A 144179-nucleotide genomic window follows, 5' to 3' on the forward strand; every position below is an offset into this window, starting at 1 on the left:
ACATGGCATGCTGACACCAAGAGGCAAACTCCACCCATCTGTTTCAGTGCTACAGATTTTCTCCAGCTAGACTTGTTTTAAAAGTGTGTCATGGTGTAATTATAACATCCTTGTGATCTTAAGCCTTTCCTTTCAAGGTATACTAAATGGCAGCAGGCCACCAGGGATTATTCAGGATATGGTAGACACCTAGTAGAACAAGATCTAGTAGAACAAGGAGGATGCTGTTTTTCTTCAGCTTGGCTTGTTGAATTAAGTCAATAAAACCAGGGCATGAGGTACCAATAAAGATGATATATACCATCTAGCACAGATTTGTGCATACATATACTGTATATATCCAGCTGGATCTATGAGAGTTGGAGCATCATGCTACACATGCTTTCTTGGATGTAAGTCCCACTGTGTTTGATGCAACATTTTCAATTGCCCAGGGGACTGAAGCTTGAAGTGAATTGCACATTTACAGCTATTTTGTGATTTAACATATACAGTGGTGCCCCGCAAGATGAATGCCTCGCAAGACAGAAAACTCGCTAGACGAAAGAGTTTTCCGTTTTGGAGGTGCTTCGCAAAAAGAATCTCCTATGGGCTTGCTTCGCAAGACAACAATGTCTTGCGAGTTCCTGCTGTTTTTTTCCCTCCCCCCCCTTTTCCTAAACCGCTAAGCCGCTTATCAGCTGATCCAATCAGCAGATAAGCCGCTAAAAGCAGCTAAAAGCTGCTAATAGCTCTAATAGCACTAAGCCGCTTATCAGCTGATCCGATCAGCAGATAAGCCGCTAATAGCGCTAAGCTGCTTATCAGCTGATCCGATCAGCAGATAAGCTGCTAAAAGCCTCTAATAGCGCTAATCTGCTAATCCGTCAATGGGCTTGCTTCGCAAGAAGAAAAAAACCGCTAGACGAAGAGAATCACAGAACGGATTATTTTCGTCTTGCGAGGCACCACTGTATTATGCTGAAAATTAGGTAAAGAGATTTTTATAGTGTCTCTTTTCAAAGTGACATTTGTGCACAAAAATATCTACAATCTGTAAAGCGGGGAAATCATAGCTACTGTCAAAGTGTTCCAAAGTATACATGCATAATGGTAACAACATTTCTTGAGAAACTAACAGCACAATTCTATGCATTTTTGAGAACAATAACTTTTATTACGTCACAGAACTGATGAAAACAAATTGAAACTCAAAAGTCATAAAACTCCAACAGTTATACAGAAATAAACTAATATACAATTAACCTAAGAAAATCCCTTGCAACAGAAAAGAGAAATCTAGCAACTGTTACTGGGTTTTTTTGTGTGTGTCAGCCAATAAGTAGGCCAATTTATAATTCACAAGTCCTTCCTGGATATTTTAGTAGAATGGGAGTGAAAAATTTGTTTCACCCATCTCTGGAAAAGCACCATTTGAAAACAACATGTCTTAACGTTTCTATTGCTCTATTCCAGGCATAGGCAAATTTGGCCCTCCAGCTGTTTTGGGACTACAACTCCCATCATCCCTAGCTAACAGGACAAGTGGTCAGGGATGATGGGAGTTGTGGTCCCAAAACATCTGGAGGGCTGAGTGTGCCTATGCCTGCATGGGGTCAGAGCCATTCATTATATGGGGTACCCAAAAAAATGCCACACAGTACTGCAGAAGGAAGACAATTAAATCATATACATTTTTACTCAAAAGAAGAAGAGTTTGGATTTGATACCCCGCCTTTCACTCCCTTTAAGGAGTCTCAAAGCGGCTAACATTCTCCTTTCCCTTCCTCCCCCACAACAAACACTCTGTGAGGTGAGTGGGGCTGAGAGACTTCAAAGAAGTGTGACTAGCCCAAGGTCACCCAGCAGATGCATGTGGAGGAGCGGAGACACGAACCCAGTTCCCCAGATTACGAGACTACCACTCTTAACCACTACATCACACTGGCTCTCCACAGTAAGCTCCACAGCGGGTGGCCCTGTGGTCTAAACCACAGAGCCTAGGGCTTGCCGATCAGAAGGTCAGCAGTTCAAATCCCCGCAACAGGGTGAGCGCCCATTGTTCGGTCCCAGCTCCTGCCCACCTAGCAGATCAAAAGCACGTCAAGTGCAAATATATAAATAGGTACCGCTCCGGCGGGAAGGTAAACGGCATTTCCGTGCGCTGCTCTGGTTCGCCAGAAGGGGCTTAGTCATGGCCACATGACCCGGATGCTGTCTGCAAACAAACACCGGCTCCCTGGGCCTATAGAGCGAGATGAGCGTCACAACCTCAGAGTCATCCACAACTGGACCTAATGGTCAGGGGTACCTTTACCTTTAAGCGCCACAATGCTCAAGAGATCCTGCTTCCAGGTAGGTATGTACAGGACTGCAGTCTAAATGCATTTGTTAAACAATATATACTTATATACCATTTTCTTAGAACAATTGCAAGATAGCACAAAATGGAGAAAATGAAAATAATTAATGTGATAGGGAAGAAGAACTGCTTAACATATTGCAGGGATCACCAATGTGGCATTCACAGGCACCATTACCTCCTATAGTACCTATGAAAGATCTTAGTAAATATCCACTCAAAAATATTTTGCTCTTCCTGCTCAGTTCCTGTTTGCACTGAGTCAGTTTCTTCTCCATTGAACATATCCCTTAAACATGTACACACTTTACTGGAGGCCAGAATTGGACACCCACCCTCCCATCTCTTCTGAACTGAAAAGACGTGCAAAGAGCTTCTCTTTGTGATTGTGTGTGGTGGCGGCTGCCTTTCCCCTCATTGATGGGACAGCTGATGGGGGGCATGTCCACACAATTCTGTAGTCCTGTCTTTTTGTTTGATTTAGTCATATGCCATTTTCCCACAATGAGCTTACTGCAAACATTCAAAGCATCAACATACAGAGCACTTGGAAACATGCAAGATACAGAAGATGATGGTTAAATTAAAAGATGACAAAATTCAACCATGTGGCGGAAACAGTATAAATTCCATATTACAAAAAAAAAAAAACACCAACCCTTAACAATCTAGTCTTAAGTACATAAATACAAAGCAAAACAAGTCAACCGACAATTAAGTTTCTGGTACTAGTCCAGCTGTATTCCAAGCAGCCTGGCTTAAATACAGTTCAGAGAGTAGATGGCATCCGCTTGCTAAGATAGGGCAGGTATTGTGCCGTAACCCCTGACCCGCTGGTGCCCACAGCACATTATCAAAATTCCAGTGTGGAGGCAAGCTGTCTAACAGCTTGTTATGTTGATGCCTTTTTTGGTGGCACTAATAAGAGCATGATATGCAATCTCTGCAAAATAATACTTATAGTTCTACTGCATGGCATACAGAGCAGTTTCAGTTGAGGTGTGCCAATTTGGTGTGACCTGTTGGTTGCAATATACTGTTTGTTTACTTTCTGCAACTGTGATTTTCTATTTGTGTGTATTTAGGTTTTGAGATTTGGATCATTGTTCTTCCACTGGTGGGTCAGGCGTTTGAAACAGATCATGTAGGATATCCTGGCAATTGGGGGGTTGTGCATCCACACCTGCCCAATGATGTTGTGGGTAGGTGTATACCAAGATCACAACCACTACTTCATTCTTGATTCACCTGGGGCATGTGTAGGGAGGAAGAGGTATGGGTAACCTAATCAAGGGGAGGGTTTTAAAATGTGTACCAAGTAACCACACCTTCATGGACCACAGAATCTAGAATTTATCTAGGCTGAAAGCAGCACGCTGAGGACAAGAATGAGCAATTCTGGAATGAAAATAAAATATATTGTTGCGCTACAAACAGGTCAGTATGTACACAGCCGAAAAGAATGTGCAAGGTCACATAAACTGTGGAGTCACATTCCCTTAACATAGTTTAGCTAGACCTTTGCATCCATAACCCATCAACCAGAGTAATTGAAGGGTGGTAAAGGGTTGGAATTGCTCCTGGTCTTCCAATGTATGCTTATAAGTTATGAGGAGATTCTGATTCACATTTGTGATAACAAACAGGAAACCTGGCAGAGATAGTTAGTTATTATGAGTTATTTAAAGCAGACATCAGAGGTGTGAACTTGAATATGCACCCTCAGATTCAAATAACAGGAAGCCAGACTTTGTATATGTGTAATGAACAATGCTCAGTTACAAACACTCAAATATACATTTAAGTTCAGGCAAAATAATGTTTTCACTGCAGTTAATGCTGCACATGTGAATAATATGATGCATACCTATCCATCTTCACAAGCCTGAAGGCTGCTTATTTACAAAGTTCTTATTGTCTAAAATAATTGGTAAAGGTAAAGGTAAAGGTACCCCTGCCCGAACGGGCCAGTCTTGCCAGACTCTGGGGTTTGTGCGCCCATCTCACATTTATTGGCCGGGGGCCAGCGCTGTCCGAAGACACTTCCGGGTCACGTGGCCAGCGTGACAACGCTGCTCTGGCGAGCCAGAGCCGCACACGGAACGCCGTTTACCTTCCCGCTGGTAAGCGGTACCTATTTATCTACTTGCCCCCGGGGGTGCTTTCGAACTGCTAGGTTGGCAGGCGCTGGGACCGAGCAGCGGGAGCGCACCCCGCCGCGGGGATTCGAACCGCCGACCTTTCGATCGGCAAGCCCTAGGCGCTGAGGCTTTAGCCCACAGCGCCACCCGCGTCCCTTAGAAAATAATTGGTACTGGAGCTCAAATCTGCTGTATGTCACTCTCTCTGCCTTGTACAAAAAGCTGGCCTTATCATCTCACTCTAGTTTAGCCTTCCACAACATGGTACCCTCCAGATATTTTGAACTACAGGAATACAAAGTTGATCACTGGTGTATTCTTGACAGCCTACTGACTGTTACAGAAGTGACTTTCAACATAATAGGTTATATGGCTACAGTGCATTGTATCCAATGTTACTCCTACTCTGAGTAGACACATTGAAAATAATGGATATGACTCACTTAGTTGGGTACAACTGGTATAAACATGTGACTTCAGAGGTTATATCCAGTAGTGGACTTTGGGCTCTGAAATTTCAGTAGCAATGTTAAAATTTGGTGCCCCCCCCCACCTCTCATACTCCATTCTACCTCATTGTTGTGGTGCCCCCTGCAGCCCAGCACCCAGTGTTGCTGCACTGATTGAAATAAAACAGCCTCTGTTGTATCAGTTGCTAAAACCCTCTTGAAACCTATTTGCTATAATCATGACAAACTGTAATTTTTGAAAAAGGGCCTTCATATATCAATTCCATCATTTCAAATTTCATACCATCTCCAAAGTGTCTTAGCACTGATATATATCTGAAACAGGCCTACAATCCTTTATCATTTCACTTCATTTCACAAATTATCCAACTCCAAACTGACAAAAATATGGATTTGCTGTTGTTCTTAGCGACACCATTCAAAACATTTATGAGAGTCTTCTTTCAATACTGCAAAGTATTAATGTGCATATGGAGTAATACTGTTGACTTCCAACAATTTTCACATTCTGAATTTCAATGCAAGTTTCAGCCCTCTTAAGTTCCCAGTCACTGAAAAAAACAACAACAACATATGCAGCCATGTTGGTCTATTAGGGAAAAAAGTCCAAAATAGTACAGCAGTACTATTTCCTGACATTTTGTTTTAATAAATGTATTACCATATTGTGGATTTCAATTTGCACCTGGCACTCAATAAATACCTCATTTATCTTTAGACCTGAACTTTTTAGCTCTATACTAGCATGTTGAAATGAATAACAACCTGTTTTTTCAGTCTCAGTATAAAGCCTATTGCAAGCATGACAAATGAAGGCAAGCTGACCTGTATATATGCTATATGTGGTTTCTACTTACACTGGATGAAATTTTGGTACTTTATGATATTGACATCTGTGAAACATTAATGTTCTATGGGTGTGATCATTTAAATTTTGTGCAAAAACAGGAGAAGTTTGAAAAATAATTTGGGAAATGTGAATGAACAAATAGCAGTAGGCAGAAGGCTCAAGCAGACATGATGAGAGTGAAGACAAAGTCCTGTTGCATCCATGGAAGCTGCCAATCAGAGTTTACAATTAAGATTTATACCCCTCCCTTTGAGCATGCTATCCGGATGGCTTATCATAAATTATTAAAAACACTGTAAGATAATTCATAAATAAAAATAAGCTAAACCTGGAAAATTGGTAAAAAGTAGCATTAAAAATACTATCAAAACAATCAGAATAAAACAAAACAAGTTCACTTGAAGCTGGAAAAATCAGAGTGGGCACCAGGTGATCCTCTAAAATTAGGGTGCCACAATTGACAAAGTCCCTCTCCCTGATGGGCTCCCACAACATCTTTAGATGGTGGAAAAACCTGGAGAAAGGCTTTTGATGATGATCTCAAACTATGGAGAAGTGCATTTGAAGCAGATGAGGTGCTCCTCATTGTTCCTGTGCAGGATGAAGTACATGGAGCCACATGGGTCTTTTCAGTGGTAGCCCCCTCCACATGGAGGTTCCCCTCTACGGAGGACCCCTTCTATTTAGTTTCAGGCAGCTAGTTAAGTTACACCTTTTTAGGTGGGCATTTGGAGAGACCTGATCGGATAAATTGATTAGTTGCTGCTGCTTTTGGTAAATTGTTATTTAGTAAATTGTTACGCAGCTGTTATTTTAAAGGTTGTGTTAATTTATTGACTTTATGCATATGTGTGTGTGTGTGTGCATACACACCCACTGCCCAATAAAACATCTTGCCTTTCCTTTTCATGGGATTAATTCACCCAGTCACCTGCACGGGCTCTTTTTGCAGCTCCTTCATCTGGTTTGTATTATTCTGTTTTCTGTAATTATCTTATGGTAGACAAGCTAGAATATTGTCAAGCATTTTCAACAGCTAAAATAGAATATCGTTTCCTAAGTATGCCTGGTTGGGGAAAGTTTTGTTTTTTATTTGCTTATGCAACACAGCTGTATCATAACTAATAAAAGTAGTGATGCCTTGTGGGAGACCCTCCAAGTGTTGAGCCATCCCATCCCTCAGCATCCCTGACTACCATCGATGCTGAGAATAAAGAGTCTGAGGTAACCCAAGAGCCACAAGCACCCGTCCCAGGTTCTACGGGATAAATAGCAGCAGCAGCAGCAGCAGCCACGAATGTGTGTGTGTTTTACATGAGGGCCCCGCAGAAGATGCGCCATTTGGTCCACCGCCAGCCAAACGCCCTTGGCCAGGTACTCAAGGCGAATTGGGGGGGGGCGCTCCAAACCTCCCGAGTGATTTCCTAAGAGAGGCCTCCAGGCAAGCAACGGGTTAAAAGCGGGTTTAACCGAAACAAACGACCAACCGCACTACGTGCAAACCCGAATCGCCGCCTCCTGCCGCCTGCGTAGCACGTGACAGCTAAATCCACCCACTCGCCGCCACCTCCGCGCCACCACCCGCCAATCACCAGCACCGCTCGCTCGCCCGCCCGCCTCCTCCAGCTTCCCTAGGGTCAGTGGGAAGAAAGACAACACTCCTTAGCTCTCCAACCCCCCCCGCCCTGCCCCGCGCGCCTCCTATTATCGCGGGAGCCGTTTGGAGCTCTCGCGAGACTTGGCGGCCCCACTCCGCTCCCCCTTCCTCCCTCCTCCCCGCCGACTGCGCTCCTCCCCTTTCCTCCTCCCTCCCCTCCTCTCTCTCTTGCGCCGCCGCCGCCCCCGCCGGATCTGTCTGTGTCTCTGCGTGAGGGGAGGGGGGGCCTGTTCGGCCCTGCGCACTGAGCGATGTTTGGCCGCCATCGCGGCGGAGAAGGAGGAGGAGGCGCAGGAGGCTGAGGGAGCCGCCGCCGCCACCGCCGCCGCCGCCGCGTACAGACGGCCACTTGGGCCTGCCTCGCCTCAACCTCGCCTCTCCGCCCGCCCTCGGAGTGAAGGTCGCCGCCGCCTGAGGGGGGCTTCTCCCCGGCCCCGTTTCCCTCTCCCCGCCCCTCAGGAAAGGGGGGCTCCGCTCCCGCCGGGCCCGAAGATGTCGAACCTGAGCAAGGGGACCGGCAGCCGGAAGGACACCAAGATGCGGATCCGAGCCTTCCCGGTGAGTGAGGGAGGGAGCGAGAGGGACGTCGCGGCGCCGGGCCGGGACCGGGGCCTGGCGGCGAGACGAGCCGCCGGCCGCGGCCTTGCGTGCAAGGGAGCCCCGTCTCTTCGTCGCCCGACCTGGCTTGTCACAGGGGCGTCTGTGGGGCGGCGGAGGGAGCGGGCCGCGGGCACTGAGGGGAGGCCCTCCGGGGAGCCCCTCAGGAGAGGCTGTCAGCGGGCGGGGAGCCCAAGTTCCCGTCCCAGGAAAGGGAGAGGCAGGTTAGAGGGCCCGGCGGCCCCCCCGCCGCCGCCCCAGGAAAGGGGCTCTGGGGAGATCGCGGCTTTCCCCTCGGGCCCTTGACAATGGCCTGCCTAGTACAGCGCCTGTTATTAAATAATAAAAATAATAGTGGCAATAAATTGCGTGAAGGTCTTAAGAACACACATATACACACACACTCGCCCGAAGAGTCCAACGTCATACTAGTTCTGTATCAACTTCAAACTTGTTGTGTTTTGTGTTTGGTTTTTTTTTGTCTCGCCAGTATCAATAAATGAAGCTGAATATTGTAAGGATTTTGACACCGGGCAGTTTTTATGACATTCCCCCCCCCCGTGGGGTTGTCATACGTGGAGGGAGCATTTTCGAGGTGATTTGTAGCATAAATTACCTCATACCTTTCCTGACCGATAGTTGTTTCAGCTGAAGATTGAAAGCCAATGGACACCCAAGATGAAGGCCTGGGTTTGTTTGTTTTTTGTAACGTGTAAAGTTTTTGTTTTAAGGATATCTGACTTGCTGATTGCCAGAGTACTGGAGTGTTTATACACATACATATATGCTTAAAAGGAGATGTTTGGTTGTACGTTTTTTAGGCTCGAGCAAAAGTTTTTGTTGCGTTTGAGTCAGGAAACTAGTGGCAAATAATTGTTGCCTTCACAAAGAAACTGGCTCTACCTGTTTATGTGAATGAACTAACAACTGTCACCGTCAGCATTTGATCAACCTGCAGTTCCATTCTCAAAATTAAACTTGTATTTATATATTTTAAGTTATTACCGCCCGATCCTATTTACTCAGAAGCCCAATTGAAACCATTAGTGTTTTCTTCCAAGTCAGCATAGTTAGATTAGGAAAATTAACTCTGCAAAATAGCAACAAAACTTGCTTATTATATATTTACCCTGTTTTTCAGCTAAGATTGACTCCCTGAATGACAATGTAATAGATTCTGAAGATAAAGAGATCTGTGTTTTTAAATAAAGTGCTGTGTTCTTAGGAGCTGTTGAAAGTACAACATGTTAGTCAAGTTAATTTTGAAATGTCTTAAAGTTGGTTTTGGCTGCCTGAATAGCAGTGGGAGATGCTATCATGATAATCAACAATGACAGTTGCTTACAGTGTTTTACAATTATTCTCTAAGTAAAACATATATTACAAGTGTTTCTTGAAGCCTTTTAAATTTGGATGATGAGATTTATGCATCAAACACTTGGTTGTATATGGGAGTTGAACAGATTGAGAGAAACAAAGTTTGCAGTCAGGGTAAACATTTTTCATTTTCCTTTCTTGCAGATGAGCCTATAAAATGTTAGTGGGTGAAGAATGTTCACACAGCCTTCTAACACAAAGTAGAACATTGTTTTCCCTGTAAAAGTGTTTTTTGTTAGCAGTTGTCATAATTGTGGCTCATTCTAGAAAAATATTTTAAAATAGCTATATTTAATGCCTACTTAGTGGGGAGGGTATATAGACATCATGAGCTGAAGATAATTAAAATAACCATTCTTAAAGCAAACTAACAGTAGTCTTCAACATTTTTGGACCTGGTACCGGCCTTTAACTCAAAGATGTATTTGGGGACCCAGTTTCTTTGTATTTTCCCCCTTACTACATATGTGTGCATGTTTTTATATGTATGTACAGTGGTGCCCTGCAAGACGAATGCCTCGCAAGACAAAAAACTCGCTAGACGAAAGGGTTTTTCGGTTTTGTGTTGCTTCGCCAGGCAAATTTCCCTATGGGCTTGCATCGCAAGACGAAAACGCCTTGCGCTTTTTTTTAAAGCCGCTTGAAGAGGCGCAGTTGTGACGGACCGTGCTTCGCAAGACGAAAAACATCGCAAGATGAAAAGATTCGCGGAACGAATTATTTTCTTCTTGCGAGGCACCACTGTATTGTGGTAGTGCTGCATTTGCACCCTACCTTGGATCAGACTGATCTGGAACTGAGTCCAACCCACCAGTTGGAGCTAATTTCTAGACAGGTTTATATACAGTGGTACCTTGGTTTAAGAACAGCTTAGTTTATGAACAACTTGAATTAAGAACGCTGCAAACCTGGAAGTAGCCGAACATGTTCCGCTTCCTGTTTAGTGTGTTCCATTTGTAAATTGAGTGCCCCACTGCTATGGGAAAGCACGCCTTGGTTTAAGAACGCTTTGGTTTAAGAACAGACTTCCGGAACTGATTAAGTTCGTAAATCGAGGTACCACTGTATATATAAACTGCCATTCTTTACCATCCAACTTCCAGCAGCAGCAAAACAAAGCGAAAACAACAAAACCTTACGTTTTTACCTTGAGGCATACCTTTTCATGTTTTGGCCTGGAATGGGGAGGGGGGAGCATATTTTTAACTCAGCTCTTTAGAATATCGTGGGGAAGGGTTGCATCTAAATAATTTGACTGAAGGCTGTCAGTAGGCAAGAAGTTGCCACTGAGCTACCGATAGAAGCAAAGATCTTCAGTACATGGGTACTAAGCATGGTGCAACTTATTCAGCAAAAAAGCAGCATTAGAAAATCAAGAGGAATGACAAAAAGATGGATGCCCACAATTCAGAGTTGAATTATGGGGATAATTAACCACGATCTACACTAGTTTATACATAAAGTATGTACAATGTAGTATTGATCACATGCTGAGACAACCTTACTTAGTCCATATATTGACTTTGGATTGGGTTGATGAAAGTTTTGAATTTGTGCTAGTGGGTTGTAAAATTTTGTGGACAGAATTAATTGTTGCATAAGTAGACTTGCATTTGTGCCTTAACCTTCCTTTCCCTTAAATAACACCCCCAACCTGTTCCCAAAATCCACTCCAGAAGGCCTTCTAGCCTTCTGTTCTACTTGTGCACAAACAGCATACAACCCTGTGAGAGACCCCTAATAAAATCTGATGGGTTACACTTAATGACCTATAAAGTGCTTTCTAACCGACTTTATCATTCATAGGGGAACACACTGAGAGAAAGCATATTTTTCTTTGGGAGTTAAGGGATCAACTGACCTAAGTTCAATATAGTAATTGAACAGGTCGTTATATTGATTACAATATCTGCTTTTTAATTCAGTGCCCGTTATGTGATCTTAATGTCTGTTAAATGTCAAATGAAGTAAAGTAGGATATCGATGTAATAAATAAAAGTTATTTTGCTCCAACAGAAATTTGGACAGATTCTGAAAACCTCTCCCCTATAGCAAAGCAATGCAGTCTCAGAAAGTTTAGGAAATGGTTGGGGCAACATCCAACTGTCCTTCTACCAAGAGTGATTTTGGTGTCCTAGCTCAGTTTCCCAACCTTTTCCTGACCATGGCCCTCTTCTGACCTTGTTTCCTTCCTGTGGCCTCCCATGGGTGTAGCTGGGGGAGGCAGGGGGCAGTTGCCCCCTCCAATAAGTAAAAATCAATATAAATATGATGTTCTCCACCCCCAACAAAAGACTGCCCCCCTAACAAAATCCTGGCTATGCCCATGCCCCCCTCATCCTACTGGTAGAAAGGTAGCTATTTAAATATTTTGTTTGTAAATAGAACATGTTTTATTTATAATTTTTATTATTTATACAAAATGCAATTACATAAAATGATAGGAACATAATGAAATGTTGTTGAAGCAGAAAAACATAGAATCATGGAGCTGGAAGGGGCCCCAAGAGTCATCTTTCTAGTATAACACCATGCAATGTAAGGATACTCAGCTAAAGCATCCATTACAGATGGCCATCCAATCTCTGCTTAGAAACCTCCAAGGAAGGAGAGTGCAGAACCTCCTGAGGAAGATCCATCTCCCACGTAGTATAAAAAGTAAACAACACTTATCTGACCTCAATTATTTGACACAGGAGAAAACCTACAGATAAAAGTCCAAAAGGCGTGCAGGGAGTTCTGTATATAGGAGAATTTTAAAAATCAATTTCTCCTGGTGCAAAAAGATCTTGTCATCTGGAGGAGCACTGGCTGCCTAGATAAAACACTATCCCCTCCACACCCTTACCTGGGAATAAGGCCCACTGAATTCAGTGCAACTTTTTCTGAGTAGACACTTAGTTATTTACTAGATGCAAGTCAGCAGTACCAGATGATTTCACTCGGCTATGCGCTGGGGTGGATTGCACCCTGCATCTTGCAGAGTCAGGCCCAGCACTGGCAGCAGCAACAAGCAGCTCCAGCTCACCCATTGCCACACCACCACCGCACTTACCTGACCTGGGGATTTTGGATTGCGGGCTCTACTGGTCAAAATTGGAGCCTCAGTGATCGCCCCCTCTCGCCGGAAACAATCCAGGACTTATCCAAGAAAACACACATGGCAAAAAGGAGCTCTAGGCCCTGGTGGGCCAACCCCTTACCCGCTTGTGATTGGCGAAGCCGATAGCCAGCCGATCAGAACTTTTTTTCTTTTTTAAAAAAGGTTTCCCCCTCCTTCACTTCTCACATTCCTCTCTGGCCTCCTAGCCTCGTGCTGTGTCCTCCCTTACACGATTTTCACCTGTGGCCCCCTTGGACTATCCTGGCCCCTGGTTGGGAAACACTGCCCTACAAGCTTTCCTTCTGCACCCACCTTAGGCAGTGACTTTAGTGACAGTGGTAACTTTTCCCTGTAGGGTAGGGATTGTTAACCTGGTGCCTGCTGCCAACAAATGCTTTTACCAGTGCCCTAGGGCAGAGGCCTCAGACTCTGTGAAATGGGAGTCAGTGTGAGGTGGCCACCTTGTATTTTTTTCCTGGTGCTGAGGATTGCTTCCTGTTGCTATTGGACAGAGACAGTATCAGTGTGTTTGTAAAAAAATAATATTGTGTGATCTCCACAGTAAGGATTAGCAGGACATAGATGGCTTCCCATAGTAAACATAAGGATGTCATGGGTGGTGATCTCCTATTGTGTGTTATGCCATGCTCCCCATGGCAGCCATTTTGTGTTATACCACAACCTCACCCCAGCAGTTGATTTGTTATGGGAACCCTCATCACTCTTTCAAAATTCAAAAGTTGTCCTCTGGTCCAAAAAAGTTGGTGATTCCTGCTATAGGGAGTGGCCAAGTCACACAGCAATAGATATAGGTATATTGTTTAAGTTGAAGACTTTGTGTCTTACTTAAATATTTTGTAAACAAGGACACTGCAAAATATTGCAGATTGGTGTAAACATATTTTATGCAGAAGTTCTACTAGAAGGTGACAATTCTGTTTTTGAGCCCATTGTTCACTGCCTAATCCCTTTCAGCCTCTTTCTTTGTGAGTTACCCAATAGCCTACTTCAGGAGATATATTTGTACTTTGCTTCACATTTTCAGTTTGAATAATGATGCATTCTCTGTTTGATAGAGGTGGTGGCCAATTCATCTAAATGAAATTTCAGCAAGTGTTTGTTGAGTTTCCCAGTTGGTAAGTGATGCAGCCTTGCAATTCTGAACCCCACATCTGGCTGGAGGGAGTTAGAAAGAAATAACAATGGCTCTTCAGTAGGGAAGAGCTTCGCCAGCAGAGGCACATAATCTGCCATTGAGGGACCCTGCTATGCCTTCATATACTTAGATCTACCACTGGCGGTCTTTCTACCAGTGGTCCCAAAATGGGAGTTTCTGGGACAGGACATAGGCAGCCTTGGATTCAAGGTTCTTTCATTCATTCGAGAGGTCCTAAATTGGATCCTGTATGTCTGGTATTGGTGTAACTATTTCACACACACTAACAGATCAAAAGAGAGGTAAGTCCACCACCACCCCTTCTGTTCTGGCTGGTGTGTTTGTTGGCAGGATTTTAGAAGTGCTGATAGATTCTGGAACTTTGCACACATCCCCATCACATTTAAGGTTGAACTCCTAGTCACAAACTAATCACAGGCCTTGTATTTTACTTGCTTGTTATGGTGGTGGGGGCAAGACTTCAGTGTGCAGTATGAGGGTATTTTTGTTGCAATTATTATTGTTCTGTCTCGGGGTGGGTTACAACAATTTAAAAATACAAGATTAAAATATGTTAAAGCAAATTGCTGTTGATAGAATAGGTGGGTCTTAAAAATAGAGTTCTGTTTGAAGCATGTTGTCATTATAACACTCAAACCTGTGCTCAGTCTGGCATTTTGTCCAATTAGATAATGCATCTGTAATAAGGTTTGACAAAAGGTGCTTTCAGCTGCTTTCAAAAATCTCCATACTAAAAAAATCACTTATTTTATTTCAGAGTTGTCTGTTTTTCAAGAACTTTTCCCATTTGTTATAATTGAGACTATAAAATTGTGCTAAGCTATATGTGGTGAAGCAGCCAAGTATGTTTGTTTGCATACTTGCCCCATTCACAGGAAGCAAGAAGGTCTACTTTTTACCCCCGCAAAATGTAGATGCCAGGAATCGAACTTCCTACACACTGCTGTTTGGAGAACTTTTGTCACAGTCCTGGCTCACATTGGAGTCAAGCTTGGCGAAAAGAGCCTGAAGGGATGCAGGGTTCAGGATGTAAGGTATGGGAGGAGGTAGAGTTCAGCTGCTTTCAGCTATAAACTTTTTGCTGGAAAATGTAGATTCTTATCACCATACATTAAGGCAATGGATGTAAAGATTTTTTTTTGTTCCTGTCATGTCTTGTGTGGCCCTTAACAGGAGCCCACAAATCCTAGTTTACCTTAGTAGGTCACATGCATGGAGGTGTAATACTTGACATTGCACTGTACCCTAAGGACCAGGAAAATTATCTGCTGCCCTTTCCAGCTTCAAACTTGCCACAGTGGAGGAAAGAGTTGTTCCCACTTCAGGCCCCTTGGAAGCACAATCTAACAAGCACAAGTTCTAGCCCTCCTCTTGGGCTTGGAGTTGGAGCTGAATAGGGGATTTTCCTTGCAATTGCATTGTTTTTTGGAGGGCCTCTGGTATAGCACAAATGTGGAGATAACTTCTCCCCTCTCCACATCCCCAGCTTTAAACTCAAGAGAGTTTAAACTCAAGGGGTTTGTGTATGTTGTATTGTGCTTACAAGAACTCATCATGATAATTGGAATTGTGGACCCTTGGCAAGCCTCAAATGTAAATATATAAAATTCATTTTCATTACCATTATTTCTCAGTTATCAAGAAACCTAAAACATTGATAATGAAATTATGGCTTTGGGGTTGAAGAAGTCTTAAAAAGTGTAACTTTGATCATCTGCATGTCCAGAGATCTATACCCAAACACGCTCTTCCTGATTCCTGTTATGGAAGTACATGTACTTTATTTGTATCTTAGTGTTTGGTTTATATCCATTTCTGTGGTGGGAAGCAAGAAAATACTTCACATGTATTACTTTTATTTAGAAAAGCCAATAGCAGTCTCTGTGCAAAGCCAAAAAGCAAACTTTGCTTCCTTGAAATATTTCTTCTTGCTATGGGCTTTTGATAAGTTAGGGGGCTATATTGGGAAATATAAAGCTAGTGTAAGTGCTGAAGTTATCAAAGTCTTCCTAAACTTATTTTAAGGATTATAGAGAAGTCCTGAATCCTAAGTTTAATGAAGAGTAACGGAACAATGAAGAAGACAAAAATTAGAATGACACCTCATAATTTGGGATTCTAATAGTAAAGACAAACATAAGTGTGATGGAACTCGTTGAAATGCATATTTACTGCCATGAAGAGAAATGTGTTTTTACAGCAGTAAATGTTTGTTCAAACAATTTGCAGCAAAATTAAAATATTACATCTGTTTTTATTGTAAGAACAGGGTGAACAGTAAATACAATGGTACAGTTTAGGATCATATTTTTGACAAATTCAGAGTTTAATAACCAGTTGGAAAGCAAAGAGAAATTTTAAAATGGAGTTTAGTTTTGAAAAGGCATAAATATATTTATTTAATATGAGCATATTAACACAGGAGAGAAGCAGATGCACAACTTCTGGCTTATGTGTTACCTTTATCACACTTGACAGTTTCTCCATGCTCCATCACAACATGTAGCAGTGGCTATCATATGATTTTTTCACATTTAAAAAAGAGTTTCTACATTAGCTCCACCTGTTCCTAATAATAGCAGGTGTTGGCAGTGGCATGGAAAGACTTCATACCAGAAAACCATATGATTAGTCATACTGCATGTTACAGCATCAACATGCAAAAGCTGATAATTGGTGATAATTTACAACTTTCCTCTTCATGAAAAATGTAATGTCTGGATTGGCTCCAGAATGTAACTAATAACTAATGAAAAACCACAGTAAGGTTTTATAAGTATATCTGAAGAAACTCAAAGAAATTGAATTGACAGTTACCCTCAACAGGAAAAATGACAGAATTTATGGAGACTGGGGTACTTCATAGTTACAGAGAATGGAGCCTTGCTTAGATATAGAACACCAATGAAGGTAAGGCAAAAATCCTTGTCAGGATAACAGGAAAGTGTGTTTAAGAATTCTTGGATAATCTACAGTCATTCAAATGATGACAATCTGATTACATTAGTTAATCAGTATTGGACTCCAGAATTCATGAGACAGTCGTACAGTCATAGGAGACTAAAGAGCAAATGGCACTAATGTCTTAAAAACAAAAACAAAAAAACTGTGCTTGAAAAGTGATGAAACAAATAAACTTGTAAGTTCTCATGAGAATATGGAATATTACTTGTCAGCATGGTATTATTGTTTAAGAAATTTGCATACCAACCTAAGATGTACTACTCTAGTTTCCTTCTTGAGCAACCAACTGGTTTAATAGACTAGAACAGGATTTTCCACACTTGTGTTTCCAGCTGTTTTTGGACTACAACTACAACAACTGATCTAGTGAGATTAGTGGTCAGGGATGATGGAAGCAGTAGTCCAAAAATAGCTGGAGACCTAAGTTTGGGAAACCCTGGACTAGAGGAAAACAGCAAAGTTTCGGATGTGGTCTCATGTGATACTTTGATTCAGGAGCAGTTGTTGAACAAGGTGCCGCTAAAGAGCTTGTTTCCAGAGCCAGTCCGGCACTTTTGATTCAGTGGAGAGAGTAGGTGATATTTTTTCCTGATTCCTGTCTGCAGCCACGTGAATCAGCTTTAGAGAGCAGCATGTAAGGGGTGAGGGGTGGGAACTGGTGAAAATAATCTACCCCTCTTCTTCTGTTAGTGGATGTATCTGCGGGTTCAAAACTCCATCTCACTCAGTATGCTAGCAGCTCTTTGGGATCTCAGGTAGAGGACTTGTTAGCCTGCTATATGATCCCTTTTAACTGAAAACATCAGGGATTGAATCTGGATCCTTTTGCATGCAAAGCATGTCCTACATTGCTAAGGACATTGGTTCCTCTTCAACGTGCTGAATCTGCATCCTCAAAATTTGATCCAGAGGGCTGAAGAAGCCTCCAGAGCTGATTTTTTGGTGTACAGGAAGAGGATGTGCACAGTCCTGGATACAAGCTTATGTATATGTTCTTTCATTTTACAGTGAGGAAATTTTGAAAAAAGACAATATAAATGGTAGACGCTTGCATTTCTAAGCAGTTACACCATTTACAGTGTTTTGTGGCTCACTCGGTGTACCTGAATCTTCCATGTACATCACTGAAAATAATATTGTCTGCACTGAACTTTGGGTGGGGGGGGGGGTAGATGAAGAAACCTTGTGGTGGAATCTGGTTGCAAGAAATCTTTGAATTTCTTTAAGAGATAGCTCAACATTCTAATGACATCACAGACTACTCTTGTGCCCCTTGGTAACCACATTAGAACATTGAGTTTGTGTGTGGTGAATAAATGAAGGCAGTTTTTGTAAAACTATTTAAAATACTTGAAAATAATCCTTTCAAAGGATTCTTAGAAAAGTGTTATAAAGAAAACACTTCAGAGGTAACAGTGTATTATAAATCCTTCACTTGAGAAAGAAACTTGTAGTCAATGTGAGGTACTGCATATTGCCTACAAAGCAAAACAGAATTTTGCAGAAGGGTTCCATGACCTGTTCACTGGTGTGATGTGTTGCCAATTGATTCAGAGGCCCCTGAACTTCGTTTTTGTGGTAGTACAGTTTCTCCAAGTTACTTGCATGTATTTCGGCAGTGGTGGTGGTAGGATGTCCTGTATGTAGCTGCTGGGCTTCTGAAGGTAATGCATGGCTATGGGAAAAATTAAACTTAAAATCCATCTTTTCCAGGGTTTGATACCCCTATTATTTGGCCAGGAATATACTGGCTTTCTATAGTGATGTTGATGAGGCTTAACCTAAGTGAATGACCATACCTTATAGTGCTTTTTGAAAGTGTTGGTTAGTAGACAACCAGGGTGCATATTTCCCAACTCATTGAGAGAAAGTGGAATACTTTCAGTTATAATTTTAACTAAGCACCAGGCTCGTTTTATTCAGAAATGAGATGCTTTATTGAAGCAGATGATAAAATCAATGTTGAGTACTGATAAAAGGAGAAACTTCAGACTGATTGCCTGTAATGTTACCATGTCTGTTTACATCGATCAGTGCTGGTGAATTTAGAAGAGGTGAGAATGGTGAAATGTGAACTGACTCCTCATGTAGCAGGCGGTATGTGCTACAAGAGTAAAAGTTTAGGAAAAGGAAATTTTCAGAATCTTTTTTAAAAATGCAATTCTCTCTCTCTTAAATCATTCTTCACATTTTGGAAGTTGCTTGTTATTTTAGCAACATAAACTGTGTTATGTATAACTTAATATACCCTAGAGTTATCAGTTTTTGTATACTGAAAGTTCAGTTTATGGGACAATAGTTACAAATTATATTTGTTTTTAAAAGTATTTGATACAAATGGAGCTACAAGCTGTTGAACTCTTAAGAAACCAAGCATCTCTTTGGTTTTTCTGCTTTATGAGAATTAGGTAAAAAAACAATAAAAACAAACTAAATTATTATTTATTTGGAAAATTATTATGACTCCCATTATTAAGCAGCCATAAGGCATTAATTTTTGTAAAAAGGACTGAGAAAAAGAGGAGAAATGGAACAAAACTCAGGAAATACTTTGAAATTTAGTTAGTCTCAAGTTTTTGCTATCACTTTCTGTTCTTCATAGTTGTCTTCCTATTTATCATGGACTTCTAAAGACTGAAGGTTATCCCAGATTGAAACAAGCTTTTATCCTTTCACATGTCAGTTTATTTCTTGTTTTAATGTATATCCAAACATAGACCATTTTCATCAACACGCTGCCGAAGATGGTGGAATCTGAAGTAGGTGAGAAGCAAGAGAAGTCAGAGGCTGTGTTGTGCAAAAGGCCTTGCCACCATGTTACATGAGGGATAAGCTTGGCAGAATCCCAGAGTGCATTCCTTGGCCAAATACTTGAAGATGTTCTGTGCTTTGCAACATTTGAAAGTACCTTTCCCTAAATCTGCAGCCTGTTTTGTAAGCCAGTCAAATGCAGAAACAGTGCTATCATCATTTACATTTCTACCTTTGAATCTTGGATCTGACAGTTTTGCAACAACATGAACTTGATGGCAACAAAATTATGTTGCTCTGTACTTTATCCCACTCCTTTGAAACATAGTGAAGAGGACAGAAACAAATCCACCAGCTATGCCAACAAGAGGAAAGCACAATCAAATAATGCATTGCCTCCTTTCTTTCCTTGTGACAATGGCATTGCCCTTCCAGTATTGGAATGCACCTTGCTCTTGCATTTGAAAATTATACTCTCAGTATACTACTCAGGACTTGCTTGTCCTCTAATGTACAGGAATTGTGATGATCTAATTCTGTACATAAATCTCTTTTTGTTACACAGTTTTAGAAATAATTTTGGATTAGTGAAGTATGAATGCCTCGTCTAAAACATTTTGTTCATTATTCTAAAGCAAAAAAATTTACAAGCCAAAAGAAATTAATTCTGTTGGGAACCTACCCCCAAAGGTTTCAGAGGTTCAGGCTTTCGTGTTTAATTTTACTGTTTTTTCTTGGGCTTTCACATATGTCGCATGTGCTCATATACATAGCAGAAAATAATGTCTGTTCAACATTTGTTTTATTTATACTCTGTATCGGAAAATGTGCATGTGCACAGCCTGATTCATGCCCATGTCTGGTTAAACAGCCTATTTTCTTAGTCTGTGTGGTAACGTCATTTTTTTGCCATAATACAGCTTTCTAGGGTTAACACTTGACTTCACCCCGGAGGCACACTGCTGTCTCTCAAGACAGATGGATGCCAACAACAACTAAAGAGGATCTGATCACTTAAATATATGGTAGCTCAACTCGTTGATTTATAATAAAATAATAATTTTGTGTTATATCCATGTGTCTGCTACCCCTCACCTCTCTTCCTCTGGCGTGGTCATGCAGAGGTTATAAGAAGCATTTGTTTCTGCTTCAACTAACCATGGTTTGTTATGTCTGAATAGGGAGCTACAATGCAAGCCAGGATTGTAATCCATTATTTTAAGTTTTTCTGCTCAGATTTAACTATGATTTAAATTAGCCACAGTTCATCCCAGTATACTGACCTAGACAAACTGTGGTTGGTTAGGTGAAAACAGAAGCAGTTGCTTCCAGTCTCCTTTTAGGTGAGTTAAGGGGAGAATAATTCATGCACTCATGGCTCACCCAAGCACATGGACTTCTGTTTCAGTGTATTTGAAGAAGTATGCATGCACACGAAAGCTCACACCAATAACAAACTTAGTTGCTCTCTAAGGTGCTACTGGAAGGATTTGTTTTTTTATTTTGTTTCGACTACGGCAGACCAACACAGCTACCTACCTGTAACCAAGCTCATTATTGTAGTATGAAACTTAGCATTGTGTCAGAACCCAAGCTATCGTGTGCAGGGTTTTGATTTTTACAACAAACAGTACAACTTGTTTAGCACATTAAGATTAAAAGTACAGTGGACCCTTGGGTTGTGAACGTGATCCGTGCGGGAAGCACATTCACAATGTTCGCAACCCGCAGCGCCATGTCTGTGCATGCTTGGGTCACAACTTGGCGCTTCTGCGCATGCGCGAAGCACCGAAACCCAGAAGTAACCCGTTCCGGTACTTCCGGGTTCAGCGCGGTGCAGAACCCAAAATCGCGTAACCTGAAGCGTCTATAACCCGAGGTACCAATCTATTTACTTTCTTCACTTAGGTGAGATATCGATCTGTCCTATCTATCTATCTATCTGTCTGTCTGTCTATCTGTAGCATAGTGTTTGTACCTTGCTTGAGTTAGAAGTGGTGTTTTCTTTTTTACATATAAGCAGAAATAATAAAATAATATAATAAAAATACAGAAAGTGTAGACTTAGTTATGATATACAAGTGTTGATGTCAAATTGATCACTAGCTCCACTTGTAAGTGGAATAAGCCTCTGCATCTTTTTTTCATCCTTCCCAATTCATCCAGCACAGCATTAGTAGCCAGGAAATTTGTAACTGGAAGTCATTTCATACCTGCTGAAATAGTACTTCAGGGCAGTCTTGCTACTTTCTTTGGACTTTAAAACATTTGTTTTGTAAAAGGAATGGTGGTTCCTGGAAAAACAATGTCATGAAAGCTTTTCCTATCTGTATGTTTTAACAGTGAGTAGGGTATTGCTATGCAGTTTTGGTCCCACTTAATGCAAGCACCCGTCCTGCCTTTCTGCTATATCATATTGTCTGATTCAAAACATCTGTATACAAATGGGAATTGGTAAGTTAAACATTTGACCGGTCAAAACGGTCTTTGAGTTGACTAGTTAAATATTGACCCAAGCCATTTCCTTGGCATATATTTTCGGATAGACATGTTTGCTGCTGCTGAATTCTGAAGTAGTTTCTATTTGGCTCTGATCATTATACAAAACTAGAATGGAAACGGGTTCAAATTAATTGGTGGAAATGCAACAGGTAATGTGTCCAATATGAGATAGAGCAGGCAATCTTTTGCTAGATGGAATTTCCTTCAAATTGGGGTTGCATCATTCTGCTCTAAAATGCTTTTAAGAGGATGGGGAAAAGTGTAGTATAGAGTTTCTCCCAAATTTTAAAGTTCAAATTCAGTGTACTGTAGGGAATGCTTTTTGATTATAACTTTCCTGTCTGTTAAGGTCAGGCAGTAAGATTCTGTTGGGCCTCATATCCTCCAGAAGTTGAACTGTGGATGGATAGGATAGAGCCTCTTCTGTAGTGGTATTGCAATTCTGGAGCCAATTCCCTACAGAAACCAGTCGATCCTTCATTGTGTACTTTTAGCCAATCAGTGAAAACAGTTTTATTCTGACACATTTGGAAGCTAGCATGATGTGCTTCTTTGGCTATTCATAGAATCCTATAACTGTAGAGTTGGAAGAGACTCTCTGGGTCATCTAGTTGAACCCCCTGCTATGCAGAAATCTCAGCTAAAGCATCAATAGCAGATGGCCATCCAACCTCTGCTTAAACACCTCCAATGAAAGAGAGTCCACCATGTCAATTCCACTGTCAAACTGCTCTTATCATGAGAAAGTTCTTATTGTTGTTTAGTCAGAATCTCATTTCTTGTAACTAGAGCCATTGGTTCACATCCTACCCTCCAGAGCAGGAGAAAACAAGCTTGCTCCATCTTCCATGTGATAGCCCTTTAGAAATTTGATGGCTATTATATCTCTGCTGTTTTGTCAAGATACATTGGTGGCATAAAAGTTTTATTCATTTCACTGTACAACTTTGATTTTGTTAGCTTTTATCTTGACTTCCTTGAATTGGAGATTCTGAACTAATAATTTAAAAAGTGAAGGGACTCAATCTGTTCAGAAGTGATGCAGTAGCCCAGTTCAGATGATGGTCTTACTGCTTTATAAGGTGAGATACAAACAAGCCTCTTGCTGGTTCAAACAGTCCATTTGCTCCTCCCTTTTCAGCACACCTGAATGCAGTGCAGAAGTTTCTATAGTTTTCTGTTTTGCACAAACTGAGCACCATGGTTATCAGTTTTAGGACAAGCCAGAATCCTAAAACATGATCAAATCCTATCTTAATGCGTTGCCTTTTGATTTTTGGCTTTTTGGGAAGCTCAGTTTGCACCTAACTGCTCCATTCTTTCACCGGTTTTGCACATGGAAGAGCAGCAAGAATATGAGTATGTGTATGAATATCTTACATGTTATGGCTTATTAAAGCCAGGGTTTGATTGCGTGTACTGGGTTCATTGGGTCAAGTTAGACTTTTGGCTTCTTCTGAAACTGAAAAGCATAGCTTCCTACTTGTATGAAATTGCAATTTGTGATTAACTAGGGACTTCTTGGTTCAGTTGCTGCTTGGACAGAAAGCTTGATTATATATTGGCTTAGTAAGATGAGAGATGGTTCTCCAAGATATCTAGCTAGACTTTAAAAGTTTTTTATTATAACCTTCATTGTGCATGTTTTAAAAAATCTTCCAACTTTGCAGTCCTAACACATAATTGAGGACAGCATTAGTATTGCGAAATGATCAGTGATTTAGAATCATATTGGAGATTGAACTAGTAGGCTACTCGATAGTATAGTGATGAGACAGCCATTTCAATATGGTTTTGAAGAGTAATGCTATTAGTATTATTTAAATTAATTGGAAATATGCCTAAAACAGCAGTGAGGGATTTCTTTAAAGCATCAGGCTATATCTGAAAGTCATTGTAGGTGGTTATGCTTATTATTAACATATTTATGTATTACTGGAGTATGAATGATGACTATTAACTGAGGTGTCTGAGGATTTTTGCCTTAATCTATGGTTTATCATTAAACAATTGGGTTTCATACATCAATAAAAAGCCCTCCTGTTAATTTCACTTACCATATGGTACTAAAGCATTTGTAAAGCATTACATTAATGATTTGTCCAGGGTTATACCTTTATTTGCAAGGTATAACAAGATTTACTACTAATCTCGCATGTGTAAATTATCTAATATGTCTTGCTTTTCTTACTTTGTTACCCTACTTTTCAGCCAAGGTTGTTTCCCAGATAAATAGAGTAGTTGATAATGTGAAAGTATAAAAACATTTAGCTTCTCTTTAAGTGTATTTGAGACATTTATATTGCCATAGGCATATTTCAGTAAGCAAAAAACAAATGATTCAGCAGTGACTCAGATCAGTAGCTTTTGTTACACATTGGACTAGTAATGCACTAACAGTAAGCTGAACACCTGATCGCACCAGCAGTGCAAGGCTCACTGGTAATATGCATGATAGTGTGGGGGAGGGGAAATTGCAGTGATACTTAAATATATTTCCCGCGAGATCCTATTGTATAGTGAAACTGAGATGGTTACTTTTGCATCATAATTACTCAGTGATTGATAGTTTGTAGCTGAATGTGTGAACTGATTCCTCTGGAAAAGGTTGTATTTGAAGTAAGATAAAAGTTCTGTGTCTGTGATAGCTTATGTTTGCAAGACAACATCAGTCATCAAGTGATAATAAAACACGTGTGAATCAGAGGTGTGTGTTGCAAAGAAGAATGTCTGATATCTTACAGAGTTTTGTGCAGTGTGAAGATCTGTTAATACAAACTGCTGGAAAATTAGTCATGTATCTGGTATCGGGCTTGACTCACCTGTCAGCTTGGAACAGAGCTTCTGATAATCACATATATTTGGGGTTATGAATGTGCAACAGTTTTGAAAGGGAAATAATTTTGAAACTTCCTAATCAGAGTAGTTTCTGAATTAGTATTTTTCTTTGCCTTTGCAGATGACTATGGATGAAAAATATGTGAACAGCATTTGGGATCTTCTGAAAAACGCAATTCAAGAGATTCAGCGTAAGAACAACAGTGGTCTCAGCTTTGAGGAACTCTATAGGAATGCATATACTATGGTATTACATAAACATGGCGAGAAACTATACACTGGACTACGAGAAGTGGTTACTGAGCATCTCATAAACAAGGTATCTACGTGCAATCAACACCATATGCAAATTGGAAGCAAATGGCTAAGGTTCTAGAAGAAACTCATTTCTACTTAAGGCATATGGCTGTCCTTAGAGAATCATACACAATGTTCTGGTTACATTATGATTGTTTTCCGCATGTTAGCAAATGCTAGACAAAAATTATAAAATTTAGCTTCTTGCACTGGGACGTTCTCTTCAGACACAGTGAAACTTTTACTAGTAAAAACTATTTATAAATCACTTTTAATATGTAGAAAGTTTTTACAGTCTTTCTCGTGTTTACATTCACAGCTATGTTATTCTTAAAGTAAGCCATATTAATTTTACAGGTGAGACTGAGACTAAAAATTATTATTCGCCAGAAAACAGAAACTTCTAATTTCTTTTCTTGTGCATGTAGGAAGAAGCATGGGAATCAGAACAGAGGCCACTTGTGTTTATAATGTCAAATCAGTTTGGTGTTTCATCTGAATGAAATCACGTTTCATTCAAACCCCCCAAAATGTAGTTTTCCCACAAACCAGGATCCCAAGTCGGGATTTGATCCTGGTTTGTGGGCAAACTATGGTTTGCCAAATTTGTATAAAATGATGAATGATTGTTTACTGCAAACCAGAAATGAAAGCTTCTAATTTTGTTCCTCACATGGAACAAGGGGGGATGAAATGCTTGAGCCCAAGACTTGCAACACCAAACCTGATTTGGCATATTATTTGAATGGAACTATTGCCGTGGCTTGTCATGAAGGTGAGCAGTGTGAGCCGGCGGCTAGACACTCCCCTTTCACTTCTCATGCATATGCAAATAGTGTAAAGGTTGCCACAATTTTCAACACATTTTTTTTTTGTAATGTCTGAATACAAGAAACAGTGATTCATTCAAAACACAATTAGTGCAACAGCTCAGGCCTTGTTTAGACCTTACATTTGAACTGGATGATTGACTTGCTCAAGACCACATACTTCATCATTCCTGGCTAGCAGGACCAGTGGTCAGAGATGATTGGAGTTGTATTCCAACAAACAGCTGGGGACCCAAGTTTGAGAAACCCTAATTTAGTGAAACCTTTCATCTTTCACAGGTGTTGGTTCACACTTTATGGTTGGTGATGGAATAAAGCAGAGAACTCTTACCCTTGGGGACCCGGGGCACATTTGGAATAAAAAAATGACTTCTACTTCTAAAAGAGCAAAATAGAGACAGAACCACAAAATGCTGTAGGCACACTCACCCCCCTCCACTACAAAAAAAATCTGTGAGGTTCAAGGCGCCTACCACAGCAACTGCCATGCTTGTTCACAGATAGAAAACTTTTTACACTGTTCTGAACAGGTGGCAAAGTCGGTGTCTAATTGTGGCATGTAATTAAATGTGAACATATTAAAGGGGGCATGTTGAATGTTGGAGGGGCCGAGCCAGTGCAACCTGTTTCATGCATTATGGATTTTATAGGGGATATTTATGAGACCTACTATGGGCGCCATGTGAGGTACCGGCTGTCATACTAGTGTCCATGTTGGTGCCCCTGACATAAAGACTGTGTCACAGAAGTAGCTGTGGTGAAAAAAAGTGGTTGTCTGCTATTGGGTCTGGAAAGTGTCATCTACTAAAGTTGATTTTGGTGGTCAATAGCCTAGTGAATTAGAGCTGTCTTTGCCCGTGGTGGTGATTGTGCCACCTGTTGATACTGACTCAGCTTTGGGACTGCTGCAACTAGTGTGAATGTATCATTTTGGGTAATGGGAGTTTCAAGACCTATTGCTGCAGAGGTATGGTTGGCTCAACTCCATGTCTGGATCGCATTCTACTTGTGACAGTAGTGATAGGAAGCAATCACGAGGAATGGATTGCTGACACAGCTACTTCCTATGTTATCATTGCAGCCATTTGGAAGTGACAGGCACACTTGTGATAGTCTTTTGTCATCAGTCTCGTCTTGTTTGAATCTATTTCATTTAGTTCAGGGGTCAGCAAACTTTTCCAGCAGGGGGCCGTTCCACTGTCCCTCAGACCTTATGTGAGGCCGGACTATATTTTGAAAAAAAATAATGAATGAATTCCTGTGCCCCAGAGATGCATTTTAAATAAAAGCACACATTCTACTCATGTAAAAACACACTGATTCCTGGATGATCCGCGGGGCGTATTTAGAAGGCGATTGGGCTGGATCCGGTCCCCAGACCTTAGTTTGCCTACCCATGATTTAGTCTTTCCCGAAAATGACAAACTATATTTAAGAATACAAGGACAGATTTTGCAACTGTATATAAAATGCACTCAACCTCAGATATGCATGTTTTATATGTGTTTAGGTTGCTGCTATTGTCAGAAAAAAAGATAGAAGCAGGAACACCAGACAATTCAGAAGCACACTTGGCTATCTTTCAGAAGCATTTCAAAACCTTTATTGTTTAGGCCTGGATTCAGAGATCAGGGCTAAACTGACAGAGGATTGAAGAGTTTTTTTAAAATATAGTGTTTTCTAGTTCTTAATTTTTGTATTGTTTCATTAATTTAGGAGGGGAAAGGTTGTTGGAAAAAAATAAACTTCAGGGTCCTCTATTAGAAAAAAACACTGCTGCAGCTTTGGGATTTGGGGAGGCCTTGTGTGTTTTCGTAATGCTGTCTTGGGCACTACAACACAAACCACCTTGATGAAGCCTTATGCATTTAATATTTGCTGCTTATAGTGGGACAGGTGTGCTGAGCACAGCATATCCCTTTAGCTCCACTCATGTATACTTGTAAGTAATTGGTATACAAATCACCCATGGAAAATCATAACTACATTGGTATAAAACCTTTAGGAACAATACTTTTAAAATGTTCCAAATGTGCTAACAATATCCCGTAAAGCAAGAGTTCAGTTAAGGGTCAGTTCAGGATAATAGTCTGGGAAGATTAGTAAACTGCTACTTGCTAATCACTGTATACAATTTTTAATGCATGCATTCATGTTTGGAATACAAAGTTGTTACTGTTTGGAGTGGGATTTCTTTTTATTTTTTACTGTGGCGCATATAGGAAGTATTCCTTTCAATTTGTTCTAATTTGTTTGCTGAATCTTCACTCAGACACTGGTACTTTAAACAAAAATTATATAACCTAGTAAGACAGTGAGCAATTATTGTTAAAAATCTATTCATGATTGTACTTGTTGGTTGTCATTATCTGCAAGCAGTGAACATAAAACTTAAATGAGCAAATGAAAGTGTGCAATTTTTGCATGAAGTATGAAATACTAAAACACATATTGTGATTCTTCAGCAGCCCAATTATATGTAGATAGAAGATCTTCTAACATGACTAGCATCTAGTATATGCTAAAAATAGGAGTCATTTTTCTATTTTGTATAATTTGCTGTATAATCTATAGTTGTCTTAAGCACTTGACTTTCATGAAGCTTCTTTGCCTTGGAAAGAGGAGCTGCATAGGTGATAAATGTGAAGTAACTTTAGTGAGCAGATAACCACTACATACTCCATACCTATTCTTCCTCAAAGAAACAGGTTGCAATCAGTGCTAGAAACTGAGGTATATAAGCTAGAGGCCAAAGGTTACAGTTGGCAAAACAAAATGTTGAGTTGCCATTTTGGGGCAAGACAGCTCTAAAGTCTTTTTTTCCAAATGATTTACTGACTGTGATTGATTATCAGTTAAACATCTGGGTAGTTCAGATGATAATCTTGAGCTAGATTAAAAACTTTGAGAATTTAAGGAAGAAAAGCCACTTTATCCAGGGATCGTCCACATATATACTGGCCTATTCCTGCTGCTTTATCTTAATGGTGACACAGACCATGCATAACATAAAAATATTCTTCACAACTGTGAGCAGGGCAGTAGGGTGGGGTAAGTGAAGACAAGCTACAACAGCTAGCTATAACATTGCTCACTGCTCCTGCTTAGGCTTCACAGAAAAAGCATTTTGGTTCCTGAAATCCATTGTGATTGTGCAGATAAAATATAACTGATAGAATTCTACAGGATGTGGTATTAGTGTGTGAAAACAATCAAGATCCAATGATCCCCAGACATGCACCTCAAGATAGTGATGTCAGGTGCCATCCGGACACCCAGGGATCTTCACTTGGTTGCCGACAAGTGGCCGACAATCAGGTGCAAAATGTGCCAGGTAACAAGTTAATTTCAAACAGTGGTTGAAATAGATGTACAGGGAGTGATACAGATGAAATGCACTGTCAGTAACAGCTACATCAAGTCTCTATGTGCTATGCAGGAGAACCTAGACTTTACAGATTAAAAGCGAATGAAACATAAGGCATCTTCCCTATTACTGACTGACAGACTTCATCTTCTTTCTCCCAAAGAGTGCTTTTGTGACTTGGGAGCGGAAAGACCTCTTAGTTGGTCCTTCTGAGTAGTACAACAAGATATCCAGAACTGTTTGTTCAAGTGAATGTTACAAGAAAAACTTGAACACCTCCTTCTCAAGGACCCGGTGTTCATCACAGAGACTATGGCTGTTTGTATAGCAGGAAACAGAGCCAAGACTTCCTCTGGGATATTGCTATGTGACTTCACTAAATAATAAACCTTTTTATGGAAAAGCAATGTCAAATGCTGCTATTCTTAAAACACATGTAAATAGTCCTGAAATCTAGATGTTTATTTTGGTGTGCCTGCTACCACCTGAGAATTTTGAAGTTAAAAGGCTACAGGAGCCAATTTTATCCCCCATTCCCAATATGCCTCTATATTGTATAAACATTGAACTCAACAGCTGGTTGAAATGTAGAGACTAAGAATTTTTGTTGTGAACTAGCAAATTCTACTTTTTTAAGGATAAGAATATACAGCCTCTGACTGTTACTTGCAGCTGCTGCTAAATGACAGTCTCCTCCCCAAATTTATCCTTGAAACTGCAGGACTTTCCATGGACTACTGTAGGAATCAAAACAGTTACATGCTTGTATCACAAAAAGTAAGCTGCAGAGGGGATTTAAAGAACAGCAAACAACTTTCAAATATTTTGAGATGAATACCTGTTAGCCTCAGATGGGATCTTTCTATCCAAAAAGGACCATTCTTTAACCTTGTAAATCAAGGCACAAAAGTTACTAGCCTGCAAAGTGTTTTTGCTAGTGTGTTGGTGGCTGGCTGAGGAGGGATAGAGAGCTTGGTCCCACCTCCAGCAGCCTACTACATTTCTATCATCGTTATCATTTTATTTGTAAGGCTTCCATACTTGTCTTTCATTTCTGGGACATTGTGCAACATTAAGATGAATGAAAGTGTCTTTAATAGTATATTGCCTTGCTGTCTCTCCTTCACCCCTAGCTATAATGCTTTTTATAAGGACACCTCATCCTCTTACTCATTCAAAGAAATCCCCCCTCCAATAAAACCCCCAAACATTTTAATTGGTTCACAGAAAGTGTTTGAGTTAGGGCTCAGTGAATGCTTAGTCATAGAAATATGGCCCAAAAACAACAACTGTATTTTAGTGATTAGGGAAAAGAGTGGTAGTGGTAGATCAGAGCCATCAGAAATTGTGAGGCATTACAGAGGAAGGCACTACATTATTTCCTCCCATTACAGTTTTATGATAAAATTAAGAGTTATATTTTAAACAACATTGAATACTTACAATTCCAGACAGAGGTTGGGTGCCAGTATGTGGGAATGTAGGAAGCTGCCTCATACCTTCTCAGACCATCTAGCTCAGTATTGTTTACTGTGACCGGCCATAGTTCTCTAGTATTCCAGACCTGCATCTTTCCCAGCCCTACCTGGAAATGGCAGTGATTGAACCTGGGATCCTTTGCATGCAAAGCATTTGCTCTACTACTCACCTACTGAGTTAAAAATGAACAGAGGCAGGCTTTGTCAAATGCATCCAGAACTCAAGGTCAGCAATTGCCACAGAAAGAGGAGGGAGAAATCCAGAAGAGGCAGACATCAAAAAATAAACAAGCAGGCTCCAAGAACCAACCAAGAAGCTTGCTACTCAAATCCATTTTCCATATGCCATTGTAGCAAAGAGCCGATGGCATGGTCAGTCAGCTCTTGATAAGTAAGCATGATTACTCTTCCTTTTGCATTTTGCACACATTACAAGACAAGTCCCAGTAGTAGCACAGCAATGCACATGACTGACTAGAGCTGTTTCCTGTCCTTCCAGTAAGAAAGAAGTGTAAATGTTTGTGAGTAATATGACTTGCTGTGAGGATCACAAAATTAATTTGGTTATGCTTCTAGGAGCTTCCGGGCTAAATGTATCATTTATCCTATATGGTAAAGCTGTCTACACTGCTAACAAAACATGATAAATTTAAAAGTTTCATCTATATATTTCATTTATATACTCATGAGTCAGACTATCTGCAGACAATACTTGCCTGTTTTTTAAATGCAAAGAGCTTCCTAATAGTGGTGCGATTTGAACTGGTAGTGTGGTTATTTGGCACGTCTTTTTGCTCTTTCTTGTGACAGTAGCATAGCAGTAGCATAGCATAATAGCTTTCAATAACTTGTATTAAATAAGTTGCCTTGGTTATTTTGAAACATTCTGTTTGGTTGCAGGTGCGAGAAGATGTGCTAAATTCATTAAATAACAACTTCCTCCAAACATTAAACCAAGCATGGAATGATCATCAAACAGCAATGGTGATGATTAGAGACATTCTAATGTATATGGTAGGTAATGTCTTATTTCTCTCTCTCTCTGGAGCTAGAAGTATTTAGTCGTAAGAACAAACTTGGAGATCTTCATACTCATGGAAGAACTAGACATGAGTTGAAATCTTTAACTGATATGAATGTGGAGCATACACACACTGGAGTCCACTTTTCCTCCTCAGTAGTTTCATTGTGAAAGGTTCTTTTGGGAAGCTGAGATTGGAATAGAGGTTAACAAGATGTGCTTACATAATGAAAGAGAAAGGCTCATATATCGGCCTCCATGTGGGGCACCTGCATAATGCATTGTTCTAGATATGCGGTGGAGTAGCTACACCCATGCCTCCATGTGAAATCTGTTGCTATCATCTCTCCTGAACTAGGCTAAAGACTGCTAATGAAATGTCAAGAGATCAGGATCAATTGTTGTTGTTGTTGTCATTTATCTAGTGCGCTCTTTCAGATTTCCACTTTATTCAAATACTGTTTTGAACTGAACACAGTTTTAGATGTTTTACCCTTTACATATCGTGTCTTTCTCTGTATGTGGACCATATTGTCACTGGAAATTTAAATTTTTAAATGGAAAGAGCAGCTACTCTTTACCTTTACAAGGAATCTTGCAAAACACAATTTAGGGTTGGGTTCTTAGATCTCATATTTCCAGTGCCATATGAAAACACGCTTCTACCGAGAGTGTTTGTATTACATTGTATTACATTTTTATGTCTGCTTTCATCTGAAGAGCTCCGAGGGTTCCCAAATAGTCTCTCTTCCAAGTTTTGACTAGGACCATTCCTGTTTAGGATTAGGTACCCTGAGACCATTTTATGATGCTCTCCTCTTCCTTCCAGTCAGTGTTCTCTATTATGCATGTGTACCACTTTCATAACTCACGGGATAGATTTCTTTTTTCTTTGTATGTAGTCTGAGCTCTACTGTATTGGTCAGCTTTATCATCTTTCAAATGGCAAAGTTTTGATTGCATCAATTAAGGGTATGTGTGTGTTACACGGTGATAAACACACACATGATTTGAGAGAACTTAAATGATAGTGTGTTCCAATTTATTTATTTTGCCCTGATAATTGTAAGACAGTTGTTTTATGCAATATAAACAATAACCATTTATAGTTATTTTGGTATCAGTTTTCAAGACAAAGTGCATTGGAGGTTGTTTTGGGGAGGGGGTGACTGAGGTATGCTCATGTAGCTGTACTGCATACGAGTGGTATTGTATACAAGCCTTATTATTTATATTTTAATTTTAGGACCGTGTATATGTACAACAAAATAATGTGGAAAATGTCTACAACTTGGGATTAATTATCTTTCGAGATCAAGTTGTACGTTACGGGTGTATTAGGGATCATCTACGACAGACATTGTTGGACATGATTGCAAGGGAACGGAAAGGAGAAGTTGTGGACAGGTACAACTGCAAAAAAATAGCTTTGATATCATTCTTGCAAGATCTTTGTTTTGTGTGCATGAGTTAATCTTGCTGCTATTGCGCTTTTGTTTGCATTTTTTAATTTCATTTTTAATTATTAATAGTGGGATATATTTTACGAGGCCATCAATAAAAATTCCCTGGGTGGCTAATACTGCAGTACACTATATTATCAGAATCAAGATGATAACTGAAACATTTTTTAAAAAAATACATGCCATCAATATATTCAGTATCCATTTCTTACCTTCTCTGCCACTGCAGTAGATATTTGCCTCCCCCCCTCCCCCAAATTCCATACCATTTTAAAAACAATTTGAAACTTGATTCTATTTTGGCTGCAGGTTGCCCATTGGCATTTTATGAATATATGGCTGTATATACCAGTTGCTCAGCATTCTCCTTTGGAGTGTTTAGGGAGCTTCATTCTCAACACATCTTTGCTTGTAAACAAATTGTTCTTCTGACACAGTTACAGAGTGTTACAGTGTTAGAGCTCTAGTAGATATTAACACTTTGTTAGTAATTTAAAATGTGTACACAGTATTTCAACTTGGCCAACTCCACATTGCTAAGCAAGCCTAAAGGCTGTATTCAAAGTAGTGCTGTGTGACCCATTCTGTTGGCACAAGGATATCTGCTTGCACAGTGGAACTTCCCTTCTGTGTACTCCCAAATCTATTCCAGAGGTTCCTTCAACACTCTGGAGTAGATATGGGATTGGCATATACTGGAGATGGCGGAAGAGTTTTGTTGTGCAGGCATAAATCCTTGGGCTAGTGGAATGAGTTCATTGGATATTGCCCTTAATGCTTATCAGGATATTGATATCTACAAATTTACACAAATAAGCTAGTGTGAAGTTCCTATTCCGATTTCATAATTTAGCTATATTCCTGTACAAAATTGCATATGGACTGGTTGCTGTGACTATTAAATTATTATTATTTTCAGCTGAGGAGTTTCTAGAGATGGAGAAAGTTGTGAAATTAGGGGATTGGTGTATGTGTTTTTGTGCACTTGAGAACACTGAATAAGATCAGTGACTTAAAGATGAAGTACCTAAAAATTTTCAGAAGAGCCAGTAAATGAACTTTTATAATCTTGTCTAAAATAATTGGTTCTAAACAATCTCCTTACTCAGAATAATACATAACATTTGCATACACTCTCAGTGATCCTCTTAAAGTCTTTAAAACAGGCCATTGCCTGCATATTGCAGATGGCGGTGAGGATAAGGGAAGGTATCTAATGCCACCTAGTGAATTCATGGCAGCTGGAATGATAGGATTTATGACTTCATGGTTCAAGGTTCAGTCTCTTCAATAACTAATTATACCAGATCTAAATGGAGACAACCAGAAATCATTATAGCTAGGAAATCAAGTTGAGCAGCCTATCAGTTCTGAGTAAACCCGGTGTCACTATAGTCTCCAAAGAGCCCACCAAAGGAGGAATTCCTTAAACTGCCTCTTGAAGTTCAGCAGCAATACACATTTTTGTTATCTCTGCATGGGGTTAACTACTATAATCTCAGGGGCAAGAGTGGAGAAGTCTCTTCTTTGTTCTCTTCTAATTCTTACATCCTTGATGAGAGGGACTTGCATTGATCGCTGAGGGTGGAAATTATATGAGGATGTTTTGTTGAATGACTTTGAAAATGCTACTTCTGCTAAAATATATCTAATCTCTACATCTGATTTAATATTTTGACAGAGGAGCAATCAGAAATGCTTGTCAGATGTTAATGATTCTAGGCCTTGAAGGAAGATCTGTCTATGAAGAAGATTTTGAAGCCCCATTTTTAGAGATGTCAGCAGAATTCTTTCAGGTACAAAATATGTTTCAAGTGTATGTGACGTTAACTGTTTATTGGTGTTAATCTGTTTAATGAATTTGTTTGGAATTACTTGCAAGTAATCTTTCTAATCATTCCTCCCCCCCCCCGCCCCATATAAGGTTTTCAGTTGTAGATATTGACTGCTATGCTGCTTAAAGATTCACTGTCCCAAACATCCAGCAAAAATAAAATGTTATTTGGAAAATAGGAAAACGCTTGGTTATATCCACTGCTGGTTATGCGTAAGCAGAATGGACTTCCACTTAGGCAGTGCAACTTTGTCTTCCTCTCCTCCTCCCTGAAACACTTTTTGTGCCCTCAAAATCTGCTCCAGCAGGTAGGGTGGGAGCCCTCCAGAGCATAATTTGGGCTGCAGTGGGAAAGAAGAAGGCGATGTCTCACACTCTCTATATATCATATGGATGGTGTTCTTCTCTCACATGGCATCTTTTCATCTCTGCTGCTTTTCGGTGGGAGCCCCCTTCCATGCATACACTCAGATTCAAGGGGGGGGGTCCTTTGGAGTGGAATCCCATAAAGTGCAGGATGCTCCAATTCCAAAGAAAGATAAATATTGCTTCATCCACAGTCCACATAGAGACTGGTGCGCAGATGGTGGTGGGAGTGAATCCCAACCAATATCCACAAGGCTGTATTACTGGGTTCTAAATTAGCAAGTATCACTAATTAGGGGGCATGTTCAGAGCTGATGTAGCATAGCAGAGTTATAAATTGGGAAATTCCTACTTCAAATCCTGCCTGTGTCGTGGACATGAGGCCAAGCCCCATCCTTTAATCCTCATTGTGCATACTGTAATATATGGATAATAATACAGGGTTGATGTATGGATTACATCAAGGTAATAGGTATGAAGCCTTATTTCAATTAAAAATGTTTATAGTGGGGGAGTGCATCTCTAGCAATTCTTTCAGAATATTATAGTATCACATGGCGTGCTCTGCTTTGTTCCAATACAGATGGAGAGCCAGAAGTTTTTAGCAGAAAATAGTGCTTCAGTTTATATCAAGAAAGTAGAAGCTAGAATTAATGAAGAAATAGAACGTGTGATGCACTGCCTTGATAAATCAACTGAAGAGCCAATTGTAAAAGTTGTTGAGAGAGAGCTTATTTCCAAGCATATGAAAACTATAGTGGAAATGGAGAATTCTGGTCTAGTTCACATGCTAAAAAATGGAAAAACAGAAGGTAAATCCAGATTATGCTGCTTATAGGCACTGAAGTCGTTTATAAGCATGAAGTGTACTAAATATTTCTTAATATTTATTCCTTTTTGTTAGAATATCTATATTCCTTAGAGATTTCTGTTGAAATATGAAGTGATATATGTACTGAAAAAACAACTGTGTTTTCCATTCCCTCAGTAGCATTATTCTATCTAAAGCTGCCTAAAGAATAATTCTTGTGACTAAGCTATACATACTTCCTACATGTCCAAAGATTTTGTAAGAAATGCCATTTTATTTTAGAAAACTATAATGTCTGCCCCTCATCAATGTTTATTAATGTGAACTTTTTGCTTTGTATAGTTCCATTAGCAGATTTGTATTAGTGTGTGCTGGGTATGCTTGTGATTGTAACTAATGAGTGAGATGGTAGCTCACCTGAAATGAGTTTCAGCTCAGTTCATTCCTTGCAACAGCAATAAAATGTTATGTACCTCCAAGAAACTTTTTAATAGTTTATGTGGTATTCATGCTTGCTTATTGTGATCAACCAAATTCTAGTTAAATATAATTATATTTACCAATCCTAGTTTAAAAGCCAATGGTCACTTAGCATAACATAGCATTAGGATTCATTAGGGTTTTTAATTTGTAATCTGGCATTAGTTTTATTATATTTTGTTGTTGAATTGGACACTCTGTGCTGATAATTTTTTAAAATTTAAATTTTAAACATTTATAGCTCTTATATTCAAAGACACTCAATGTGCCATACTGCTGCAGCAAATCACCATAATGATTTTATTATTTAAAATAATATAGCATCCAAAAGGTGAAGAACAAAAATTAATGTAACATTTAGGACAGGTCTGTTGTGTCTGCTATTCCAGGACAGAAGGAAGAGCCTCACAATGAGACTTAATGTTAAAATATGAGTTGACAAAAATTTGAGAACACTTATTCTGTTCATCTGCTGTCTTTTGATAGAAATACCATGTTGGTGGTAGTTAATATACTTCCCCCCCCATTGCAGATCTTGCTTGTATGTACAAGCTGTTCAGCCGTGTGCCGAATGGTCTTAAGACAATGTGTGAGTGTATGAGCTCCTACCTCCGAGAGCAAGGTAAAGCTCTTGTATCTGAAGAAGGAGAAGGAAAGAACCCAGTTGACTATATTCAGGTAGTTAAACCTTACATTTCTCATTTGCCCATCTTAACTGAACTTCAGATCTGGCTGCTCTTCTGCCACTGGTGGACTTGCCACAAGAAAGGGCAAACTTTGCTTGACTCCTTTCTCATCCCTGTAGAACTGACAAGACTCAAACTTTCAACATTTCTCAGGACAGACCAAAAAAAATCACCTGCAGCAGCTAAAGCAGCTAGAATAGAAGCAAAGGAAACCCCACACAGGAGAGTCCCTTTGTAAAGATCACACCTCTTAGCAGACAGGTGGCCATCATCCTTCTAAAGCAAGTGGGGCAAGTCCCAAGAGTTCACTTGTTGACAAATGGCTACACCAGCCCACTAAAACGCCACCTCGGCAATTTCAGCACTGATCTTCTTTAAGCCATCTGAAGCACCTTGGAATCCTGGGGCCCTGCCTACACACTCCTAGGCAGCATCCTCACCCAAGTCACCTTGGTCTAAGGGAAGATATTCAGGATTTCATTGAAATCGCCCAGTGGTCATTGAAATGGACTGCACTCCCAGAACCTTCCCCAAATCATGCTTCCCCAAGTGTAGAACCAAAATACAGAGCAGTGAAGAGCATTTTGCTATACGCTAGAAACCATGGCACCAAGACCCAAACTGTTGAATGTTTGAATTCTAGGAAGAGCCAGAACATGCAGTTGTCATTCACTTCACAGTCCAGTATGTGAGGCTGTTGCCTGTGACTTGGACCTCCAGGAGCAAATACAACCATAATGAAAAAGTGTTGGTGGTGGTAGTTGCAAGATGGTGCTTGAGATTATATAGGATGCATGTGAACCCTGGTAACATCCTCTTGCTAGCTGTCCTCTGCACTTGAGAAAGAAATCTATACTTAACAATGGATTTTCTTTCCCATTTAAAATACCAGGTTTTTCTAAGCTTAACCTAATGTCAAGTAAAGTGTTCTAGACACTTTGAAGCAATGAGCAAATAGTTTTCAGTCAAATAACCTCACAATGGATGTGATTTCCATACATCCTATAGTAGAAATCTGTAACATATTTGAACATTATTTGAAATAAATTAAAAAATTGTCCAGTAGCACCATAGAGACCAACTAAGTTTGTTCTGGGTATAAGCTTTCATGTGCATGCACACTTCTTCAGAAATCTGAAAGCTTATACCCAGAACAAACTTAGTTGGTCTCTCAGGTACAACTGGACAATTTTTTTAATTCATTTCGACTGTGTCAGACCAACACAGCTACCTACCTGAAAATAAAAATATTCTTTATTTTTCTAAGGGTTTACTGGATTTGAAGAGTAGGTTTGATCGCTTCCTTCAAGAATCTTTCAATAACGACAGACTCTTCAAACAAACCATTGCGGGTGACTTTGAGTATTTCCTCAACCTTAACTCTAGGTCTCCAGAGTACCTCTCATTATTTATTGATGACAAGTTAAAAAAAGGAGTCAAGGGAGTAAGTATATTTTCAGTTACAACTATCCAAATTTGTGACAAAACAGCAACATATATTTATGCAAACTTCCGTTCTATTACGTTCCTGAAAGTATACTGTTTTAACTTTCAAAATGCAATAAGCAGTGCAGTTGAGTGAACAAATTATATGTGCTTGTCACAATCTTTTGCAACTGCATGAACTATATATGTGTGTAAATAGAGAACTGAATAATTCTTGATTGACTTAACCACTGTTAGTTGTAGTTGTTTTTAGAATGATAATGCTGATAATTAGTGACATTTAAAAATGACCTATGTTAAAGGAAAGTGTTACTGGTGGCAGTGTCAGAAGTACTAACGTATGTGTTCTGGTGACTCTTGCACAGCAATACATCTCCAGCTTACAGTATGATACCTTCAAGTTCTTTGTAGTTTAGCATGCTGACCATGTAATCAGATTGCTGCCCCCCCCCCCAGCAAAATATGTTCCCATTCAGTACTTGAACTTTTGTCCCCTAACAAGTTACTGTTGCACCAAAAACTTGAAGTCCATGCCTTCGTACGTTTGAAGATATGTCTCCCACTCCCACTTAGTGTTTTATCACAGTGAATCACAGACAGTGTTACTTCATGAAGTGTGAAGCTGCCCTGAGAAGGCTGTGGCTGCCATGCTACACACTACCTGAGCAGAGCAGGATTTATTTCTCAGTAAAAATGCATTGATTGTGCTATCAGTGTTTCTTAATCATAGGATTTTGTGGGCACAATCTCTAGCAATGGAGATTGGTAGCATTTGGTTGAAAAATAATGTTTTTGTCTTTACAGCTAACTGAGCAAGAAGTAGAGACTATATTGGACAAGGCAATGGTTTTGTTTAGGTTTATGCAAGAGAAGGATGTTTTTGAACGATACTATAAACAGCACTTGGCAAGGAGGCTTCTAACAAACAAAAGTGTTTCAGATGACTCTGAGAAAAACATGATATCTAAGCTAAAGGTAAAGTTGGTCCCTGCAATCTTTTACTTAGTGACTGTTTCCCTTTTGTTTCTGGTTTCAGCCCAACATTCAGTTGTCATAATTTTAGCTAATGTGCGATCATTGCAGTATGCTATATTTCTAAATACTAAAGGTAGGGCAATAAAAAAATTTCATTGCCAGCAAAAGTCTATTCATACTATTTTTAAAACTGCGGTATTTGGAACTGCAGTCGATTTCCTGCCAGAAAGCTTGAAAAGCAGGGAGGAGTTGAAGAGGATAGAATAAAGCAGGTAATGTCAATTTTCCCTGTTCACAGATTTTCTGGAACCCCTGGTGCATGGCAAAAGGTTCCTCCTCATTCTCCATCTAAGCTATAGTCCTCTGCCTTATTTTCACAACAAAGTGAATACTCACCTGCTAGTCCTCCTTGGAGAAGAATTGAAAAACACTCCACCCTAACCTTCCAATCCATCTTTTCCTCTTCTTTACCCTGCTAAAAAAGCACTTCATAATGTGCTTCTTTGGATAGTACAGCTGGAACTAAACTGGGATGTTAAGAATGCACCTGGGAAGGAATTTCTAATTTTTAAATTCGAAATCATTTACATCCTGCTTTTCCTCTTAAGACATACACAAATAGAAAAAACGGGTTCAAGCCAGGATACAAAGACATGTGACTTTGTATGCTGACCTGAACCCCTGTTTATTCTATTTGTGTATGTTTGTTTATATTTGTGGGTTCTTTATTTTTGTGTTTCCTCTTAAGACAGAGTGGTATTTAATAAAAACATAAACCCAACAATATAAAACAATAGGAGATAGCACGTCATTCAGAATACCTTGGAAGGCTTTAAAGCCTGATTCAAAAGTTGTAACTTTCCTCCTAAACATAAAGAATAAGGAAGACATATTTTGTTATATTTTTAAAAAGATTGGGACAGCAGGTTCTTCTGTTCATTTACAGAACAACTTTTGTCCCGTCCCCTCCAAGCCTGGTGTAGTAGTAGTAGTAGTAGTAGTAGTAATAATAATAATAATAATAATAATAATAATAATATATTTATACCCTGCCCATCAACCATTAAAATCATGGCATACTTTTGCATTAATAGCACAAGATTTTGTGGTAAACGTTTTGGGATGTTTTCTACTGTTGGAACTGATGTTTGGAATCAAACAGAATATGTTTAGCTTTTTCATATCTTTAACAAGTTCAAACATATTCTCTATATTTTGTAATGTTCTGGTTCCAAGTATGTGGCCTGAAAAAATATATATAATGGTATATATAATTTTAAAAGAATTGTTCTCTTCTTCTTTTTTATAGACTGAATGTGGATGTCAATTCACATCAAAACTGGAAGGAATGTTCAGGGATATGAGTATCTCAAACACAACAATGGATGAATTTAGGCAACATCTACAGGCAACAGGGGTAAGAAGCTAACTGCTTGATCTGAACACTAATTTCAGTTATTCTAACAAAGTTTTTGAGTGAAATGCCTTTCTGAATAAAAAAAATACTGTTTTTTATTTAATTATTTTTAAATTATTTTAGAATAATGGGTTATCTTTTTGCAAGCTAGCAGCCAAAGCAGCTTAACAATTAAAGAAAACCAGTAAAGTATTTAGCACTGTAAAATACAAAGCAGCAGCAAGATAAAACAGCAACATGTGAACTCAAATAAAGAGAGCAGCCAGTAAATAAATTAGTATTAAGTCTGCTACCCAAAAAGCCGCTGAATCTTAAATAGGTCAACTACTGAAAGCCCAGAAAAATAGTACAGTCTTTGTTGGATTCCTGAAATATGCAATAAAGGTTGCAGGTGGGTCTTCTTGGGAAATGTGTTCCAAAATTGGAGTACAACCAGAGAAAACATCATCTTCCTGGGATCACCTTGTGCAGGCAGAGGTGCCAAGAGAATGGCTTCCAGTTAAGGTTATAGTTGTTGGCTATATTCAGAGGGCAGCAAGCAGTCTTTCTGATAACCAGAGTATTAGGACAGGAGTGGGGAACTATTTTTCTATTAAGGGCTGTTGACCTACAGAAAAAAGTCTATGGTGGAGCACATACCAGAGTGAATTCTTGTATTGCTAAGTGGGTTGTTTTACAGGTTCTTAATTATATTATACACGATAGATAGATAGATAGATAGATAGATAGATAGATAGATAGATAGATATATCGATCTGCCTAGGAAGATTGTTCCGGGATATTACCCTCTTGAGAAGCTCTAGCTACTCAGGTTGGGATCCATTGCTTAACAGGAGCAATATAACCATCCCTGCAGAGAGAAGCAGGTAAAAGCTGTTTGACACTGGAACGAACTCCCTCAGGAGGTTGTAGACTCTCCTTCCTTGGAGGTTTTTCAGCAGAGGTTGGATGACCATATGTCCTGGATGCTTTAATTGAGATTCCTGCATTGCAAGGAGTTAAACTAGATGACCTGGAGTCCCTTACAACTCTACAATTCTATGAGGACATCTGCTCCTTTCAAGGAACGGATGAATGGAAATAGATAATTCCAACATTTTATAAAGTAGGTGACACCAGTCACCGGGCTCTGTGTGAGCAACTTGTTCCAGGTAAAAACTGGGTTAGCATGTTTACTCTGAAGTAACTCCTCCCAAATATTGCTAGCGGGTGGGAGTGTCTCATCTTTTATGCTATTCTCAGCACAGAGCATCACCTCGGTGGTGAAGAGTCCTTAGAAAAGTTGGGAGGCTGATGAAATTAAGTAGGGGGACTGTAGGTTCCCTGCTTCTAGTTTAGGGCTTTGAAGGTTAAAACCAACACATTGAGCTGCATCTAGAAATAAACTAGGAATCGCTGGAGTTAAGAAGTAATGCAGTATTTCTCACAGTGCCAAGCTCCTGTCAGCAGCTTTACTGCTGTCTTCCAAACCAGCTGAAGTTTTTAATCACCTTTCAAAGGCAACCCCAAATACAACACAGTACTTGATTCAAAAGTCACACACTTCTGTAGGAAAAAATATGTCCAAACTTCCAGTCAGGACTCCACTATTACTTCCTGAGGCAAGGAATTAATCCTTGGTGTCTTTGCACCTTGTTCTGCCTGCAATAAAGTCTCCTTGGGAAATGGGTACATTCTGTAAATAAATCCTTACTCTGAATAAATCCTCTTTATCCCAATTACAGGCATTTAGAGTAATAATATATTCATCATTACCTCCCCAGTTTGGGAGTGAGTCATTTTGTGTCCCTGCTGTTTTTCTTGGATGTAGAAGCCATTTCTCAGGTTTCCTCTGGGGAATTGTAGATCTCTTTGGCCTCTTTCAACAAGCACAGAAAGTACCATCAAAAATTGGATGCCCATTTAAATAATTTCATCATTCTTTTGTGGGCCTGCAATTGGAACACAACTTAAATTCTTTAACAAATCAGATAGAACAACAATTCAGTAAATTTTATATTGTTCCTTGGTAATTCCCCAGCATTTGTTAAAATCATTGAACACTTTTGCATTTATAAACTGACACTGATTTAGACTTCAGTGTAGACAGAGTTATGAAAGTATATGAACTGGCTTTACCTTGATTTTTCATTTTATCAGCATTTCATTTTGTATTCAGCTTACTGACTTTAAATACATTTGTGAATAGAATTGAACTGATTTTGTGTTGGTTCTTTGCTTTGTGTATGCAATTTCAGCTATTCCTCTTCCGCCTGCTCTGTTTATAGTTTTGGATCATTGTTTTTTCTTCTTTCCCATTTGTTCTCTAGTAATTAGACACGACTGATTTCCCTCCTGCCACTTGCTCCCCAAGGGAAGCAGCAGCAGCAGAGAGAGAGCTGTTCTGGGCATTATTTCGACAAGCTGCATATATAACTCTTTCGTTCTCTTTTATATTAAGGACAGAGATCTGTACTCGGGTCTAAAAAGTTATTTGTCCATTTCCTATAAATTCAGCAGCTTTGTATGTATTGTGCATATTGAGGAGGAAAATTGAAATTTTCCTTTATGTAATTTATTTTGCAATTTTTACCGCTGTACATCGGTAAAGGGGGGAGGGTGAGAGCTCTGTGCAGGAAGGCAACAGAGGAGAGGAAGCTGGTGGTGAGAATTAACAGAAGAGGAATATGAGTTAAGTTCAGTTACAGGGACTTAGGCTGGGTTTCAGTAAGGGATGAAGTATTGGAAAAGGGAAAGACCAACATCACTACTGCAGCTTGCAAAGCAAAGTGTGGCAGAAGGTGAGAGCTGCAAAACAGGCAATGCCAGCCCTAGGAAGCAAGATTTCTGTAGTGGTGCGTAGGTGAAGGGTTTGAAGGAGGAAAAGATTGTCGGGTGATTGCTTTCTGGGTGCTGGAGCAAGAAAAGGGGAAACAACAAATTGGGATCAGATGAGAGAGGATAGTGCATGGGATAATCCTAGGAGTGACCACCAAAAAACTGAGGATTGTATACAAATGGATAAACTGGATGTGAGACTCTTTGGAGGATGAATTATGAGGCCAGTGCTTTATTCTGGTTCCCACAGAATCATGGGGCTTCCTTTTTTTTAAGGACAAAGGAAAACAGAGACACGCAGTACACAGGGATTTCCTTCATCACCCATCCCACCAGCACCTGCTAGCTTTGAGATCTTGTAGCTCTAACACTAAAAGGGAGATGGTGTGATCCCAACAAGAGAAGCCATCTTCAGGACAGCCATGTTTTCATTGCATAGTACTAATGGCAATTCTGCCTTCTGAGTTCCACAAGAAGTCAATATTTGTAGCATTGCACTGTGGAAATTGTAACATTTGTGAGGCAGTAAATTGATGGCCAGTTAGAGCCCTTTCTAGAATACAGTGGTACCTCGGGTTACATTTGCTTCAGGTTACGTACGCTTCAGGTTACAGACTCCGCTAACCCAGAAATAGTACTTCAGGTTAAGAACTTTGCTTCAGGATAAGAACAGAAATCTTGCTTCAGCGGCAGCAGGAGGCCCCATTAGCTAAAGTGGTGCTTCAGGTTAAGAACAGTTTCAGGTTAAGAACGGACCTCCGGAACGAATTAAGTCTTAACCTGAGGTACCACTGTATGTGCTACTTTTTGTCTGAAGAAACATTTTGAATCTTAAAAACAAAATCTGTTAACTGAACTGCTTCACCAGCAGGTGGCACACACCTGCTTTTTGTTATTAAAATAATGAAATATAATTAAACTTCTGGCAGTATTTTTGTGAGCGCTGTGACCTTTTGTAGTTCATGCATTAAAAAAATAAAAGCATCTGTGTCATCAGAGTTTTAATTTTCAGAACTCTGTAACAGCTTAGCTCATTGGATCAAACTGACTTTTGTTACCTGATATTAGGACCTATTGATAACATCATTTTAAGGACTGTTTGGTTAAAGGCCAAAATAAATGACCTGTAAAATTGGGCTAATAGCTGAGAGGGCATATTTAAATTGGGGAAACGGTGCAAGGAAAGGGTTGAACCTCCCCCTCCCTCCAACCTCAGGATCATATTGCATTTCTCCCCCCACCTCCACCCCCATATCATTTCTAAATAAATTAGAGATTGCTTACATCTCCCATCTTTCAATGTCTCATCTACATAGGCTCTCAAATTATAATTTTTGTAGCATGTCAAAACAAATACTGTACTGGAATTATAATTAGATCAGAATATTGACTAAAACCTAAGCTTGTTTATATTATTGTTATATATTATTATAATTAGATCAGAATATTGACTAAAACCTAAGCTTGTTTATATTAAAAAAAGTATTAAGAATATAAAGAGCCCTGCTGGATCAAACCAAGGACGCAACTGCTTCCAATAGTGCCCTCCCCTCCCCCTCCCCCGATGCTCCCAAAGGGGCCCTCAAGCATGAAGGTATTAGGCTTCCTCTATTCTTAGTCCTCAGCTTCTTGAACTCAAAGCTATGCTGCCTCAAAATCGAGGCCTCTGAATATGTTTAACTATCCTGGCATATGAAACAATTAACAATTAATTTCAATAACTATTTAAAGAATATTTAATTTCAGTAACATGCCAAATATTAAGCAATTGTCAGAAGATCAAAGCACCTGCAGAATGAGTGTACTGATAGATGTAAACAGTAAATAAAAGACTTAGCAGTCTTCAAAAGTGGCAGCAGTAATATGAAACAGAGAAAGTGCTGATATGCATAAATGTAGTTCTGTTAACCTCAGCCAACATGGGGACAGCATAAGTGATCCTCAGATCATTTTCCCCTCCATCCCCCAAATAATCCATGCCAAGGGTTTCCATATGCTTTTCCATATGCGCACACTCTCTCTCTGCACTATATACACACAACACACACATGTGTGTGTGTGTGTGTGTGTGTGTGTGTGTGTTGAACTGATGGGAATTGTGGTTCAGAGGGCAAAGGTTCCTCACATTAGTTCTATGATTTCCTCAGTTAGCCTTTGCAGCAGTTCAGAATAGCAACTTTTTATGATCGGATAAGTACTTTCTCTCTGTTTTGGCCTTGCGTAAATCCTTCAGTTCATGCCTGTCTTGGCCTCCATCTGGTTAAGTACCTATAGAATGTACACTACATCCTTCTACTACTACTTTCACTACATCCTTCACTGACACTCTCCTCCCACCAGAAAACCTCTCGATTATCTCCATGTGTCTGGGTTGCCCTCCTATACCCTTCTGCATTTCATAGGAAGTGTAAAGTCTCCTGCTTCCACCTAAGGCTCACTTTGCACATACAAGTTTTTCTGCTGTACCCTACACCCTTGAATACCAGCTTCTAATTAGTTTGTTTAATGAAATTAAGGCAGCCACTTCTGTCTTGAATAGCAAGCTATGTTATTTCCTGCCATGCGGAAGACAAAAACAACAACAACAAATGTATTGCTTTGTATTCCTGCAGGTCTCATTAGGTGGTGTTGATCTGACAGTGCGGGTTCTCACAACAGGCTACTGGCCTACTCAGTCGGCCACACCAAAGTGCAACATTCCCCCAGCCCCCAGACATGCTTTTGAAATATTTAGGAGGTAAGGAATGGTTAAGATTATTTGTGTGAATGGTTAGTGGAATGATGTGTTTTTTAAAAAAGAAAGAAGATACAGCTAATGGCCAGATAATCTGCATGCATTAAATGCTTCTTTATATGCATGCAGTTGAAGCTTGCTTGCCATGTTATCAGTCACAAAGTAGTAATCTTCTATATTGATATAGAAGAAGCTCTTGCTTCCATAGTTAAAAGTATAGATGATCAAATGGCCATTCAACTTCTTGAATTTTGTAGATTTTATTTAGCCAAACATAGTGGAAGGCAGCTGACACTCCAGCATCATATGGGCTCTGCAGATCTCAATGCCACCTTCTATGGTCCTGTTAAAAAGGTAAGAGCTGTGTCTGTAAACATATTATTGCTTTGAATTGTGCCTTCAGCTATTGTGAACTTGGAAATGAAATTCAGTTCCATATACATTTCAGTATTTCATATATAAGCTCATGTTAACAATACTTACCACTTTTAATATATATAGTCATCTGTGTGTGTGTGTGTGTAATATCTACACACACACACACACACCATCTAGCACTGCAAATTTCCCAGAATAGCACTCTCTGAAAATATATATATTTTCATCTTTTCATCTTTCTGGCAGGCTTCCTTTGCTTCTGGCTCTCAGTGGAATTATAGTTCACTTTGAGAAGCTGTGGGGTATCAGAAGCTGTGGTTATATAAACTGGGATAAAACGGAATGAGTATCTCAAAACGAAAATCTTTGTTTTGTATTTACAAGCAGATGAGTCAGATCATGACTTATACCTTATAGTAAGTACATAGAAAGCTGAAAGAAGGAGCGTAACATAATGTTCCGAGAATGATTTTTGACTTTTTTGAAAATTAAAACAGGAAGATGGCTCAGAGGTTGGTGTAGGAGGCGCCCAAGTAACTGGCTCTAACACACGGAAGCACATATTGCAAGTCTCCACTTTCCAGATGACGATACTAATGCTCTTTAACAACAGAGAAAAATACACTTTTGAGGTATGAGCTTTGACTTTCTCTGCTAGCTGTAAAAATTTTATCTCCCAAATATGCATTCATCTTCCTCTACCGTATGGAGAAGAGGGATTATTCATCCCTTTGAGCCATTTGTACAGGAAGTTCTTGAACTATTGATATATGAGGCTGCTAACACTTTTAGAGTATTTTGGAATCTTATTGGTCCTCATCCAGGAATACCCTCACTTGTTAGTGAAAGTCTGAGATTGTATCATTCATTATATACTTAAATACTTCTTGGGTTCAGCTCTAAAAATAATTTATATGTTTCAAAGCCCTGTGATCCAAGGAAGATTTTAAAATTCCTTTGAATTGCATTGGGTGAAATTCAAGTGTTGGAAGCCCAAATATATTTATTTACAGTATTTACTGATAGTAATCACATCTTTTTCATGGTGTGTACTCATTTTTTACTTGCCATGTAATGATGTGGAAAACAAATCCTTAGTTACCATCTTGCCACCATGTGTGTGTGACAGTAGTACTTAAGTGAAAGTATTCTTTAAGTGTCACCACACAAGGTGAATTGATACATTGTGAAATTAAACAAAATCAAGCAGCCTGAATGTTAACAGTTTGTGGACAGGAAGTCTAGTTGCTACTTCCCCTTAAAACTATATTTAAATCAAAGGAAATTCAATCCTGTAATCAAGCAATTACCATTCTTTTCTAGTTTGATGTTTTAATATATTTTGTAAAAAATCTCGTTCTTATATAGACACTAATTGCTGAGCACCATGTTCAAGTGACAAGAGTATTTCCTGGACGGGAACGCTTAAGTCTGCAGGTGCAGGAATTGCATTTTTGAATGCTCCCCCCACATTTAAAAAGAAAAATCCTTACATGTAGAAAATGAGGGAATCTGGGAAGGGTTTCTAGCAGCCTTCTTTCAGTGCTTCTTTATAGTAAGGAAGCCTTTTACAAGGAACTCTCACTACTTCCTACCTCCTACATGGAGTCTGAAGTGGTATAGTTCAGAGGGACTCTTCAGCACACCTGTGCCAAGAGGGAAGGGCCATGGCTCAGTGGTAGAACACATTCCTTTAATGCAAAAGGTCCCAGGTTCAGTCCCCAGTATCTCCAGGTAGGGCTGGGAGTGACCTTTGTCCGGAACCATAGAGAGCCACTGTCAGTTAGAACTAAGTACTAAGCTAGATGGACCACTAGTTTCACTTGGTTTATGTAAAACTTCCTATATTCCTATATGCGGAACATATAGATCATCCTACTCCTCTACAGATTTGTGAACAAGGTGTCCTGTGCTACAGTAACTTGCACAGTTGAAGTTTATATAGATTACTGTATTAAGTGATAAAATTAAGTGTTAAAACACAATGCTGTCAACTTTTACAGTCTAGAGTAACTTTCACTTTTTCTTTAAATAGCCTTTTCAGCTATGAATTATATATAGATTTACTGCCATATGTTTTCTGAATTTGTCAAAATAACCATTGATAGTCTTGAACTAGTTTGATTAGAGGGGGAAGACATCTTCAAAACTGTTCAGAATTTTGTTTTCTTCATAACTACCTTTTGCCATCATAATAATAATAATAACTTTATTATTTATACCCCACCCATCTGGCTGTTAAATTTAATGTAGGAAATACAACAAGAGACTGATATCCCTGAAAGAGAGCTTGTACGAGCGCTACAGTCACTTGCGTGTGGAAAGCCAACACAACGGGTTCTCACAAAAGAGCCGAAATCAAAAGAAATAGAAAATGGACACATATTTACAGTGAATGACCAGTTCACATCCAAACTGCACAGAGTCAAGATTCAAACAGGTATGCTCACTTTCATTTTCAGCTACCACGTCTAGAATCTGTCCAACTCCTGAATTTACAATATTGGAATCATACATTCTAGTATGGAAACTAAACTAGTCACCCATTCTTATGGGTGCCTTCAAGGAACTAATATATTCTTGAACCAATGCTTGCCTCATTGCAAGCTGGATAGGATTCTGTTATGTATCTTCTATTTGTGATCCTTTCCATGTCATGTACTGTGGAGAATATAAATATTCATAAAATCGTGGCCTTATAATTCCAGGTGGGTGTTTAATTTAATAAACTGGGCATATATTTTGTGAGCTTTATGCTTGCACATCCTTAAAGCCTTCATTTACTTCAGACATGAGAGCTCTGCTGTATCAGCCAAGAGACCCATCTGGTCCGGCATCCTGTTTTTACAATAGCCAACCAGATGCCTATAGGAAGGCCGCAAGCAGGACCTGAATGCAACAGCACTCTCTCCGCTTGTAATTCCCAGCAGCTGGTATTCCAAGGCATACTGCCTCCGACAGTGGAGGGAGAACATAAACCATCATAGCTAATAAACCCTGGTAGCCTTATCCCTTCTTCTTGACTAGTATATAGTTAAACCGATTGCCAGTGATACACAGGATACTCATACAAAATGAAAATGGAGATGGATCCAAATTGGAAGGGAAATGGAAGCCTAAAATGAAGAAGTAGGCTAAAGATCCACTGACAGCAGCTACAGATGTAGGGCTATGCAGATAGGAAAAGCATGTTCTGACAGACAATACTGAACTACTTATGCTAGGAAAGCTTCATGATTATAGCAGATGCAAAGACCCAGTTCTCTTACTATCTCAGTAGAAACTGGCACTTCAACAAAGCAAGCTAAACTAGCCCCAAAGGTTGTATTATATAACTTATCTCCATGTGTGACTGAATATATGAAACCCAGTGTTATCCAGAATTGCAATTTAACAAATGTGAAGGAACCTTTTAAATGCATTCAGTTGTGGTCTAAAAATATCAAATCCCTCAAGAAGCATTTGACCTGTTTTAAAACTTGTTGTTGTAATGGATAATCATTTATTAATCTTAAATAGGTTCCAATTTTGCACTTCGGCTGGTTGTCCTTTTGCATCATATTATGTTTCAAGTATTTATTGACACTGCTAAAGAAAAATATTTTGGCTTCAGTATCTTTAGAATTAAATAGCTGCAGTGTTTCTAAATTGAGATATTTCTTCTGTTCTTTCAGTTGCTGCCAAACAAGGAGAATCGGACCCAGAAAGAAAAGAAACAAGACAGAAAGTAGATGATGACAGAAAACATGAGATAGAGGCTGCTATAGTCCGGATAATGAAATCTAGGAAGAAGATGCAGCATAATGTTCTAGTAGCAGAGGTAATCTCACTCACTGAATGGGGTTAGTCAAGGGTGGATGTGGCCCGCAGACCAAAAGGGTTAGCCACCTCTGCTTTAGAGCAGTGTCAACTGTGTAATAAAAATAAAATGCTGCTGAACTCTTGAGGCTACTAACTACATCTTTTGATACAGATGATTGGTTGCTTTATAGAATGTTGATTAATATGCAGTGGCCTTTTGTGAAAGACAGCTAACTGAGGTGGCACAAGTTCCCTCTTGTTTTAAAGTCAGTGTTAAGTCTAGTGTGTGCCAGTATAATTAACAATATTAAAATATTTTTTATTCCAGGTAACCCAACAACTGAAGGCACGATTCCTACCAAGTCCAGTTGTTATTAAAAAGCGTATTGAAGGACTTATTGAGCGTGAATATTTGGCACGAACACCTGAGGACCGCAAAGTATACACTTACGTAGCATAAAATGTGTTCCGCAAATATGATTTATTCTTGGACTATACTCTTCGCATGAACTGGGAAGTTCTTTTAAATCATTAAATATTAAGACGACCATCTCTTCTATTAAATTACAATACATGTTCTAGATCATTCAGATCAAGCCTTTTCTCCTTCGGAGAGTTTTTCAACATCAAAATGATTGAGCTTCAAGCTTCTCAGCGTTTATCCCAGTAGAAATCATCCTTACAGTTCCTCGGGAAAATGTGAATGTGCCGCGTTTTGTTTTCAATACTGTATGAAAACAGGAAAAAATAAAATAAAAACAAATTTAGAAAATACAGCTCATTAAAAAATAAAATTGTTGGAATTTCATTTCCCCGGATCTTCAGTGTTGATGTAAATGTGTTTTCTGTAGTGTTGCTTAGCACTTTGCGCATTGTATACGTTGGGTTACAAGAAAAACACAGCTGGTAAGACTGAATTTCCAAAAATACTGCTCTGCTTTGGACATTTCTTTAAAGAGCCATGTTTAATTTAAATATTTGGTGAATTTATAAAGACCTGAGAACACAGTTTTGGCATGCTTTACTTCTCCACCTGCATTCATTCATGTTCCAACTAATATGATCAGGAACCTTTTTTCTGGGCACAGTTATGGGCTGTAATATTTGGCCTTCCCTTTGTAATTTGAGTTCTTCCAAATTAAGTTACATACTGATTAGGTTTGATCTGGTTCCTTTATAGGAGAAATGGGAAGAAATTTAGTGTGTATAAACTGTATGATACTTTTTGCTGTTGTACTCACTGCTCATAGTGGATTGTACAGAGCGATGTTTTTATTTCACTCAATGTAGACAAAACAAATTTAAAATAAATGGATTTAGTGTACAAGGAGCACTAATTCAAGTGTATTTAGAGCACAGGGATGGCAATTTATTAAACTAAATATTGCCCCTTGGAGAAGCACATTAGCCTGCACTCTATTCACGAAGTAGAGAGGGGGTTATGGCTTTTGATTTCCCACTTTTCAGAAGGTTCAAGTGAAGCCATTGTGCACTATTAATTTACTGTTTTAAAATGCAATCTAAAAATGCAATAAATATTGTTACTTTGATCTTAATGAAATCTCCAGTTCTTACAGCAAGTATTTTCTCCCTCTCCTCAGGGTGGTTCAGCATAACATTTGCTCCAGTGCTTTCAAAACCAGGGTATTTCTTAGAGGATGTTCATAAATGTTAACTTTATGTAGTCCCTGTACCATATAACATACATGCTTTTGCATCAGATAACTATCTTCTTTAGAGATCACCCTCAAGTTTCCACTGGTGAATTAAATCTAGCTTTATTTCATGCATAGTAATAGATAACCTCTCAGATGTTACAGCTCTGATTGCTTTCTCTGTAACATTGTGAACTTAAAAAACAAAACCGGTGCAGCATGAAAAAAGTTGAAGTTTTCTTGGGGGGGAGGGGGGGAGATGAAAATTCCCTGCCTGTTATGTGTTGGCCCCTTGTAAATGGGTCTGTATTTGAGCAATATTCACCTAGCAGTCCATGTTGGTCTCTGTCAGGATGAACTGTGCAGCAAGTGCGAGTGAGAAGGGAAAACTTCCAAGAACTCAGCTGAGCATTTTGCTGCAGTATATTTGTATGCTTACTTGAATATATAACAAATACCTTTTTTTGTAGAATAGCTGCTACTTAGCAGGTGTTTAGCACATCTGCAATGTTTCTCATATATTGTCAGTTATCTTTATGAAGATGTAGTAAAGTAAGTCAAAAGAATGATGGGAAAGAGAAATTGAAAGGGGGGGGGATTGTAGGGGAGAATCTGAAAGACAAAGGTAAAAGGTAATGGGACCCCTGACCATTAGCTGATAAATAAAAGTGGTTCTGTGACACAAGCTGTTTGAAGCAAACACCGATAAAATGCATAGGCTTCAGCAGCAACAAACTGAATAAATTTATACCTTCCCAAGATTTCCCATCCAATTTTTTAAAAGTACCGGTAACTTAAGATTGCAGCCTATACTTACTTGAACATGAAGATGATTGCTCTTAATATTTCTTATTGAGGCTACTACTGTTTGCTGATCATGTTCACTACAAGAATTAGGCAAGTTTACTTTAACATTCCTTTTTGTAGTATTGTTAGCATGCCATATCCTTGCATTCAATTCTTTTCGTAAGCTTGAAGGGCATGGATTTGCTAGGGAATTTATAACAAAGTCTGCAACAAGCATGCTAATTTAATTAGCTGTAAATTTAAGAAATATATCTGGCAGACTTCTCATTGTGACTGAAGTTTAGCTGCTGCAAGATAAACTTTACTTTGCTCTCTAAAGCCACATCCTGTCTGCCCTATCTTTCAGTAGCCATTTGCTGATAGGAAGGAAGCAGTGTTGTCTTATTGCACTGTTTCAGGCTCTAGGGCTGATAAACAGCCAGTAAGATGCCCCTTAAGAGACTGTTGTGTCCTATTGAATAAGGTATTCACAAGATACAACATACATCTGCTCTGCAGGTGAGGAATGCTGGCATGCAGGACTGGGATAAGGCTGCCAGCTGGTGCAAGCTGATAAGTTTTTCCCTATGCAAGTGTATAATGGGGACCTATAGACTTGATCCTGTAATCTAGTGTCTGAAGGCAAATAGGGCCAGAAGCGTATACATATTTTTTTTTGGGGGGGGGGGGATAAAAAATTTAAGTAGCAACAACTCTGGAAACAAAATTTGTTTTTGCTGAGGAAGGAGGGTTGTGGGTTGCTTAGCCCTTTCTGCCATTTCTCTCACTAAAATTCCACCCACCCCACAAGCTATTTGCCCTGCTGAGGAAAATGTATTGAGTTCAATCTCCCAGCCTAGTATGCTGTTTAAAAGGGTATATGTGGAATGGGGATCTGCTTCTAGATTTCCTGCACATCATCTAGTTTAACCTTTATATTGTTGCCAATTTATATTAAGGCTGACTAATACTCTATGATGAACACTGTTTCTAGAGGTTTGGGGAGGTGGGTGAAGGAGTTTTTTTTAAGTTTTCCTTGCTCAACCCGTTTGCTTTGACTCCTGTTTACAGCCTTGGCAGCATTTGCAAATCCTCCTACCGTACTTCTTGACTCCATTTCCCCATTGTTCTGTGTCAATTAGGGCAGAAAGCATTGTGTCCACTCCAGATATACTTCATGATGATGCCACAGAATCGTTGTAGAGTTGGAAGGGATCTTGCGGGTCATCTAGCCCAACCCCCTGCTGTGCAATGATCTCAACTAAAGCATTCATGGCCATCCAGCCTCTGCTTAAAAACCTCCAAGAAAGGAGAATCCACCTCCTGAGGGAGTCCGCTCCACTGTCAACAGCTTTTACTGACAAAAAATTCTTCCTGGTGTTTAGTCAGAATCTCCCTTCTTGTAGCTTGAAGCCATTGGTTCAGGTTCTACCCTCCAAAGCAGGAGAATACAAGCTTGCTCCATCCTTCATGTGACAGCCCTTTAGATATTTGAAGATGCCTATCAAATATCTTACCATTTCAGATTTTACCAGTGTAGCAGAAGTGAGCGTTGTTACACCATCACTGCTGCTAACACGAGTAAGCAGTTCCAGTTATATGGGTGTGGGGAACATTTGGCTCTCCAGATATTGCTGAACTAGCTCCCATCAACCCCAGCAAGCTTTACCAATAAAGAGAAGTAGGGACCAATGGGAGAAGTAGTTCAGCAACATCTGGAGGGCCAAAGTTTCCCCACACCTGATATTACAGGTGTTAACAAAGAATGGCCAAAAGGTTGGGGGGGGGTCCTTCTTGCATCAAGCAGACAAGTTGGGACATGTTTTGGCTCGGCCTCTGTGAACATGTTTATTTTCTATCATTAGACAATGCCATAGTGCTGTTTGCTGGCACAGAGCCAGCAAAGGGTATCCACTATCTCTCAGGAGGCATAGACAGCCATTCTGGATAGAACTGCAAAAAACAGACCCTCAAATCTATAATGTGTTGAGACAAAGTTTTTCAGTCCTGTTAAGATCAAATTACACTTCCTAAAAGCAAACTCTTAACCATATGAAAGAACCTTCCTTGAAAAAGGATCCCTCTTCAGCATGGGAGGAAAATAGTTAAAATCACATTTGTTTGAATCCAGCACAGTAAATATGAAAACTGCAAATACTGTAAAGATACCTACATGAAGTTCTGATTGTGTTAATGTGCAACTTTAGAGTAAATTAATGCAGCTCCTGTTTTCTGTACTTGGTATTTTTGTCATGCTTACTGTAAACCTTATTCTGCTTTGTTTCTGAGCTCCATACAGCTTTTCCCTTAAAATGGTTGCTGCACTTTTATATTACTAAAGCAGTGATTGACATGTTCTGCTTAAAAGTGGGATGTTTTAGAAGGCAATGATACCATAACTTTTCACAGAATTCCAATTTCTATGAAGCTACTTGACAATAACATTTGAAGCCTCTAAATGACAGAACAGCCCTCTACCATCATAGTATTGTGACAAGAACCCACTATCATTTGGTGATGGAGGCTGGTTTATAATCTACTGAGACACCTAAAATTATACTGTAGAGCAATCTGCCAAGGCAGCTTTGCAATTATGTCACAAAAACTTTTGTAGAGCATTACGGGAGGAAATGCCGGGTTACCTCCAATGCTTATTAAATTGTGGCTTTACCCTTTGTCGTGGAGCTGATACACAGAGCTACATAGAATATTAACATGCATTGGATGAAAGTTACAGATGAGATGGAAGTTAACATGATCCCGAAGACTTTGTTTGAAACTAGGGTTGACTGAAATTTAGTTGATTATTTGCTTTAGTGGGTTAGCCAGTTTATTGGTTAAATCTGCAAACATTTGCATAATATAGTTCTGAAGGGGGAAAGGTTTACTTTGAGCCAGAATCAATGAAGCAGGTGTGCTAGCGGGAGCCAGAGCAACAGAACTTATCCCACCCACAATCCACCCCCATGCTGCCAAAGTTAGCATTTGTAGAATTTCCACACATTTTTTCAGGTGGAGCACATTATATTCTTTGAAATGTGCACATCTTCATTTTAATTATTGCCATGTCTACAGATGGAATGTAGACATGCATAATGCTCAAGAATTCTGCACCTGATGACAGGCCCGCATATCTTTGACCATATCTCAAAGATGATAGCTTCCATCATTTAAACGGATCAATAGATCATTCACAATACTTGCAACTTGAGCTATATCCAATCAATAACAAGCAGCCAGACAAAAATTGCACAACTTGTCCTGCATTTTGCAGATTTATTTACAGCCTGCACTTAAGTGCTGTCCTGTAAATGCTTTCTTAACTGCTGTTGGAAGATATTTTACTGTCCCTCAGCCCAGTTTTACTACTTAATGTAAACTAAAACACTTTTATCCAGTGGAGGCTATGTTAGGTCATATTATGAAACTTTTGCTTCTTACAGCATCAACGTGTTTGAGAATGACAGAATCTAGTGAATGCATTGTCTGAGCAAGTTTGCACATGCGTGGGCATCATGAAGTAATTATGGTATCAAGTGAGGGCTGGCCTATTTGGAAAAACCAGCACAGGGTGGATAGGACACTTTTGTAATAACAGCTTTGGTGGAGACAATTCACCTACTGGGCTACAAGTAATTAATTGTCAAGAGCTTGGGTGGCACCTTGTTGTATGATACATAAACGGATGAATAAGTAAGGCATTGGTGAACAATTTGATGTGGGAATGAAAAGCATGAATTCTGCAAATAGTCTGAGAAACTTTGGGGCCAGACTAACCTACAATACGGAGTGTGGAACCTCAGGCCCCACAACCAAATACAGCCTCCCAGGCTTCTTTCTCTGGTTCTTAGGGTGCTCCCAACAATATACTTCCTCTTCAGATCAAAAATCTCAAAAAAGCTATGTCCTACACCTTTCTTGAGTGATTTTGACCAGCCAAGATGTGACAATGTCCCTTTCTTTCTTAGATGTATAACGGTGCAGCAGCAGGGAGCAGGCGATTCCTGTGTTGCTGGAACAGATCCTTCTCTATAAGTCATCCATTTTATTTATTTTTTTGCCTTTGGCCCCTTCCACTACTGGCATGTGTAGGGATGCAGGTGGCGCTATGGTCTAAATCACTGAGCCTCTTGCGCTTGCAAATCGGAACGAGGAGAGCTCCCATTGCTCTGTCCCAGCTTCTGCCAACCTAACAGTTCAAAAGCATCCCAGTGCAAGTAGATGAATAAGTACCACTGCGGTGGAAAGGTAAATGGCGTTTCCGTGCACTCCGGCATTCGTCACAGTGTCCCATTGCGCCAGAAGCAGTTTAGTCATGCTGGCCACATGACCCAGAAAGCTGTCAGCAGACAAACGCCGGCTCCTTCAGCCTGAAGTAAGATGAACACCGCACCCCGTAGTCACCTTTGACTGGACTTAACCACCCTGGGGTCCTTTGCCTTTACCTTTTACTGGCATGTGGCCCTTGGGAGGCCCTTTGGCTGTAAATGCTTCCTTGCTCCTGCTATGATATGTGCGCCACTGTATCCGTGTCTAGGTATCCTTGCAGAGTAGCAGTGCCTGCAGAACAGGGGAGTCGCAGGGTTAGAGAGGAGGGGGTAAACATTGCCTTGGTTGTTCCGCCCACCGCCGGCGTGTGGCCCTCAGGAGCTTTGGCCCAAAAGGACCTGACTCAAGTTCCCCAGCCTGTGGCAAGGATTCGGCCTAGCGCCGCCTGGTGCGCCACGCAGGTGTCCCACAACCCCCAGCGACCTATGTATAGCCCTTTCCCCTCCCTGTTTTAGTATAAGGGTATTTGGGACTGGCTGGGGATACAGCTTCGCTCCTGAGGCGGCCGCGTCCCGTCCCCCCCTGCAAGCAGCTGCTAAAACCCGGCGCGGGCGCGCGCGGGGAGCGCGGCGGTCCCGCCTCCGAGTGGCGCGCCGAGAGGGCGGGCCGTAGCTTGGGCAGAGGCGAAGCCGGCGTCCCGGCTCACTTGTTGCAGGATGGGCTGCAGGCGCGCTTGGCTGAGGAGGCGCAGGAGGCTCCGGGGCGCCTTCCCGGCGCAGGCACCATGGAGCCGGGCGCTGGCTCTGTCAGGTAGGCGCGGGGCTGCCGGGGGAAGCGCTGGAGCCGCTGGCCCGAGCGTTTGTTGTTTGGTATCCAGGCTGCGGCGCGTCTCTTCGGACTCCGCCGTTGCTCCTTCCTGTATCTCGAGTCCCTTTCCTGCCTTTTCTCCAGCGAGGATGGGTGGTGGGTGCTTTTCCCAAGGAAACGGGAACGATAGGCGTCGGTTGGGGGGGGGGACTACTCCTTTAACCCCCCACCCCAAAGGTCACGTTGCCAACTTTGTTGCCCAGGCTTGCCAAAAACTTAAAATACAGGCTCCTCCAGCCCGGCCCTTCCTAGTCTCTCAGGGAGCTGAAAAGCGCTATGGTGGTTGTTTATCCACCGGATGGAAGTTGGGAGCAGGAGAGAAATGCAGCTTTAAATATTTGACCTTGTAAAAGTGGCGTGAGTGTTTTTTAAAGTTTTTTTCCAGGGTCGTTTTTCATGGAATTCATTGTTTAATTGGTCCCCCTCCCCTATTTTTAATTATTGTGTATTTTTTAGTCAATCGTGTTTAAATTTAGGCTGCCTTGGGTCCTGTACTGCGAAAAGGTCGGCAGGGCTAAGCGAGATATAAAATCAGTCAGTCAATCAATCAATCAATCAATCAATCAATCCATTAATAAAATCCAGCTTTTTCAGACCCAGAACCCACCTTTAATCCATTGGCAGTGCTGCTGTTGTGATCCACCTTCGATCAGGCTGTGTGACCTGGCAGTGGGTCACTTCCCACCAGCCAAAGGCAGCTGGTGTAAGTAATCTCATGGGGCTGAGAAATGGGTAGGGTGGAAGAAGCTGCCTCAAACCAAAGTTCTTATCTAGTCTGGCATCCTTTCCGCCTTCAAAGCAGCCACCTAGATGCCTTTGGGGAGCCGGAAAACAAGAGCATGAGGTCTGTAGTCTCCTCCCTCTGCTGTTTTCCTCCTACGACTGTTATTCAGAGGCAGGCTGCCTGGGCTCTTAACATATATTATTCGGATTGAAAATGGTTTTAACTGATTCTAATGGTTACTCTTCAGGTATTTATAGAAGAATTTCTGTGCTTTCATATCAGAAAATAGGGTGGTGAGTACAGAACACCATTAAAAGCAATACAAAGAATAATTGAAGTGACTGCATATGTTTAATTAGACAAAAGCTTGTCTGCATAGAAAGGTCTTCAAGAGACTCCTGAAACTTTGCTGGACTAACACAGCATGGGATCAACCATCAACTTCTAGTTGAGGCCAGTAAGGTGTCTTTGACACAGGGATGATCCTGTATTTTTACATTGTTGTGACCCACTCAGAGACCTTATGGTGAAGAGTGGGCAAATAATAATAATAATAATAATAATAATAATAATAATAATGCTGTCACGACTAGTATCTACAGATAGCCTTATTCCCATAGCTAATGTCTGTAAGAGTCCTTTGCTGATCAGGTTTTAGCTGCAAATAACAACTTCCACTTTTCCTTTCACCTCTTTAAAGGAGAAGCGCAGTGCAATCTTCTGTATGTTTGTTCCGTACGAGTCCAGGGAGACTTGCTTCCAGAAGAGTGTGTAGGACTGTAGCATTAGGCTTACTTTGGAATAGGAGCCTCTGAGTAAGTTCCATTGGGTTAGTTCATTGGGGCTAGTTTAAATAGACGTGTAGGATTGTGTTGTTAAGCTTGCAACACAATGCACCAGGCATTATTGGTACTGTCCCCAAAAAGGTTTTTCAAACGACTGCTAGATAAACAGTTTATTCTCTCTTCCCATCACACACATACATACACCAAAAACCTGTTTGACTTCCACTTATAGTATGTACACATCCTTCACTCTCCCAAAATCTGGATGTGTACTTATTACAAAGAAACCACTAGTCCAGGGGTAGGCAGTTTAAGGCCCGGGAATCAGCATGTTTTTACATGAGTAGAATGTGTCCTTTTATTTAAAATGCATCTCTGGGTTATTTGTGGGGCATAGGAATTCGTTCATATTTTTTCCCAAAAAATATAGTCCTGCCCACCACATGGTCTGAGGGATGGTGGACCAGCTCACGACTGAAAAAGGTTGCTGATCCCTGCACTAGTCCTTCACTGCTTACGCTTACTGTTTGGTGCAAAGTGGGTTTGCCATGCTGTTCTGTTGTTGAATGAGGAGCAGATAAAGGGCCATATGATGAAACTTTGCAGTATCAGTTTTTACACACACATACATTTGTATTCGGCTAAATCTGTTGTGTGTTTTTTAAACAGAATCTTCACAAAATGATGTACATAAAAGCAAAAGTAAAAATGTAAGAACGAAGGCCCATTTTGCAAAGAAGTAATATATCAAGAGGTTACCAGGGTAGCTTGTCCTTATTCATCCTCTTGGCTAGGTTATTTGAGAAATGTGACCTTTTGACTTGTGCTTAACTTTGGTCTCCGGCTTCCCTGCCTGCAGCTCCCCAAGAACTGCTATGGGAACAGTTCTGCAGCCTCCAAGAAAATGAGGTGATGAAGGGCAAGGAGGATGGAAAGAGAAGGGAGATTATATGGCTATTAATCAATTGTTTTGGCATTGTGATGGTAAAAAGTGACCTATCTGTGGGAACAAATAAAATCATTATTAACATAGCACAACCTGGGTGTGTGGCACTTTAAAAAGCAACATAAGCAAAATATAAGTACCTCCTGCCAAGCCTCTTATAATCTCTTAATTTAGATCAAGAAGTTGGAGAGAGGCAAGAAAATTTTGTTACTCATGTAAAACAGAATCTTATACACACTTAACCTTGAAGTGATTATTAATGGCACTTCTGAGCATAGGCGCCGACTCGAGGGGGCTTGAGCCCCCTCAAAAAAATTTTTGGGGGGGCTCAGCCCCCCCAATAATCTCGGGCGCCCTTGCTGCCGTCCCCCGCCTCCTCCCCACCTGCTCCCTCCCCAGCCAGCCAGCCAGCCGCGCGCCCTAGCTGGAGAGCCCCGGCCGTCCCCCGCGAGAACAGGGGAATCCCCGGGGGCGGGGGCTTCTGCCTCTAGCCCCAGGTTTCCCGCATATCAGCTGTTCCGGAGCTGATTAATAGGCAGCAGCACGCTCTCCCCTATTCGCTCACGAGGGGGCGGCGCCACTTCATTTGCATATTCATGAGCTTATTTGCATATTCATGAGCTTATTTACATTTCACGAGCTTTCCCGGCCCCCCCAATATTTTTTATAAGTCCGCGTCCCTGCTTCTGAGTAGAAGTGTTTAGGATTGCTCCATTAGTCTTCATACCCAACTGGGGGAGGGGGGAGACTAATGGTACAATCCCTTATCCCATTTACTTGGGAGTAAGCCCCAGTGAATTCCATTAAATGGACTTCTGAGTAGACATGGGTAGGGTTGCACAGTAAGGGGTTAAACGAGCAGCCTCAAAGAAGTGCGTTTTGAGTTGGGATCTGGAGGACGAGAGTAAGGTAGCAACATTGCTGTGATCTTTAGAAGCTGAGTCACAAATCAGAAGTCCTCAGTTTTCTGTGCAAACTATTATCAACATTGAATTTACTTCTCTTTTAAAGCAAAGGCAAATCTGCCTTTAAAGCTTCTTATTTTGGATATTTGAATGGTTGAGATGTAACTGATCTAACTAAATTGGAGTATCTACTCTTGCTTAAAAACATAACTACCATGCTAACTTGTACCATGTTTAACAAAGACCATCATTCTTAACAAGAACCCCACAGGCATTTGGTGTTTGCTGTGGACTGCCATCTCCCTTGTGTCCATCCCTGATACAAAGAACCAGCCTCTGCTCAGGAATATGAAAAGCGTGAACTCCTCTACCATAACAGCACAAAACTGGGGTACTACCCAAAGCTCTCACAGCTTTGTGTTGTTGTTGTTTTTTGTTGTTGTTGTTAACAGAGATTTTGAAGCATAGAATTTTGGCAGGTGGCAAGAGTCAGGGAAGACAGTCATCCTTATGAGATAACTACTGGCTCTCTTGCACGTTTTTCTGTGTGCAAGAAAGTACCGGTATGTTAAGAGGGTACAGGCCAGGGGGCTTGCATGGATGGGGCAGGCTGCACAGTGACAGTAGGCTCTTGGCATATTGGCTTTGTCTGTTTGGCGGTGGATAAAGTTTTAAGTGTTAGAATCACAGAATTTTTGGAAGGGACTTTGAAAGTTGAAGTAAATTAATCTGTTTTAGTGTGTTAACTTTTGTATGTTTCAAAGTACTTTGGTTTTTTTTCTTGATTTCTCTGTTTCATCTTTTGGTAAACTGGGGTTTTTGTTGTTGTTTTACACAATCAAGTGGTGTATAAATTTTATAAAATAAGTAATTTAGTCATTGATCCAGATCAGTACGCATAGTAGTCCTGGGCTGAGCTTCATCTAGAGCAGTTTCCCAAACTTGGGTCTCCAGGTGTTTTTGGACTACAACTCCCATCATCCCTAGCAGGACCAGTGGTAAGGGATGATAGGAATTGTAGTCCACAAACAGCTGTTTGGGAAACTCTGATCTAGAGTAGCTCAAGGCACCTCCAACAGCTAGGCTAACTCTTCCCTCCCCAACAGCACTCTGCAGGAAGATTTCCCCACCTCCCTGGGAACAGTGACTGAAGTATGCTCCCCGCCCAACCTAATTGTAGTGTGAGGGGCACTTTGGGGTGGGGCATCATGTACCTGGCCCATATGACTTGCTTAAAGCAGTCCTAGCATCAGTTGGCAATCTCACCATAAAGGAACAGTGCCATTTGAAAGCACCCGTGTTAAGTAAAATCAAAATGGTATGGCTGGACTAGATTATCCAATGTACCCCATATGTACCAATGTACCAATAACTTCTCTTTTTCAGGTTCCAATGCAGTGGATTGACAGCATTTGCCACAAGTAAGTAATCCTTCCCTTGCAGTATATATGCTTTGATTAAGGAAGGGATGCTAGAGATTAGATGCCGAAGTCCTGAAAACTAGCCCAGAAACTTTAGTTGGTTGGGTTCTTTCCATTCTCCTTGTAGTCTGCAAAGTATAAAAGCCTTATATTGGTCCAAATGTAATTCTAGCAACTGTCTGAATACCGATAAGGTTTTCTGCTTTATGAGATCTGGTACCACACATCATCCCCAAGTGCAATTCTTATTAAAAATGCTAAGAACTCCAAATGACTCAGACTGGCGTGAATTAGCATTGCTACCTTCTCGATGGACATATATTAGTACATACGCATCAGCAAATCAACCTGGTGTCAAGAGGAGAGATGCCTCCACTCATTCCAAGCTCCCCACAACCCAGTGTAAGGCAGTTTGGAGTGCTCTGCCCATTTCAAATATACTTTTTATTATGTCCATACATTGGGAATATATTTTTCTATTGATGTTAGGGAGACACCCCAGGAATTCCAAATGGCCTTGGTTTGAGATAGCATTGGGCTTGGAATTGTGCACATAGGCAGGCGCAGTCAAGCTTCATACTTTGAGAAGTTTCATCCTTTGGGAACGCTACTCCAAGCTATTGTGTTTACCATCCCAGTGAAATTTACTTGGTTCTCTCTCTTTCATTCTGATTTTCTTTCTTTTTTGCCAGGGTTAGAATTTGAAAAGGGACCAGCTTTTTGAGGCTCCATGAACAGCTCAAGCAGCCGCCGACAGAGGCGGAAGGAACAATGTCATGCCAGCTGCAGTATAAATTACCAATTAGAAAAGCTGTCATGAGTGTGTTTCATGTGAGGACAAAGCATGAGCTGTTTACGACCAGAAGGCCAGAGGGATGTGCGTATGCACGCCTGCTGCTCCCATAAAGATAGCCTTTATCTTTCTACTCTAAAGTGGAGAAAGCCACAAACTTTTATTAAGAGTTTAAACTTTTTATTTTTGAATAGAAAGGATGAAACTGTTAACACAAGCCAAATAGTGTTAGCTCAAAGGGGCTTTGTAAAAATTAAATTGCACCTCCTAAAAAGTATTGCATTACCTGTTTGGTGTGCTCAATATTGTAATCCATCTTAATTGTACAAAGGAGCGATCCTGGCTCCCGTCCAGGAGAGGTGACACCACAGCTGCATTCAAAGCCCTGCTGTGAAAGCCAGTCAGGCTGCAAGGTAGGGGTGGGTGGTTTCTTCCCCATTTTGCAGAAAGAGCCAGTTCAAGCCCATCACTGGTTGATGAACTTGCTGAACTTGGGTCACAGTGGGTCTTCAGTCAGCTCAGCTCCGTCCCTCCCTGCCACAGAAATATCCCTATTCTTTTGCCAGTGGGGATCTCATTGATGGCAGTTTCCACCCACCTTCAATTATGGTAGGTGTAGTTAGAATACATATTGGTGGATCCCAGAAAATGGACACAATTGCTGCTTCCTAACCCGTTCCAAGGTGGTGGATTGAGCTTTAGGATTGCTCTGTGAGGCTGCAGTCATGTGCATATTCATCTGGGAGTAAGCCCTGTTGAATATGGTAGGAATTACATCTGAGTAAATATGCATAGCGTCATGTGGTAAAGCAAGCAGGGATGAATGGATCAGTTTATTTCTGGTGCATATCAATTTTGTGTACTTATTCATAAGTCAATTCTGTCCCATTTTTGCATTCTGCAGCTTTTTGCCATCTGCAAATTTCATATTTAAATATGTGTTTTATATTGGTTATCCTAAAGTGTTTATTTGTCCAAGTGTTTATATATGGCTCTCTTGCAGAACATCAGGGCAGCATATAGCAATACAAAGACCTTTAAAAGCAACACAGAACAATCATTAAAATTTGCTTAGGTCGCTAGTAATTTTAAACCACTGCCTAGGACTATTAGCAACCCCCTGCCTCCTCCCCTGCACAGAGAACATTGGCCTGTATGGAACTTAATTATTCTCATGGTAGACCTATTGAGATTAATAGACCCAAGTTAGTCATGTCAATTATTTTGAATGGGTGTCCTCTGAGTAGGACTAACATTAGATGAAATGACATTTGAAGAAATACGAAATCTAAATGAAAACTTCATTCCAATCACACAGTATTCTGGAAGGTGAGGATCAGGTATGTTCACATTCCTTAAAGCAAGTAACTGGGAAATTAGATGAGCGAAGCAAACGTAGTGATACGGAATTGGTGAAAGTTATAATAGGTACTGTTTCTTCTCTCCAGCTCCTCTCCTGTCAATGGAAGTAGTCAGTGACTACGTTGATTGGGATATTGATCATGCGGGCTTTGTCTAGAAAAATTACTTTGGACTCGCAGATACTTTAAGCTTAAAGAGCAATATGGTATTTTTTTAAAAAATACATCAAGATAGAGAATAGTGAGCTATGTTGTGACTCAAGCTCATTAGCCTTACATTTCTTATCCTGACAGGCACAGGTACTTCCCAGTCCCAATGCTGCCATCTTTTTAACAAGAGGTGCCTGGAATTGAATCTCTTGTGTGCAAAACCATGCGATTTAAACCTTGGGCTATGGCCCTTCTTACCTCAAAAACAGCTTTTAAAATATGCACTCCCCCTTTTCCCCCAGCTCAGTGTGGGTGTCACAAAATCTTCACACAAAGAAGAAAGCAAAACAAAAAAAAGGAGGGCGAGGGGGTTGGGGTGGAGAGAGAAGAATACATCTGCGTATGCCAAAGGGTGGGGTATTGTTGGCGAAACCCATCTGAGTAATAGCTAGGGAAACAGGGCAAGTTGCTTTGCTGCATTCACATTTAGGAAAATTAGGGTTTTCAGTAAGATAGAATATTAGCATATTCCCCCACAGGAAGGTTGTACAGGAAAACAGGAAGCAGGTGGTAATTACTGATAATGGGATAATTGTTGTATTGTGTGATCTCTACCCCTCTCCTGCCATTTTGCTTTAGGAGCTCCCCAGAAAGATAGTTTTAAGCATGTTGTATCTAAGCAACCCTGCAAGCGGTGCCATCTTTTGTTTGCCTTTTGCAATGACTTGGGAATGGGATTTGCTAGCATTTCACGTTTGCTTTAAGTGCATCTAGGACATCCCCAGACTGGGAAACAATGATTCTATCACTTTTATTCTTGCCTTCTTCAAACAAAACGTAGTTTGCAATATAGCTGTTCTAGTTTGCACGTGACACTTCTAATTTGCATGACACTACTGTACCTATTTTACAGATGGGGGACCAGAATCATTTCAGAAAGCAGCCACAGATTTCCAACCTGGGGAAATCACATGAATCTTTCCCCTGGGATTGGAGCTCCCCAGGGCTGCTCATTCTGTGGTTAGACGTCACTCAACTGGCCCTGACCATCCCACTGAATCATTTAAATGTTAACATAGCTACATGGAAATCTACTCCTGCGTGGCTAGGGCTGTAGCTGGCAGAAATCAAGGCTTAAGACTGAGGAGAGCCTGGTTCAAATCTCCGCTCAGCTATGAAGCTTGCTGGGTGACCTTGAGCCAGTTACATTCCTTCTCTCCCTACCTCACAGGGTAGTTGTGAAAATAATGTGTGTGTGTGTAAGAATTTGTAAGTCACCCTGGAGTCCTTGGAGGAGAGGTGGGATAAAACAATAAAACTTGCCTAAATGCTTTAAAGCAGCCACGTCCAACCTGGTGCCTTCAAGATATTTTGGACTACAACTCCTACCCAGCTGAGGCTGATGGGAGTTGTAGTCGAAAACTGTTGGAAGGCACCAGGTTGGGGGGGGGGAGGCTGCTCTAAAGGATTGAAGCAAAGGTGTTTTACACTTTCAGGATTGATCTCAAATCCATGACATTGGTAGCTAGGCAACAAACAAACAGCTTACATTTCTAGGAAACTCCCTCTGACACACGCATATACACTCACACTTTGCTTTGAGATTGCTGTGAGGAAATGAGGCCTCTGGAATAATTGGTGCAGAGCCAGATGGCAGCATGTGCAATAGCCATGCATAAAGGCAGCATTTAGAAACAGTTTCCCTGAAGTCGTGTCTCTCTTGAAATTGCTTCTTGGGAGATAGACATCTGTTATCTGCAGCATCCACATTGGATTCTCTTCGGTTGTCCTATGTCTTTTTTGCCGTTGTTTTTTTTTTTTAAGGTTTATCAGCACAGGACAGAAGGGTGTTGTCTCAGGAAGAGTGCTAGCTTTGTATAAAAAAACCCCCACACACAGCATAGAGATTTGAAGAAGAAAACAGCACTGAGCCTTTGAAAACATCAGCATCACCTTGCATTTGCACAGAGATGGTGGCTTACACGGGTTGTGTAATATCTTGCCATGACAGAAAATCTGGTCTGGATTTGCAAACGTGAGATAGTCGTCCTAAGTACAGAGCTCTGGATTGGGAGCTAGGAGGTGCGAGATTTCCCCCACCCTTGTCTTATCATCACATTTCTAACATCCAATGTGCAGGTAATAAAAAAAAGATTAATCTCTTGTGTTAGTGCCATTCTGAAGTTTGCAGAGCATATAGAGGAGCTTAAGTGGGAATTGGTTGGGAAGTGCAGAGTTTAATTGTTGTTCTTTTGTGTTTGCTGCTGTGTGTGATATCCCTTAATCTGTAGGCACTGAGACAGCGCTTGTGTTATTCCTTGTATTTTCAAGGTCACTATACAATGGATGGAAGGACAGACTCATTGGTGATGACTGTGCACTTGCTTGCCAAATGTGGACACGCGTTGCCCTTGCAGCAAGCCCTCAATCAGCTTCAAGAATGGATCTGCCTGGACGTGCGCCTCTTCCTTGTGTCAGAACGCACTTCTCCCATTAAGTATTATGAGACGTACCGCCAGAGGAGCTCCAGGTTCCCTGGGACATCTGTCCTACTTTTCCTGCATGAGGACTTGGGGGAAGAGCGGATTTTCCAAGTCCACGACTTTTTCCAGCAGCCGCCGTGGCAGAGAGTCCACCTGGAGATTGCCAACAGGAAGCTGTCCTCCCACGCTCTTGACGACCAGGACTTCTACGGGCTGGACGAGCACATGCCCGTGTGGGGACTGAGGCAGGTTCATTACGGCACGGAAATCCTGCGTGTCACGCTCTACTGTAGCTTTGATAACTATGCCGATGCAGTGAGGCTCTACAAGACGATCCTGCAGAAGGAAGCGACCGTGCAGAAAAGCAGCTTCTGTGCCTTTGTACTGTACGTGACGGAGAGCATTGCGGTCCAGCTCTGCTTGAAGCAGCTGCCTCTGGGAATATGTGTTGACTCGAAGGAGTCTTCGGTGTTGCAGTTCAAGGTGCATGAAATCGGACAGCTAGTGCCGCTTCTGCCTAATCCCTGCATTCCTATTAGCAGCACTAGGTGGCAAACCGAAGACTACGAAGGGAACAAGATCCTGTTTCAGGTATTGCTTGGTTTATAAATGGTGGGCGCAATCTGCAAGGGGGAATGGCCGTAGCTCAGGGGGCAGAGCATTCGCTTTGCATACAGAAGGTCCCCGGTTCAATTCCCAGCATCTCCATGTAGGGCTGGAAAATAATTCTGTCTGAAACCCTAGAGACCCACTGCCAGTTGATATAGACCATACTGAGCTAAATGGACCAAAGGTCTTGACTCAGAATAAGGCAGATCCCTATGTACCGCCGATGAACCTCTCTTTACTGCATTGGATATTGCATTAACACAGCAGCATACACTGTGCTAGACTGCTTGGTGTTGATGGTTTCTTGAATTATGATCGTAATGCTCTCTGAATTTATTCATAACCCTTTTCCCCCTTTTGCATTTATTTCTTTGAAAAACGGGGATGCCCATGTTCCTGTACCCCAGTTAAAGCTGAATATTTATGTTGGGATTTCTCTCCTGCCTTCATCCTGAGTCACAACATTAAAACAACGGTTTTTACTCCAACGAAACTGGGAAGCGTATTGTGGAAGTCTAATAGGAATTAAAATTCCTCATACTTGCTTTGTCCTTAGCCAATAAAAGACAAATAACATGCTAAAATGCTTCTGGGAAGTGTCTGGACTTCAGCATGTTTGTCGGCAAGTCAGTTACTATTTTGCAAAAGTATGTCTCCCAGGGAAGGGGGTGTATTACAAAACACACTTTAAGAAAACGCCACAAATCATTGTTATATGTGAAAAATGTTTGTGAACTTAACTGCATGGACCAACTCCAATGCATTAGGGAGTTTTGTAGTTTGGGGGCAGTAGCAGGAACACACACACACACACACACTTTTTTCTTGTTTTTCTTGGTCTTTGTACATGGTTGGTATATCTTACTGGTGCCGTGTGTTTCATCTCATACCAATCTATATTCATAAAAAGACTTTTAAAGTCAGGTGCTGGGAGTTTGTGGCCGTCTGTATGTTGGACTGCAACTCCCATAATCCCTGACTATTGGCCATGCTTGATTGGGGGAGACTGATGGCATTTGGGAGTCCAGCATCATCTGGAGGACCACCCTGTTCCAACTGCTTTCATAACACAAAACGCTTTGGTTTACAACTACATCCAGTGTTAAGGTAATGCATCAGGGCCACAAGTATCACTCATGGGCTGCCACCTCGTGGCTATGGTTTGTTGTGTTCTGCAGCTCAACAAAAGCATCTCACTGTGAGTAGGACATATCTGGCAAATGCTGCTTCCATGAAATGCCTCAACCAGTCTAATATGACAAGGAGACATCTCAACTGGAAGTGCAGGTGCATGAGGGCAGCACTCTTAGGACGCCACAACCTCTGGACAACTGCTGGGTACAATGCTGTATCTGGAGACTTTAGAGGCAGGTCTCAATGGGGAGGATACTCAGGAGTGGGAAAGCAGACACCAGTTCAAAGGAAAGACTTTACTAAGGAGGAGGAAAGAGTTATAGACTGCAGAAGAAGGAAATAAAGGAAAGAGATTGTCTTCAACCCCAACAAGGGCTGAGGAACCAGAGGAAGGAAGAGGGAAGAGTCTGGGGCTGTTCATTCTATTGGTGAGCCAAGAGAAGACAAAGGAAGGAAGAGAGAACATAGAGAAATTGTATATTCACATAGAAAGCAATCTGATGATGAAATGGGGGTAAGCATATTCTGAGCAAGGGCCTCAGCACAAAGTCTAAGGATCTTTGGGACCCGTTAGGCAGGTCAACCTTGAGAATCAGATTCTGAAGTATGAAATACTTCAGCTTTACAAAAATAGCTGCCATTTGAAATCCAGAGATGACCAAGTTGGTGAATCAACTAGGTGAGAGGCTCAAGAGAATTTTTTGTGATTCTAGTTAAGGTGCTAAGTTTATCGAGCAGGAATCTGCCATGTAGGTATGCCAATAATAACACTGAATATGAGCCTGGGTCCATCACTCAGCTCTGGCATGGAATTGTTCAAATCTGTGTGTTGCCTTCCATTTTCTCCTCTGTCCTTTCAGAGAATAATATTGTTTTGGGGGGGAGTTAAGTAAAAATATATTCCTGATGGATTAATAAAGATTGCAATAAGGGCAAGAAATGCTTTCACCAAAAGGATTTAAAGCATTAGAAAGCATGGCCCTCACTGAATACTGTTTTCAAGTGATGTCCTAATGATAGTTCGTGTTTGTACGTTCTCGCATGTATATCTTTGGATTAATAGACCTTAAAGTTCATTGAAAAACCAAATATAATGCTGTTTCATAACATCACATTTTGTAACAGCAGCATTGTATTGAATCTAAAAACTAACTATGCCAGGTTCATAAGAAAAATACAAACATACATAATACGTCACTTTACACCACCTTCTTCCATGAGTTTTTGTCCTTCATGAAAGGGATATGATTTTAAAGTTCTTGGTAGAAGCCTCTTTAACTATTGATTTGTGGATGATGGTTCCACAGGGGCAGGTGGAGACTTGATCACCTGACGGATGATGCTTAACCTCATTTTTTTGTTTTATAGGTTCAAGGCAACTCAAAGCACACTGGGAATCAAGACTCCTCTTCCAGCTGGCACAGCCATGAACACGAGGAAGGGCCCCTTCACTACCCCTCCAGTCCATCTCCACTGGCCATAAGAAAAATTGCAGTACAGCCCAAAAACCGGACAGTTCGAGCTATGAAGAATAAAAGCAAATCCTCACGAGAAGTTGCATATGCTCCGGAAAGTGTTTGCAGTCACTCGCCAAGCAACTTTTGCTCTTCATCCCAGTCATATAGACCAGCAGGTTCTTCTCTGCAGGGCTTTGGCCCTTCTCAAACAAACTTGGCCACTAAATTGAGACATTCCAGTCACGAACTCTGGCCTCGTCAAAGGGAGGAGGAAACTAATGTTGACACAGGCAACAAAGTGATCCTTTCCGAATGCAGTGATTCGCCACTAAATAGATTTTCACAAGACATACAGAAAGCGCTTCTTCAGTCTCAGGCATCCTGCTGTTTGTTAACGGCATCAGGCTCCACGATCAGCTTGCACTCTGAGGGCAGAAACAATCTGTTGTCCTCACATATTGCCAAGAGGAATAAAGGATCAGGACAGGTACCATCAGCTTTTCCCTTGGGAGCATCCAAAACAAGCCGTGGAAATGGAAAGGATGAGGAAGAAGAATTCTTTATATGACTTTTTAAGTATAAATCTTGTTCTAGATTTTATTTTAAGTGCCTTATTTCTGAAATAACACTAAAGAACTATCTGTATGCTGCACAACGACTCTGTCCTTGTGTAGATACCCCAGCTGCCTATACTACCTTTTATGTTAGTGTTAAAAAAGAAAGGCTAAACGTAGTTTGCAAGAGAGCAAATAAGGCTATGGACTAGTGACTAATGCTAGGAGTTTAAAAAGAAGAAGAGGACTTTGAGAGATATTTCACACACTGGAGGAATACTGTGCAATAGATTGAAACAAGCTATTCATTTCAGTGCTCCACAAGCTCACTAGAATTCATTAGCAACCTGGGAGAGATGAACCTGTTCTGCTTCTATGAGCTTTCAGCATCCCTGTGCTGCCACCAGTTGGTGGCACAATATTTCCACATTCTAGAGAGATGCGCTTAGCTATGCAGAAGAACTTCACACTCATGTGACCAGAGATCTGAATTCATACAACAGCATCTCATTTAAGAGTCTCTGGGGAGCTGAACGGCTCTATTCCCATAGTTTGCATTTGGCTCCTCTCTGTGAGGGACCAGCACACTTTGTGATTATGACTTTGCGCTAGGAGCCTTTCAGTCATCATGACGCTGCAGTTTGCTAACGTATGAATTTTGCGTGTTTGGTAGGTTGCGAAGTATATAAATTTCATGTCACACAATGTGAACTGAACGCTTTGGTTTTAGAGCTAGGATTGCTGGGTAACAGATTTAAGTGGCCTAGCTTGTGAAATCCCTTTTCCCTTGTGTGTGCTTAGTCCCTGTTAAAATCTGATTGTATGGGGCTTCTTTCTAGGAGATCTCTTTGTTTTTATTATACTTGGTAGTGTCCTATAGCTGATTCTGGCATTGCATGGTGACTAGAGATAGAATAACTCACTGGTCTGAGTTTGGGCTGTTCCTCTTGATGGGGCTGCCCCTGTTTCCTCTCTCCCCTCCCCATTGCCCCTTACTTACACAAGCTGCTCAAAACTGCTCTGCTGCTTATCTCTTGGAGTATATATCCCGTGTCATCTTTTTGGTTCCCCCGTGAATGCTAGGAAACACAATGTCACTCTATGATATTACTCCAGCTACTGAATGAATCCTGGCTGAGCCAAAGGTTTGCTTCTACTTTTTCTGGCTTCACTAATTATACTTTATAGCCAGATCTAGAGCGCAGGGAAACGGATACCAGTCTCCTTGAATGTGCTTTGACCCTATCACATTTCCAGCATATGTGTCAGAGGAGGAGTTGAATGGGATATGCTCTGTGGAAGTTAAGCCTTGCCTCAGGAACATTACGATATGCCAGTATATGAGTGTGTAGAAAATCATGACATGTATGGGTAGGTTATGTTGGATTGCCTGGCTGGGGTAGGGATTTGCACACCCAACCCTTTGTGTAGGTACCAGTGTTGGCTGTTTATAAACAGCTGGTGGCTTTGGAGACCTCGGCAGCATGACTGGGGAAGGAGGTCTGTCCGAAATGTTAACAAGCTGCTGCCAGCTGGGTAGGTGATACTGAGCCCGGACTGAGCCACGATTCGGCCTTCGTGCCAGGCAGCTTGCTTACAGCAGCGACCTGAGCAAATGTGTTTTTCTCTGTCTAATTATGCAATAATTCTTGGCATTGTTTCCATAGCGTTCCCCAGCTGTGCCACATTAAAAAATAATAATGCATTGTTGTCATGTACTGCTGTCTCCTCCTATGAAATGTACGGTTCAGCCTGCAGCATTCTTATGGGTGAGGAAAGGGCCTATTCCAGAAATAAAAGCATCATTTATACTTACAAAATAGGACCTATATTTTCAAACATGTCATCTTCTGCTCTTTTCATTTCTATACTCTTCCCCACAACCTCCAATTAGAACATTGTTCAAACCAGAGTCTCTTAACAAGACGTAAGTTAAACCAACGAGTGCCCCCACTTAGAAATCTTCAATGCCTTACTCTGTATGCCTGAGGGAAACTGCAGAGTTCTGAGGTGAAAGTTACCTTAGGAAGGGGGAGAGCTGAAGAGATTATGAAGGCAGTGACGAGAGTTTTAAATGTGAGAAGGGCCGTTTGTTTTACTTGTGAAGGTGCCCATGGAATCTGTCAACCCAAGAGTTGCAAGTTTCAAGGAAGCTTGCAGACAGTCAAATACGTTTATGAAGTGGCCCTGAAGGCCACACTCTTTCCCAGCTATTCCTGAGTTTGTCCACACTTCAGCAAAGGGGAAATCTGCAAAGTAGCTTCAGGTGCAGTACTAGAGGAGAAACAGAGAGAATGATCCATGCATGCAGGCTCATCCCTGGATAGTGGCAATGTAATGGTAACACCAAGTAATGCCCTGGATATATGAAAGATGCAATATAGATCATGCACCATCAACACAGATTTCATATCACCTCTCATGAGTTGAGCCCATAATTTTTTTTAATTGAGGCCATTCTGCTCAATTCAGCTCAGAGTCACCAGGTGATGGGATATCAGATGTGCTCAGTTCAATTCTCTCTTCCTTTATAAGGTTGTGTAGGGCATTAAGCAATAATGCACTCCCATTTCTCAGTATGTGCTCTGTGAACAATGCACTTGTGATTTCCTGCTTCAATTCACATTTGGTCATAAGGTCCCCATTTGGACATAAGGTCCCCAAATAGCAGGCAATATTGTGCTAATATTGTCATAAGGAACACCTGTTGCATTCCAAGTCAGGCCACTGGTCCATATAGCTCAGTGTTAGTCACACTATGGGCAAATAACCCATGGACCTCCATGTGTTGCCAGATTACCACTCCCATCACCTCTGGCCAGTGGCTCTGCTGCCTGAGGTTGGTATCCAACAACATCTGGGAAACCACAGATTTCCTATCCTTTGGACCAGCAGTAGTTCCCCAGGGTTTGAGACAGGATTCTTTACCAGCCCTACCTGGAGAGGTCAGGTTGAACTAAGGACCTTTTGCAGAACTGAGCAATGCCCCTTCCCTGAGAGAAGGGTAGTTGATAGGCATGGGATTTTTTAAAACCTTGAACTAAGAAGATGTCTGCTGGATCAGCCAGAGGTCCATCTAGTCCAGTATCCTGTTCTCACAAGGGCTGATGAGAAGCCTGCACATTGACCAGCAGTCTTCCTACTTGTGCTCCCAGCAAGACTCTCTGCAAATTGGCATTAAATGTTGTTCGCAGAATTCTGACATCCAGCTAAATAGTTATGTTAGTAATTAAAGTGTATGTTGCAAAGACCTCTTTGAGTACTCCATTAATACATGTACTTTTCCATGTAGGGTTTGTCATTTACAGATTCATTACCTCCAGGGGGGAAAGCACAACATGAGTGTTTAAGATAATGTCAGAAATGAGTTGATGCAGTCTGCTTTGCTTTCCGCTGCAGCCAATTAGTATGCAGAACATCATTCTCCTCTGCCTATTAAGAAAACAATTCAGCAAACATCTTCATTTGCTATTGTGATTTTCAAAATGAAGGTGTTTTTGTTGCGTGCACACACCCTCCCAGTCAAAGAGCACTGCAAAGAATGAATCATGGCAATTGTCAGCCATCAGGCATGCCCAGGTGCTGCAGTGATTTAAATGATCAGGTGCCTTGCATTGCAGATCGGCAACATGGATGCTATTGGATTGGGTCAGGAGGATAAGGGAGGCAGAAGTGATGTTTGGAGGGGGGGGTGCAAGGAAGTGCTAAAGTTTGCAGGCACTGCTGGATGCAACATTAGGCCTCAGGCTACAATAGCATCTTTTGTCTAGCCAGAAAATAGCAGCAGAGTACTTTTTGCTTTGCTTTTCTGAGCTTCAGCTAACTAGTTACCAAGGAGCTGGAACAGCATTCTGTGGCATCTTGAAGACAAAACAGGAAAAGCTTTAGGATTTCTGCCCAGTGTGCCCTGACCAAAGGCCTGAGAATATGACTATGGACAAACTGAATCTCTGCAGAAACACTCTCTCTCTCTCTCTCTCTCTCTCTCTCTCTCTCACACACACACACACACACACACACACACACACAGAGAGAGAGAGAGAGAGAGGGAGAGAGAGAGGTGGGATAGATTTGATTCTTTGAACAAAAGAATGCTTTTCTAGCCTATGAGGTGCTCTGTGCCCAGGGAGATATATATTATGAAAGGTTATATGTAACTGTCCTGAATGTTGTTGTTGTTTAGTCGTTGAGTTGTGTCCGACTCTTCGTGATCCCATGGACCAGAGCACGCTAGGCACTTCTGTCTTCCACTGTCTCCCGCAGTTTGGTCAGACTGTCCTGAATAAATAAATGAAATAATTGCATAGGACAGCTTTCACCAACCTGATGCCCTTCAGAAGTTTTGGGCTACAACTTCTATCAGTCCCAAGCAGTACGTTGGCAGATGGTGGCATAGACCCTTGCAAAAAAAAAATATGAAGCTATACCACAGGTGTGGCTAGCCCCAGGCCTGGCAGTCTTGAGCTGGTTTTCAAGACATTTTTTTCCTGTTCTCCCAAGACCCCAGCAATTTTGGCAGTGATGGCAAAATGGGGAAAAAATTAATAAGGTAATAAAATAAGCATGACACGGGGTGGGGGTGGGGAGAGAGGTTTAAACCCACCAGCCAGATGGGATGCAGATTGAGACCCTTCCCAGTAATAAGACTGATCTATTGATGAGCATCGAGAGGGAAATAACCTGCACATAACAACTGAAGAGCTGTGTCTTGGGCATATGTACCTACCATGCTGGGGGCTCCAGGGACAAATAAATCCAAGCATTAAGACTGTGTAAATGTTCATAAGATGCCATGGTGAAAACACTGCATTAGAATAAGTTGTGCAGAACAGGAGAAGGTGCCGGCTGTTGCTGTTGAAATGCTTGCTTCGACTCAGCTGTGTGTGGTTTGATCCCCACGCAGCATCGCCACCTTACGGTCAGAAGCGGCAACTTTTCCTAAAGGCTTTTTTCCGTTTACTTCTTGCAGGATCTTTTGTTTAGCTCTTAACACTATTTTGTCCGGTTCAGCTGCTTGCTGCCACTGCCCAGCATTCATGTAGCAGCACCAGCTGTTTACATGATGGATGCTGGAGCCCTCTGCATGCATGGAACCCGCCTGTGAGGCTGCATGTCATGGCGCCTCCTCCCAGGGCTGGCCCAAGACATTTTGGCACCTGGCACCACTCTTGAAGCAGAAGCCAAAATGGCGTCTCCCTTCCTGTCTGGGAAGAAGGGGCGAGGGAAGATGTACATCAGGAACATGGGTCAAAGAAAAGTTGACACTGGGATCTGCTGCCCTAGTGAATCCTGCCACCCGAGGCAGTCGCCTCACCTTGCCTCATGGGTGGGCCACCCTTGCCTTCCATGTTTCCACATGCTGGGTCTCCCAGAACTGGTGCTGAGGATTCCCTTAAGAGGGATCTGTCTGGTGTGTGACCTGCTAAAGAATTCTTGGAGTTGTCATAGGAGGAGGTGGGACCTTTCCTCAGTCGTCGAAAATACCAGCACCAAGAGGGCCCAAGAGCAACAACAACTACAGGAACAGAGTCATTGCACGGCTTTGGAGGAAGGGTTCTACTTGTGAGTAAGCAATCCCTGAGGCGCCTTTTCTGCCAGCAGCTGTGATAAGGGTGTGGTCTGGGAGGCCAGATGTCTCCCTCTTGAAACTTGCCGTTGATCTTCACCTTCGTGTTTCCTATGCTCCCATTAAAGGTAAAGGGATCCCTGACCATTAGGTCCAGTCATGACCGACTCTGGGGTTGCGGTGCTCATCTCGCTTTATTGGCTGAGGGAGCCGGCGTACAGCTTCCAGGTCATGTGGCCAGCATGGCTAAGCCGCTTCTGGTGAACCAGAGCAGCGCAAGGAAATGCTGTTTACCTTCCCACTGGAGCGGTACCTATTTATCTACTTGCACTTTGTGCTTTCAAACTGCTAGGTTGGCAGGAGCAGGAACCGAGCAATGGGAGCTCACCCCGTCGTGGGGATTCGAACTGCCGACCTTCTGATCGGCAAGCCCTAGGCTCAGTGGTTTAACCCACAGCGCCACCCGCGTCCCTCATGCTCCCATTAGGTGTTAGCCATATGGATGACCCTGTAAGACTTATAAGCAGGGGTTGCTGAACGTTATTTGCAAATGTAAGGCATTCCAGAATTTAGAGACTATGTGAGGCAGCTTCTTAAAATATTTCAGTACAGCTGGTGTACTGAATATAAGAGGTGTACTGCCTCTTATATCAGATGTGAATAGGACAATTTGGGAGTGAAGCACATCCTGGCATCAATATAGATTCAGCATAGAGAGGTTTCTGCATGAATGGAGAACACTCCTCAAACGTATAAACTGTCTGTTCAGATATCAGTATAAAAGCAGCTTGTCAGCTTTTTATTAGAAGGAAATATGTATATTGAGAGGAGGGAAGGGACATCCGTCTCCAAGGTCTCCGAGTAAAATAAAAAGAATTTCTCCTGCCATCCAATTTAACATGCTGCTATGAGGGTATGGTTCTGACCAGCAGAGGGTGGTGTGCCCTTAACTTGCACCTCCCAGTGGACAAAACCATTCGAGACACCAGTTGTATAACAAATCAGCACTCCTGATGTTCCATTAAAATGTGTGTGCTCCTAGTGTAGAGTCCTGACAACTCTGTCCTCTGATGCCTTTTCGGTGAGCATTGCTGGCAAGCTGTCACATCAGTTTGCATCAGACACACACACACAAAATGCAGTAGGCCCCAAGTCATTTTTGGTTGAGTTCAGGACAGACACATGACACCAGCCCTCATCCCATTCCAGAGAGGCACACACTTAACAGAATAAAAATTGACATTATATTTCTGAGAAATAATCCAGAATACTAATTTTTAAAAATCATACTGTGGGACAAAGTGTTCGGAAATGCTGAGAGAATGAATGTTTTCACTGAGACTTTGTTTGGTGTGGATGTCTCTTTGGACCAAGGACGGTCTTAGGAATCCTGTCTAGCTCTTTAATAACTTGATCTCAGGCACTGTCGAGATATAACCGCAACTAGTGAATCTCAGCCCAATCACTGAGATAATCTGACAAGTTCCTTCTACATCCCTCCCAAAAGAACTGACGGGAAGAAAAAAGGAGAGCCTTGGTGAAGCTATTCCTTGGTTGGCAGCTAGACCTGTCAGTCACAGAACTAAGCCCTGCTTCCCCTCATTTCCTTTCTGTGGAGAGCTTGGGGTAAAAAGTATCTGTTTTTACATACTCCCTGTCTAAGTGCCTTTGTCCATCTGTATTGGTACCAAATCTCCATGAAACAGGCCAGTTTGGCTTAGGTTGATTCAGAAGGTACCTGCTTCAGTTGAGATTTGTCCAAAATCCTTCTGAAATGTGACACTTTGGCTCTGGATTTGGGATTTGTCTGAAGTCAATGCACATCTCTAATGTCTGAATAGCTCCTTGCACCTGAGCAAAATAAAACAACAAGCTCTCCCTTCTGTAAATCTCCTGGAGTGTGGCTGCTCATCTCCAGTCAGAATTACAAACTGCCTCCCTTTCCACTGTTTTGGGGTCTTGTTTCTTCAGCCATCTGCATCTTCCCTTTACTCCTCTGCCTTGTGAAGCCAATCCAGGCAGGAAAGGGCAAAGTTTGCTGGCTGCAGTTACACGCAGCTCTGAATCAGAGTCTTGCATCACGCAGTTCCACAATCCGAAGCTGTGCAGAGACTGTCTTGCCTGAGCTAGGGGCCAATCCTGTGCCCAGGCAGCTGACACCATTGTCTACTTGAACTTCATCACAAAGAAGGAGTAGGCAGGGTGGCTTACAGCCCAGTAGGAGCGCTGAGAACATTTTATCATCTTTACAACGTGTCACAGAAATGGAAACAACTTGTTTCCTGTTCTAGCCTTCATTCCCTCTCCTCCCACCTCTCATCCCTTTGGCACTCTCACCCTTTTCTCCATTTCCAAGAACTCTGCTCTTTTGGGGGCGGGATTTTTGTTTTGCATCCTCTTCTGTACGTGGAAGAAAGCAGCTTCGGGCTGCAATTGCAGGTCCCTGGGAGGGCATCCCAGGCCTCATCGGATGTTTAGGGTCTCCTCCTCAGAGGGTGGGAGAGATCTGTCCCCAGGGGCCATTCAGTTCATTGAATGGATTTGGACTGGACAAATCTCTGTGGCCTTTGCCTTACTGTTATGTACTGAGTTGAATAGGATCCAAAATGCAGCAGTCTGATTGGCCCTAGAACAATGGGATTCAGAATGCAGCAGACTGATTGGTCCACAGGGGCCACCCGGTCCAGCTCCAGGTGGAGGTGAATCCACAACCTGATTGCCCCACGGGAGAATCCCGGAATTAGCCAATCACGTGGGGCCCATTGTGTAATAATGTATATGGGGCAGACATTCTGGGGGACCTTCCGTTCCTCCTCACCGCTATGAACTGAATAAAGAGCATGAAATCCACTCTTGACTCCGAGTATATTTCACTTACCAATGCTGGAGCTTCAACATTGGTATAGGTGAAACGGGGGATGCTGGGACATCAGGTAAGGCTATGAGTCTGTGATAGGGCAAAAGGCAAGGACACCAACAGTAGGTGAAGCCAGAGCCAATGACAGGCAGAGCAGACCCATTCTAGTTTCGCCCTTGCCGAGGGCAACTGAGAATATGTTTACATTAGCGACTCAAAATACACTGGTGTCACAAACACACTGTCCTGGACTAGCTGAATGCAGAGGAGTGTTGGGAGGCACCAGCTAGGGAACCCCTGAGGGAACCCCCAGGGGAAGGCGGTTCAGAGCCAGGGGACGGGTGGTGGGACAATGATGATGAGAGGTCAGAGGGAGAAGAGGGAGCAGACAGAGAGGAGGATGTGTCAGAAGCTGAAGAGGTAATAGGATCTAGTGAGCGAGAAGAGGCTGGGGCAGAGAGCAGTCCAGAAGTAGAGGCTGGAGAGGACGGGGGAGGGGGGGCTCAAGAGGCTGAAATGAGGCAGGCTGCTGAAGAAGCCCCCTCCTGCTGCGACCAGCTCCCCTCCCCTCCCCTCCCCACCCAGTCTCCCAGAACCCAAAGAGGCAGAGCTAAGACAGGCAAGACAATGGAACCTCAGATTGCTTGGGAAGGAACCAGGGCAGGAGACTTAGGGAGCTGTGGGAAGGTTTTGCTAGGATGGGCTGCTGTGCTCACTAGGCCTGGCCTCCTGGGCTGTCTTGTTTCTTTGAATAAAGAGTTAACTTCACTGAAGTTGTGTGAGTTATTGCTGGCCTGCTCCTGGCACCCGCCCCCTCACACATGCCAGCTGTATTTCAAGCCACATTTGCACACAGTTTGCACCAGAGCTAGAGGCTGGAGATGTCTTCACCCCAATGCACATGGCCATTTTGGTTCCCCTGCCCCTGTGGCACACACACAGAACTCTTGCTCACGAACCTGTTACCTGCGCATGTGTGCTCATTTGCGCATGTGCGATGACAGTCTCAAAAGTTCACACCATTCTGAAGTATAGAGTGAATGCAGCTGAAGTTTTCTAATTGGATTGAAGCTGGTTTTGGGGGGAATATGTATCAATTATTATTAAGGATTAATTGGGAGGAAAACTGTGTTGTAGTCTGCCACAGTGAATTAACTATGTATGCTAGCCCTTGTAGTGCAGAGCTTCATTTTTGTGATCAGTTTGTGAGGGATCCTGAATTTTGGGGTCACAAATTAATGAAGCTGTAGTGCAGACGAGATGAAACTTTGCTGCAGAGCTGTGTTGGGAGCCTTGCCCAAGGAGCTTGTAAATTGCCTACAATTAAAGTACAACACCAAAGCCTCATATCAACGCAAACCAGATCTGCGGTGGTGCCAGTAACAGCTCTCTCTTTTTCACTTTTCCTGTGGTGAGCACAGCCTGTCTGAAGAGACTCCAGACATAGGGCTAAATGGTAAACCAAGTTAGTCAAAGTCAACTTTTGCACCACAAAGCAACATATGGTAGTTGTGAACAATTAACAGCTCAATGAGATCATATTTCAGGGTGGGAACAGCTTAGCTCACTGCCAGGATCTCTCTCTGAGTCAGATAAGGAGTGAGAAAATTCCAGTGAAAAAAACCACAACTTTGGTTGTCTAGATGAGACTAATGCTGGGATATTTCTCTTTCCCCTGCCCTCTTTTGGGTCAACTAGGCTCTCTCTTACACATTATTTGAAGATGAGTAGGATGCTGAATACTTCTGATGTAACTTTGGTCATGTAAACACCCAAGCATATTGTTATTATAAAAGCATGACAAACCAGGAAGGCTTTTTGCTGCTATAGTAACCATCCCCCCCCCCCCCCGTGTATCCCTGTTCCAGAATGTATTCTTTTCCAGCCGGCAAATGCACCAGCCACTTTTAGCTCTAAACATTGTCCGTGTATCTTAAGCAAAGTCATTTTGTAGGTCTCCTGCTATCAGGCGATCCTTCTAAATAATTTCGCTGCAGCAAGAAGAATAAATAAGGAAGAACATAAGAAGAAGAGCCTTGCTGGATCTGACCAAACACACTGATCATGGACTTCTGCTTCCCAGAAGGTAGAAGTTCATTCTTCTGGCAAATGAGAAGCAATTCCTATAACCCTGAGGGAGCAGTACAGTGGTACCTCAGGTTAAGTACTTAATTCGTTCCGGAGGTCTGGTCTTAACCTGAAACTGTTCTTAACCTGAAGCACCACTTTAGCTAATGGGGCTGCCGGAGCCTGATTTCTGTTCTTATCCTGAAGCAAAGTTCTTAACCTGAAGCACTATTTCTGGGTTAGCGGAGTGTGTAACCTGAAGTGTATGTAACCTGAAGCGTATGTAACCCGAGGTATCACTGTATCTGCCAGCTACACAAAAAGCAGCACCTCAAAAAAGCAGCACTTGTCTGTGGGACAGTCATCTTGTCCCCTCAACATTGTGGCCAAGACAAGTTGCTACTGTTGGTCCACATGGCAGACAGCTGCCCAAACTTGAAGTAGAAGATCATACCAAAGGACTCTGCAGTGACATCTCTGGGGCAATTCCTCTGTCCTCCCCAGCTCATTTGATCACTGCCCATGCAAGCTGCTTGAGAGGCAGAGAAGGTGCCATTATTTGGTGTGTGGGGCGCCTCTGAGCAGCTCTGGATCTGAAGGTCTCAGAAGTGAATCATTGTTGGTTCACTTAGAGTCATCCGTGCGAATGATACTTCAGAAAAACATTGATTTCAACAGAGCCTTCCTCATTACAGGAAGTCCTTCTTTAGGTGTTTACACAGTTACACTTGCTATTCCCATTTGTCGCCAGCGGCTGCTGGTCAGGAATAAGTCATATTCACACCGATTTGGCAGTGGGAGTTTTAAACAACTCTTGTCAGCATATGCCAAGTGGCACGTAAGGGCCAAACTCCACATCTGAAGGAGAAAGAAAGAAAGAAAGAAAGAAAGAAAGAAAGAAAGAAAGAAAGAAAGAAAGAAAGAAAGAAAGAAAGAAAGAAAGAAAGAAGCAAGCCATGCAGGGAAGGGTATGCAAATACATTTTAACTATAAGGGATGGGAAGGAGAGTGTTAGCCCTTTCTTCATGCCAAAAATCCCCACCTAACCCCACAGAAATGGGGACAATATGCAGCAAATTTGGAGAGGTGTTTTTTTTTTGTTTGTTTTTTTGGTGAAGAAAGGCACAGAGGGGGAAAAATGTTAACTCCCAGTGCACCCCATATTCACCATAATTGTAAAGTACATTTAAAATGCATTCCCCCAAAGAGTCCTGGGAACTGTAGTTTGTTAAAGGCATTAGGAAATGTAGCTCTGAACTACAGTCCCCAGGATTCTTTCAGACCCAGCACCTCAGCTCTGCTGTCCTCTTGTACTTTGCATGCTGATTGCAGCATCTGGGCTTGATGAGGCATATGACTCTCACCTGCTCCAAGCCTACTTCAGCTGAACTTCTACCAGAGCTAGCGAGCCCCACCTGGCCAGCTAAGGAGCTGGGCTGTGGGCCCTTGCCTGTCTCAGGCTCCTGGAGCACCCCTCCCACTGCTCCCTACACCTCCCTACGCCTGCCATGTTCATGGAGACAGGGGCCCCTCTGGCTCTGGTGATGGATCCTACTGCTCTGGTTCCAGGGAATTGACCACCATCCTCTTGCCATCCTCTGCAACCCAGTGAGTACTTCCTTCCTCACCCCTTGTTTGCCCTTGCGTGTCCCAGTCCTGACTACACCCCTTGCTGGGATCCTCTTCCTCCTCCCCATCATCCTGCCAGTTCATGACATCAAGATGTTGTTTCAACACTTGACATGTTCCCTTTGCCCTGCTTTTGGAGAGTAGGGTGGGTGAGGTCATTTGTGGGTTTCAGGTCCCAGGAGGCAGGGCTGGGCAAGTCTTGGGCAGTCTTGTGACTAGGCTGGATCTGTTCACACTGTCATATCTGATGGCATGTCCTTGGAGATGAGGATGAGGCACCTTGGTTGCTGGGGAGACCACGTTAGTAGGAAGGTAGGGCAGCGGCTGGCTCAAGAAGCTCTCCTTCCTCTTCTGAAACATCTGGCACCAGTGGGGTGGATTTGTCTGTTGGTGGACTTCTCACCAACCAGAGAGCCAATGTGGTGTAGTGGTTAAGAGCGATAGATTCGTAATCTGGGGAACTGGGTTCGCGTCTCCGCTCCTCCACATGCAGCTGCTGGGTGACCTTGGGCCAGTCACACTTCTCTGAAGTCTCTCAGCCCCACTCACCTCACAGAGTGTTTGTTGTGGGGGAGGAAGGGAAAGGAGAATGTTAGCCACTTTGAGACTCCTTAAAGGGAGTGAAAGGCGGGGTATCAAATCCAAACTCTCTTTCTTCTTCAGCCCCTCCCCAACATTGAGCTCAGCACTCTCCTCCCATTATTCCTCCTCCTCTCTGATCAGTCCTGCCAAGAGGTCTCCCTGGGAGTCATGACACCGGGGCCTGCTTTCGTTATGGAAGGAGAGTGACCAGTCATAAGGACATTTTATAAGCATATGCTTTACATAACATATAGTTTGACTCTTAGCATTCATGTGCGTCCACTTATAAGAATGTTCATTAAGCTCAAGACACAGCTTTTTAACACACATCTCCTCCCGCTCAGAGATTTAACTTCTAGATAGGATTGAGGAAGGGCTGAAAGCTCAAGGGAAGCCATTGTCATGCCTGTGTCTCACGAAACATGAAAATAAATATTCGCAAAGTCTCCCCGGAAGGCAAACAGTGGTGGCAGAGAGTGGGGAGGTTTACTAGCAGCAACCCCTGGAAAATGGGAACAGTTGGTCATAGGAATAAAAGTCTCATAACAAGTTCTGAGAGAAGAAAAGTGCATAGCAATTAAAATGAGAAATGGCTTAAGCTAGGAGCAAGATATGCATATTTGCAATGTGTATAGGAGGGGGGACACAAGACTTGGCAACTAAGCTGAATTTCAGAGACGGAGAAGGAAGAATTCATAGATAAAATGAAGGGTTTTTGGATGAATGGCAATGTGTGTGATAATGATATCTGAAAAGATGGAGAGTGAACACGTAGGGAGAGGCGGCTAGCATGAGAATATCATGCTGAACGTGAGACAGATATCAGTGTTCTGTCCATGAAAAAATGTATGAAAAACATATTGCCTCTTCTTTTCTTTTTAATTAGTGAGGCGGCTCCACATTCTAAATCTGTACATATTGCACAACTGATTCATGCACTTAGCATCTTGTGGTTGGGCAATCTTTGTGCCGCATTCTTAATAATCATTAAAGCAAGGAAATTCTTTGAATTGAGGTTGGAAATCTATCCTTTGCCCACTCTGTTACGACTTGGCAAGTGAGACTCCCAACCAAGAATTCGACTTGGCCCACAGATCAAGGATTTCCAGCTCAGATTTCTCACATAGGCTCCATTTCTGCCACAGTTGCTGCGGCCTGCGGGTCTGCAGCATCCAAAAGGTAGAGCACAAAGCCCTTGTTTAAATCTTTGTTCATTCAGTATCATTATGAATACTCTCTCCATTGTATGCATCATTCTACAGCAGGAGTTGGGAACTCATCAGCCCCAGCCATAATGACCACTGCTCAGCCTAGTTGTGGGCTGCATTGACACAACAGTTCACCCCATTTCCCCGACATTTCCTAGCTGTCAATCTCCATATTATATTTGAATTTTCACATGGCATAAAAGCCACTCCTGGAAATCTAGTGGACTATAGCACTCATTTCTATATTAATTAATTCCCTGTTATTTCTCCCCCCCCAAAAAAAAAATGTGGAAGTAAAGTGATCAAATTTAGGGTGGTATATTGGCAAATAGAAGGGGAAGAAATGGAGGCAGTGAGAGATTTTACTTTCTTGGGCTCCATGATCACTGCAGATGGTGACAGCAGTCACGAAATTAAAAGACGCCTGCTTCTTGGGAGAAAAGCAATGACAAACCTAGACAGCATCTTAAAAAGTAGAGACATCACCTTGCCAACAAAGGGCCGTATGGTAAAAGCTATGGTTTTCCCAGTAGTTATGTTTGGAAGTGAGAGCTGGACCATAAAGAAGGGTGATCGCCGAAGAATTGATGCTTCTGAATTAAGGTGCTGGAGGAGACTCTTGAGAGTCCCATGGACTGCAAGAAGATCAAACCTATCCATTCTGAAGGAAATCAGCCCTGAGTGCTCACTGGAAGGACAGATTCTGAAGCTGAGACTCCAGTACTTTGGCCACCTCATGAGAAGAGAAGACTCCCTGGAAAAGACCCTGATGCTGGGAAAGATGGAGGGCACAAGGAGAAGGGTATGACAGAGGACGAGATGGTTGGATATTGTTCTCGAAGCTACCAGCATGAGTTTGACCAAACTGCGGGAGGCAGTGGAAGACAGAAGTGCCTGGCGTGCTCTGGTCCATGGGGTCACGAAGAGTCAGACATGACTAAACGACTATACAACATCATCATCATCAACAACAACAACATATTGGCACACAGTACTTTTCTGCTGTTTTCATGGGGGAACAGAAGCACACATGGGTGGAAAGCTTGGGGGAGTAGCAACATTGTCCAATGATGTTGATTGTTGTGTCACACCATGCCCACTGGTGTGAATACCAGTTTATTGGTCAAAAAGCTACAGTTCTGTAACACAACAGGTTCTGCAATGTGAAAGGACCATTAGAAAAATGGGGCAGAAGCACTAGCATTATATTCAGGGAAACTAAATCAATATTTCTCGCACCTGAATGCACTTTTATTCTACAGAATGAAAATGTATCCTGCATTGTTTTAGCCTTCTCCACCAACTTCTGTGCATTGATTTCAAAAGAGGAGAGCAAAATTCGGGGGGGGGGGGGGCTCATGGATGGGATTGTAGGGTATTTGTTCTGCTTATTTTACTTTTAAGGTGGGCAAGGGGTGTTTGTGGGGGTTCTTTCACTAAAGTCTGTGAATCATCACTCTAGTGGCCTGGCCTTTCAGTCGAAAGGAAAAACCAGTGACTGTAACAACTTCAGGTGCTCAATAGTCCATCTCCCTGGCTTCCCTGCTTCAAATAAAGCTCAGGGGGAGATGAAATGTGATAACATTTCCCATGGGGCTTTTTCAGAGCAGAAAGTGCAGGTGACCGGAAAGGTGGCAGAGAAATGTGTACTGGAAACAACAAAAAATACACACAACCACCCACAGCCAGCTGCCTCACAACAATAAGATAAGCTCAGTCCTGCACACACACACCCCAACTTCTAAAGGGATTCTCAGTGGCCCTGAGAAAGGGGTTGGAGAATGAAAAGTCTCTTTTGCAGGAGAAGAAAACTTTCAAGAAACTGACGAAGAGGTTTTAGCACAGCACCAACAACACTGGGAGCTGCCACAGGTTCCCCATCCCTGTCCTAGAGTCAGAGCTACCCAAGAAAGCAGTTGACAAAAGTCTGATTCATGTTTTACTTGGGGGGCATAAAAATGTCTAAGCTTAAAGGGCAAAAAGACAAAAACAGCACTGTCACTTGAAAATGGATTACGTGCGCTTAAAAGACCATGTGTCATCTAGATCAATACATTTTAGCATTGATTGGTTTGTTATCATTCCGTATCTCCTAGAGGCTCAAGATGACATTCATGAATCCCTCTTCCGCATGTTTATCCTCACAACAACCCTGTGTGAGAGAGTGTAAGAGAGACACTGGTCCAAAGCCATCCAATAAATGTTAGGGTTGAGTAGGGATCTGAAGGGAAGCCTGAACCTAAACTCAAGCATTTTGTCTAACACAGGCTTCCTCAACCTCGGCCCTCCAGATGTTTTTGGCCTACAACTCCCATGATCCCTTAACTAACAGGACCAGTGCTCAGGGATGATGGGAATTGTAGTCTCCAAACATCTGGAGGGCCGAGGTTGAGCAAGCCTGGTCTAACACATTTCAAAAAGCAAAGGTGATCTGGCTCTGAGATATGTTGGGTGCTCATAATACATTAAGCATACCTTAAAGTAGTGACAAAATTCCTCTTAAGAAAATGTTTGGTTTTTTAAAAGTCTCTTATAAACATTGCAATTAAAATACAGCGGTTCCTCGGGTTAAGAACTTAATTCATTCTGGAGGTCCGTTCTTAACCTGAAACTGTTCTTAACCTGAGACACGACTTTAGCTAATGGGGCCTCCCGCTGCCGCTGCGCTGCTGGAGCATGATTTCTGTTCTCATCCTGAAGCAAAGTTCTTAACCCAAGGTACTATTTCTGGGTTAGCGGAGTCTGTAACCTGAAGCATCTGTAACCCAAGGTACCACTGTATTCCCAGTCTGATCAACAGCTTCTGTATGCCTGCGAAATGACACACATGTTGCCTCTGTGAGCCTTGCGATGGGGCTCCTGTTTTCTTAAAAGCTTGGCTTCAGCACCCAATTTCAAAGGTGCCCCAGAAAGAGAGAGGTGCAATATCTCTCAGGGGCCTCCTTTCAGAACGAAAATAGGCATTTATTTTCAGAACAACATAGAGCATGTCAAGTACAAAGCAAAACTCTGCTACCGCACCCGCTATCAATGAACCATGAGGAATCTTAAACGCTGCGCTTTCCTGCTATTATTGAGAGAGTGCTTCAGAAACCAGCAAAGCACTTTACGCAAAATAGGAATAATCAAAGGCTTTGCCTGAAGGCTCATAACTTTATTCTTCTTCTGGAGTCTATGTATTTCTGACATAAAAAAAGAACAACTATGAAAGCAACAAATGCTGTTAAAGTACACAAGATTTTTTGGTTTGCAGTTGGATCTGAATACATCCAACAGCAGCAAAGTGAACATTGCTGTGACTCTTCCTGCTGCCGTTGTCCACTTGCTGAATTTCTCATTACCTGGGCATAGGGAACCTAAGACCCAAGGGCTGGATGTGGGCCTCCAAGCATCTCTTTCTGCCCTATAGACACTGTGGTCCCAATGCAGCTCAGCATGGCCAGTCCCATAGTTGCTTTAAATGGGATCATGCAGGTAGCATGACCAATAGTTTGGCCCTCGCAATGGACAAATATACCCATTTCCTTTTCTCTCGGTTTCTCATTTATCAAATCTTCACATTTCCACACCAGTTTGTGATTATTATTTTTTAAGTGCCTATGAAAACTTGTAAGCTGTTTGGGGTGAATATTTTTTGTACACTATTTTCACTAACATATTCATTTTTATGGATGCTTTATTCCGCCATATGCATTTTTATTTACAATACCTGGCTGGAGAGCTACATTGCAAAATTCAGGTAAGTTGCAGATTTTGAAGGAGGACAGCTGTGTTTTGCTCTGCACCTTGGTTTCAGAAAGTGCAAATGGCCTAAGTTCCCCTTTAAATCAAAAATGAATCAAATTTCTCCTGCATCCCTACCTGGCCCTTTCTAGAGGAGGAGACCCGACTTCTGCATCCACCTTACGTCTCAGAAGCAGAGCAGACTCTGGCGCACAGGTGCCCTGTGGCCCCATTCTGCATTTTGCAGTGGCAGCGGATTTCTAATGTGAGACCGTGATTCCAAGAGAAATCACCTCCTGGCAGGGACTGGCACCTTCCTCGCCCTTAGAGCAGACAGCTGTGCTAAGTGCCATGGGGACTGCTCTTGAAAAATCTTTGGCGGCAGCTGGTAGCACAGAGAAGAGCACATGCCAAGCCATCCGAGAGTGTCAGACTTTTATAGCAGCCACCTGTGCCTCTCTATAGGCAACATGATTTCTTGTGGCCTCAGACTGACAACTGACTAATGAAACAACTAGTCTTGTTGTTTGATATCAGCTCTCTCTTCCCCCCATGACCTTCAAATGCTTGCCTCTCCAACAGGCTCCTTCTCTTGGATTCACAGAGGTATGTTTTCACAATAGGGTGTCTCTAGAGGGGAACCTGCCTGTCTAATTTTTCCCTGGTCCTAGGAAAAGAACCATTGATGGATCTCTATCCTAGTGTATATAATACTATATACACTCCCTCCAAACATGTGATGGCTTTATACAGTGGTACCTCGGATTACAGACGCATCAGGTTACAGACTCCGCTAACCCAGAAATAGCACCTTGGGTTAAGAACTTTGCTTCAGGATGAGAACAGAAATCGTGTGATGGTGGCACGGCGGCAGCAGGAGGCCCCATTAGCTAAAGTGGTACCTCAGGTTAAGAACAGTGTCAGGTTAAGAACGGACCTCCAGAATGAATTAAGTTCTTAACCTGAGGTACAGTGGAACCTCAGTTGTCGAACATCTCCATTGATGCATGTTTCAGCTTTTGAATGCCAGAATCCCAGAAGTAGCTGTTTTGGTTTTTAACGATTTTTAGAAGCCAAACATGCCTCGTGGCTTCCATTTTGAGTTTCCCTATTGTACTGAGGCTTCCGCTTTCAGTTTTTGGTTTTTGAATGTTTCGGAAGTTGAATGGTCTTCCGGAATGGATTACATTCGAAAACCAAGGTTCCGCTGTACCTTTAAATGTCAGAGGTCTGTGAGAATGTCAAATAGAAATGGGGGCTGCATTCAACTATCTTTTAATCGGAGCAGACGCATTGAAATTAACATCTGTGACTAACTTTGGTCCGTCAGTTTCGACAGTACTGCTCTGAGTAACAGTTAGTTGAATGCAACACTAGGTTAGCAGCAGGTCAGTTGGAATTACTGGGATATGCAACAAAATATGGTTGCATAGAGTCCTGGTGCTCAGGATGCCTGCCAGCCAGCCATGCCCTTTTCCTGGATACACTATTCCAGCCCCCACAGCTGAGCTTGGGAGAAAAGTATCTAAAATGACAGAACATGACAAAGGAAGGCAAAGAAAAGGGGTGGGTTTGAGTCTCCCATAAACCGTGTGTGCCTTTTGTTGTGAAAATTATCTCTCGCTTTCTATGTGAGCAGAGCAGACACATGTTTAAAAGCAGGGTGGTTATTCTGTTCCCTTAAGCATGGCTCTCCTCCTTCAGTGCACCAAAAATTTAAAACATGTGTATGGCATGTATAAAGGGATGTCTGCATATGGACTTTTCACTGCATGCCAATTTGACTTTGCGGCTACAATCTGAGCCTCGCCTGTGAAACAAGCCAACTCATTCTTTCTCCTGTTGTTGAATTCAAAACTCTTCTCATCTTGCTTTTCAGAGAAACACGCCCTCTTAACCCAAAGCAACAGTACAGGTTTAGCCTTGATTACCTATGTGGGAAAATTTTGGTTGTGTTAGAGAAATGCAATTCCATACAACCCAGAGCATGCACGGCTTGGGAGTTCAAAGACAGAACATCTGATCTTGCAATATGCAGGGGCTACAGGAGATTTTGGCAGGTCATGTAAGCGATGCAAACTTGACTATGGCACCAAAGTAGCAATTGCTGCAGTGTTATGGTTGAGGAAACACTTTCATCCTTGGCCCTCATCCTCGGAGGCTTCCAGCCTCTTGAGAAAACTTCCCAGTGGGCTGAAATTTCTCATGCTCTCTCAGCCAGTTGATGGGAGGCTTCCTCCCCCCGCAGTTGGTTTTCCTGCTTGTGATTTAATTGAAAGCTTCTGTCAGTGCTTAATTGTTGAGATACTTCCTCCACAAATGTGTAGTTTACAGATCTGTTGATGGTTCACATCGGCAGCATGTGAAAGACATTAATTCAAGTGGAAAGTAGTCCAATTTCTTGAAATTCAGTCAGAGCGTGACGTTCTTCCCAAAAGCTGAATGGCCAAATACACTTAAATGTCCGGTGCCTAGGAAAGCTGTATATTTTCCAATGAGAGAAACAACTTGCCATGAGTCCTGAGACAGCTTCTTGGAAGGGCTGATCTGATCAGGGCAAAAGGTGGCGAGGAGTTTGAGGAGGTGCCCTAGGATGACCCTGGGCAAGGAGCCAATGGGTTGAGGTGGACCACATCAGGACCCCAGGATTTGTCCAAGGTGTAAAGGGCTGAGTTGGCAGGTGAGGAATCTGATCCCAAGGAGGGAACCAGTGGGTTGTTGCCAGTCTAGTCCACCATCTTGTTTTCATTAGTGGTCCACTAGATGTTTCTGGGAAGCCCATAAGCAGTAACTCTTTAAAGATGTCAACGGGAGAGTCTTTTAACTGGAGGCATATCTGGGAGTTACTGCACTCAATGCATGTGCTCTGCCATTGAATTATGGCCTCAAAAAAGACTGTGAATTGACAACGGCTGCTTTGCACTTGGATAAATGGCAACCACACCTCAGGTAGTTGCCCAAAACGCGAACGGGGCTTGCTCTGGATTCTTATCTTTTGTTGCTTTTTGAAATCTAGCAAGAGCATGGATATGTTCCCAAATATATTTCAAAACTTTTCATTAAAAGCAGCACAATCCTTTCCTTCACTTGAGAGAAAACCACACTATCTCAAGTGACCTGTCCCACAAAGCTTGTTCACAGCTAGTGTAGCTGGGGAAAGACCATTCATCAAATTTTTAATTAAAAACACATGCTGACAATGTTAAATGACACAGTCATCTGTGTGAGGCCTTTAAGGAAGCTGAAATGTTCATGCAAAGGAAATAAGTCTCAGGTTTGCTCAGTATTCAACCATTGTTCAATAACTAACTATTGCTCTCAATGAAACACGAAGATAACGCAGCATATTCTAGGGTCAATCCCAGGCATTCTTAGTAGGGCTGGGGATGTCTGAAACTCTAAGAGAGTGACTGTTAGGCAGTGCAGACAATATGGAATTAGATGGGCCCAATGGTCCAACTTGGTATGAAGAACCCTTATGACCCTTTCTTTATGCTTATGACCCTGTCATAAGGCTGGGAAGTTTTCATCAGACAACAGCAGCCACTGATGCACAATGTAGGTACAGGTGTTTGTAGGGAGAAATGCATAACCTCAAAACATTGCATCACAGGGTAAGTGGGTGAACTTGGCACAGGATGCCATTATTGACAGTAGCTCTATGCCTTCAGTGAAACATGGTTTTATGTTTGTTTATTACTAAGGGCTGATACCCCTGCTTGCTTTGCTCACCAACCCACCACCCCTCTGCCAAACGCTCTCTCTCCTTACTAAAGCACCCAGCCCTCTTCTCCTGTGCTTCTCCCTTTACTTCTTAGCAAACCTTTGCTGCTCGACCAGGCCCCCTCACTCAAACCACCCTGAGATCAGCTCACTTGCCTGTTTCATCCACACCAGTGCACAGCTATTTTTGCTCCACTTGCCCTGCTCACTTGTCAACACCTCAGACATCACTCAAACCACCCAGTACAGCAAGCCCAGATCACTTGCGTGCCACCCCTCTTGGTCACCCTGCTGTTGCAAACCCAGTTTTCTTGCTCATGGCCCACCGGCTCACACTGCCCTCGAGCAATGGCAGTGACAGCACGACAATCGGCAGCATAACAATGGACTAGTACAAATGTAATACACAGAGAAAGTTTTATCCCACCTTTTCTCGAAGCAGCTCATGGCAGAATTGGTTCTCTCCCATTTAGTGACTTGTTCATTGCCACACAAGGCTCAGGAGGAATTTGAACCAGACAATACTGTAAAACAACTACATCACACTTAACTCCCCCTGTCCTAAGGCTGGGCATCTTTTTCATACTTCACCTGATTTGTAGTCAGCAAGAACCACTAGTGGACATTGGAAGATGACTTAAACTGAGTCAGGCCATAGCTTCATCTAGTTTAGAACCATAGGTGCCAACTCAATGGGGCTGAGGACAGACCAGCCCCCAAAGTATGTGCAGATGGGACTGAGCCCCCCAGTCTTGAGGAGCTAGTGTCCCCCCCCATGATGGCAGAGGGCCTTGCCATGCCTACTCATGGTGGCAGCAGGCCTCCCCAGGCCTTGTGGCCTTCTTTCGATGCACGTAACATCACGTGTGTGTCGTGTGTGTGATGTTGTGTGCTTACGATGAGCCCCTCAGTGTTACGTGGAACTCCGTGCCTCTGCTTAGAACTGACTAGCTGTGGTTCTTCAGACTTGGGACTTGCTGAGTCCAACTTTGAGGGGCCAGAAATCGAAAAAATGGAGCTTTCTGCATCCAAAGCAGCTGCTCTGCCACCAGAAGTTTTATTTCAAAATGTTGACTGGGCACATTTCAACAAGAGTGCCCACATCTTTGTCCAACACAAGGATGGAGAACCTGAGACCCTCTTGATGCAGCTGGACTCCAACTCCCATCAGCCCCATCCAGCATGGTGAAAGGTCACAGCTGATGGGATTTGTAGTTCAACAACTCTTATTTAGCTGCATGATAAATAACATCAGGATAATTTGCCAATCTAAAAACATTAAAGCTGTGAAGACTGTAAGGCACAGTAACACATTAAAACCAATACTAAAATTCTAAGCTAACAACAGAAATGGGTGACATTGATAACTGTCCCCAAATGACTTGCTGAAGAGAAATATCAGCAATATAGACACTAGCAATATTTCTGATGGAAGATCCATATATTGGATACTGCCAGAGAAAAGTCCCTGTTTCAAATCATTGCCTGTTGTACCACAGTTCCTGGTGATGAGATCTCCAGAAAGGCCTCTTTGCACATCTCAGGGCTGATATAGAGAGAAGTCTGTGACAAGCCAAACACTTGCCATTACTCTACAGCTGCAGTTCAGTACTGCAGAGAGAGAGGCGGCGGAGGAAATCTTAAAATTGGGCTACCAACTGGATAAGTATTATTGCTTCCATAGGAAGCTGCTGAAAAGATCCGTTGCATGTTATTTTCAGGGCTATCTAGAGACAGATGGAAGTAATAAATAAGATCTGTAAAGAGATTTGAATGAAATGAGCAGCAAGTCGCCCTGTGTTGCATAAGAAACAGCAGTTGCTCTAGATCGCTATCGTAAAAGCTCATCAGAGCAGACTGCTCTTGACATTGACAATGACCAGATGCTGAGCTTAAAAAACATCTAGTTTCCCTTCCAAATTAACTTTTGCTCTGCAACTCAGCTGCTTCCTGTTTCAAATCTGCTTCCAAAGTGCTCTCTATTCTTTTGGCAACATAATTATTAGATCCTCAAGCACAATCGAAAGCCCTGATAGTGGATGAAAAGAGATGCTTGTCAAATCGATTTCTCCATGTTGCAATGACTGTACCTGCGAGGGCTTTTGCTTCATTCACTGACATGCCTAACTGCATGCTTCAAATCCTACACAGGTGTGGCCAGACTTTGAGAGGCAGGAAATAGGGCAGTGAGTACAAGAGCGGACTCCACTTTCCTATCTCGATTAGCCTCAACTTCTTGAGTGAGGTCTTAATAAGTAGTGCAGCCAAGGGGCAGACAAGTTAATGGAGACCATTCCAGATTATTTTTCACTCAGCTAAACCTTCCTCAGTGATGCACAGCCCGAGGATGTAATGATGTCCTTTTGTGACTGTTCAGTTTAGTGATCAAATTTTCTGAAAATCTTGAAGCTGCACGTATTTTCCCACTAATTTGCATCTTGTTCCTTGATCTAGTCAAGAAGTGGGTTATATATTTTTTCAGTCCAGGTAGAAGTATGAACAATCAGTACTTATTACACACACTGAGAGAGGTATTCAACTAAATAGTTACGTTAGCAAAATAATTAGTGCTTGGGCAATGGGATTTCCCCTCTGAGCAACCTTGGGACGATGGCAGTGGGAAGGGGAAGTCTAATTCTATCTCCCTGTGCCACACAAATGCCCCCCAAAATGCCTTTTGGAAACTGCTATTTGCATTTGAAAGGAATCCTCCCTTGACTTCAATTGCATTTGCTTAGATTTAGTTTGGCCCTGAGGCTTTTGTGGTGGCAACAGCAAGGATCAGGATCAGGCCAGTTTCTCTGCTTGGAAAATAGGTGAGTGTAGGGTGGCAGAGAGTGGAGCTGAGGAAGGGGTGGATCCTTCTCCTTCTGCCCATCAAAACTGATGGGATTTGAGCTAGTCATGCATCATCATTAGACAGGTTGAAGTATTCTGTCATTACTGAGTGATTTGCCTCCAAAACCATTTATCTCCATCTCCAGCTTGCTTAAAAGTATGTTGGAACAGTTCACACTGAGGGTCTCTCATGTGCCAAGAGTTTTTAGCAGTGAATCCTTCATAATCTAGCTGTGTCAACTATGATGCTTTGGGTTTGATCGAATGGGAATGTTGGCATGTTATATTTCACGATGACTGATGACATTTTGGTAGGATACAGATGGTACTGCTATGAGCTCTAGATCATTTGCATTCTCCATCTCTTGGAGCGGCTGGCTGGGTTTTTGTTTTGGACAATATGAAGGAACTGGTAGAAACTGGTAAATCAGGAGGAGGCACCCGTATATCTCTGGAACATTGCTATAGATTATTTTGTAAGCAGAAGCAAGGCAGATGATTCGAGAAAGGAGTCGAAGAATATTGTGGATCATTCTCCATCATCCCAAATATTAGAGTGCTGACTCCAGTCCAGATGGGCCAAGCCAAGAAATTGAGAATATAGGAACTACAAGCTGCCTTACTCTGACTGTTTGGATCAATACTGTCTGCAATGGCTGACAGTTTTTCATGCCTGGTGCTACTAAGGATTGAACCTGGCATTTTTTCCATGCAATATATGTGTTCTACTACTGAGTGTGACATTAACATATGAGAGAGTGCTGGAGGTGAAATAGTTAAACAGGTTGTCCAGTCAGGACCCGGGGGGTGGAGTCAGTGGGACTATAAAACCAGCTCTGGGAGGGGCAAAGGGGAGAGTTCGTTGAGGAGTTCGTTGGGAGTTGGGTGGTTGGTTGGAGTGGGAGTGAATTGGGCTAGAGTTGTGGGTAGGTTGAGTTAGTGTAACGAAATAGGCTGAGTCAGGAACAGTTAGGGGCTAGGAAGACAAGTAACTATCTGAGAGGTGATTTAGTGAGTGAGATCAGGTAGCGGAAGTTATAGGTCTGGATGTAACTGACCGTTCCATTTATGAAACCATATGCTTGTTAAACTGCAATAAATAAACAGAAGTTTATGTTTCAATTTGACCCTGACTGGACTCAGTATTGTACCAGGTAGGGCCTGGGTGTTGGCAGCGAGAAATAAAGTGGTGGCACAGGGATCAATAGACGGTGAAACGTCCGAGGACCCTGTGTGATTGCCACACTCAGCTACAGCCCTTTCTGCCAGTTTGGTAGCTTAGTCCTATCTCCTTAGAGATAACCCTTATTTGACTTTCAGCACACATTAGAATCATTGAGTAACCCTGGCTATTATGGGCAGAGGTTTAAAGTCATTCTATATCATGGCCATCAACTCCCTTTTCCCTTGATTTGTTTAAAAGTGTGTATATTTTTAAGAAGATCTCATATTTCTTTGGTTTTTGAATTTATCCTAGAGAACCGCAAGCTGCAATTATTTTCTGCATCATGAAATATTTATGGTCAGCTAATTAACTGGCTAAGTTTTATAGTCATTTTGGAAATGTTTACACACACACACACACTAAGTTCAGTGTGAAATTCACACACTAAAAGTGTCAGAATTAACATATGCTGTTTTCCAAACATAAAAATTAGATTTCCCTTCCCCCTTTGGACATTAAAATGATTTGGGGGAAGTTAGGTTTCCTTTACCCCCACTTCCAAATTTCATCCAAGTAAAATATTAATTTTATACCATTTTTCATGATGGTGCTGCTCCACAACCTACTCCAAACTAAATACCAGAAATGTGTCTTTTCAGTCTTCATAAGTGAGTCATGGAATACGGTGGATTTTTTTTATTTTTTATTTTGTAAATACTTGTTTTCCCTTTCACAGGGCTGATGGCCATGCATGCAAAATTTTGTGTATGACTCAGCCCTTGGTTTCTGCTTATCTATGCATCTAAAAAGCTAGCTCTTGACAATCCATCCCACTCTTACAATATACTGTCAATCAAGTGTGTGACCAAGAAACAGAACCCAGGTTGGTACAAAAAACATGGGAGCAGGTTAATGACACCCAGGGATGAGGAGCAAGTTTATCACGGACCCAGAGTTCATCCTTTCACTTTCTTGCATAGCAATGAATGGCTGCCATTTATTTCTGTAGGGAAAAGCAAGGGAAAGGCTCTTGTTTAGTGAAGAACATCTGCTTTACATGCAGAAGATTCCAGGTTCAATCCCTGGCCTCTCCAGGTAGAAGTGGGAAGGGCAATGCTCCTATCTTCCTAAGGAAAACACTATGTTTCAGGACGTGTTGTGGATGAAGCCTGCCTTCTACGCTGTAGTCTAGATAGCATGTCCTTTCTTATGGGGATCCCGCAGGAGTTTACAATCTGCCTGTGTGCACTGAGCTTACATATATACTTTAGTTGAGATGCTTGTTTTGCAGGGGGTTGGACTAGATGACCCTCGAAGCAGTGGCGTATCATAGCTTGCCAGTATCCAGGGCCACACAGAGAAGTGGGAGGGAGGGAAACAAATGGAGTATGCCTGCACATTCAACTGCCTAGTGGTGTCTATGTCACCCAGTAGATGGCAGCCACAGAAATAAGAAAAGAAGAGTCGTTCTGTTGTCTGGAGAGATCTTTTCCTGGTTTGCATGGAGAAAGCGTTTTTAAAGGAACCCAGTGACAGAAGCGCACAGCTGAATTGAAGCAGCACCAGTTGCGCCCCCTAACAGTTTTGCAACTGGGACAACTGCCCCTGTGGCCTCCCTCCCCCCATGCTCTGCCACTGCCTCAAGGTCCCTTTCAACTCTACAATTCTATGATATGCATTCCACCCCCATAAGCCTTAGGGCCTAAGGACTACACCAGTACTACAAGCCTTCTCTCTATGGGCACCCACCCATCACAATGACTAGCATTTTTCAGAGCATTTTAATAAATCACAGCTTTACGAAATGTGGGAGAATGAGAAAGCTCTCCCAATGGAAGTGTTGCTTTTAGAATATTGTGCACGCAGCGTGGGCGTTTGCTTGCTTTTCCGATGCAGTTTTTGTGCTTTTTGGAATTGATGTAAGGCTTTAGTTCATGCCAGTTGGCATAGTTGTCTCTTTTTCAAAGTCCGTGCTGTGTCACTATTTCACAAAATACAGTCCCAATCTGTCAAAATATCATCTTCACTCATCTCTGGAACTGACTCCCTGACTCCTGCAATTACTTTAAAGCAGGAGCGGGTTGAAATTGTTGCCTGTTATGACAGCATCCAAAATCCCCAGAGGCAAGGATTCCTATTTATTCTTACAGCCTCATCTAACTGCAACACACACACACACACACACACACACACACACACACACACACACGTCCCTGCAGTGATCAGAATTTTAAGAGTGCAGAAGGATGTTTGTCACCTGTTCGAAAGTCTTTAAGCGTGGCTGAAAATGCTCTGCTAGTTGCCATTTCCCCAGAAATGTTCAGTTTTAGAATGATTGTTATTCCAAGCACTTTGGCCTAAATTGTGGTAATTTGCTCAGTTGATTGCCTCACTTAGACCAGCATTTGCCCGCCTGGCACTTCGACGGTTCCATCAGGCCCTAATGTGCTGGCGGGAGTAGCAGTCCACAATATCTAGAGGGCACCAGGTTGGGAAAGGCTGTCTTAGACTATTTCAAAATAAATATAAAAAGGTAGAGGAGGGGGGGATAACTGGACAAGTACGGTAATTTATCTCAGTTTCTCTTCTGAACATTGGTTTGGTTCCAGGATAATATGGATCATTTATACAGGAAATGAAGTAAAGAATAGTATATACATGAGTTTGTGGGTGCCAGACCCCACTAAATTCCTGGGTCTGCTAGGTGGTAGAATTTAATCAAGGCTTGGGGAGTTGAATCGGATGCCACACACCTAATCCCTGGACCCAGCTTCCCGTGTTCCGATCGCCTGGGTGATGGCCCATTAAGAGAAGAAAGGAAAGGTAACGAGCCATTAAGAAAGCCAAAGAGAGGGGGTTCTGTGCTAAACAGCAAATGTGTGGGGCCCTTCCTCCAGCCCTAAGATAGTTAGAAGAACAAAATCTAGAGTTTATAGCAGAGAGTTGGCTGTGATGTGATGTAAAGCAAGCTGAAAAGTGAAAGAAGCAGAGCAGGCTGTTTGATGTCTGTTTGAATCCAAGGCTGCAGGTATGGCAGATACAAGCCCCTTTCAGGGTGCTGATGCTGTGACACCCCCCACCTATCACAAGCCCAGGTTGTATATATGTGTAAATAAATACATCATAAAGACACACAGTCTCGGCTATCCCCGAGTCCCACAAGGAAACACGGGTCATAAGTAAGCACCTGGAACCCCTGGAATCTCACACCGCTTAGAGATTGGGGTGGCATGCAATAATATATAATATATAATATATTTTGAATTGTTGTCTCTCTCCCTCCCCACCACAGATCTTCCCATAGACCCAGGCCTACCTTCTGCCCATACTTAGTCGGCAATATACCATACAGAAATGAGCTCCCCTTTAGAGGAGTATGGCCTAAGGGACAGAGAATTGCCCACAATTTCTCAAGAGAATCCCATTATGAATTTAGAAAGGCACTCCTGACCTTTTTGCTTTCCGGTCCTTTAGCCATAAAGCTGTGTGTCAGTTTGGCTAGAGTTGCACAATCACTTTTCTCATGTATTTTCTCTCACCCCTGCCCCTGTTTGTTTATCTTCTCTTTTCTTTCCTGTGATTATACCATGAGCCACCCGCCACCCACAATGAGCTACTGTGCAATAGTTCTCAGCGAGATCTCCAAGTTAAGCCTAAAGGTTTTCTTGGCTAGACACCGAGCAAAAGGCAAGCGTTGTGTCACAGTCAGTTTTTAAGTTTTGTCTTGTTTGTGAAATGTAAACCAGGTTAGCCAATGCTAATCCTCTAGTCTTAACGACTGTATTTGTAATTCTATGATCAGAACCCCTTCCGTTTAAGAGAAGGCTCTTAGAAATCTACTCATGCTTCAGAAAGCATGGAAACTGTTTACTAAACTGTTAACTGAGCTGTCACTTTAACTTACACACCATGTAAGCAGAAAAGGACATACTATAGCAGGGGTCAAGAACTGGATATGGCCTAAGGGACACGTTTCCACATCCCTCACCTCCTTGGCTACCAGGTGGGTGGAACTGCCCACCTGTCAGTCACCTGATGTCATAATGGTATCAAGCGAAGCCTTTTCCTTTTGCACAACAAAATACAGGAATGAAAGCAATTCTGGGTAACCAGATACAGTGGTACCTCGGGTTAAGTACTTAATTCATTCCGGAGGTCAGTACTTAACCTGAAACTGTTCTTAACCTGAAGCACCACTTTAACTAATGGGGCCTCCTGCTGCTGCCGGAACACAATTTCTGTTCTTATCCTGAAGCACTATTTCTGGGTTAGCGGAGTGTGTAACCTGAAGCGTATGTAACCCGAGATACCACTATAAAAAAATTCCTTCCAGTAGCACCTTAAAGACCAACTAAGTTAGTTCTTGGTATGAGCTTTCGTGTGCATGCACACTTCTTCAGATACACTGAAACAGAAGTTGCCAGATCCTTCTATCCTTCTATCTGTAACCGAGATACCACTGTAATAGAAAACTGCTTTACAGTGGTACCTTGGGTTAAGAACTTAATTTGTTCTAGAGGTCCATTCTTAACCTGAAACTGTTCTTAACCTGAGGTACCATTTTAGCTAATGGGGCCTTCCGCTGCTGCCCGAGGTACTATTTCTGGGTTAGCGGAGTCTGTAACCTAAAGCATCTGTAACCTGAAGCGTCTGTAATCCAAGGTACCACTGTATTCTGAATCAGGCAGCTAATGAACCATTTAGCTTAGTATTAGCTACACTGACATTCAGACATTCTCTGAAGATGCCAGGAACTAAACCTGGGACCTTTGCCATGTAACGCATGTCTTCTTCTACTGAGCATCCCTGTGATCCTAAATATACTTATTTAAAAGTTAGTTCTATGGAAATCAATAAGACTTAGTACTCAAGTGAATATGTTCTGCATTCAAGAGGACGTGTGCTCAGAATCATCTCATCCTTATTAAGAGAGAGACAAAGTTTTTCACTGACTTTTAACCACAGCAAAATCAATTCAGCCAATAATGAGAACAATGTCTTGCACTAGAGAGAATTAATGAACTATGCACCTGAAATCCCACTGACAAGATAACAATAGCCATTAGGGCCATGAAAACCCACTGTAAGCTCCCAGGGTGGGTTATCTTCAAATATTTGCAGTAACCATTAGGACACTGGCAGATTTCCCCTCCCCACTTCCAACTGGCAGATCTCCCCTTCCCAGAACTCCCTAGTACCATGCCGCCCAGCTGTGTGTGTCTATGCACTTCAAGTCTTCCAATTTTCCTGGGACTTCCCCAGAAGCTGTTTTGGCTTCTGATTTGATTCCAGAATGCCCCCTTTTTTGCCCTCTAGCACTGCCACTGAGCCACCGTTTGCAGTGCTGCCACCAAAAGGAATGTTGGCGGGTATGTCCTCTCTCTCTCTCTCTCTCTCTCTCTCTCTCTCTCTCTCTCTCTCACACACACACACACACACACACACACACAGAGAGAGAGAGAGAGAGAGAGAGAGAGAGAGAGAGAGAGTCATGTAGCTCTTACATCCCTGCCCACTTACGCAAACTCTTTCCTATCAGCCACAAACCAAGGCTTACTTGACTGCACTCCGACAGCTTCAGCTTATTTATTTATTACATTTATATCCCCGCTTCTGATACAAGAAGCTTAAGGTGCCATATATTTTTGTGTCCCCCCCCCAAAAAAAAACACCCCAATTCATTCCCACAACCCTGTGAAGTTGGTTAGGCTAAGAGGCAGTGAGTGGCTCAAAGTCACCCAACATGGTTTGTGTCCAACTGAAGATGGGGGAACCATTGTCAGACTCAGGACTGTATTTCTTTCTTGGCAACCTTCTGAAGTCCATGTTCCTGTGGTGGGCGGGGCCAAAGGCAAAAATGGGAGGAGTAACTGAGGTACCTCTACACACATTCATGCAAGATGAGCAAGAGGCCTTATCAGGGTGGCAGAGAAGATCCTGTGTATCAAATCTCATATTGCTCGGACAACTTTGCCAAATTTTATAAGGGATGGAGATTTGTGGGTGTTAATAGAGAAAGCCTCGTGGTTTCACTATAGAACTGCTACCCAGGCTCTATAATGAGGGACTTTCTGAGTGTTCTGAAAGGGTCATTCTGTGAGCCGCTGAGAACTGAAAGACAAGGAATTCCTTCATGCTACGCTGAATGCTTTCACTATTCTCAAATCTAGTTGTTGGCCCTTTTTTTCAGGGAATGCCAAGGCTAACTGCAGACTTGATATATTTTTTAAAAACAGCACGTGTTGCTCTCTTTTTGCTGGAGCTGGAGGTTAGGAAGAGGAGGGCGGGGAATGTATGGAGAGCTGAACAGAATCCGGTTAACTGGACGGCTTGGGGTTGTCTCTGCAGAACATTAAGGATCACTGTCGGCTCAAACTCTAGCCAAGGCTGTCGGATGTGCTGATTTACTACTTTGTTCCAACAGGGATAGCTTATTGCCTGTAATTAGAACCTCATGGCTACTTCTCTGACAATAAAATAGCAAAGCGGTAACAGATAAATGAAGCCTGGAGCAGGAAAAGATAGAGATTGGACATGTTGCAATTGACTTCTTCCCATTGTTCCCAGCAAACATGCACTTCTGTAGCCAGCAGAACTTGGAGGAGAAAATAAAGATGATTAATTAGAATGATTTTCCCTAGCCAGGGTAAATCCAAAGTAAATTGGGAGGGGGCTACAGGCTGGCTTTTTGATAGCAACAATGCTGTGTGCATGATGCAAAAACAAAACAAAACATGCATATATGAGGAGCACCAATCCCTCAATATAAACACCTGCCTGAAGCACCCAGAGTCACAGGATGTGATCATAACAGGAATAACACTGGAGGAATAATACATATTCCCATCAATTTGGTATATGATTCTATTCACCTCCCTTCTGTGTGTGATGAGAACTCCCAGGGCTGCAATGCTTATCCAGGTTTGGTTCCCTTTGTAAGGTGGGTACTGAAGCCATTTTGCAATATCTGAGTTCATTCATGAATACACAGGTTGAACACAGATGGAGGTAGAGCTTAACTCTCCAATAGACATCCAAATCCACTGCCCCCCATCAACCTTTAACTCCCCAAAGGCATTTCCAGATCTTGCTCTCTCCCTTCCTCTCCCCAAAGCAAAAACAACTGCAGTCTGTTTCTCAAACTGCTCCTGTTGTTTTTTCCATCCACACCTAGCTAACCCAAACCCTCTGACTAGAGGGAGAGGTGAGTCATCTTCTCCAACCATCTCCTAGCCTTCTCAGGCCATTTAGCTGTACTTTCCTTCCAAGATGCACCTACCAACTTTGCCACTGACCACAAAGGCCAGTGATAGCTCCATTAAATCTTACCTGTCCAAACTCCCAATCTTCACTACAGTCAGGGATACAAACACTTTCGCAACACCAAAGTTTTGCACCTACTGGTAATTGGATGGAATGTTTCTGTTAGGAAACAACCAAGCAGTGGCAGGTGTGGGGCAGCAGAGTGGAATGCAGACCTGGAAGTTCTCCTGCAAAAGTTCTATTGCAAAATTAACAGGAGCATAACAGGAGTTCAACTGCATGGGGCCTTCTTGATGGATTGTGCGCCATGTTGATTAGTGTGGGTGGAAGTGTCATTTGGAAAGGAAGTCACTTCTGTAATGGCATATCACCTGCCCATTTCTAGTGGTAAAGAAATGTATACAAGGCCTCAGCTTTTCAGATGGGACACCTGTGCTCTTCTTAACACAGAACTAGGAATCTGCCTTATGCTTAGCCAGACCAGTGGTCCTTCTAGCTAAGCATAGTCTACTGACTAGCAGTGGCTCTCCTGGATTTCAGAGGTCTTTCTTACCCCTACCTGGAGATGTCGGGGATGGAACATGGGACTTTCAATACGTAAGGCAAGTGTTCTATCGCTGAGTTATGGTTCTTCCACAAATCTTTCTAGAAACGCGAATGATTTGCCTTTTTTCTTCCCTGTAACAAAATGCCTCCTCCCTTTATAAAATAGCAGAGGATATTATGTAACTTGAAAAGAGTTCTTAAAATTCATGGAGTGAATTTTCTCTCTCATTAAACCTGCTCTAGTCAGAAATCTTACACTGCTTACAACCATTCTATAAAACACCATAAGACTCTTCCTCATAGTTTTTTGTTGCAATAACATAATGACTACCTTTCTGGAAGTAGTTTTCTTCTTGATCATCTCAGCTTTAACTTGTTTTCAGCTCCTGAAAATGTTGGGTTATCCCCTAACAGCGAGCTGTGATCAAACAGTTAGTGGTGTCAATAAAATGATTGAGCACCAATCATTTGGGATACGTTCTTGTATTACCAAGTTTCCTGGTTGATCGAGTGATTCTGTAAACTATTTCCTGAGCAACATAGTCTTTTTAGGCCAGTGGGACTGCTTTGTGGTACTGAAGTGTTTTGTCTTCTGGCTGTTATATATCATTTTTTCTATTTTGTAGGGGCCCCCATCTATGTTTTGTGCTTTTAGGTGCGCAGGCATCTTGTGTTGGGAACATTTAGTCCTTTTAAAGAAAAATTCTGTAATGTCAAGGCTGCTAGAAAATAGGTCAGCCAGAAAATTAGTACGTTACACTTGTATAAATGTGCTAATACCGGGAGGCATGTCCAAATATCATCCTTGAGTGCAAGGTCACCTCCCAACCTCTCTCCTTAGAAATTCAAAGTCACGTTTGTGAAGATGAAAGATGTCCACCTCATTTTCTGCACTGAACTGTCTGGTGATTGAAAGGGACCAGTGTCTGCTTTGTGTGTCCTGCATGAGGCCTGCATGATACAGATCTATTTCCAAGATCCTCAAATGTATCTAATGTCCAACGCCCAAGCTGAGCCAAAGATGGCACATCGTGCTCTTTTGAAAATATTAGATTGCTCTAAATGAACTCACTTGCACCAACATTTCTCAGAGCAACCTTTTAAGATGAGGATTTTGACAAATTGCTTTTCAAAGGCATAAAGCACAGAGCACCCTAAGAAAACCACCCAAGAATCTTCAGCTTATGATAATACGGCATTTTGAAAAAGGCATCACCATGGTTTCAATGTGTAAAGCTTTGAAATCCCTGACACTTTGGCCATTAAAAAGTCATATGTATAACATTCATCTCCTCTGTGTTCTCTCCTGCTACCCTTTCCCCCCTCAGCTTCCTTAAACAGCTAGAATAAAAGAGTGGTCAAGAAATACAAATTCGGCCATCGTGTAGCAGTTGAAAAAACTATTAATAGTGGCAATTAGAATAAATTCACACAGTACCTTTCAGGTGTCCAAGGCCCCAATTTTATACATAACATAGCTGGGTGTAAATGCCACAAAACACAGTCTGACCTGCTTCTGAGAAAACAAAACCCTTAGGATCTTTTATAGGAGAGTCCTTTTCAATGCATCTCATAAGCTTACCTATTAAAAGCTACAGAAGGTGCAAGAATCATGGGGCAGAAACCACACATTAATATATCAACAAATAAAGTGTTATGGCTGTGCATGAGCCCCTGATTCAATTCAGGACCCAATCAAACTGGGATTGGGGGTCTGGGGCTGGCCCAACCTGGATCCAGCCCCCAACTGGTTGGGACGGGGAGAGAGAGAGGAAGAGACATGCCTCTTTTTCTCTCCCTGCTCCTGGCTTTTAAATCCTAAATAAAGAAGAGGTGGTGGTGGAGAGATGCGAACAGACTGTGCATCTCCTTCACCCACCCACCCACCCACCTGCCACTGCTAGGCCACCCGCCTTCTGACAACCCCAGATCGCTCCAGGTGGACACCATCTGACCTGGGGCAAGCCATAGCTGCTGCAACCCAATCCAACTGAATCCCTGGTTATAATAATAAAAATAATACAATAATAATTTATTATTTATACCCCGCCCATCTGGCTGAGCTTCCTCAGCCACTCTGGGCGGCTTTCAACAAAATATTAAAATACAGTAATAAATCAGCTCAATTTGTTGTGTGATCTGGAATTTGGCCATATCTGGTACACAGCCAGATAAAAAACATGTGATGAATCAAGTTATCGCCCATGCAAATGGATGCCACGTGCTAGTCTTTAAGGTGCCACATTGCTGCAACAGACTGACGTGGTTAATCTTTGAGTGCAGTGGGCCTGCATCTTGATAATCTACTTACATGATCATAACCTTAGCCACATGCCCAATGAATGAATGAAGAACACTGAAAATCCACCACGGAAAGAGCTTCTTAAGACCTCCGTCTTGCTTACCAGGCTCTGGGAAGGAGGTGCAAGGGCTTTGGGAATGCTCCAGGGCTCTCAAGCAACCATCCCAGAGACTGGTAAGTGAAGTAGAGGGCAAGGTCTGCCGTTGGACAGATGGGGGTGGCCATGTGGTGGAACCGGTTCCAGGATTTCGTAGCCTTATGCAATTTTGCGTTTGTGTGGTGCCTTGAAAAGGAATAGAAGGGCAAAATATGCAGGTCTCTGTCTCGAGGTGCTTACAGATTTCTGCATCTAAATTTCCATCGTGAGAGAGATGACAAGGGAAAGTTGGAACATGGGTGACAGTGGATGAAGTGGGCAGATGTGTCTACAAACCTGAATGCCAGCCGCTTAGTTGCAGTTCCTGCATTGCAGGGGGCTGGTTTGGATGACCCTTGGGTCCCTTCCAGCTCTACAGTTCTATGATTCTACTTTCTGGATCATGATTATTAGCAGTGATTTTAGGTGAGCTAGAGGGGGGAAACCACTGTGCTGTACTTTCAGATACCACAATGAATTCCCTCCCCCCAAATGGAGCCTATACAAATCTCCTTCCTGCCACTTCAAATGTGTTTAGAAAATAAAGACTTTCAGGAGTTTGGGAGATTATTTTTTAAAATCTGTCTGGTTAGATTTCATCCTCTCCTGCTGCTGCTGCTGCTTCTCCTGCCACTGCTCCCCCCCTCCATTTTTGCTTCATTGCTCCTCACAGCTGGACCTTGTTGACTGTCTCCTTTCTGTAACTGCATAAACCCTTCATCACGAACTGTCTGAATGTTTCGATGACTAAATCCTCCTCTTCCTAAAAGGTCAGCCAGCTATGTGTTGGGGAAAATGTGTTTGGTTCAAGAGAAGAAAAATATAGAGTAGCATCCAAAAGCAACTATCTAGGGTGGCAAACACAAAATTACTTCCTTTGCAATTGAAGGAGTGTGAATTACATGCCTGAGACCTTAACATCTTCTTGAAACCGCAAGCATGTTTTAATTTTGATGGTTAAAAATAAGTCTGAGAACAACTGTCTGAGGTCACTCGTCATGTTGCAGATTTATAAAATCCCATAAATGCATAGATTGGGAAGGAATCTTGAAGGCACTCCAGTCCAATGCCCAGAAGGCACGTTTCTTTGTAACCTTAACACTGACCCAGCAATCGGGGCCAAAAAATTAATGTATTTTACACAGTGCTCTTGGCTTTTAAATTTTTTGTTTCCCTTCCCTTGCTGTCCAGACTACATGGTTGTCATTCGACTTCTGTTTTATTTAGAAATAAATAGCTAAATAAAATAGCTTGTCTGCAAAACTCGGTTCTATATAGAAAAGAAGTACTAGCCCGCAGGCTTACAATCTAAACCTGGCTTTCAGGTGATTGATGAATGCACAAAGAGGGAAGTGAGGCAGAATGCTAAATACATGCAGAAATAGAAGTGAGAAATAGGAGAAGGAACCTTTAATGGGTGGCTGCTTAAAAGTAAGAATGGGGGTATAATTTCCATTTGCGAAACAGGCACCCATTACTTTTGGGTTTGAATCTTGGTCAAGGAGATCAGGACCCTGGGTAGTTCCCTGTAGGTCCTGTTGGTTGAAGTGTGGAAGATAACATCACAGCAAAGGACTGGAGTCATCTTCAAGCTTCAGAAGGTTGGCAAGGACATTCCTTCCAGTGGCTCCACTCACCTGGAAGAGCTGCTTGTAATCCTTAAAAGTTCCACAGGGCTTCCTCCCCCCTACCCCATCCAAAGTGGGTGATCCCTAAATTGTCTATAGCTTAACCTTCATCCAGGCAACTCTGGGCCCATGGCTATGACACATTGAGGTTGTGATCTGGTAGTTGAGATGTTTCTAATATACTGAACAGCACAGAAATTAAATAAGCAATCAATAAGCAATCAATTAACCTTGCTTGAGTGTACATCCTACCTACAGTTAAGAAGCAGGCAAAAGAAATTGAAACCAGACAAACTGCATTTAATGCTGGCCAATGCATCAACGTAAAGATGCATAATAAATCTACCTGCTCTGGGAAGGCAGTATGCAATAAATGTCTTTTTAAAACTCCTGAAATCTTCTGAGGTTCCCCCCACCTGCCCCTAGTTCTACTGAAGTTTGAGCTTTGTGACCTGGCAACACAGAGTGGGCTTAAATGAGACAAGGCAAACCCAAGGGAAGGCAAGTGAAAGGAAGAGGTAGGTGTGATTTCATAAAATGAAATCAGGTATTTAAATAAATCAAAGGGAGAAGCGAGAAAGACTTAAGAGGGAATTATGGAGGGCAAAGAGTCCAGAGGAGCAAAGAGACTACAATAAGCCATAGGGAGAGAGAAGAACAGAGAAGTGTTAGGAAGACAATAGCATTGCTTCCTGTGTGCAAAGTCTTGACTGCTATGCATTGACATGCAACTGGAATTCCTGCAGTTCCATATTAGAGAGAAGAAGGTGGGGGAGGAAATGTCCTATTTAAAAGAACTACAGCCAAAAGGGGGGGGGAGAGAATCCATAAAAGTGAGGAATAATGCCTGTGCCGAGGTGAAAAATGGAGATCTGCCTGTGTTAATTCTAAGATACGCTCTGAGCATCGTCATAGACTTCCCATCAAAAGTGACCTTTTAATTTTGGTGTGTTCTCCCGCAGAAGTCATCCTTTTCAGAATAAACATGGTGATGTAATCTCCTAAACAAAACCCGGCAAAGGAAAGTGTTCTCACTGCGGTCAAAATGTTTTGTTAACTAGGAGTGCTGCAGACGAAGAAGAAGAAAAAGGATCTCACAGAAATGTTGAAACGGTGGGACTGGAAAGTCTCTCCCACCATCACCACCCCTAGAATTGCTCCACATGTTTCTCAAAAATGCTCTTTTCAGCTTACAGTCACTCCCTTCATAAATTTCCTGCCCGCTGGCTCACTTGGAAGTGAAGTCACTGATCCAAGGTGCCACATCAGTTTACCACACCCGTTATGTTATTAAGCAGAAGTAGGTTCTGGTAAGTGAGCTGTTTTCCATAGACATCTCTGACAGCAGATGGGGACAGGAGACACTTTCTGTGTATTCCACATTAATGGCCAAGCCCCCAAAACCCCAGAACAGGAGGATATCTTCAACTCATAAGGAGAGGCTGCTGGATCAAGACAGTGGTCCATCTAGTCCAGGAATAGGCAACCTAAGGCCCGGGGGCCGGATGCAGCCCAATCGCCTTCTCAATCCGGCCCGCAGACAGTCCAGGAATCAGCATGTTTTTACATGGGTAGAATGTGTCCTTTTATTTAAAATGCTCCTCTGGGTTATTTGTGGGGCCTGCCTGGTGTTTTTACAAGAGTAGAATGTGTGCTTTTATTTGTGGTGCATAGGAATTCGTTCATATTTCCCCCCCAAAAAAATATAGTCCTGCCCACCACATGGTCTGAGGGACGGTGGACCAGCCCACAGCTGAAAAAGGCTGCTGACCTCTGAACTAGTCCAGCATCCTTTTCTCACAGTGGCCAACCAGCTCCCTCTGGGAAGACCACAAGCAAAGCACTCTCCCCGCCTGCTATTTCCAGAAATGGCTATACAGAAGCATACTGTCTCTGAGGTAGAACATAGCCATCACAGCTAGCAGCAGTTAATAGTCTTATCCTCCATTTTGTCTAATCCTCCCATCCTTCCTTTCTTGAATTGTGTGACAGAATCAACCACGTGCGGATTTTGTAGCTCCATTGGAAGCTGTTGGCTGCAAGTTTGACTAGAAGATGAGATATTACAGTCACTCATCATGGGCAGCTGTTGGTTCCTTTCAGTTTACACAGATATACTGCTGCATGAACACCATTATTTGTCAAACAATTACTGTTTGCCATAAACTTAATGGATAGGAAATAATCTGTCAGTGATTAAAGGACTAAGGATCTGTGCATATATGCAAAATCATCTGCCCATAGTAAATGTGACTGCTTGTAAAACAAGCCTTTATATTCCCATAAACAAAGATTTATGCCTACAGGTCCTGCTCTACTGATTTCCCTTTCTGAATGGCTTGCATCTCATTTAGAGGAGCATAAAAGATTCACTAATAGCTGCAGGGCAATTTAAAGGTTTGCTGTGGCGATGGTCATAATCTTTTCCCCACAGTTTTCATCAACCAGCATTCAGGATACACAGATGATGATGGGAGAAAGATGAGGGCAAGTTCCTTAGCAGGATGCTTTCTAGTTCAGGTGAGTCATGACATTTTTTGAGTTAAGTCACAGAGGCGTTCTGACCGTGATGGACACATCCTGACTATACTCTGTCCTCTCCTTCTGCTCCATCTTCCTAGATGCTGACTGTTGCTGTGACAGATGCATCACACGATGCAACACACATCATCAGTGCTTCACCCCAGAGGGTACTCAAGGGTACATGGTACTGGCAGCTCTTTTTGTTGAGAAAGCCAGTGTGGTGTAGTGGTTAAGAGCAGTAGTCTCGTAATCTGGGGAACTGGGTTCACGTCTCTGCTCCTCCACATGCAGCTGCTGGGTGACCTTGGGCCAGTCACACTTCTTTGAAGTCTCTCAGCCCCACTCACCTCACAGAGTGTTTGTTGTGGGGGAGGAAGGGAAAGGAGAATGTTAGCGGCTTTGAAATTTCTTAAAGGGAGGGAAAGGCAGGATATCAAATTCAACTCTTCTTCTTCTTCTTCTTCTTCTTCTTCTTCTTCTTCTTCTTCTTCTTGTTAAAAAAGTGTGGCACTTAATGTAACAACTTCATGGTGAGTGCTGGCACCTCTTTTTCTCTCTTATATATATATATAAATTTTTATTAAGTTTTCTGTTTTACAATTTAAAATACTCATTTTACATCCTTAAGATATCAATGACTTCCCTTCTTCTCTTTCCATGGTTCATTTTACATTTCATAAATGCCTGCATATTTTACAAAAACTATACCATTCATTATTCCATTATTGCATTCATCAAAACTTGTTTACACTGTTGGATTTATCTTAAGGCTGCCAGCTTTTTCAGCTGCACACAATTATTTCCCATATATTCAGTAAACATTTTCCAATCTTCTTTAAACGTATGTTCTTCTTGTTCTCTTATTCTATATGCTAAGTCTGCGAGTTGTGCATATTCTGTCAACTTCAGTTGCCATTATTCTTTTGTTGGGACCTCGCTCGTTTTCCATTTTGGGGCTAACAAAACATGGGCCGCAGTAGTAGTAGCATACATAAATAACCTTTATTTGACACCTGGGAATTTCAGTCTGAATTATTTTCTAGAAAAACGAAAAAGAAAAAGAAAAAACCCCTGCACATCATGCATGCATGATGGTTGTATATAACCTCCACTATTAGGGAAGAATGATACGGAATTCCTGCTTGTGGGGTTCCCAGCATCTTAGTGACTGCTGTGGGAAACAGGATGCAGGACTCGACGGACCTTTGATCTGATCCAGCAGGGTTCTTCTTATGTTCCAAAGCTTGAAAGGCTGTCTCTGATACATTATGGCTGCAGTACTACAAGGGAGCAAGACCCCACGGAACTCTGTAAGCATGCTTTGGCTTGTTCAGACTGTGTTATATTGGCATTTTTTAAAAAAGTAGAATATTTTCAGAGATGTGCTATTCTCTCACATTAAAAATGTATCTCAAACTCTTTATAGCAGGTGTAATCAACACCAACAAGCAGATTTTTTCACCACTGGAAAGTTTGTAACAGTCGCTCTGAGAATACAACCAGAAATATATGTAATGCTAAGGAATACTTGCACATATACTAAGGAATACTTGCACATATACTAAATAAAAAAAATCCTTCCAGTAGCACCTTAAAGACCAACTAAGTTAGTTCTTGGTATGAGCTTTCGTGTGCATGCACACTTCTTCAGATACCATGTGCATGCACACGAAAGCTCATACCAAGAACTAACTTAGTTGGTCTTTAAGGTGCTACTGGAAGGAATTTTTTTATTTTGACTATGGCAGACCAACACGGCTACCTATCTGTAACTTGCACATATACTGAAAAACATATGGTATATGTGTGCATGGAATAGCGGAATAGCCTTCCCTAAGTCGTAGTCCTGCGCTAAAATCTTAGAAGCAACAAGATCAGGGCTGAGAAGAAACTAGATCAGGGCTGAGGAAGTAGATCTGGCAACCAGGCCAAATCCTTATCCCATCTCCAAAGGACCAATTTTAACATGCTACTTTCTAGCTAATCAATCACCTTATACTGTACAGTGGTATCTCGGGTTACAGACGCTTCAGGTTACAGACCCGGAAATAGTAACCCAGAAATTGTACCTCGGGTTAAGAACTTTGCTTCAGGATGAGAACAGAAATCGTGTGGCATCAGCGCAGCAGCAGCGGGAGGCCCCATTAGCTAAAGTGGTGCTTCAGGTTAAGAACAGTTTCAGGTTAAGAATGGACCTCCAGAACAAATTAAGTTCTTAACCCGAGGTACCACTGTATAACAATGACATCGGGTAACACATTTTTCTTTGTTCACATGGATTAAAATTCACTTTTGGCTAATTAAGCAATATATGGCCTTTTAAACTTTGTGGCTGGGTGGGAGCTGTTGTTTGTTACTATGGTATGTATTTTTGTGTTTTAAAAACAACAACAACAACTTTTATTTATACTAAAATGTCGAGGTTTTGAGAAAGAAAAGGGGATTACAGCGACATAAGATTAAGTCGAAGAAAAGACTAAGAGGGCACATATTTGACAAAATTAATAAGAAGCTGCTGAAATAATCTTTGAAATTGGGATGCAGAAAGGGGAGGTATGGGGGAGTCTAAGAAATGAGGGTGATGAAAAAAAGGTTATGAAACTATACATGTTTGTTTGTCTTTTTATTTGTTAGTATTGTTTAAAAAATGCTGTAAAATCAATAATATATATATATATTAATATATATATAAACTTTTATTTATATCCCGCCCTCCCTGGCCAAAGTCAGGCTCAGGGCGGCTAACATCAGATATATAACATTAGTATAAAATCAAACAATAATTAAATTACCTCCTAAAAACAAACCTCCCTGTGATCCTTGGATGAAGGAAATTTGTTGTTGTTGCAGGCCCTGCATAGCACTTTGCAAGCACCTGTGATCAGCTGATTGTCTGTGCTTGCAAAGCCTGGTATCCTTGCAATTACTACCATGATTGTTGGTGTTTGTGAAGACCAGCATTGTGCAAGCAGTGACAATCAGCTGATTGGTGGTGCTTACAAATTGCAGGAATTTGCAGGCACTGACGATCAGCTGCTTGTTGCTAACTGCAAAGCCCTGTGCCTCTTCAGTGGCGCTAGGGAGATCCTGGAGAAGGACACTCGAATGCACCTGATCCCAGTGAGGTTTGCTTTCAGCATCAATCAGCTGATCAGCCGTGGCAGTAAGGCCCACTTGCAAAGGAACAGTCAGGAGCTCACTTGAATGCTGTATGAACTTCACCATGTGAACAAGGAGAGTGTGTTGATCCTTGCACATATGAGGAGAAACACCTAGAACAGCCTACCCTAGCCTGGTGACCTCCTGTTTTGGATTACAACTCCCATCAGACCCAGCCAACATGGTCTGAAAAAGACTGGTCCCAGTTTAGCATGTGAAATGGTCATGGAGCATGAACTAAAAGTCCAAATTAGATGCAAACTTAAGAGTGAGAGAACTCTATGGCCACTCCACTTTCCATTACACTCGTAGATGTTGTAATGTTTATTTTTTAGCAGTGGCGTAGCGTGGGTTCTCAGCACCCGGGGCAAGGCAAGTAATTTGCGCCCCCTAACCCGGGGCAAGGCAAGTAATTTGCGCCCCCTAACCCGGGGCAAGGCAAGTAATTTGCGCCCCCTAACCCGTGGATTTTAGCACTCGAGTCTCTTCCGCGCCCCCCAGATGTTGCGCCAGGTGCAGCAGGCCCCCCTGCACCCCCCACGCTACGCCACTGCTCCCACCACAAGTCTTCAGGACAGCCTTCCGAAGGCTGGCGGCGGGAGGAGGTCTCTCCGCCCCACCGGCAGGCTTCGGAGGAGGTCCGAGGACAGTGGGGTTCCTGCTTCCTCGAGGAGGGCCGGCCAAACACGCCCCCCCAAATGTTGCGCCCGGTGCGGCCGGCACCCCTGGCACCCCCCACACTACGCCACTGTTTTTTAGCAAATAAAGTATTACAACTGTCAGTGGTTTCCATTAACTGCAGGATAATTGTAGTTAGATCCAGCTGTCTGAAACATTCACACCCAACCTGGGTGGAAATGGTTGTAAGATTATAAAGCAGAGCATTTGCAGCCCTGGATTTATATCTTTTCTTTAAAATAGAGATGGAGAGTAATGCAAATTTGTGCTCTCTTCGTGTTGTCAGAGGTGTCGGCAACTTGCACCCACCTCTGTTTGAACCGTGATTGAATATTTTTCTGCTACATTTACATTTCACTACATTTAGAAAAGACAACTTCGCAGAATTGATCAGGTGTCACAGTTGTTATGCTTTCTCTTAATTCTGTGTATATGTTGCTGCTGCATTAGCTATTTTTGTGAACTACAGCAACATTGTTAGCCAGAAAGGCTGAGAGAGAAAGAAAATGTACGATAAGAAAAGTTAGGAAATTTGTTTATGTCCAGAATATTGTTATATGAAATAATAATATTGGAAACTGCTACATTTAATTACAAGGAAATTCAGATGGAAGAGATTAGAGGAAGTCAAGTAATATGTTTATGAAGATGGATTTTAATTACCTGATTAAGTTTTAGCGTATGTGGTGGTATATGGGATGTTGGAAGTATTTTATGTTTTTTTCTTTTTCTTTTTCTTTTGTTATTGTTTATTCTCTTTTTTGTTATGTTTTTCTATGAAAATTAATAAACATTATGGGGGGAGAAATGCTGAGAGAGAGAGAGAGAGAGAGAGAGAGAGAGAGAGAGAGACTGCAAGCCCCATTAAACAACTTGGTGTGTGCCAAGCTTGTGTCTGTAAATAAAACTTACTCCATTTATTTATTTATTTATGCTCTTACATTTATATCCCATCTGCCAATCCCATGACTGCAATCATGGAGCAGGAATTCTGACATGTGGAACCCAAGATGGCACATATGCAGTTCCCAGGACATCAGGACTATCTGTACCATAAGGCAGAGAGGGGCAACCATCTCAGACAGCCAATGCTGAAAGCCAGGACGGACCTTGATGCCTCCTGAAAGCTCTTGCAGTGCCAGCTTAAGATGGGTTTGGGGAAAGAGGTGTGATGCTCTGGTCAGAGAAGGTGCCCTCCTTGGCTGTATCCCTGGTGTGACCACCCCGTTTGCACTGCCCTAAATCCAGTTCTGCCAGAAGCACAGCAGAAGCCCCCCCCAGCTGTTTGCCCTAATCCCCTTAGCTATTCTTTTGTTGCAACACAACCTGTCCTAGTCCCCCTAGTATGACCCGCTGCCTCAGATGCAGGGAAGGACACTGTCCCACAGCAGTGCCCTTATACCCAGTATATACCCAGAACAAACTTAGTTGGTCTCTAAGGTGCTACTGGACAATACCGCATTTTTCGCTCCATAAGACACACTTTTCCCCTCTTAAAAACTAAGGGCGTCTTATGGAGTGAATGTGTGGTCCCTGGGCTGGGGGGGGGGGGAGCTGGGCTTCCCCCACCGCCAGCCCCACAAGCCCTGGGGAGGCTTTGCACAGCTATCCCTGGCTTTTGTGGGAGGTGGGGGAAGGGACAGAGAACGGCTCTCTCCCTTCCCCCACCTCCCGCAAAAGCCCCCAAGAGCCGCGCTCCCTTTAAAGAGCCAGTATGGTGTAGTGGTTAAGAGCGGTAGTCACGTAATCTGGGAAACCGGGTTCGCGTCTCCGCTCCTCCACATGCAGCTGCTGGGTGACCTTGGGCCAGTCACACTTCTGTGAAGTCTCTCAGCCCCACTCACCTCACAGAGTGTTTGTTGTGGGGGAGGAAGGGAAAGGAGAATGTTAGCCGCTTTGAGACTCCTGAAGGGGAGTGAAAGGCGGGATATCAAATCCAAACTCTTCTTCTTCTTCTTCCCTGAGGAGGGAGAAGGGCAGCCCGTCAGTGAGCCTGTCAGCCCTCCTCAGGGAAAAGCCTGCACACACGCTCCTCATGGCTCATGAAAGGGAGTGCTGAGCAGAGCCTGGGATGCATACAGGCTCTGCTCAGCGCTCCCTTTAAATAATTTCCCCCCCTTGAATTCCCCCCCCCCCAAAAAAGTAGGTGTGCCTTATGGTCAGGTGCGCCTTATGGAGCGAAAAATACTGTATTTTTTATTATTTACAGTGGTACCTCTGGCTGTGAACGGGATCCATTCCGGAGGCCCCTTCGCAACATGAAAAGCCCACAACCTGAAGCGCCATATCTGCGCAGGTGCGCGGCGCAATTTGGCACTTGTGCGCATGCACGAATGGCGAAACCCGGAAGTAACCCTTTCCAGTACTTCCGGGTCACCGCGGGAGCAACCTGAAAAAAACGTAACATGAAGCAAACGTAACTTGAGGTATGACTGTATTTATTTTGTCCCACAACAGTGGCACATGTAGTGATGGGGAACTGTGAATTCACCTTTGCAACACCAGTGTTACTTACCTGGGATGGACTGGGGCAAGATGGCATCAGGTTTGGGGCCATACAGATTTACCAGTGGGGCCATTTCGGTGCTTCCGTCACATGGTCCAAACAACACTACTGCCTCCACTCAGAGACGTGGGGCTAACCGCTCGCGGGGGCGGGGGGCAACGAGCATCCCAGGGGGACCGGGGGGTGATGCCACCCCCCCCAGGGATGACACCCAGGGCAGACCACACCCACAGCCCCCCTTCCTCTGCCAGTGCCCCCACCCCCTCCAAGGAAACAATGGCACAAATGTCAAGAGTGCTATCTTGGCAGCAGTGTTCCGTCTAATCTGGTTTCTGTACATTAAATGGGGAGGGGCCATCATTTTGTCTTTTGTCTCAGGCAGCATCCATACCCAGTTCTGCTTAGCTTCAGCTAGGCAGTTGTCTCTCCTGCCTTTAGATTTCTCCTTGTTTCCTTATATAGCAAGGTCATTCTGCCCCTGCACCTTTAATTGTGCTACCAACATCAGTGCTGTAAAGTCTTTGCAGTGGCACATGTGCACACCTCACAATGGGTTTACATAACCCACAAGCCTGCTAGTAGGAACACAGCTGGAGTACCATTACAAAAGGTAAGAGTTAATGCAACTCCTCATCTCTCCTTACAGATTTTTAGCTCCTGCCCCCAAAATAACTTATGGCTAAGCAAGCTAAGAGATGCGGGTGGCGCTGTGGGTTAAACCACAGAGCCTAGGACTTGCCAATCAGAAGGTCGGCGGTTCGAATCTCTGCGACAGGGTGTGCTCCCATTCCTCGGTCCCTGATCCTGCCAAGTTCGAAAGCACGTCAAAGTGCAAGTAGATAAATAGGTACTACTCTGGCGGGAAGGTAAACGGCATTTCCGTGCGCTGCTCTGGTTTGCCAGAAGCGGCTTAGTCATGCTGGCCACATGACCCGGAAGCTGTGCGCTGGCTCCCTTGCCCAATAAAGCAAGATGAGCGCTGCAACCCCAGAGTCGGCCACTACTGGACCTAATGGTCAGGGGCCCCTTTACCTTAAGCAAGCTAAGCAATAGAGCAAAGCAGAGTTTGGTCTCTTTAAATCTGAAAGGACTCTGTCCTGAACTATTCGAGATTAGCACCATTTAGAGAGCGGGGGGGGGGGGAGGCCATTTTGAGGGTGAATAAAAGCCGATTAGAAGACAGTTGGAATCTGGGCCAGACTTTTGCATCTCTCAGGGGATCTCATTATGTAAATTATGGATAATAAGTGTTCATCAGTAACTAAAACTAGATAAAATTATTTCAGGCTACATCCCCGCCTACGACAAATCATCTGAATTGCTGCACTAGCGGGACAAGTATTTACAAAATATAAGAACCCCAAACGGCATGTGTGAAGCCTCGTTTATCACAGAAATGCACATGAAAAGATGCACAGGGCTGTGGCCAAATGGCAAACTCTCCTCCTCGCCTGCAGCGTGTGGTAAAACCCTGCATCCTCCTGTTGCCATCACACTGTATTTTCTCTGTTGCAGCCGTCAATACAGGGGCACGAAAAGCTGCCTTGTGCCAAGCCGGACTATTTGCCCATCTAGCTCCGTAAGGTCTACTCAGACTGGCAGGAGTTCAGACTGGTGCTGCTCCTTGCACTTCCCCACCTCATTGGTGGGCCAGTTCTGTCCTGAGTTAAAGGAGCTTTGTAAATTGCAAACTTCCAGTGTAGGGGTAGGAGTTTGAACCAGCAGATTGGTTTGTAGGAGAGTATTGAGTGGATAGCTGCAACTTTACAGAATTTTGCAGACAGACAGAGCCATCCAATACATGCACGCTCTCTCTGCCGGTCTATATTGCAGTGGAGAGCAGAAATAAAAAGCTTGCTAAGACTGCTGGTTGAAAGAAAAGGAAAACCTGAAGTTTATTAGTACGTACAGGGAAACAAAGCTATTCTTCAGTATGTACAAGTTTACGTGTGGCTAACACAGGCAACATATTGCAAGCACTGTTGCTTTAGTCAACTGAACTAGCTGTGTCCTCTTAAACCTCCTCCTGAACCTGTTTAGATTGGCACCCTTGGATTCTCACAAGAACCAGGAATGTGTCTTTTCCCAGGGCCAAACAAGAGAGAGAGAGATCATGTGAGAGGTCAAGGCAGAGAATCTCCTTTGCATGCCAAAGGGCTCTCTTTCAATCCCTGCAGTTAGGCTGGGAATCGGCCCTATCTGAAATCCCGAAGTGCCACTGCCAGCCAGTGTAGGCAACATTGAGTTGGATGGGCCAATGGACTGACTCAGCATCTGACAGCTATCTCTGATCCTCAGTATAGGACATGAATGGAAAACCTGGAACCCACTAGTTGTGACTGGAGTTGTGACTCCATCTACCATCAGCCCTCACTAGCATGGACATAGTCAATGGTCAGGGATGATAGGAGTTGGAATTCAACAGGGCACAGTTCCGTCACCCCTTCTGTAAGGTCTAGCTTTCCAATCCAATCCCCAGCATGCAGAAGGTATCCATATGGTCAACGAAGCAGGGTTTCCCCCCCCCCCACTTCAGGGTTGATAGCTCTGCATTCTTACTGTATCTTTCAGTCTATAGCAACTGCAGGATGGTACTGCTTAAAGAGCCTTGATGAATACTAACCCCCCCCCCCCGCACAAAACAAAGCCATCTGAAATTGTAAAGTTTGGAATACCCATTTTAATATCTGAACAACTATCATTCTTGGCAGCTGCATTGCATGGGGGGAGCAGTCTAAAACTATGATAAATCAAATGCTGGCATTTCTCCAGACACAAATGTGTTTGAGAGAGGAAAACAAGTAGAGTGAGTAGCTTTCAAAAATCATCACTCGACTTTCACAAACACATTTATCTTTTTCCTCCCTGAAAGACTTTGCTTTGTATTCTGATGGGAGACTCCTACTCCAGATGTTTTATTCAAACGTTCATTATCTGTCCCTCACTCCTTTACTTTATTTCTCCATGCAGCCTTCCTCCCTCCCTCCCTCCCTCCCTCCCTCCCTCCCTCCCTTCCTTCCTTCCTTCCTTCCTTCCTTCCTTCCTTCCTTCCTTCCTTCCTTCCCCCTTTCCCTTACTAATTGCTACTATGGGTCATGTTGGTTCTAGAAGAGTCAGGCAGTCTTTGGAATGCTTTCCCCTTGGCGGTGTGCTTGGAGCCAACACTTTTCCAAGGACATCGTGCATGCAAATCCTTGACTGGCCGCCCAAGCATTTACGGTGTTTTAGGCTGCAAGCCAAACCCTCCATCCACTGTGCTAAGTGTGAGTGGGGATTTGAACCTGGGTCTCCCAGGTCCTAGCCAGACACTCTAGCCATGACAGCACACTGGCTCTGGATTGGAGGAAACACTGTGGCCCACCTGCATGGAAGCTTGTGAACCACAGATGGTCTATGGACCCCTTTTGGGGAGCCCTGTTTTAGCTCAAGAAGCACACTAGTCACTCTTTTTCATACTTAAGTGTGAAAGTTAATAGGGTTTGTTTCTGTGAGTGGTTTCCCTATTCTTAGGGGTGGGCAGGCGGCTTCTACAAAAATGGCTTAGTGTATTTACAAACCACATTCTGATTTACATATATAAATGAGAATTCAGCATGTGGAATGAAGATAACATGACTCCAATGGAAAATAAGCCTTTGCAGATATGCTTGTGACTGCTGTGGTTCAGACGGATGCCTTCCTTTGAATTACTAATGGTTTTGATGTGCTCCCAAACCATTTAAAATCAAATACTTGATATAGCAAATGTTGTTGAAAGTTGGTTGGAAAACTATTAGCACTGATTTTTTAAAAATAAATAAAAATGGGGAAAGTCAAGTTTCTTCCTCCTGTGCTTTTGATAGCCTGAACAAGAAAAGAGAAAAATAAACCCAGCAGATCAGCGATGGCAAGGCTGCATTACAGAATATTTGCTAGAACCGGGACTGGGAATTCAGCTTTATCTCTGACCAACAATATTAACTATTTTTGGACTATATTGCAGCACAAGAAGCTACTCTCTTGGCACAGCCGTTCAACCTGCAACACAGTGTATTACTCTCTCAGCTCAACTTATGATGGATAACATTGCAGTGGGGTTGTGCTCTCTCAGCTAAAGCCCAATGTGCAATGGGGTCTAGTGTGTTGGATAATAATAATAATAATAATAATAATAATAATAATAATAATATTTTATTATTTATACCCCGCCCATCTGGCTGGGCTTCCCCAGCCACTCTGGGCGGCTTCCAAAAAATATTAAAATACTGTAATACATCAAACATTAAAAATTTCCCTAAACAGGGCTGCCTTCAGATGTCTTCTAAAAGTCTGGTAGTTGTTGTTCTCTTTGACATCTGGTGGAAGGGCATTCCACAGGGAGGGCGTCACTACCAAGAAGGCCCTCTGCCTGGTTCCCTGTAACTTGGCTTCTCGCAGTGAGGGAACCGCCAGGAGGCCCTCAGTGCTGGACCTCAGTGACCGGGTAGAATGATGGGGGTGGAGACGCTCCTTCAGGTATACTGGACCAAGGCAGTTTAGGGCTTTAAAGGTCAGCACCAACACTTTAAATTGTGCTTGGAAATGTACTGGGAGCCAATGTAGGTCTTTCAAGACTGGTGTTATATGGTCTCAGCGGCCGCTCCCAGTCACCAGTCTAGCAGCCGCGTTCTGGATTAGTTGTAGTTTCCAGGTCACCTTCAAAGGTAGCCCCAGGTAGAGCGCATTGCAGTAGTCCAAGCGGGAGATAACCAGAGCATGCACCATTCTGGTGAGGCAGTCCGCAGGCAGATAGGGTCTCAGCCTACGTACTAGATGGAGCTGGTAAACAGCTGCCCTGGACACAGATTTGACCTGTGCCTCCATGGACAGCTGTGAGTCCAAAATGACTCCCAGGCTGCGCACCTGGTCCTTCAGGGGCACAGTTACTCCATTCAGGACCAGGGAATCCTCCACACCTGCCTGCCTCCTGTCCCTGCAAGGTTATTGTATACCATTTGGAGCCCGGTCTGTGTTTGGTCTGAACTATACAGAAGAGCTGGCGTAAGCTGACAACTCATAGCCACAGCCTTTTCCAAGCAGCAATACAGACAATCAACTTGGAAGCTGAAACAGCAAGATTAGGAGATCGGTGGGTGGAAGACCTCTTAGATCTTGCAACTCAGGAACAAAGAGTTAGTACAGAAAGAGGAAGGGAAGATAAATTTCAAAATATATGACTGAATTCCTTGGAATCCTACATAAACTGAGCAGAAGATGAGCAAAGCTAGTTCATATGGACCACAAGGATTTGACAGTTTGCTTGTTTGCTCCCTCTATACTCAGGAGATATACCCAGGTTTTTGTTTCCATGGAATGAAAGTCAGTGGAGACCGTGGCGCCTTTCAGATATATGGTTTTACTTACAAATACAGACAACTTGTGCATAGGATGGAAGGGCTTACAGCATTGCCACTCCAAGAGATCTTGCCTCCCTACTAGGTTCGTAGCATCAACCCCAAAGCCTTAGCTTTGGAATTCCATGCAGCCAAGAGTCCAACTTCTCTCTCTAGCTTCCAGTCCAGTCCAAACCATCTCACACAGCCACTACCACAACCAGGGCCGGATTTTGGTTTGATGAGGCCCTAAGCTACTGAAGGTAATGGGGCCCTTTATATGTCCAGCTGTCCTTTGTCAACAACAAATTGTCACTGTTTTTTGTGTTGAATATATGCTATATGGTAATTTATGGACCTAATGGGTATCTAAAGCCATTTGCTCATAACAAAATATGTACCGTATTTTTTGCACCATAACACTCACTTTTTTCCTCCTAAAAAGTAAGGGGAAATGTCTGTGCGTGTTATGGAGGGAATGCCTACGGGTGGCATGCCTACAGATTTTCCTCCTCTAAAAACTACGTGCGTGTTATGGTCGGGTGCGTGTTATAGAGCGAAAAATACGGTATTTTATCAAAGTAATTGTTGAACTGAAATACAATTAAGAAGAAGCATATTAATAGTGAATTTGGGGGGGCGGCGGCAAGAGAGTGAGGCCCTAAGCTATAGCTTGTTTAGCTTATACATAAATCTGGCACTTACCGCAACACACACACACACACACACACACACACACACACACACACGACCTTGGCCCATTTTTCTCCTTCCTAGGATGATGTGGCATCTAGCCAGGTGAAGTGGGAAAAGGCCCATCCATTTGTCGCTATGGCAACAGGGCTCACTCTTTAAGATGCTGATGTGGCCAGCTAAGGGCAGTAAACAAAGAGAAAAAAGAAAAGAAAAGCTGGTTTGACTGGTTCAGCAGGATCCCTCTTATAGATTCCAATCTCACAGATATGGAATCACAAGCCTGGAAGGAACCCACAGGTATCATCTGGGCCAGCCCCTCAATCCTATGACAATATATACCTTCTGAGTTAGATGAGAATGTATCTGATGCATACATGAAAAGTTATGTAGGAGAGAATTCCCAAATAGTACAAGAACCACAGACAAACTGTGCCACTTTCTAAATTTTGGAACTGATTTCAGTGTTGAAGCTTTTGGGGTAACACTGTGGTCTAAACTACTGAACCTCTTGGTCTTGCCGATCAGAAGGTCAGTGGTTCGAATCCCCGTGACAGGGTGAGCTCCCGTTGCTCTCTCCCAGCTCCTGCCAACCTAGCAGTTCAAAAGCATGACAGTCCAAGTAGATAAATAGGTACCGCTCTGGTGGGAAGGTAGACGGCTGCTCCGTACACTGCTCTGGTTTCCAGAAGCGGCTTAGTCATGCTGGCCACATGACCCGGAAAAACTGTCTTCGGACAAACACCGGCTCCCTCGGCCTGGAAAGCGAGATGTGCGCCGCAACCCCAGAGTCGTCTGTGACTGGACTTAACTGTGAGGGGTCCTTTACCTTTACCTTTACCTTTTAAGCCCCGTTTAGGGACTTCCAGCCAATTATGTTACTTTGGATGACTCTCTTCAGATAACACCTTTTCTGGAAGAGACACATAAGTGGCTGGAGGGTTATTTTCATCTGCCAGCCATGAGAAATTTCTTATTTCTAAATTGGTTTACATGAAGCAATGAAACAATACATAATCTGGAGGTCTTATCAACACCTCTACATTCTTCTTAGCTTCATCTTCACAATGACATTTATATTCTTGCTCTATTTAGTGGGTTTCTGTGTGTGACTACGACGTGAGTCTCTTTTGCATGTGCTACAATATGAGTCCATTTCATGTATGTTCTAATGTTCTAATGCTGTAATATATTGCATTGTTATACCCATTAATTACATTGACAACCCCTTATACTAATTATAAATGCTACTGACTTTCCTTGTGGTTTTGCATAAAAATGTGTGATATACAATTAATATGCTAGCCTTGAATGTGCCACATTTTTTAAAAAAATGTTGCTGCTCCAACAAATTCTCCAGAATTTGTGCTGTGTAAAGAAGCCCAACAGATGCTACTGGACCTGTCAAATGAGGCCCAATTCATATAGCCCATAAAACCGGCCATTTATGTGAACATGAAAGAGGAAGGAATTCAGACAATACTTAACTTGGGCATGAGAAGTGATGCAGTTAAAATTTTAGATGCTGGATGTAATGGCCTTACAGGGGGGCCACGTTGCAGATCTAGGGTCTCTCGCTTCAAGAAGCGGTAAGCGACTCCTGGGTTTAGGGACAAGTAGGTAGAGTTGTCAAGCAATGCAAGCAGGGACAGCAGCCCTTAGTATTACTAAATATTGGGGGGGGGGTGGTTATGTTCATGCCAGATCCAGGAAAGTTATTCACTGTTATGTTCATGATGTACAAAACACACTGAACTAATTACCACAGGAGCAGATGGATACTTGTTTGCTATGTGGGTGATTATGTTCTCGCAAAGTTCAGTTAATTTGAAGTCAAAAACAGCTTCAGCTGTGTCTCCCCAGAAAATGCTTCGTTGAGAATCAATATTGATAATATTGCTGAACTGTAGGAGAAAAACAAATGTGCCTCGAGAATGTCTCACACAGAAATATTAATTGCAGGGGAAATGCTTTATAATGTCAGTGATAGCAGGAAAGACAAAACAAAGCTATGCGGGGGGGGGGGTGAGAAATTGAATGTGCAAGTCCTGTTTATGTTGACTCAAAATTAAGTCTCATTGTATTCAGTGGTGCTCACTTCCCTGTAAGTTGGATAGCCAAAATCAAGGCAGGTACTCTTGGAACTCCAAATGTTGTTGGACTCTATCAGACCCAGCCAGCATACATGGGGGGCGGGGGGAATAACAAGTTAGCCACCCTTGGTTTAATTGTTTAAATTTAATTTTGTCACCATGGTAGGTTCAGTTTTGTAAGTGGATGCTAATATGTTCATTAGCTTACTGCAAAATAGCCGTCATCAGCTTAAACATGCTGACTGTTTCTAGATGATAAAAATGGAATGCTATTTTGAGGGCCTGCTCTATATAATGTGTGGCGCTGTGGTCTAAACTACTGAGCCTAGGGCTTGCCAATCAGAAGGTCTGTGGTTCAAATCCACACAACGGGGTGAGCTCCTGTTGCTCTGTCCCAGCTCCTGCCAACGTAGCAGTTCGAAAGCATGCCGGTGCAATAGATAAATGCTGTAGCAGGAAGGTAAATGGTGTTTCTGTGTGCTCTGGCACTCGTCACAGTCCTCTGTGTGCCATTAGCAGTTTAGGCATGCTGGCCACATGACCGAGAAAGCTGTCTGTGGACAAATGCCAGCTCCCTCAGCGAGTTCGAGCATGGCACCCCATAGTCACCTTTGACTGGACTTAACCTTAAAACTAATAGGAGAGGATGCCTGAACCTGTGTCTCACCTGCAATAGAAAACATGTGAGACACAGAGAAAGAGAAAGAAAGGCCGTTGTTATTTTTGGGTACGATTCAGTCACATACCAGCAAATTCAGGTTGCGCAATTAAAGTTGGTTTGAAGGGCTTGGGCAGTGAACTTGCTCCCTCCCCCAAAACTGGACTTTTTGCAGTAAAGAAAGGGAGGAGGAAATACACTGGAAAGTATAACAGGGGTCAGCAAACTTTTTCAGCAGGGGGCGCCCACTGTCCCTCAGACCTTGGGGGGTGGACTATTTTTTTTTGGGGGGTGAACGAATTCCTATGCCCCACAAATAACCCAAAGATGCATTTTAAATAAAAGCACACATTCTACTCATGTTAAAAACACGCTGATTCCTGGACCGTCCGTGGCCCAGATTTAGAAGGCGATTGAGCTGGATCCGGCCCCGGGCCTTAGTTTGCCTACCCATGGTATAGAAGATCATATGCTTGATGCCATGCTATGCTCAGAATGAATGTGCAGGAAACAAGTGGCCTAGAAGTAACCTAATAGAGAGGCAAGGGAGGCAAATTCCCCTGAGTTACAATCCTATACTCCTCTGAGACAGGACTATCAATCTATCTATCTCACAGCCAATCTTTTGCTTCCTAGGCAAAGCCAAGCTCATTCCCACTGTTGGCCATCCTAAATGCTGCAAGACCTGCTCCCTTCATTGCTGGGTAAAATCCACCTGGCCTGGACTGACTGACTTACTCCAGCTGCTGCTGCTGCTACAGGGACCAGAGTCCATCATACCACACATGAAGGACCACCTACCATTTGTTTCCTCTTCTCTCATCGGTTCCTATTCAACCTGCTGGTTATAAGAACCATGTAGTTTTAAACTGGTGCCTGTTTGCTTATTTCCCTCTTTGTTCCCCACCCCTTTCCCTCTTGTGTTGCATCTTTTAAAGTGTGAAGGGACATACAAGGACAGGGTTATTTTTAATCTGTGCAGAGTGCTTAGTAAAGTTGAAGGTGCCTAAAAATAATAAACAAATCGCAGGACCTACACTACATGGCATCAGCAAAAGATATCAGAATATACAAATCTACAGATCATGGAATCATAGAATTGTAAAGTTGGAAGGGTCCATGAGGGTCTAGTCCACCCCCACCCCAGAATGCAGGAATCTTTTGTTCAATGTGGGGCTTGAGCCCCCAACTCTGAGATTAAGAGTCTCATGCTCTGCTGACTGACAGCTATCTGAGCAGAAACGTTTTCAGCTTGAGGAGCATGTTACTTTCAGGACTACGTTCTGAGGACCACATGCCAGTGGCGAATAGTGCCAGAGACTGAAATGGGTAGAATGATAAACCATGAATTCAAACTTTGTACGATAAGCTAGTTTCTATCTATGCTCTTCTCTATCCTCCATCCGGGCAAGAAGGAGGCATTATCAGAGCAGGGATATATTCCAGCCAGGCAAAACACTGGGGCTTGAGGTAGAAAACTAGGCCTCCTGTGAGGGGGTTGGCCTGTGGCTGATGGACGATTCTCAGAGAGGGCTGGAGGGCTGCATTCTCAGGCAAGCAGTTCTCAGGCAAGCAGTTCCTATTCTAATATTTATCCAAAAGCTTTCTTTGGTTAACCCTTATGCACAGTGAACTAGGCAGCCAAACAGCAAGCAAATGTTGTAATCTGGAGTTTAATGGGCTTTTCAGGACAAGAAAATGGTTTGGCAAGAAAGAAAAGGGACAGAGCTTCTCTTTCACCCTGGAACTTGCTGACAAGCATCTGCACGCCTGGAGCAATTTCAGTTTTGTTTCACAGCATCTCACCTTCATGCTGTTCACTCGAGTGAATAATGTTGGCACCTGTCAACTTGTCCTTTCAGGGCTAACAAGGCAACTGCAAGGGCAGCAAAACTCATGAACTGCCCAGAAATCAAGCTATAGTTGCAATAGCACTGACCAGATATGTATGTATGTATGAATGAATGAATGTATGTATCTAGCTGACTTAGTTAACATTTATCTCACCGACTTTTTTGGTGCAGCTAACTTTAGGACTGAATTGCAGGTTTTGCTACTCTTCTCCCTGAAATCTCTCATGAGTTTGTAGGTGCCAGACACCTATAATCGTAGCAAAGTGTTAAAAGCAAAATAAGACAGGTTAGCTTCCTGTGTGGAGGAAATCGCCTGGGTGATGGGCAATTAAGAGAGCAAAGGAGAGGGGGCTCCGTGCCAGATGGCAAATGGGTGAGGCCCTTTCTCCAGCTCTTAGTTAAAAGGACAAAGACTGAATTGCGGGGCATGTGGGTGTATACACCATGCGGATGTATTAAGTTGCCTACAGGGATCAAATTGCAGTATTGGGTTATTCAGAGAAGTTGTTAAAAGTGCTCTGACTCATATTGGGGTGGCAGAAGGAAGGAAGGAAGTGCAAAGGTTATAGCAATAAGATGATGCAGTCTACTTTGGCATAACAACTATCTTGTTTTGCAAATTGCAAACATGTTAGTTTTTTTTTTCTTTTAATGACTTTTGCCTTAAGGATGGGATTAAGGCTTTAGACATTCTCTTGGAAGAGGCTATGTTTTGCATACTGCAAGCCAAGAGAACCACAGAGATGTAAACAAACCAAGGATCATGTAAAAATAACAATAGGGCTGCCATATGTACCGGGATTTCTTGACGTCTGGGCTCAATGTCCTTGATCTTAGGCAAGTCAATTGAAAAAATCACTTGGGGGCGGTCCTGGTTTTTTACTTTTTGAAATATGGCAACCCTAGGAAGAAGAAGAAGAGGGGAGGAGGATGCTTTCACTTTTAAATCCCCAAACCAAAAAATACAGTTTGCGAGTTTTGCATATGAGCAAAAGTGATTTCTTCTTTGCATTAATTTTTTTTAAAAAAAAAATTGCCAGAGGTTTTATTTCTTTCTCTTTACCAATAGTTGGTCAGCATGCTCAGTCCCCCAGGGGAAGGTTTTGCAGTTTCTCCCACCCTTTGGGTTGGAACAAGTGGAACCTCAAACAAAAGTTCATAGCACCAAGTGCTACTGCTCAGGATCCTGGCCAGCCAGTCATGTCCTTACCAGAATACTCTCTTCCATCCCACCCACCCTGCTTTAACAGAACTCAGCAGACTGTGACCATTAAGAATGCTCATTCATCTTCATTGGGCTGTTTTTGCACAACCAACCCTTAGGTAGTGGTTTCTTTCTAAAAATTACTTCTGCAAACCTTGAGATTCCCACAAGCCATCTGTTTGGGCTCTTGTAGTCACATAAGGTCTCACACTCCCAAGTTCAGAGGAATCGTATATTTTCAGTTGTTGTAGGGTAGGAGCATACTGTGCTGCCTTCACATCTTGCTTGGGGGCTTCCTGGGGCAGTCTGGCTGGCCCCTATGGGAAATGGAAAGTGGGACTAGAGGTGACATCTTGGTCTGACCCACCAGAGCTTCTCTTATGGGGCTGCATTCTGGGCATGCTTCCTCAGAAGCAAGTCCCACCAATCTCTTAAATGTATCTCTGAGTAAATATGTGCAGGATCAAGCTCCGATAAGTGTATTTCATACAAGGTGTTTGAAACAAGGACTGATAGATCTAATTAAGAAGTCCTTCGCGGGAGCATATCACAACAGTTTAACAAACAGCAGTTAACATTTACATACCGAACCTCACTTAGAAAGTCAACACTCTGCATAAACCACTTATTTGGCTTTCCCTCAGGGTTGCCATGGAAACCATTGGATTCCTATTCCAAGTCTGTATTCAGTAAGCTAAAAGCAACAGTCTTTTACCCCACAAAGGTGGTGGTCTTTGGCGATCACTCGTAGCCGAGTAAGATTGTCTTCCATAAACACGGTTTTAGCAATGAGTCCGTAAGTGACTGTGAAGGCCAATTCTGGATCCACACGTCCTTCCACTGTGGGGACATTGGTTTCCGGGTGGGAGTTGATCATGGTGTGGATTTGCCAAGTGTGCCTTCCTCTTAGCACGTTTCTCCCTTGCGTCCTGAGTTTGAGTGTCTTCAAAGCCCATGACACCCAAGCCTGTTCTCTAGCTTGAGCACTCGCAGGCCAGTGTTTCCCAGTTGTCAGTGTTTGTACTACATTGTTTTAATTTGCCTTGAGACCATCTTTAAACCTCTTTTGTTGACCACCAGCATTACACTTTCCATTTTTAAGTTCGGAATAGAGTAGTTGCTTTGGAAGACCATCATCAGGTACCCACACAACATGACCACAGAGGTAAGCAGGATTTGTATCAGCGAAGTAACTTGAAAGCAAAGGTTGCAGACGATGAGTACCTACTCTGTCACCAATGCTTTAAAATGTGTATAAGATAAGGCTATAAGTCTTGGATCTGAAAGCAGGTCTTCTTCACTCAAGGCTTCATTCATTATACAAGGAGTAGGGAACCTGTGGCACTTCAGGTGTTGTTAGACTCCAACTCCTATCAGCCCTAGCCAGCCAAACATCTGAAGGGCCACAGATTCCATGCATAGTTCAGCTGGTTGAGGATGAGACTCTTAATTTCAGGGTCATGGGTTCAGGCAAAAGATTCATGAATTGCAGGGGTTGGACTAGATGGCCATTGTGGCCTCTTCCAGCTTTCTGATTCTCTGACTCCCCATCCCTGTGCTACACAATACTGGCCTGGCCCTGGGTCTGGAAGCACTCATTGACAGAAAGCTGCTCCTGAACTCTTGGGTCCTTTGCACCAATGCAAAGTTCACTCTTTCCTGGTTCCCATAATTCAAACCTTACGTAACTAGAACCATCACTTACTGCAATGCAGCTTATATGTGTGGCTTCCTTGGTGGAAAGCTATGGCTGACAAGGGATGCTCTGTTGAGCCTCCATAAGGACGTGAGGAGGTATAAATGCACAATCTCAGGGTGGGATTCAACACTGAGCCAATGTTTCTGCTTGCTGGTTGGAACAATCTCTCCTCTCCTTCCCTGTGTGCTGCTCTGGGGGTTCTCCTGCCCTCGCCCCAACCACCTGAGCTGATTTGAGGAGTGCAGGGGATGCATAGGAAGAGAAAGCCCCATTGAGCTAGCAGAACTCACTGCATTGGTTCCTGTTAGAGCGTAGCTATTTAGTTGAATCCAGCCCTGTTTGGGTCAACTTTGCTGGCTTCCTGTTGGGCTCCAAGCATTATTTAAGATATTTAAGTTGGGGGGGGTCACTTCAGAAAACACCTGTTTCAAAGCTCATGAAGGCTGGTAAGCAAAGCCTTGTTTTATATTCTGTCCTTGAGAAATGCAGCTTATCAGAGCTGGCCTTGTGCTCTGAAATAGGCTCTTTATCCATATTCATCAACCCTGCAGGCACCTGAGCCTTGTAAATGCTTCCTGTTCCAGCACACTCTTCCTGAATGTGCCTTCATGTTATGCATTTGGCCCCGAAAAATTATCCTGAAAGGCTCTGTGCGAAGATCTCACCACCACTTCATGTGCCTCTTTCTCCTCCTTCAGCTGCTGTTCACAGTCTTCCTTATTCCTTCTCTTTCTTGTGCTGACCTCGTTTTTTCCTTTCTTTTTATAGTTCTATTTCTAGTGAAGTTAATATATATTTTTTTAAGCACAGCTCGGTTTTCTTAATTCAAAAGGCACTTTAAAGCTTTGCGGTACATGTGTATGTGGAAGACCCCAAGGCAGATCAGAATCTTGGAGAGGTCAGCTTACAAGTACTTCACCACTGCTGTCTCCAGAAGAATTGAAGCTAATGATCTTTACACGAGCGATAATGGCGTATCATGCAGCAGCAGATGAACATGGAAACGAAGGGCGCATAACAACTTTGTTCCCAATCTTGTCATCAAAGAACACTGCGAGAGGAGGTAATTTCAAAGTCTCTCTCCCCACCACCATCCCAGAATAATTAGGTCTCTTGTATATTCATTTTGCTGCTTAGATTTGCCGTTGCTGCTCAAAGTGAGCTGGAAGCAAGCCACAGCCTCGACTGAACCTCGATTTCCTTAGAGGCTAACATCTTAACTGCCATGACGAAGTGCAAAACCAAGGCACGGAAGGCTGGAAGACTTTAAATAGAGCAGGAAGCTAAACCTAAGAAACTAATTCCTGACCTCAGCGAGGCAGATGGAAAAATGCAAATATACAAACTTGGGGGAAGGGGAAAGGTCATTGGTAGAGTGCATGTTTCATGGGCAAAAGGTCTAATCCTTGGCATCAAGCCCCTCCCCCCCCCAACAAAGACCTCAACCCCTCCACTGCTCCCCCCCCTCCATTGTTGGACTCCAGTAATTAACATACAGTGGTAGCTCAGGTTACAAACAGCCTTGTTAACAAACTTTTTGGATTACGAACACTTCGAACCCGGAAATAAGTGTTCCGGGTTGCGTATTTTTTTGCTATACGAATGTACTCCGTTCGTGGGTGCACTTCCGTTTTGTCGGCATGGCCTTCTGTTACTCAGCGCCGGCCATGGCAGCGTCACCCAGAAGCAGAGAGGGGAATGTTGATGCTGCAACGATGGCAGCGGCAGAGGAACTGCCACCGCCTTGACCTTGATCTCAACCACCATGTTTCCCCGTCCTGGGAATCCATAGGAGCCAACTCCTAGGAGCCAAGGTGGCTTTGCTCACCCAGTAAAATATTTGAGGGGGCTAGCCCATCCCCCATCCAATTAATGGGCATTGCCATTCAAATGGTCATGTGATTGATTATGTGGTGCAGGGCTTATCTGTCACCCCCACCATATTTTATTCAAGTTGGCACCCTTGTGGGAATGCCCTGCAGATGACCGCAGTGCCTGGAGACAGACAGTCAGGTTATGCATCCACAGCAGTGACCAGAGGAGAAATGACCGCTAGCAGGAGTGCGGAGAGAAGAAACACCATTGTGCACCTGTAGCAGCATAACCAGACACCTTCATGTGCCCCAGCTGCAATGAAGCATTTCTGTCCTGTATCGGTGTCTACATCCGCAGCAAGCACCACAACTCTCCAGAGGTTTTACTTGACCCCCAAAGACGCACTCCTTCATTGTCTCCCAAGACAGATGGATGCCAAGATTTAACAACAACAACACTTAAGCTAACTGTAGAGCATAGCAAGGAAATGTTTTGAGACTCTCCTTGGTGTGTTTGAGTGATTGCCTAAGTGCCTGAGGAGAAATTGGATGAAAAATACAATTGTTACAGTAGTTTTTAAAGGATAGGTAGAAGAGTTATTTTCCTGCTGGATGCTTTCAACAAGTTATTTCACTTTTATCTTTTATTGACAGAATAAATAGATTTAAGTCATCTGTAGTTATTTTGGAAAATATCCAAAGTAGAACACCCAAGTGTGCTTTCATTTGCTTTTTGAAAATCCATTGTTACCTATAATGTTTTTCAGTTCCTGTGCTACTCAGCCCTGACTGAGAATGGAGAAATTATTCCTGTTTAATGATGAGTAGGGAGGAAGGAAATTTTCATTTGGTATGCATTTTTACGTGAAATGAGCCAGTTCACACCCCCTGGACTAATACACAAATTGGATCATATCTGTCATTATAAATTTTGCCCTTCCCTGAATTTTGCAATACATTTTTTAGCTCATTAAAAGTCCAAAATGAATATTTTTAGGATAAAACATGTTTAGAAATGTGTATATTGGGATGTAATGCCAATTTTTTCTCTGGACTTAAAAAAAGCTCAGATTAATGCAAAATTGGAGTAGAATGGATTTACGAATGCAAGATTTAAATTTCTAACTCTAGTGATGGACACCCTGATTTGGGCATTGGCAACAAAGATTACAAATCCAGCATTATAAACTTTGACAAAATGCCTCTTTTGTGATCATTTGAAACATCACTGGATTTTTTAAAAATGCATACATGTCATTGAAATGCATCTTGGGAACCTGGTATGAGTAGTATGACATTCCTTGCCCCATCACGTTTTGCAATGTCATGAGTCACGTTTTCATTTGAGTGCCAGGAAAAGACAAAGTTGCTTGCTCAGGCATTTGCAGAATAATAGCATTTTTATGTGGAAGTAAGCTGCCCATTCTGCGGTTTTTACGGTTGTAATTTATACTGTATTTTAAAAATATTTTGGGCTTGATCTAGTGTCCTGCATGTTTTGGGAATTGTAATTTGTATTGCACCCTGTGCTGAGATCTTATGGTGAAGTGCAGCTTAGAAATGCATGAAATGAATACAGTGGTACCTTGGGTCAGTACTTAACCTGAAACTGTTCTTAACCTGAAGCACCACTTTAACTAATGGGGCCTCCTGCTGCTGCCGCACTGCCAGAACACAATTTCTGTTCTTATCCTGAAGCACTATTTTGGGATAGCGGAGTGTGTAACCTGAAGCGTATGTAACCCGAGATACCACTGTAATAGAAAACTGCTTTACAGTGGTACCTTGGGTTAAGTACTTAATTCGTTCCGGAGATCCGTTCTTAACCTGAAAATGTTCTTAACCTGAGGTACCACTTTAGCTAATGGGGCCTCCTGCTGCTGCCGTGCTGCCAGAGCACAATTTCTGTTCTCATCCTGAAGCAAAGTACTTAACCCGAGGTACCATTTCTGGGTTAGCGGAATCTGTAACCTGAAGCGTCTGTAACCTGAAGCATCTGTAACCCGAGGTACCACTGTACATATATACATACCATTGTAGTCCCTTGCAGTGCAGCCTTCAGGCACATTTCCCCTTGGTTTTCTTCCTTTGCAGACTGGAAGCAGCACTCAAAAAACTCCACATCTGTTGTTACCTCCCATAAACCCAGAGACATTTCCATCAGTTTGTTCCTTCAAAATGGCTCTGACATTGCAGGCGATTGTTGTGCACCTCAACCACTAACTACTATTGCAGGGAGATCATTGGCCATTATGGAACATTAGCCAGTATTTCTTCCTCAAAACAGAATTGCTTCAAACTGATTATAAACCCACAATAATAATAGGGTGTTGCTAGGCACCCCAATGCTCAAGCTGTGCATAGAGATTTGGCTTCACACCAGAAGGGAGGTTTTGCCTGTTGGCAATTGTCTGACACATCCTTCCCCAACATGGTTGCTTCCAGCTGTTGTGGATGGCAACTGCCAACAGTGCTGGCCATGCCAGTTTGGGGGAAGACTGGGTGAACTTCCTCTCCACTGTTTCCTCTAATTTCAGCTATATTTACCAACATTGTTGTTCTGATATCCAGAATCTTTCTCACCTACAAAGTTAAACAAGCACCACTTTGTTCATGTGCAACAGAAGAACATAAATGGACTACATGGTGCACTTACCACGAAACTGGTATCAATTGTCTTTGATCGAGATGGCCTTTTAGGGAAATTTTGAAATCACAAAGCTTTGTATGAAAGGCAAGGAGGCAGTTTGGGGAACTGAATGGGGATCGGGAGGAAACAAACAAATGCCTGATTCATTGGTTATCCAGTTGAATGCTGGCAGTTGACAAGGAATTATTCATATTGAAACAATGCAAAATAAATAAGTCATTGAACGCTAAGGTGTTTTTAAATGAAGGTCTGTAGCTCAGAAGCAAAACAGCTGCATTGTATGCAAAAGGTTCCTGGTTTAATCCCCAGCATCTCCAGGTAGAATTAGGAAACATTTCCTTTCTGAAGTCTTGGGGAGCCACTGCCAGTCAAATATTACTGAGCTAGATGGGAATGGGGAGGGGCTGTTAAATGTTGTCCCACTGCTTTCTCGCAAGTTAACTATTAGTAAAATCCCCAAATGGGGCTGCAGTGGCTGTTCTTTCAAAAGTCTTGAGAATGCTAGTACAGTGGTACCTCGGTTTACATACACTTCAGGTTACAGACTCCGCTAACCCAGAAATAGTACCTCAGGTTAAGAACTTTGCTTCAGGATGAGAACAGAAATCGTGCTCTGGTGGCGCAGCAGCAGGAGGAGGCCCCATTAGCTAAAGTGGTGCTTCAGGTTAAGAACAGTTTCAGGTTAAGAACGGACCTCCGGAACGAATTAAGTACTTAACCCGAGGTACCACTGTATATAGGAAGATGATCAAACTTAGACAGGGACTATGGGCTACTAAAACCTTTTTAATGTAATCAGAGAAAAATCACAGGTAGATGGCAGGAAGTGGGGCTAGTATTATTTTTATTAATATTATTAATATTATTACAGGCGACTTTCAATTTACCCAAGGTTTACGTTCCAGGGATAGTGCATTAAGCCAAAATGGCGCATTGTCTCAACACACTAGGTGCAATAGTGGGTGAGATTGTCAAAGTTCTCCTCCCCCATATGCCCACCACCTTCTTAATATATATATTTTTAATGGCCAAGTGCGTAAAGCTGAATGTGAACAAGTTAAATGTGTGTAAGTTGTGAGTATTATGTATTATGTATTATGCCAGAGTCACTTGTTACAGAGAGATCTCCAAGCAATGTACAACATATTTAAAAATGGAAACATAAGTGCATTATTATATCAACACATTCATACAAAACACATGGAATTCATAAAAAGATACAACACACACACACACACCCCAGCTGCAGGAAGTTTTGTCAGCATACTAACAGCAAAAACATCTAGTCCATCAAATGCCTGGGGTGAAAGGTAAGTGTTTACCTGGCCCCAAGAAGATCTCAGTGAAGGCGCCAGGTGGACCTCACTGGGGAGGAGTGTTCTAGGCCACAGCTATCTTTGAGACATTTTAAGTGAAAGAAGCATTATGCAATATAAACTGGGCAAGTAACTCTGTTCATTATCTGTGTATTTTGAACAAAAGCTGACTCTTGGGTCATGTAAAATTCAGCAAGTTCATGCAAGTCATTTTTTCTTCCCCAAATGAGAACAGACCTTATAGGAGGAAAATGGAAGCCTGCTGCGTCTATGCTGGATAATTGTGATAAGTTTCAGAAAATATTGCAGTTTCCACAGAGTTTAAAATATATCTTTGGTTTGCTGGAAGCAAAGAAAAAAACGATTTCCTGTTCTCTGAGACTGTAATAAGGAGAAAGATATTAAGCCCTATTCTTGAAATGTTTTCTTTCAGAACATTTCACTGTAATATAATAAGGTCCAAGATAGAGGAACAATGTTTCTCTCTCTATGCTATATGTCTACTGCATGCTGTGTTTTTAATTTGAAAGAGACTGATTCTTTTTAAGGGAATTATTCATAAAAGAATGCAGAAAAATATATTATACAGACACATTTTGACAACCACAGTGAAATTACAGCAAATCTTATTTTACTAGAACATTGCTTCCAATAAAAATCTCTCAAGTTTTAAGAACAGTGTGTTCATATATACATAAAAATGTAAGGCTGTCTTCATGCAGCTCAGATTGGAGGATTTGTAGTGTCATATTATTATTATTATTATTATTATTATTATTATTATTATTATTATTATTATTTCTATACCGCTTTATATTTTAAAGAAAAAAAATCTCAAAGTGGTTACAACAAACATTAAAACACCAAATGAAACCATCCAAAATAAAACAATACAGAAAAAAATCAAATAATAAGTATACATTCAAAGCAGCATAATTAACTGGAAACAAAATTATTATCTTAAAAAGTTTTCAAAATAAGACATTTCAATGGAGGGCAACTACAAAATACACATTTAATGAGCAAAGTTAACAAAAAAAAATCATCTTAAGGATTTCAGAAGAAAACATTGCTAAAGGAAGTCAGACATAAAATGCACATTTAAAACAGCACAAGGAGCAAGAGAATGAAATATTATATTCAGCACAGAACGTATCTGCTGATGTTGTTGCAGCCAATTCTGCCAATGGTGGTTCATGGCAGGAGATAGCTGTGGAAGCTCAGGCTCAGTGACCTGGATCTGCATTAAGAGATTGCCAAGATAGTCTCTGGCCTCTTCAACAGCCTCATCTTCTGTAGCTGGAGTCAGTCAGGGCCCCGTCCTCCCAGGCAAGGTGGAAAAAAGGCCTGCATGGCAGGGAACAGGCCATGAAGTCAGGGTGGGGAAGCAAACGAGAAGGCAGGTTGCACAACACCAGCGGTCATTGTTATGTACTGAAGTTCTCACCCAGGGCCAGCAAGGGGATACTGTAGATAGTTTTCACTCAGGTCCACATATGCAAATAAGGAATTGAAAGTGGCTTCATTGATTGGATAGTTACAGAAAGTTGTTACTGTTGCTTTGTAGTTGAGCTTTATATAAGCAGGTTGGCTGAACCCTTCAGCCCAGTTCTGTTCTGGACCTGTGAATAAACAAGAGCTGTTTGAAGAATAGCTGTGTTGTCTGATATGTTCACCCACAACTTAACAGTCATGACATGGGAGTGAGGAAGGAGGTACACTGACAGACAAAAAAAGCAGAGACATCACCTTGCCTACAAAGGTCCGTATAATTAAAGCTATGGTTTTCTCAGTAGTGATGTATGGAAGTGAGAGCTGGACCATAAAGAAGGCTGATCGCCGAAGAATTGATGCTTTTGAATTATGGTGCTGGAGGAGACTCTTGAGAGTCCCATGGACTGCAAGAAGATCAAGCCTATCCATTCTGAAGGAAATCAGCCCTGAGTGCTCACTGGAAGGACAGATTCTGAAGCTGAGACTCCAGTATTTTGGCCACCTCATGAGAAGAGAAGACTCCCTGGAAAAGACCCTGATGCTGGGAAAGATGGAGGGCACAAGGAGAAGAGGACAACAGAGGACGAGATGGTTGGATAGTGTTCTCGAAGCTACCAGCATGAGTTTGACCAAACTGCGGGAGGCAGTGGAAGACAGAAGTGCCTGGCGTGCTCTGGTCCATGGGGTCACGAAGAGTCGGACACGACTAAATGACTAAACAACAACAACAAAGCTTTAATGAGAATTTACCAGCTACTTGTCAGAGAGGATGTAAGGGATGGGGGTGAAATTGCAATACATGGTGGCAATGCCCAGTTGTACAAGCAAGCTTGTTTTCTCCTGCTCTGGAGGGTCAGACTTGAACCAATGGCTTCAAGTTACAAGAAAGGAGATTCCGACTAAACATCAGGAATAACTTCTAACAGTAAGAGTTGTTTGACAGTGGAAATTTGAGGGTTTTAAGCAGAGGCTGGATGGCCATTTGTCATGAATGCTTTAGTTGAGATCCCTGCTTTGCAAGGGGCTAGACTAGCCTTGGAGTCCCTTCCAACTCCACAATTCTATGATTGTGTGATTCTATGATTTTTTGAGGAAAGGCTTTTTCAAACTATGTCTTCCAATAGTGCAATAAATTATTCTTCCAGACCCAGGTCTGACATTGCTATCACTCTTTCCAGAAACCATGCACAATGTGTTATATAAGGATCTAATCATCCACCAAGTAACAGCAGCTAGACTACAATTGGCCCAGCATTGGAGATATCATTCCCATTGTACTCTAAAGGGAATAAGTTGTGGCAGTTACCGATTGCAGAAGAAGTTACAGAGTGTAACTGACAGCTTAGAGGAGGTTTAATCTAAAATACCATTCTCAGTTATATGGTTTTCATTTGTCGAATATATTTTGCAGTAGCAGGGAGCAGTTCTTTCTCCAGATCTCCATCATCCATTACAGACTGGTATCATACCGAAACATTTTTGGCCTTTGGCTTAAAATCTATACATTAATTTTGTTGGCATTCCATATCACTATTGCTACATCTTCTCCACGATTGTTTTGGTTTTGCCTTCTTTCTGTGCATTTACAAGCAGCGCCGGAACTAAGCTTACAGTCAAGTTTTGTTATGTGTGCCTTGTTTGTTATGATGCATGTTTTGGTTATCTGAAGAAAATCAGTAATTAAAAAGAAAAAGATGGCAGGACTGAGATTTGGAGATATGCTTCAAGGTCCAGACCATCGGAAGCCCTGAAATATTAATAATTATATTTTTTATTTTTTATTTTTTTATTGGATTATGATTTGATATGTTATATGGGTTTTATATTGGAAAATTAATAAAAACTATTTAACAAAAAAGAAAGAAAGAAAGAAAGAAAGAAAGAAAGAAAGAAAGAAAGAAAGAAAGAAAGAAAAAGACAAGCAGGAGAGGGCTGTTGTGCTCATATCCAGCTTAAGGGCTTACCTTGGGCAGCTGAACAGCCACTGTAGGATCAGATGCTGCAGTAGAATACATATTTGGTATGATCCAGTACAGCTCCTTTGATGTCATTAAAGGCATCAAATGCTTGCTGGCAGATGAACACTGGGATGTCAGCAAAATTTTAACGTAGACAGAGTGCTGTCTTCATCGCCCTGCTCTAGCTCTCTGCCACTTGCTGTTTGATGGCCTTTGCATGTATGCAGCAGTTCTTGAAAAGCACACAGGGATGCTTTTGAGGGACAAAATGAAGAAAGGCAATAAGGATAGCTGATCTAAGTCTATCCACATTCATGGTGATGTTGATGTGAGGAGAGAGGGTGGACCTTCTGGCCATCAGTGCCGCAGTTAGAAAGCTGTTCCCTGCAGAAGACACCACCCTGAAGAAGCTTCCTTCTGCTCATTGTGAGATTCAGAGGCACCAGCTTCTCCGGACAATTGAGGGGGCCCAACGTGATGTCGCACAACGTCCTGATGTCGCACGACAACGCCCTTGATGAGATTGGATCTACTGTCCAAGAATGGGGGCTTTGGAAAGAAGCTGTAGGTATCAAAGGAGCCCTGCAATGAATTCAGAGTGAGGAAAACATATGCTGTGCCTCTTCACATGGCTCCTTCTCCTTCATCTTCACCTTCACCTTCTCTTATGCTCCCAGCCTTTGATCCTCTGACACCTATTGTTCCATGTTATGTACTGAGTTGAATAGGGTTCAGAATGTAGCAGTCTGATTGGTCCTAGAACAATAGAATTCAGAATGCAGCAGTCTGATTGGTTCACAGGAGCCACCCAATCCAGCTCCAGGTGGAAGTAAATCCACAACCTGATTGGCCTACAGGAGAATCCCAGAATTAGCCAATCAAGTGGGGCCCATTGTGTAAATAATGTATATAAAGCAGACATTCTGGGGGAACTTCCATTCCTCCTCACCACTATGAGCTGAATAAAGAGCATGAAATTCCACTCTTGACTTCCATTTCCCCTTTCCTGTTTCGGTCTCAACCACCCGGCTTGTCTTCCCTTCTATACTCCAAATAATTACGGTAAAATACTACCATTTATTAATTTCTAGGGTTTAAGGCCCTCCCTCCTGTAAAACTGTAACTTTTTTGTTAAAAAATAATGCAGGGTTGGTTTATACATTATCTTGGGGCGCAAACACTCCCATACTGCTTGTAGAGAGGGCAAGGTGGTTCCTTTGCATGCACTCATTTGTCATCATTTCTCTGCAGAAGTTATTAAAACACATTGAGGCAAGAGCCAGATTGGAGTGGGCCCTAAAACTATTTCCAACCTGCCATTCCACACCTGAGAAATTGTGTGTCTATGGAACAACTGGGAGCTTACGTGCTGGGGAGAATATGAAAGCCTTGTCTTCAGAACAGATTAAATAAAAGTGATTGAGGAATCGGTTGCCCCAAAGAGACACCACAAAACTGATTAGATTCCTGTTGTTTCTGGGTAATGTGGTTGCTCTGCTGACATTTGAATGACAAATGCTGAAAATCTCTGGGTTTTCTGCTTTTAACTATTACAGACCGATCCCCAGTTTGCCTTCTGCATGCCTTGCAGAATGATGCTTGACCTCGAAATATTGGAATTTCTAGTAACATGGGCTGAATTCACTTTTAACATGATAATCGTATCCTGTGGACATATATTGACTTTGAGAAATGCTAAGAGCTCGCATTTTGCTGCTGGCTGGTGGAGCGACTCACGAAAAGGAGAGTGATGCTCCATGTGACTTAATTGCCATTCAGGATGCATTTCTGCAGCTGCTCAAATAATAGGCAGATAGCCAACGACAGCATCCTCTTGATGCTCCGGGACAGTGTTCCTTGTGTAAGAATAAAAATATAATGACTCTAATGTGTCGTTTGGGTTGCTTCACACATCACCTGCAGATTGCCATTTGGAATGTAAAATTAGAGCAATGCTCGGAGAGGGGGACAGGAAGTGGGGGCTTAATTGCAATCACTTGGAGGCTGGCCAAACATTTTGAGCATCCTTCTGTGATGTTTGAACTGTGCTGCCTACAGAATGAATAATATACCTGGCTTCTTCCAGATGCTGCACTTTGGGATGTCATTTATATGCCTTGCATGCTCCTCTAGGAAAAAAAAAAATCCCTGTAGTTTACTTTGGGGAAAATCTATCTATCTATTCATCAACCATCTATCTATCATCGCAACAGACTGGAACTTTGTCATAATTGTCAAGCTGCCTCAAATTACACAAAAACTCAGCAAGGTAATCTACTATTCTTTCTTTCTTTCTTTCTTTCTTTCTTTCTTTCTTTCTTTCTTTCTTTCTTTCAATGTTTATAATCTGCACTTTCATAAAAGATATAAGGTGGTGTACAATATGGGTAGGAACCCAGCTAATAATAATAATAATAATAATAATAATAATTTATTATTTATACCCCGCCCATCTGTCTGGGCTTCCCCAGCCACTCTGGGCGGCTTCCAACAAAACACTAAAATACAATAACCTATTAAACTTTAAAAGCTTCCCTAAACAGGGGTGCCTTCAGATGTCTTCTAAAAGTTTGGTAGTTATTTTTCTCTTTGACATCTGGTGGGAGGGCGTTCCACAGGGCGGGTGCCACTACTGAGAAGGCCCTCTGCCTGGTTCCCTGTAAATTGGCTTCTTGCAGGGAAGGAACCTCCAGAAGGCCCTTGGCGCTGGACCTCAGTGTCTGGGCAGAATGATGGAGGTGGAGACGCTCCTTCAGGTATACTAGACAGAGGCCGTCAATAATTTTTATTGACTTACATGTCAATAAAAATGGTTGATAAAAAATCCCAAGTGTCATACGTAGAAACATAGAATTGCAGAGTTGGGTGGGTCATCTAGTCTAAGCCCCTGCAATGCAGGAATCTCAGTTAAAGCATCCATGACATATGGCCATCCAACCTCTGCTTAAAAACTCCCAGTGAAGGAGAGTCCACAACCTCCCGAGGGAGTCCGTTCCACTGTCGAACAGCTCTTACTGTTATAAAGTTATTCCTGATGATTAGTCAGAATCTCCTTTCTTGTAACTTGTATCAGGTCCCAGATAACCTAGAAAAGCTCTGCTGGATGATCACTTGAGAATGTAATAGAAGCAGTAAGGTAGGATTCCTTTGCTGCCTTTATTGTCACATGGTAGGTACAGTTGTGCTCTCTAAACAGTGCTCAGCTGGCCACGGAGTGAGTTCTTATAAAATAAGTTTAGAAATATTTTAAATGATGTAGTAAAATAGTATTTTGATATATTTTTGTAGTACAGATTAATGCAGAAATGAATTGGGACTTATGATCACATGCAAAATCGACATGAACCAGAAACAGACTGATCTGTTCATCCCTAACTATGGGAAATTATTATTATGTCTTTCATACCATTTCGGGGGGCGGGCGGCCTT

The 144179-nt window shown here is 42.4% G+C and overlaps 2 protein-coding genes and 1 long non-coding RNA gene across 8 annotated transcripts; 2 read left to right on the forward strand and 1 right to left on the reverse strand.

The window, feature by feature from the left end:
• The first annotated feature begins 7560 nt into the window (after nt 1-7560).
• Nucleotides 7561-51777, forward strand: CUL3 (cullin 3). 5 transcript variants are annotated; one of them, XM_082224944.1, is made up of 17 exons: nt 7561-8017; nt 24890-25087; nt 31641-31754; nt 33008-33168; nt 34906-35020; nt 36008-36236; nt 37248-37393; nt 38669-38845; nt 39652-39822; nt 41132-41239; nt 46669-46793; nt 47048-47144; nt 47666-47800; nt 48537-48605; nt 49422-49608; nt 50843-50988; nt 51298-51777. In XM_082224944.1, the coding sequence occupies exons 1-17, from the start codon at nt 7952-7954 to the stop codon at nt 51427-51429; spliced, it is 2376 nt and encodes a 791-aa protein (XP_082081070.1). In that variant the 5' UTR covers nt 7561-7951; the 3' UTR covers nt 51430-51777. The 5 variants fall into 5 exon arrangements, with proteins under 5 accessions (XP_082081070.1, XP_082081073.1, XP_082081069.1 ...); XM_082224943.1 differs by lacking the exon at nt 7561-8017 and adding an exon at nt 17979-18086; XM_082224946.1 differs by lacking the exon at nt 7561-8017 and adding an exon at nt 18206-18341.
• Nucleotides 51373-53184, reverse strand: LOC309533521. Its single transcript, XR_014220274.1, has 2 exons — nt 53107-53184; nt 51373-53058 (listed from the first exon to the last, which is right to left on the reverse strand). It is a non-coding gene; the product is annotated as an uncharacterized lncRNA (long non-coding RNA).
• Nucleotides 53185-58357: 5173 nt separating this feature from the next.
• FAM124B (family with sequence similarity 124 member B) lies at nt 58358-73688 on the forward strand. Of its 2 annotated transcripts, XM_082221844.1 has the most exons (4): nt 58358-58489; nt 63293-63327; nt 67963-68705; nt 71226-73688. In XM_082221844.1, the coding sequence occupies exons 1-4, from the start codon at nt 58464-58466 to the stop codon at nt 71880-71882; spliced, it is 1461 nt and encodes a 486-aa protein (XP_082077970.1). In that variant the 5' UTR covers nt 58358-58463; the 3' UTR covers nt 71883-73688. The 2 variants fall into 2 exon arrangements, with proteins under 2 accessions (XP_082077970.1, XP_082077971.1); XM_082221845.1 differs by lacking the exons at nt 58358-58489; nt 63293-63327 and adding an exon at nt 64380-66863.
• The last annotated feature ends 70491 nt before the right edge of the window (nt 73689-144179 follow it).

This window comes from Podarcis vaucheri, assembly GCF_965113315.1.
Source record: "Podarcis vaucheri genome assembly, chromosome: 5".
NCBI classification, from domain to species: domain Eukaryota; kingdom Metazoa; phylum Chordata; class Lepidosauria; order Squamata; family Lacertidae; genus Podarcis; species Podarcis vaucheri.

Coding starts and splice junctions, on each gene's coding strand:
- CUL3 (XM_082224943.1), top strand. CDS start 17,994: ATGAAGGCAGTTTTTGTAAAACTATTTAAAATACTTGAAAATAATCCT. Junction 18,087..24,889: donor ATAAAGAAAACACTTCAGAG/GTAACAGTGTAT, acceptor TTGCCTTTGCAG/ATGACTATGGATGAAAAATA. Junction 47,801..48,536: donor GAGAAAAATACACTTTTGAG/GTATGAGCTTTG, acceptor GTTCTTATATAG/ACACTAATTGCTGAGCACCA.
- FAM124B (XM_082221844.1), top strand. CDS start 58,464: ATGGAGCCGGGCGCTGGCTCTGTCAG. Junction 58,490..63,292: donor CCGGGCGCTGGCTCTGTCAG/GTAGGCGCGGGG, acceptor TCTCTTTTTCAG/GTTCCAATGCAGTGGATTGA. Junction 68,706..71,225: donor GGAACAAGATCCTGTTTCAG/GTATTGCTTGGT, acceptor TTTGTTTTATAG/GTTCAAGGCAACTCAAAGCA.